A 136,891-nucleotide genomic window follows, 5' to 3' on the forward strand; every position below is an offset into this window, starting at 1 on the left:
GGTGCAACCTGTCCCCTTGCCCTGGGTTTCTCCCAGGGGCTGACTAGCCAGCCACCCAGGATTCAAGACTCAGCCAGGCTGTGGCTCCTCCCCTCTGGGCCTCAGGCTCCTCTTCTGGAAAATGGGACACAGCATCATACTGGAAAGAATTGGGGTCAAGGTTAAGGGTGTTTATACCCAGGGAAGACTGAATAAACCTACCAGCTGTTATTAATTCACAAAACAGCAGCATTTGAAGCCGATTCCTGTACACCCGTGGGTTGGGTCGGGAAGACTTAATGGGTACTTTTATTAATGACAGCAACAACAACGACAACAGCAATAATAATAATGGTAATGGGAGAACTACTGTTAGAACATAAGAGCCACAAGTCTCCACATTCACGCGGGTGACAGTGGAGAGAGTGGGGGTTCCAGAATCCTTCCAGAATCAATCCTTGGGCGTGTCCCTGTCCTGGGAAGCCACACCCCTCTCCGAGCCTTCAGTCCTTTACCAGCAAAGTGAATGAACCTAATGTCAAACATTAAAATCACAACAGGATCTGGAACGGTGCTGGGCCTGAGGCAAAGGGAAAAATCAGCCATGATGTTAACTTGGTCTTCATTTACAATTTTGCTCACGGGGGAATTTTCTTTTTTTTTTTTTTTTTGGCATTCGAGTTTAAAAGATATTGCTTAAAAATATTATCTATCTGGCTAAGTTTTCGGGTGCCTGCTCTCGAAATCTGCACGACTCACCCTAATCTGGGCTCTGCTAAGTCACAGGGTGGCTGTGGTGTAATAGTGGCTAATGGTTTTTATACTTTTTCTGTCGGAGGCGCTAATCTAAGGAACATATATTTCCTTTAACCTCCTCAATAGTCTACGAGATGGGTAGCATTATGAGCCCCATTTTTCACAGGGGGAAACTGAGGCACAGAGAGGTTCACATACCCCCTGAGGGTCACACAGCTGGAGTCCCTCCCATGCCCTGGATCTCCTTGGGGTCCAAGAGCCTGGGGTCTGGCCCACACTGAACACGGGAGGTAGGGAGGGGAAGGTTCGAGGTCAGGAGACCCTTCTGGACGGATGGCCAGGGTCACGATGGGGATAGAGCCGCCCACGCCCAGGGGCGGAGGCGGCAGGGACATGCCTCTGGGAGAAGCCTACCGACTCCAAGAGCAGAAGCCAGGCCACGGCTGGGCCGACCCTTGTCCCCACTAGTCCTTCCCCAGTGGGGGATCCCTCAGCCTCCGCTCCCCGTCCCCAGGCTCCCTCCCCTGTCTGGGCTCCATCTCAGGGATCCCCCTCCCCATCTGCCCCCCCCCCCCCCGCTCCTCTGAGTCGCCCTAACCCTAACCCTCGGGGCTCCCATCCAACCTCCAGACCCCAGCAGGGATCCCGCCCCCCAGGCTCCCCTCATCTCCCCTGCGGCTCAGGTCTCCTCACTCCCCTCCTCCACCCCTACAGGGATTCCTTCCCCCAATTCCCCCTCCCCCAGCCCCTCAGTGTTCCCCTCCCTCCCCCATACTCCCTCCCCTTCCCTCCCCCTCGGGACTTGGGTCTCTCCACTTCGAATCCCCTCCCCCAACCCCTCCAGAGATTCCCTCCGCCCCTCCCCCAGGGGGGTCCCCTCTCGGGGCTGCATCTCAGGGTTTCCTCTCCCCGTTTCTACTCTCCCCTCCTCCCAACCCCAGGAGGGATCCCCGCCCCTCCCCCTCCGCCCCTCCGGGACTTCCCCGCTCCCTGGTCCTCCCCCGGCGGGGCTGCCCCCTGCCCCATGACTCCCAGGGGACCGCCGGGGTTTTCCTCCCGCGCCCACGTGGGGCCCCGTGGAAAGGTCGCGGCCTGTGCGCTCCCCGCACCCCCCACCAGTTCCCAGGCCGGGGCGCGGGGCTGAGGGGCGCAGGGTGCCAGGCGCGCGAGCCCACCCCGCAGAGTCGTGGGGGGGAAGACCGAGGCCGGGCGGCAGGGCTCCAGCTCCCAGCCCGGGGCGGGGGGCGTCGCCTCGCCTGCCACTTCGGGACAACCAGGAGGTGGCCGGCCCTGCCTAGCAGTTTCGATTTAGAAGCAAACGCAGCGCGTGCCAAGCCCAGCAGGGCCGGGAGCACCACTTCCTGGGGTATTTTTCTGCTGGTTGATTTGAGTTTGGAGGAAAAAAAAAAAATGTTTTTTTCTGTCGGGCAGTGAAGAGGCTCATCCTGGGAGGGAGAAGGCCTGGGGGGGGCACTCCGGGGGGGATCTCCAAAGCTCTTCCTGCAAGGCCCAAGCCCTTCCCCCCTGGGCCCACCTCGCTGTGTGGTCGCAGGTGCCCCCTTGACCTCTCTGGACCTCGGGCTTCAGTGGCGGCTGGTCACCGGGGACTGCAGCCAGCACCCCCTCCCCCGGGGGTGGGGGCATCTATGCGCGCCGGGAGCTGGGGGTTGGCTCCAGCACAGCCAGTAACAGCAGTGGCACGGCGGCCAGGTTTCGTAATAAACCGGTCTTTTAATTGCTACAGGGCAGGAGGAGGGAGAAAAAAAAAAGGCAAAGATTTGTCGGACTTGGGTGGCGCCGGCTGCAGAGAGAAGAGGCACTGTTTTTGGGAAGGAGCCTGGAGCTGCTAACTGGGACTTCAGTAACACTTCCTGGGGAGCCTGCAGGAAGGGGGGCCGCGGCAGTGCCTATGGAGGGTGAGGGGGAGCCGAGGTCCTGGTCCTTCTCTGAGACAGCAAGTACACGAGAACCCAGAAGCTTTAGAAATTTATTACAACGACATCATAGAAATAAAAATATCCGTATCTGTAAGCTTCCCATCTCGCTTTCAGTGGTTCAAGTAACCAGTGCAACTTACAGAAGAGATTGTCTATTTAGTTTGCAAACTGGGAGTTCATGGGTACAGAGCAACATCACCCCAGCTCCCAAGTCTCCAAAGACGGTCCTGGCGAGGGTGCAGACCCTCCATCCACCAAGGCTGGTTTGCAGATGTCAGTTCTAGTCTCAAGAAGGGTGGGGGATGCAGAAAGTCTCGCCCCAGCCCCGAAGTGTGGAGGCCAGGCCCTCCACTCCAGCTTCTGCTCTGTCACAAGGCCTGGGCTCCGGGGTCCCCTCTCCTGCTGGCCTGGGGCCCCTCTTCTCCTCTCTCTGTGGCCGCCGCTGGCGCTGCTCCAGGCTCACCGCCCAGGGGGTGGCCGCCCACTCCCCTCTCCTTGTCTTCAGTCTTCTCCAATGATTCTGCCCCCGATGGTCTCACGGGTTGTTTTGGGGGGTTGTTCTGGGGTGGAGGAGAGTCAAATATTTATTTTATTTTTTATTTTTGGCAGCAACTCGACAGGTTGTGATGCTGGGAAGGGTCTCAGCGCTCCTGGAGGGAGATGTAGGGGACCCACTGGTTGTTTCCGCGGCTCTCTTCGCAGTAACTGGCTACCTCCACCAGGCCGTGGCTTTTCCAGGCGTCTGTGTGAGGGTTCTGTGGGAGGGGGGAAAGACGGGGTTCAGTGGGAGCCCCGGGAGTGGGCAGGAAGCCTCCCTCTCCCAGGGCTCTTTTGGGGAAAACAGGCTGGCTCAAAATAGCTCGCTGGGCGACGAGGCCCGGACCGGCTGCCCACGGGACATGCCGAGCGTGGCTGAGCGCTGAGCTGGTGCAAGACAGACTTTGTTGACAAACACCGGCCCAGGTGTGGGGGGGGGCGGGGAGGGCGGGGGGTCGGGGCAGGACCGAGGCCGCCCAGCTCACCGTGACCAGGAGGCAGTGCAGATCCCGGGCCTCGGTGGTACCCTGGGTCTCGGCCGGCTCGCCCAGCAGCTGCGCCAGGCGCTGCATGCCTGACACCCGCACAATGTTTATGTCATTGTCGCAGCAAAACGATTGGATGAGTGTGAAGTGAATCTGCAGGGCGATGTCATCCTCCTCCTCCTCGTCAATAGCCAGGAGGCACAGGACCACGCTGTCAGGGTCCCTGAGGGAGCCAGAGGAAGAGACGGGTCAGCTGGGGACAGGGGAGGGGCCACCGTGCACAGGGAGTTTGCAAAAGCAAAGAGGAACCGCAGGTGTGCAGAAGATCGTGTCTGCACGCAGATGGTGGAGTGGGGGAGCAGACGCACGATTCAAATTATAGGGGGGGTAAGGCTGGAGCATAAATGCAGAGGGGTGCGCTTGCAAATGATGCAGCGCCCCCAGACTGCAGCCCCCTTCCCCTCAAAGAAAGCAAAGAAGCCCTCAACCCACAGTGAGACACTTGGGAAAGTCCCAGCCCCGTGCAAGAGAGGGGTGCAGTGGGGAGCATGCAGAGCGGAGGGGGGGTCCCCACCCGCGCCCAGCCCGGGGACGGGGTCTGACTCACACATTCATCAGCTTGGCCGACTCGTACACCCCCACGGTGAGGCGGTCCTGGCGCTGCGCGGCCACCAGCAGCTCCTCCACCGCGGCGCTCACCGTCTGCATCCTGGGACCAGGGGAGAGGGGGGTCAGCGCCGGTCCCGCCACCCGGCGCTCCGATCCCCGCCCCGCCCGGCCCAACCCGGCCCGGCCGACCTCAGGCGGCGGGGACCCCGGCTACTTACTTCTGCGCCGCGTTGTCGCAGGCCACGAGCTCTTCCAGTGTCATGTTGCAGTTATAATCCACAGTGGAAAACAGCCCCACGACAGTCCCCGGAGAGAAAAATGCAAAATCCGAGGCCGGAGGGCCCAAAACCTTCCCACGTCCAAGACCTTCGGAAGGCAGCGAAATCCTCCCCCAAAAAGGTAGGAAAAAACTGCAAAGTCCTCAGCAAAAGTAATCCAGGCAGCAGCAGACGAAAGACTCACCTCCACGACTTCAGAGATCTGAGCCACGGCCGCCGGCGCCGCCTTTTATAGACTCGACCAGGAAGGGGCGTGGCCTGGGCGGCCCGTCCGCCTCTCCTATTGGACAGCCAACGAAGGCGAGAGAAGCACACGCTGCAGTTGGCCGGCGGAGGGGAGAGGGCGGGGCGCCGCGCGGGGGCGCCCCACGTGGGGCGAGAGCCGGGAGGAGGGCGCGGGGGGGCCGGAGGGGGGAGCGTGAGTGCCAGAAAAGAAAAAAAAAAGCAGAAGTTTTTCTCCTGATTTCCCGGCAGCCGCGCCGCGTTTCGGGGCGCGCGCGGGATTTCCAGCGCGCGAGGCGGCCCGGACTTTCGGGGGGGCCTGGAATCCCCTCTCCGTCCCGGGAGAGTCCCCAGCCCGCGCCTTTCCCGGGTTGTGCTGGGAGCTTGCACGGAGAGGGGAGCGGGTTTGCAGCCTGATCCCTCCAAGGTGGTGGTGGTGGTGGGGTGTCCCCTGGCGGCAGGGACCCCAGACCCCGGGGGACTTGACATCTCTGGGCCTCTGCGTCGCTACAGGTCTAATGGGCATGCATCGCCGGCCTCATTGGGTTGGAGGGAGGGTTAAATAAATTAAGGAGTACACAGTAAGCGCTCAGTAAATGTCACCTCGTGGTCTCGGGAGGCCACCTCGAGGTCCCCAGAAGCAGGGGCTGCAAAGCCCTGTGCACCCTAGGGACTAGGCCGGGCGCCCCCTCGCCCACTCCCCACACCCCGCGAGTTTCAGGGTGGGGCGCGCGTGGGAGGCGCAGGTGGCTCGGCCTCAGCCGGCTCCGCGCCCCCTGACGGCGCCTGGCTTTCCACCTCTTGGCTGCACCTCCGCACCTGCCCGTGGGGAGACATAAGGCCCGCGAGAAAGCCAGGGGGAAATGGTTCTTGTTTGCGCTGCACACTGCCACCTCGAGTCGGCTTGCAATGATGGTCACTACTTTTATTTCCTCCCTCTGGAGTGGGCGCTGCTGTGTATTAAGTGCTCACTGTGTACCAAGCTCCCTGTATCATGGTTCATTCAGTCCTCAAGGACCCGGGACGCAGGGGCCATATTTATCTGCATTATGCAAAAGGAGAAACTGAGGCTTGGTGAGGCCACCACTCCCCCCAAGCCACCAGCTAGTTGGGGTTGGAGCCACACGTGTGCGCCAGGAACGGCTGCCAGCCTCACCGTCTCCCCGGGAAGGCAGTTCACGAGCCAGGGGGACAGGCCCGCGTGGGAATGTCTCCCACGGTCGATTGGGGGCTCCCGGGTGACTCACATCTGCGTCCCCTCCTCCGCCAGCCTGGGGTCTGGACTCGGCCCCAGGACTCGGTTCCCCCGGCTCCCCAGCCCGCGGTCTGGCTGACGCATCGCGCCGCCTCCGCGCCGCCCACCGTGGGGGCGCGAAATGTCCCGGGCACCGCGAGGCGCGGCGGCGCCACCTGGTGGCCCCGCGAGGTCTCTGCGCCCGCTGCGCCGGAAGGGACCCACCGGCGGGGGCGGGGTGCGCCGGGACTGGTGCCAGTTGCAATATTTTATACACACAATATTTTACATATGCAACATGTTTAATAATTTTATAGATGCAATATTTTTAAAAAGCCCAGAGGCGCCTGTTATTTATTATGGTAAACTATGCACGATATTGATCATTTTGACCATTTCTAAGTGTACAATTCAGTGTCATTAAGTGCATTCACAATGTTGTGTAACCATCAGCGCTATCTAGACCCAAAACTTTTTCATAATCCCCAACGTAAACTCTGAACCCAATTACACAGTAACTCCCCTCAGTTCCTGGTAACCTCTATACTACTTTCTGTCTCGATGAATTTGCCTCTTCTGGAAACCTCATATAAATGGAATCAGACAGTATTGTCTCCTGTGTCTGGCTTATTTTACTCAATATAATGTGCTCAAGTTCATCCATGTTGTAGCAGGTGTCAGAATTTCCTTCCTTTTGACGGCTGAATAATATTCCACTGCATGGATGGACCATGTTTTGTTTATCTGGTCATCCCTCCTCGGCTGCTAAGGTTGTTTCCACTATTTGGCTATTGTGGACGCCTGTTTTTGTTAATAAAGCTTTACTGGAACCAGGGCAGGGAATCAAGGTGAGGAGAGTGAGACACTGCCTCAGGCAGGAATTTTGAGGAAGAGCCACAAAAGTCAGTCATCAAGATAAACAATATTCTAATGCAATATTTTTTAAAAATCAAAATTCATGCAAAAATAGTCCCCACCCATGACGAACAAAATATCAAGATTTTAAATATAGACGGGAGCTGGCAGGGCCAGGACTGGAGAGGGTCAGGGAGGTGAGTTGAGCAGGTGCAGAGTCAGATCCCGTCTTTACTTGCAATTTTGATCTTTTGTTCATTGTGGATTTTTTTGTGTTGATTTTGATTTTTTTAAATAATTTTTATTTATTTTTTTTTTCCCCCAAAGCCCCAGTAGATAGTTGTATGTCATAGCTGCACAGCCTTCTAGTTGCTGTATGTGGGACGCGGCCTCAGCATGGCCGGAGAAGCGGTGCGTCGGTGCGCGCCCGGGATCCGAACCCGGGCCACCAGCAGCGGAGTGCGCACACTTAACTGCTAAGCCACGGGGCCGGCCCTGATTTTGATTTTTTTAATATTGCATTAAAATATTTATCTTGATGATTGAGGTTTTGTGCGCCCCCTTAAGTTTTGCTCCTCAGGCCAGTGGCTCACTCATTCACCCTAGTCCCAGCCCTCAGGATGTCCCTGTCTGCCCCAGAGAGAGGAGACCGCGTCTACCCAGGGAACCAGAACCTTCCCCGTGCCAGAAAACGGGCAGACACAGACCCAGCTGGCAAATCAGATCCCTTGTCTCTGGAACTGATAAACTTAACCATTTTTTTAATGAACTTTTCATTGCATTAAAGACACTAAAAAGAGCAGACATTTATGGAGCTCTTACCATGTGCTAAGCATCTTGTTAGCAGTGTCTCCTTCTATGCCCACGAGATAGCCATTGTGTGACTGTGCCATGTTCACAGAGGAAGTGATAGAGACTCAGGAAGACAGTGTTATTAGCTTAGGGCACAGAGCTCAGAGTTCCCTGAGAATATTCCCAGATACTCCAAGACCCAGGGGGTAGGACAGATGAGTAGGAGTTTTCCTGGTGAAGACAGGAAATGGCATGCCGGATAGAGGACACAGCCGGGACAAAGTCCGGGCCTCCCAGGGAGAGGCTGTTATGGCTGGTACAGAGGAAGGACCTGGACGCACATTCTCTGAGGATCCGTTTCCCTCCGTTGCAGGGCAGGGGCTGGCGTGAGGAAAGCATTCAAATTTTTAGTGCAAAATTCAAGGGGGAGCCAAAAATGTAGTCATCAAGATAAATAATCTTTCTAAAAATATTTTTTTCCTCTCATTTGTAATAGAGATGTAATTTGCATACCATACAATTCATCCTTTTAAAGTGTCCAGTTCAGTGGGTTTTTGTCTAGTTGCAAGTTTGTGCAACCATCACCCCTAGCCCAGACGGAGATCAACAGTATTTTTAATGCGATAGTTCCAGTCAAAATGAATGCCGAAAAATCCACGATGGAGGGAATATTAGAATTTCCGATCAAGAATCAACAACAGTGCCGTGCCACGCCACGCCCCATCGGAGCCCAGCCAAAAGGAAAGTTCAGTACAACTGATCCTGTCTTGAGTTAAAATTTTGAAAGTGTATCCAGCATTTTGTTTGCATTTGTTTGAATTTTTAAACATATTGCAATAAATATGATTTTTCATCACACCTCTCTCTAGTCCTGTCTCTGCTTCCTGGGACCCTGCCTTTAAGCCCCCCTCAAGCGAACCTGGGGGGCAGGGGTGTTCCCACCGGACGGAGGAGGAAACCAGGTCTCCAGGAGGTGGGGCATTGGTCTGCCAGGGAGGTGTGGATCCAGGGTCCCCCCACCCCCAGCCTGGGCTCTGGAATGCTGCAGGATTGGGAGCCCCAAGTCTGGGGAGGGACAGCTGAGAGAGGTGAGAGCAGAGGGGGCCCCCTTTCATTGTAGGCGGTGTTATGGACTGAAGGTTTGTGTCCCCCCAATTCTTATGCTGAAGCCCAGACCCCCACGGGATGGTATTTGGAGGTGGGGCCTCGGGAGGTGCTTGGGGTTGGATGAGGTCATGAGGGTGGGGCCCCCAGGATGGGATTAGGGTCCTCGTAAGAAGAGGAAGAGACCAGAGCTCTCTCTCTCCATCATGTGAGGACTCAGGGAGAAGGCAGCCGTCTGCAGGCGGGGAAGAGAGTCCTCACCAGGAAGCGAGCCTGCTGGCCCTGATCGCGGACTCCCAGCCTCCAGGACTGGGAGAAACAAATGTCTGCTGTTTAAGCCCCCGGCCCATGGTATTTTGTTATAACAACCCGAGCAGACTAAGACAGGAGGGCTGTGAGGGGCTGGGGAAGGGAGAATGGGGGGTCAGATAGAACCCCCCAAACAGTGCTTGAGAGGGATGGTGGATGACGGAGGAGACTTCTGATCACCTGGGTTTGGATTCCAGCCTCCCTCCTGACCAGCTGTGTGAGCTTGGGCACATCATTCCCCCCCCCCACCCCTGTGCCTCAGTTTCCCGCTCTGCACATGGAAATACTAGCATTATCTTGGATTGTTCTGAGCACGAAATGAGTTCATTCTGGTCCACTGGTAGAAGAGGGCTTGTGCATAGTAACTGCCCTCTACATGGGGGCTGTTTTCTAACTTTCGGGCATTGACTGAAGGCCTATTGGGCGCTGATTCGGGAGGTGGTAACACAACTATTTCGGATGGAGTAGTCAGGGCGGGCTTCTCTGAGGAGGTGATATTTGAGCTGAGACCTGAGTGACACGAAGAAGCCAGGCTTGGGGAGACGTGAAGGGAGAGTGCGCCAGGCACAGCATGTGCAAAGGCCCTGAGGTGGGACCTCACCCGGCTCGTCTGAGGAGGCCCAGGTGGCTGGAGCAGAGCACGGGGGAGATGAGATCAGAAAGGTGGGCGCTGGGGGCTCCCGGGAGGGGTCTGCATTTGACTCTGGAGGTGCCCGGAAGCCATGGATTGGGAAGTTTGAAGTAGAGGAAGGGCTGGCCTCTGATGTCACTTTTTTGTTGTTGTTGCAAAGATGAACAAGATGTGACTCCTGTCCCTAAGGAAAGGCTTCTGGGTGGAGGTGAGTCACCCTCTGAACTTTGAGACGTTGGTGAGACAGGATGGGCCGGAAGGAGGTGGCAAGAGCAAAGGTGAGGAGGTCAGAAGCACGGAGGAGGATGGCGGGGTAGGAGTTGGGGGAGTGACAAGCAGCGGGAGGCACAGGATGCCTGCCACTGTGACATCCAGGGAGGTTGCTGGGGTCTCCCCTCTGAGTTCAAGCTTACCTGGTTCATATCCCACCTCCGCCCCTCACAAGCTGTGTGTCCTTGAGTTGGTGACTTAACCTCTCTGAAACTCCCTCTTTTCATGGGAAAACCAGTTTGTCCAAAGCATTACGAAAAGCAATGACCTAGACGGGCATGGGGTGATATCTCATCGTGGTTTTGATTTGCATTTCCCTAATAATTAGTGATGCTGGGCATCTTTTCATGTGCCTGTTGGCCATCTGTATATCTTCTCTGGAAAAATGTCTGTTCATCTCCTCTGCCCATTTTTTGATCAGGTTATTTGTTTTTTTGTTGTTGAGTTGTATGAGTTCTTTATATATATTTGGAGATTAATCCTTGTCGGATACATGATTTGGTGATTCCTCAAATGGTTAGACATAGGATTAGCATATGAGCTGGCAATTCCACTCCTGTCTGCCCAAGAGACATGGAAACATACTTCCACACAGAAACTTATTCATGAATGTTCTTAGCAGCAATATTTATAATTGCCAAAAAGTGGAAACAACTCAAATGTCCATCAGTGGATGATGGATAAACATAACCTGTCCCTCCACACACTGGAATATGACGCAGCCATGAAGAGGAGTGAAGCCCTGACACAGCCACAGTGCAGATGGACCTTGTACTCACGATGCTCAGTGAGAGAACCAGACACAGAAGGACACACGGTGTGTGATTCTACTGATGTGAAATGTCCAGAACAGGCACATCCGCAGACAGAATGTGGGTTTGTGGTTGTCAGGGGCCGGGGAGGGGATGGGAGTGACTACTCATGGAGACGGGGTTGCTTTTTGGGGTGATCGAACATTCTGGAACTAGACAGAGGTGATAGTTGCACATATCCATGAATTTACTAAAAAATCACTGAATTGTATACTTCAAAGGGAGAATTATATGGTACGTGAATTTTATCTCAATAAAGCTCTCAGAAAAAAAAAAAACAGGGCTACAATTATTGGACATTCCTCCCACTGGCAGATTCAGTTTCGCTTCCGACTCTTCAACTTGGGCTGGGTCTGTGACGACCTTGACCAAGGGCACAAGGGAAGTGACACTGCCATCTGCAGGCCCCAACTTCAAGACAACTGACAGCTTCTGTCTGGCTCCCGGGAAAGCCTGAGACTCCACGTATGAAGTTTGTGCTGCAGGAGTGGGCTCATGGAGAGACCCCCACACCACACAGAAAGGGAGGGGGCAGGCTGAGGCACCGGGGCGACCACAGAAGCAGCTGGGAGCCCCCAGCCCAGACCAGCTGCAAGCTGCACACCACCCAGCGACCCCGCCAACCCCACAGGGGACAGAAGAACTGCCTGGCAGAGCCCCACCTGCATTCCTGATCCACAGAATCATGAGACATAATAAAGTGTGGAGGCAGTTCGTTACACAGTAATAGATTGGAATTCAAACCAGCAGGACTTCCTGGCAAGTCTGGTTCACAGTTAGAATTCTTGGACCCCCTGCGGTTCTGCCCGGAATGTGGCAGTGTGCACAGGGCCAGCCCTAAGCAGGTGACCACCTGCCTCTGTTCTCTCTCTCCCCAGGGTTTGTCCTATGTTGTGAGGGTTGTCGCCTGCGCACAGGTGGCAGCTCAGCTCATAAATCCACCGCCCCCCCACACACAAAACAGCCGCTGTTTGCCACCTCTGGGTCCCGGGGGTGTGCTACACTCAGGCCCAGGTCGCCTTGGGGAGGATGCCCACAGGCTGAGATCTGCCCAGGCATTGGAAACGGGGTATGCCCGAGTCCTGGGTACTGGAGTAAGGGCTCGAGGAGGGAGGTCATCTAGAAAGGGGGCAGCCTAGGCCACTACAGTCCCTCACCTGGGTGACATTCCCAGCATCCTCTTCACCTGTGCTGGCCAGGTAGCTAGCAGCCACTGTGGCTCCCGAGCCCTTGAAACGTGGCTGGTGCAACTGAGGAACCGAATTTTAAATGGAATTCAATTTTAATTAATTCAAGTCTACAAACAGAAGCCATGTAAAATATTTTTCCGTTAAACACAACTTTGTTGTTTCGTTAATCATTGAAAATTTAGCACCTAAGTTGCTGGAAGTATAAAATACACACTGGATTTCGAAGACTTACTATGAAAAAAAAAAAGAATGTAAAATATCTTAATTATTTTTCTATGCTGATTACAATATTGGCTAGAATATTTTGGGTATATCAGATTAAGCAAAACATGTTAAAAATTAATGTTTCTCGTTTCTTTTTACTCTTTTTAAAGCAGCGACTAGAAAATTTAACATATGTGGCTCACATTCTAGTCCTTTTTTTTTTTTTGAGGAATTAAAAAAAATTGAGCTGTAATTGACATATGACATTGTGTAAGTTTAAGGTGTTGATTTGATACATTTATATGTTACAACATGATTATCATGTAGCAATGATCATTTCCTTTTTGTGCTCGTATATTCTATTTCTCTTGGGACCATGTTGTTCCACACAGCAATCTGAGGGAGGTTGTTTTCCTTTATTTTTGAAACATGAAATAGATCACACACACAAAGAGTGTCTATAGTTTATATGCCTAGCTTAAAGAATAGAGACATTCACAACCAGTGGGTTTAGAAAATATTTAGCACTCCTAAATAACATATCAGCTAGTGTAGCCTGGCTTTGAATTTTATGAAAATGGCAGGATAATATAGGTATTCTCCTGCACTTTGCTTTCTTTGTGTAATCTTATGTTTGGGAGGGCATTCTGGGTATGGCTGTTGCTTAGGTGTGTTCATTTTTCACTGCTGTATGATATTCCGCCACGTGAATCTCTAAGAAGCTATTGGTCTCTTCCTACTGATGGATATTTGGGTGGTTTTCGGCTTTTGTTTCCTTGTTACAACCAACAGGAAGGGTTTCAAAACCCAAATCAGATCCTCTCTTATGTGATGAGGAACTGAGACAGTCCCTGGACAACAGCCAGCAGGACCTGAGGCTCCCAGTCCAACAGCCTGCAAGGATCTGAATCCTTCCAATAGGGTGAGAGTGGAAGTGGACTCTGCACCAACCAACATCTTTTTTTTTTTAATTTTATTTATTTTTTCCCCCAAAGCCCCAGTAGATAGTTGTATGTCATAGCTGCACTTCCTTCTAGTTGCTGTATGTGGGACGCGGCCTCAGCATGGCCAGAGAAGCAGTGTGTCGGTGCGCGCCCGGGATCCGAACCCGGGCCGCCAGCAGCGGAGCATGCGCACCCAACCGCTAAGCCATGGGGCCGGCCCCCAACCAACATCTTGATGGCAGTTTTGTGAAGCCTGGAGCCAGAGCACCCAGCTAAGCTGCGCCCTGATTCCTGACCCATGGGAACTGAGATAAGAAATGTGAGTTGCATTAAGTCAATATATTCTGGGGCTGTTTGTTACACAGCAATAGATAACTAATACACTAATGTTATATTACATATTTGTGTCCTACAATATCTGCCTCCACCCATTGGAAGTTCTCATTCATTGCAGTGTCCACCATGCCTAGAATATAGACTTTGCCCTGGCTGGTTCCTTTCCCTGGAAAGCTTCCCTCGACCTGTTCACAAAGTTGATCCCCTCCTTCTCTTCAAGTCCTTGCTCAAATGTCACCTTCTCCAAGAGGCCCATCCTATTTAAAATGCAACCCCCTACCCTACATGCCCCCAAGCCCCTCTACCCTGCTTTATTTTTCCACACTTGCTGTTTTCTAACATTCTATACAATTTACTTATTTGTTGTGTGTATTTGTTTCCTCTGTCTCCTTACTTCACTGTCAGCTCCCCAAGGGCAGGGATCTTTGTCTTGGTCACTGAGGCAGCCCCAGTGCCTGGCACAGGGGATGCTGGATCGATAGTTGTTGATTTCATTGGTCCTGTTCCATGCAGGTAACAATCAGCTGCATCCCCAGCCTCAGCCCTCTGCTGGCCTCCCACATTTCAGTTGGGATAAAGTGTTCCAAGCCCCAGGTTCCCAAATTCTGATCCTAGATTCCAGGTTTAGCCTCTAGGCTCTGGAATCTGGGTTCCAGAATCTGCCCCCCACCCCCGAATCTGGGGCCGCCAGATCCAGGCTCTGGAATCCAGGGTCCCCAACATCGAGGCTCTGGAACATGCACCCCACATCCAGGCTCAGGAATCTGGGTCCCCCCAGATCCAGCCTCTGGACTCTGTCCTCCCACCCCAGATCCAGGCGCCAGAATCAGGCCCCTCCCAGATCCAGGCTCCGGAATCCAGGGCCCCCCAATCCAGGCTCCGAATCCGGAATCCCCAGATCCAGGCTCCGGAATTCAAGATCCAGGCTGGAGATCCGGGCCGGGAGCCAGCGGCAGCCGTTGGGCTGATATTTTGAAAAATCTGGCGCCAAACTTCGGCGCGGAGTAGGGGCGACGGCGCGCGGGGAGGGGCAGGGATGGGGCGCAGGGCCCGGCGGGGCTGCGCCGTCCCGGGATCGGGGATCTCTCGCCCACCGCCCGCACCCCCTGCCCGCAAAGCAGACAGTAATTGCTATTAGCTTTCTAGCGCTCTGGGGTCAGAGGGTCCCAGGCTCGAAACCCCCCTCCGCCACGCCCCTGCTGGGGGGCCCGGGACAGGTTCCCTAATAGCTCCGTGCCTCAGTTTCCCGTCCTGGAACTGGGCTCGGAGCCCCCCGCCGCGGGTCGTGCCCGGGGAGCCCGCGGAGTGGACAGGCCAGCTCTGCGGGTGCCCAGACCTCGGGTTCCGGAGGAGGGGGGTGCATGGCCGCAGCTGTCGCCGCCCCGCCCGCCCTGCGCCAAAATTTGAAAATCGCCAACGCTTCCCAAGCTGCGCGCGGGGAGGTGGGGGGAGCCCGGGCCCCACGCGCGGGAAGCGCGGGGCTTTCTGGGACTTGGAGTCCCGGCCCCGGGGGTCCTGCAGGGGAGAGGTGCTCCGGACACCCCGAGCCCCTCCCAGCGCTGAGAGATGGGGGGAGGAGGAGAGGCCAGGCTCCACTTTACAGAGGCGAAGACTGAGGCCCAGGCCCGCGCAGCACAGACGGGAACGGCATTCTGGCGGGGGGAACAGCGCAGGCAAAGACCTGGAGGCGGGTGGGATGTCCCAGTGCGCAGAGGAGCAGCGCCCCGGGCGACGCGAGGGGCCCTGCAGGCCTGGAGTGGCAGGCCAGTGGGGATCAGGTCGCCTGTGGCCCTTAGCGGGAGCTTCAGTGGGGAGGGGCTTGCAGCTCAGTCTGGCGGTGCAGGGTAGGCATGGTGACCCCATGCCACTCCCCAACCTCAATCTTCCGCACCCCCCCCCCCCCCGTACGTGCCTCCTGTATCACCATTTATTCGTATTTTGCTTTAAACGCCCTCACGTTTTACCAACTCTCTTTTATATTCGAGATTCCTACTATTGCGAGGGAAAGACAACAGCATGGGGTCCCCAAACACAGGGGAGCTTTTGAGAGACCATTTGGTCACAGTGTAGCCAGGGACTCTGAGGCGGGTCCCGGCTTCTGGTAAGAGGGGAATATTGTGAGTGAGTGACAAGTGTGCAGGAAGGGAACCCTTGGTCTCGGTGTCCTCGGAAGGGATTGGGTTCTCAGTGTGCGGTTTGCTGGGGTCCCTGAGGGAAGCTGTTTGAGCCCAGTTCCTTGAGGTAGGATGTGAGGGGAGGAGGCGCTCTCTAAGCAGACAGACACCTGGCAGATTCCAGAGCGACTGGAAGGAAGTGGTTGTCCACTGGGGGCAATTTTACCCCCTAGGTGACATGTGGCAAAATCTGGAGACATTTTATTTATTTATTATTTTTTTTGTGAGGAAGAACAGCTCTGAGCTAACATCCATGCTAATCCTCCTCTTTTTGCTGAGGAAGACCGGCTCTGAGCTAACATCTATTGCCAATCCTCCTCCTCTTCTCTTTTTCCCCAAAGCCCCAGTAGATAGTAGTATGTCATAGTTGCACATCCTTCTAGTTGCTGTATGTGGGACACGGCCTCAGCATGGCCGGAGAAGCGGTGCGTCAGTGCGCGCCCGGGATCCGAACCGGTGCCGCCAGTAGCAGAGCGCGCACACTTAACCCCTAAGCCACTGGCCGGCCCGAGACATTTTTGATTGTCCCGACTGGAGGGCGTGGTGGTGCTACTGGCATCGAGTGCTGGGGCAAGCCCAGGGATGCTGCCCAACGTCCTACGATGAACAGGGCGCCCCAGCCCCAGAGAAGAATGGGGCCCAGATGTGCCAGATTGGAGACACTCGGCTCTATAGATTTGCCTCTTCTGGATATTTTCTATAAGTGGAATCATACACTGTGTGGCCTTTTGTCTGGCTTCTTTCACTGAACATGTTTGTTTTTTGATTGACGTGTAATTGACATATGACATTGTATCAGTTTCAGGTATACAACCTGAGGATTTGATATTTGTATATATTGAGAAGTGATCACCACCATAACTCTGGTTAATATCCGTCACTGTACCTAGTTACAATTTTTTTCCTCGTGATGAGAATTTTTAAGATCTACTCTCTTAGCAACTTTCAAACATGGATACAGTATTATTAACTATAATCACCATGCCCTACATGACATCCCCAGGACTTATTATTTTATAACTGGAAGTTTGTACCTTTTGACCCCCTGCACCCATTTCTCCCCCCCTCCATCCGCCCTCTGGCAACCATCAATCTGTCTCTGTATCTGTGAGCTCGGGATATTTGTTGTTGTTGTTCGCTTTTCAAGATTCCACATATAAGTGACATCAATGAGCATGTTTTGGAGGTTCCCGCGCCACTTTTAATTTTAACGAGACTCCCAAGAGGTAGGTAGGTTATACAAGTGGGGAAACTGAGGCACGGGAAAGCAACCCAGCGTCACACAGCGGCCGAGCTGCAAGTTTGGATCCGGGCGGCTCGGCTCTGGACCGGCGCCCTCCGCTCGCGGTTCAAGGAAGAGCTCAGGATCGAGCGGGAAACTGAGCGCGAGTTTCCCTCGCGCCCCCGCCGGAAACTACAGCTCCCGGCGTGCCCCGCGCGGCGCCGGCCGGACTACGAGTCCCAGGCTGCCCCGCGGCGGCGGCGGCGGGCGGCGGGCGCCATCTTGCCGGCGGCGCGGATTGAATGAGCCCGCCGAGTCGCGGCCGCCGACCCGAGCCGCGCGGGCCCCGAGCCGCCGCCGCCGCCGCCGCCGCCGCCGCCATGGCCACGCCGCTGTCCGGCCGCGCGGGCGGGCCCGCCACGCCGCTGTCGCCCACGCGCCTGTCGCGGCTGCAGGAGAAGGAGGAGCTGCGCGAGCTCAACGACCGCCTGGCGCACTACATCGACCGCGTCCGCGCGCTCGAGCTCGAGAACGACCGGCTGCTGCTCAAGATCTCCGAGAAGGAGGAGGTGACCACGCGCGAGGTGGGCGCGGGCCCCGGGCGGGGGTCCCGGGGGGCCCGGGCGAGGGGCGGAGACGGGCGCCGGCCCCGCCCCCCGGGGGGTCCCGGGGGGCCCCTGAGGATGGGGTGCGCGCTGCGGGGGGCCCCGGGGGGGTCGGGGACCCCCCTCCGGTGCGAGAGGTGCACGCTCGGGCGGGTCCTGCCCCCCGAAGGGTCCATCTAGGGGGTCCCCAAGGAGTTTCGGGTGGCCCAGGCTAGGGGTGCACACTGCGGCGGGCCCCCCGCCTCTGAGGGGTTCCCAGGGGGTCTCGGGGGCCCCGGGACTAGGGATGCACGCTGGGGCGGGGCCTGGCCTCTGAGGGGGTTCCCCGGGAATCCCCAGCGGTTTTGGGGACCCCCTGTGCGAGGGGTGGAAGCTGGGGCGGGCCCTGCCCACCGAGGGAGTTCCCGGGGGTTTCGGGGGCCCTCTGAGCGAGGAGTGAACACTGGGGCGGGTCTCCGGCCTCTGAGGAGTCCCCAAGAGGTTTCAGGGAGCCCCGGGCGAGGGGTGCACACTGGGGGGGGCCCCGGCCTCTGAGGAGTCCCCATGGGGTTTCGGGGAATCCCCCGTGCGAGAGGTGGAGGCTAGGGCGGGCCCTGCCCACCAAGGAGTTCCCAGGGCAGTTCGGGGTGCCTCTGAGCGACGAGTGCAGTTTGGGGCGGACCTGTTTTCTGAGGGGCCCCCAGGATATCTCGGGGTCCTCTTTACGACAAGTGGAGATGGGGCAGGCCCCGCGCACTGAGGGGTCCGAGGAGATCTCGGAATCCCCTGACTGAGGGGGTGTAATCCAGGGGAGGCCCCGCCCCTAAGGGAGTGTGGGGAGTGTCCGGGGATGCGATCGGGTGTTCAGGTGGCCTGGGAGAAAATTTGGGGGAGGTTCTCTGGTCTCCGAGGAGACCGGGAGGCTGAGGCCCTCTGAGGGTGCCCTGAGGAGGGGTGGAAGGTCTTACGGGGTTCCGTGGGGGGAGTCACGTGGTCTCGGTTCTCTGTGGAACTTTGCAGGGCCCGGTGATGAATCCTGGGGAGTTCAGGGACTAGGGTGGGGGTTGGGCCGGATGGGGTGGGTGGGGTCCGAGGGGAGGGATCTGATGCTTTGGGGGTCCCGCGGGAAATTTGGGAGGCCCTCCGGCCCACGTTGGTTGATGGGCAGGAGCCTGGTAGGCCCCGCCCCCGAGGGGATGTGAAGGGAGGGGGAGACGTGAGGTCCAGGGGGGTCCAACGGGAAGTTTGGGGTCCTGGTGGGCCCCAGGGTTTCGCTGCAGACGGAGGGAGAAGGGGCTGGACAAGCCACGCCCCCCAAAGGAATGTGAGGGTCGGGGGTCTGGGGGACCTGGGTGGGGTCTGGCCGAGGTTGGGGACCATGGCCGCCAAACTCACCCACCTCGGGTTCTTTTCTCCCTCCGCGGGCCCCGCCCACCCCGTGGTGGGCCTTCAGAATAAGGGGGTGCCTTCCACGTGGTTACCCCTGGGAGCTCCCGTGGGAGAGCTGGGCCGTCCGGCTTCCCCCTACAGTTTCCCCAGCGACCGACTGCCCGAGCAGCTGGGGGGTCATTTCTGGGAGCCACTTAGCCTCCGCGTGACCTTGCGCAAGTCCCTTAACCTCTGTGGGTGTCAGGGCCTCTTCTGTAAAGTGGAAGTAATAATAATCCCCACCTTTCGGGCTTATTTGTGGCCCCGATGTGTTAGTGTTTGTTTTGTAAAGTGAAGGACAGGTGCCCAGAGAAGCGCTCGTGCGTTCTGTTGACCCTGTTTAATAGTCACTGGGACACTTGGCTCAGAAAGTGGGCCTTGGGTGTCTGGGGAGGACCCCGTGGTTGGTGGTGCTGCTCTAAGTTGCTTGAATTGGATCCTAACATGGGGTCCAAGCCCTGCTTTTAATCTGTGTGCCCTTGGGCCGGTCACTCTGCCTCCTGGAGCCTCAGTTTTGTCGTCTGTACAATGGGGCTAGAATTTGTCGGGCCCAGAGCTTGGCCACCTGTCTCAGCATGCGCGACTCCTTGGGCTGCAAGGCCCAGTTCCTGCCTGCCAGGCTGGTCAGGGCACCGCTGGTTTCTAGCTGTCCCACTGACCTTCGAGGGTGCTGAGCCTGGTGGGCCCGGGGGGAGCGGGGTGCCGGCCACCACTGCACGGGCGCTGTACCCAGAGCGAACGCAGGGGTGCCTAGGGAACTTGATCAGCCCCTGTCTGTCTGGGCAGCGGCTCTCTTTCTTGCTCAGCTGCTAAGGCTCGTTGGAATGCGAGACTAACATGTGGGGCAAGGGAGCCTGCTCCCCTGTGACCGAGGGCTTGTACACGGGCCGAGGTGTCACCCAGGAGGACAGGTGTGCTCCAGCCTGGCCTAGGGAGTTCCAGCCAGGTCGCTCCTTCTCCAGGAACCCCGGGCTGCTTGGGGGGGTGAGGCAGCTTAGGGGTGAGGCTGTTTGGGGGGTGAGGCTGCTTTGTGGGGGGAGGCTGCTTGGGGTGGGAGGCGATAGTGGCCCTGGAGCTGGTCAATGGAGGGAGCTGTAACCTGCTGGGGGAGGGACAGGAGCAGTGGGCCTGGGGCGGTCACGGGGCCCTGTGGAGGCAGGGACCTGGAAATGGCCCTGGGCTGCAGCGGACCCAGGCTTGACAGGCGGGCAGGGCCGAGTTCAGGCTGGCCAGAAGTGGGCGGTGAGTGGGCCGGATGCAAGGTGGCTTCACCAGGAGGGACAGGGATGTGTCAGGCCGAGGGCTGTGTACTCTGCCTGTACCGCCGCTTGTCTTCTGGATGGAGTCTGCCCCAGGGGACCCTGGGCCACGTCTGGGGACATCTGTGGTTGTCACACTGGGGGTGCTCCTGGCATCGAGTGGGTGGGGCCAGGGATGCTGCTCCACCCCCTCAGCGCCTAGGACGGCCCCACAGAAATGACCCGGCCCTGAGTGCCCTTAGTGTCAAGGTTGAGAAGCCACTTCAGGAACCCTTTGAACTGTATCCATAAGCGTACCTTGCTCTTGTGATAAGCCCCACACAGCTCAGGTGCGTCTGGTAGAACTCCAGTTTGCTCCCGCCCCGCAGCTCGGCCCGTCTTGTCCTTTCATCCCACCCACACTCCCTCGCTCCTTCACAGTTGCTCGGACACAGTCCCGGCCGCAGCAGCGTGTAGATTCCAGGCCTTTCCCGGGGGACGTTAGCTGGTCCCTCTTGGCTGGGTGGGCAGTCCTGGGATGCAGGTGTTGCTGGAGGGTTTCTGTGTGAGAAGGATCGTGGGTGCTGGGGGCAGGAGGGGGGTTCTCCCCAGCCCGTGTTAAGTTCTTCCAGGCTTCGGTTTCTTTTCGATTACCGCCAGGTGTCCTGTTGCTTCGGGGAGGGGTGGTGGGTGTCCCCACATAGACCAGGGAGGAGGGGCTGGGCTGTGTCATGGGAGCTCGGGAGGGGGGCGTAGCACTTGGGGGGGCCTGAGCCGGGCCCATGAGAGCCCTTGGGGAGCTGTGGTTCTCAGCGGGGCCGATTTTGTCCCCAGGGAGGCAGGCAACCGGAAAAGGCTACCTCGGGTTATCTGTGTGTCCCCCGTCCCCTGCCCCCGCCAGGCCAACAGGTGCAAACATATTAGTGGGGATTCCTCATTCCTTGTGCTCGGCACTTGCCTGACACCAGGCAAGACAAAGGTGGGAACTGTGCCTCTCCAGTGTGGCCGTCACAGGCGCGGGGACCGCAGGCCTGCGGGAGGCCACCTGTTCTCAGTCTGAGAGAGTCTCTGTGAGCGCGGCTGTCTGCTCGTCCTCCTGCACAAGCATTTTCTAAATTGCCCCAGTGCCAGACCCCGGTCAGCAGATGTTTTCTGGGAAGGCTGGAGTCAGTATTGTCCTCGCGGTGGGCGGGCCGGTCTCTGTCCTGACTGTCAGCCGGCCCCGCAGTGGAGGGCTGCCCCGACAGCTTCTGGAGAGTGGGCGGGCCGCGTGCCCATAAGATTTGATTCATACACACCGACACGTGAGCTTCACAGAATTGCCTGGGTCACAAAATTTCTTGTTCTTTTTTTTCCCCTTAGCCATTTAAAAGTGTAAAAACCATTCTGCACTTGCAGGCTGGACAAAGCAGGTGGCGGGCTGGGGTTTTGGCTTGTGGGCCTGAGTTTGCAGACCTGGCTGTAGGTAATTGACTTATTGAGACAGACAGACAGACGTGCACACACACAGACACAGACACACACACACTGCCCTGGGGCACAGACTCTAAGGGAGCGCCAAAATCCTAGTCGCGGAGATGAACTCTTGATGTGATAGATTTTTAATCACTCAACTTTGTTTTTTAGGCCCGCTTTAGATTCACAGACAAACTGCAGGAAAGCACGGAGTTCCCGATGCCCCAGCCCGGTTCCCCTGTTAACATCTGACCTCGGTGTTCCCACACTTGGCTCGCCAACATTGACACACCGTTGTCAGCTAACACCCACGCTTTTCCTCAGATCCCTGTCTCCCCCATGTCCTCCTCTGTCCCGGGGCCCCACGTGCCATTGAGGCGTCCCGTCTCCCCGGGCCCCTCTGGGCTGTGAGGGTTTCTCAGATGTTCCTGATGCCTGGGGCCGTCGTGAGGAGGACGGGGAGGGAGTGCTGTCGGACCCCCGCTACTGGGGTGTGTCTGCTGCTTCCCGTGGTCAGGCTTGGGTGGTGGGTGAATAGTATTTTAATGGAGTATTTAAAAGATTTGAAATTAACGCAGAGAAATCCACAGTGTGCGAAATATCAGAAACTGAAATAGAGTCTCAGAATGCCAGCCTTTCCTTTTGCCTTGGGCTCCGACATGGCTGGGTACTGGTCTCTGTTGGTCCATCCATGACCCTCCTGCCTCATGGGGGAGGGTGGGGGAGAAAGGGCCCCACAGGCATGCAGTTTGTGGGCACAGTAGACCTTGTCTGTGACCCTCCCTCCAGGTGCCAGACCCTCCCTTCGGCTTAGGAGAGTTCTGGAAGGTGAGGTGGCGGGAGAGAGGGCAGAGACACGTGTGAGCCCAGGCGCCCAGCTGTCTTTGGAGAGTGGAGCTGTCGCTTTTCGTGGACCGAGGTTTATTCCAGAAGTCAGCTCCTGGAGGGTGGAAATGCAGGGAGGGCCCTTGCTGTGTGTGTGTTTTGGGAGGGGAGAGGCCAGGGCACAGAGGGGAGAAGCTTGCTCCCCCCACCGTGTGTCCCCATCTCAGAATGGCCCCTAGCAGGTCAGGAGAGGGCAGTTTACTGTTTGATGCCTCGGTTTCCCTACCTGAAATGGGGCTAGGAGCCCATATCCTGCCCCATCTGTGGGATGAGATGACTGGGAACTGCTGGGCTGAGGTGGGGTATCCAGGCTCAGACTGGTGTGTGTGTAGGGGGGGGTGGGAGTCCCAGACTGGCTGTTCAATCCCACCTCTTCCAGATTTGCCCGGGACATTCTGGCTTGAACTGAAAAGTCCCATGTCTGGGAAGCCCCCTGATGGGTCCTGGGCAAACCGGGATGGTGGCTACCCTACCACGTAGCAGGTCTGTCAGGGGCCTTTCCTGTGAGGGAGGGAGTGACATCTCAGCATTTGAGCCGAGCCCCGAGCACAGACACTCGAGGGTCTCCTGCAGCTTCATGGGAAACGGTGCGACTTTCACAGCCGGCTGCCCGGGTAGTGGTTCTCCTGGCCACCCTGTCTGCCTTCTTTGTCAGCACGAGAAGGAAGTGTAGCACCTTTGTTAGGATGGAATTCCCATCTTATACAGTTCACCCAGTTAGACTGTACGGTTCAATAGTTTTAACATATTTAGAGGTGTGCCATCACCAGTAATTCCAGAACATTCCATCACTCCAAAAGAAGCCCCATCTCCATCAGCAGTCACCCCCACCCCCTCTCCAGCCCCCGACAACCAGGAACCCACGTTCTGTCTGTGGATCTGCCTGGTCTGGACATTTCACATCAGTGGAATCACACACCGTGTGTCCTTCTGTGTCTGGTTCTCTCACTGAGCATCGTGTGTTCTGGGTCCATCCATGGTGTGGCTGTGGCAGGGCTTCACTCCTCTTCATGGCTGCGTCATATTCCATGTGTGGGTGGACACGCTGTGTGGATCCCTTTGGGGGTTGGTGGACCCTGGGGTTGTATCCACTTTCCGGCTGTGATGAATGCTGCTGCCGGGAGCAGGCGTGTACGGGTTTTGTGTGGATGTGTGTTCTCCTTTCTCCTGGGTCGACACCTAGCGGGGGGACCACTGGGTCATAGGGAAACTCTGTTGAACCACCTGAGGAGCCGCCAGACCGTCTTCCACAGCGGCTGCCCCAGCTGCATCCCCACCCGCCGTGCGTGGAGGGTCCGTGTCTCTGCGTCCTCACTGCCTGTTAGCTCCTGTGTTTTTGGCTCGGGCGGTCCTGGCGGGGTGAGCTGGTGTCTCTGTCCTGCTTTGGTTCCATATGTGTAAACACCTGTGTGTGGCCCTGTGCCCCTCGACGTGGGGGGACAAGAAGACTGATGGGAAGTATCAGTGGTGTGCCCAGGCGCTGGTGTGGCCCGGGCAGGGGACAAGTGACATGGGCAGATCGGGCAGGCTGGGGTCGCCCGGGGTTGGGGGCGCTGAGCCGGTCGGGGAAGCCAGGGGGCTCGTAGGAGCTTGTGTCGCGCGGCAGGCAGCTCGGCAGCGCCCGCTGTCGGGGGGTAGGGGCCTTCCCCTCACCGGGCCTCGCTGTCCCCCAGGTGAGCGGCATCAAGACGCTGTACGAGTCGGAGCTGGCGGACGCCCGCAGAGTGCTGGACGAGACGGCCCGGGAGCGGGCGCAGCTGCAGATCGAGATAGGGAAGCTGCACGCCGAGCTGGAGGAGGCCAGCAAAAGGTAGGCGTGTGGCCTGTGGGATTCTGGGTGTGCAACCCTCCGGGGGTGTGTGCGGGGCGGGTGGGCGCTGGGGCAGGGCTTGTCACCCTGTGTGTGGCGGGGCCGCTCTGAGAAACACCCAGGGACCCTTGGGGGCTCAGGTCTGAGCAGGGGGCCCCCACTCGGGCAGCTCTTCCGGGAGCCGCAGGGGTGGGGGCCGGCCTCTGGCCTGGTCCTCTCCCTGCCCTGTCCGTCACTGTGTCCCCCCACTGTGGCCCGAGGAGGAGTTTAAACCCCAGCAGCCCTCCCGGGACTGAGTCTCCTGGTAGCTCAGGGGGCTGGGCCTGCCTACCCTGTCCCAGAGAGAAGGGACGGCCCCAGGCCACAGAGCCAGGCCTCCCCAAGGACCCTGCCTCCCTCCTCTGCCCTGCAGCACTGGCGGTCAGGCTGCCCCCCGTGTGGCGAGGCGGCCCTCATCCCTCTGCGCCTCCTCTCGGGGGCCCACCCTAGTGTACTTTCGGGCTGGGGACTTTTCTCTGCTTATTTGCAAAGTACGTTCTCCCACCTGCTTCTGAGGGAAAGCGCACAGAAGATTTGGAGGACATGCTGGTGGTGTTATAGCAGAAGTAATAATTTAAATACCTCAAGTATTTAAAGTAACAGAGGAGCCTGAGAGTAACACCAGGGTCACACATGATCCCCGTTAGTCCTCACAGCGACCCCAGCAGGGCCGACTGTCATCACCTCCATTTACAGAGGGGGAAACTGAGGCACGGGGTTGGGGACTCGTCCAGAGTCCCTGAGCTCAGCTGTGACCAGGACTGAGGCTTGGACGCTGGTTCCTGAGTGCCGACTCATAGTCCCAGCGGCTGACAGAGACACCTTCACGTTGGCGGGAGTTTTTCTATCTTTTTTTTGAGTAGTTTTGGGTTTACAGGAAAATGAGTGGAGAGTACAGTTTCCAGAACCCCCTTCCAGTTTCTCCTGCTGTGAACATCTTGCATTAACGAGTGTGCTACGTTGTGACAATTGAGGAGCCAGCACTGATACATTAGCATTCACTGAGGTCCCCCGTTGACACTGGGGTCACTCTTGCTGTTGTGCCTTCCGTGGGTCGGGACAAATATGTAATGACACGTATCCAGTGTCACAGTGTCATACAGAGTAGTGTCACGGCCCTAAAAGTCCCCTGTGCTCCACCTGTTGGCCCCCTGACCCCCTGGAAACCGCAGATCCCGTGTTGTCTCCCTAGCCTTGCCTTTTCCAGAATGTCCTAGAGCTGGACTCACAGTGTGTTGCCCTCTTAGCCTGGCGTCTTCCAGTGGGTGAGGTGCGTTTACGCTTCCTCCGTGGAACAGATCCGCTGGAGCGGAGCAGGGATCCCAGACATAGACCCGCACGCGTAGTCGCCTGCTCGTTGACGGAGGAGCAGAGGAGGACGGCCTGTGCCTCCTGACGGCGGCCAGCTGGCCCGTCTGTCCTGTCCTCGCCAGGCCCGGGGTACTGGAGGGTGGGACTGCCCGCGTCTGGGCCGGCGGCTGTCGTGTCTTTAAGGCCTCCTGCTGAAGGAAGGCGTGCTGTCGTCCCAGCCCAGGCCCCGTTGCCCAGTCTCCCCTCAGCGGTCACCACAGCAGGTGCTCCTGGTCAGCCCCGCCTGCTGGGGGACGAGCCCCCACGGCCCACAGCGAGTGCTTCTCTGTCCTGACAAGCGTATTGCCACGTCCCTGCTCTGACAGAAGGTGGTGGCTGGGGGGGGGCCCTGACCCACAGGCCCGATTCCCCACCTGACCCTCCCGGGATTGCGTCTCGCAGGGAGGCATCTGCTTGAGCACCTTGAAGCTCTTAAGGAACGGATGCTTAAGCCAGTGAGGGCCACTGGTGCTCTGCTTTCTGGACCATTCCGTGTGCTTCTGCAGAACCCTAAACTTGGAAAGTGGTTTAGAAACTGTCCACATCTCCAGACGCCTGCGCTCCTGTCACCCTGGCCTCGTCGCTGGTCTCGATTCTGCTGGGCTCGCCTCACCCCGGGCCTCTGTGCCTCTCTTTCCTCCCCCTGAACGCTCTTCTCCTGGGAAGAGCGGCCCGGCTCGTTCCCAGGCTCCCCGCCCTCAGGTCTCTGTTTCAAGGGCCCCCTGCCCCGCAGGGCCTACGTGACTTAAAAGTGTGGGTCCCTCCAGGCACACGCACGTTCCTCGTCCCCCGTCCTTGCCTCATCCGTCCTTAGAGTCACATCTGACAGGCAGCGTATTTCACTGTCGCCTCCACCCACGAGGCGGGGTTGTCCCCAGATGTGTCTCTGCCGGGAGGATGGCCTTCTCCACGAAGCTGGCACTCAGGAACGCTTTGTCAAACGGATGACTCCAGCTTCTCCAAAGCCCTGAAGTCCCCTTCAGGGACGCGGGGTTTGCAGCCCCCTTGTGAGCTGAAGGACCGGGCCTGTGTGTGGCTGAGGCTCGGGGACGTGGGCTGCGGGGACCCCGGGCCCTCGTGGAGGCTGTCCGGACAAGCCTGGATAAGCTCTGGGTCCCCAGGGCTGCTGTTGACACGCGCAGCCGTGCAGCTGAAGTCACTGGTGTTTACGCCACTCCACTAACGCAAGCCGATGTGGCATCCCCAGTGGCTCTCACTTGGGGTGATTCTGCCCCCTGGGGACACCGGGCCATGTCTGGGGACAGTTCTGGTTGTCAGGATTGGGGGTGCTCCTGGCATCGAGTAGGTGGGGCCAGAGATACTGCTCAACCCCCCACAGCAGCCAGGACAGCCCCATAGAGAGTGACCTGGCCCCAGTGTCCACAGCGCCCAGTGGAGGAACCCTGGGCGTCCCCACCGTTGCTGAGGATGGCCAGTCAGTTCCTTGGAGGCGGGTGGGTAAGCATTCAACCCCAGGAAGATTGAGAGTTACCCTTAGAACCATCCAAGAGCCCCAAGTCCACGCTGTTAGCAGCTGTGTGGTAAAGAATCTATTTTCCGTCTTAAGTATTTAATGTTGGAGATAATTGTCCACTAGGATACGAGGTAAGCCCGCTGAACATAGCTCACGTTTGCAAACGGGATCAGCTTTTCAACAAGGTTGTGATTTGTAAGTTTAATAAATTATACGTTAATTTTTTTAAAAAGTCAGAGTTCTCTCTCCCACAGTGATCCCTCCTGTGTCCAAAAATGTCAGCAAAGGCCATGAAAACCCACACCTTGGGGCTGTTTGTGTGCGCTTGTATTTGCCGGTGGGTGGGGTCCCAAGGGTGCAGAGTGAAGCCTGTCTTGTGCCGACAGGCAACAGGCGAGGCTCTGTCACCCGAGGGCCGAGGCTCAGAGGCTGAGGGGCCTTGTCCCGGGGCTGCCTGAGGGCTCCCTGTCCCGCACCCCTGCGGTCCCCGCCTAGCTACCTTCCGCTCTTGACTTGCAGCTCCAAGAAGAGGGAGGGCGAGCTCGTGGTGGCCCAGGCCCGCGTGAAGGACCTGGAGTCCCTGTTCCAGCGGAGTGAGGCAGAGCTGGGCGCCGCCCTCAGCGACAAGCGCAGCCTCGAGGGCGACGTGGCTGAGCTCCGGGCCCAGCTGGCCAAGGTAGGCCCCGGGCAGCCCCGGTCTGCAGACGGGGACCCGGTGCCGCTGGGCCTGGGCCCGTGCTGGGGGCCGGGGGGCCGAGGGACGTCCTGCCAGGGTGAGCAGCCTGGGGCGCGGATGCCAGCGGCCTGCAGGCCCCCCGCCCAGCTGACACCCCACATTGGAGTTTGTGTATTTAGGGGGACCCCCTGGCCCCGAGGAGCCACGTGGGGCAGTAGACAGACTGTCGCCTCAGCTCATTGTCCGGTGTCGCCCAGGCGGAGGACGGTCACGCAGTGGCCAAGAAGCAGCTGGAGAAGGAGACGCTGATGCGCGTGGACCTGGAGAACCGCTGCCAGAGCCTGCAGGAGGAGCTGGACTTCCGGAAGAACGTCTTTGAGGAGGTAGGTCGTGGGGGCCAGCCTTCCGCCTGACGCGCGTGGGCCAGCGTCCCGGGGCTGCCGTGACAGAGTACAGCAAAGCCGGGACTTAACCACCAGAAATCTCCCCTCCAGCTGGGGAGGGCAGGGTCTGGGATCAGGTGTCGCAGGGCCGCCCGCCCTCCCGACGCCCCAGGGGTGGGGCTCCCTGCCTCTCCCAGCTTCTGGGGCTCCGGGCCGCCGGGGCTTGTGGCCGCGTCACTCTGATCTCGGCCTTCCTCGTCACGTGGCCCCTCCTCCCTGTCTCCTCCGTGTGTCTCTTACGAGGACACTTGTCACTGGGTTTGGGCCACCAGGATGAGCTCATCTTGAAACCCTTAATTACATCTGCAAGGTCTCTGTTTCCAGATAAGGTCCCCTTCACAGGTTCTGGGGATTGGGACGTGGACACCTTTTTGGGGGCCACAATTCGGCCTACTCTAGACCCACCGTCACAGAGAGGGTAGAGCCCACCTGCTCCCCACCCCCGGCCTCCTAATCTCTGGGCCTCAGTTCCTTGGCATGGCCGGGCCTGGCTGGGAGTGACTGAGGGTCCCTGGTGGGAGAGCCGGGGTTCTGTGCCCTGGGGAGGGGGGCTGGCGTGGGAGCCTGGCCCCTTGGGGCCCTCCTGCCTCATCATCACAGACCCCATTGTGCTGTCACGGCCCAGACGGAACCCTGGGGGCCTGCCGGTGCCTGCGGTCACTGCTGGGAAGAGCTGCGGGCGGGAAGGATGCCCATGCAGCGGAGGAGCAGTGTCCAGCTCCAGCCAGGCCCAGCAAGGGCCAGAGCCGCCAGGGCAGCCGGGGGCGAGGCCGGGACGGGAGCTGAGAGGGGGCCCGAACCTTCGAGGGAACCCGTGGGGGACCCCGAAACTGAACCTTTGAGGGGACCTGAACCTGTGGGGGACCCTGAAACTGCACCTGTGAGGGAACCCGTGAGGGGACCCTTGAAGGCCCCCCTGAGGGAAGGCCTGAAGAGAACCGTGAGGAGGGGGGCTGGGAGGGCACCCTGGAAGGCCTCCTGGAGGGGGTCCCTGGGGTGGGCCGTGAGGAGCTCTTGGAGTGGAGCCGTGCGAGCAGCCCTGGGGGGCACTGTGCAGGTGGGTGTGCTGGTCGGGGGCTCTCGAGGTCCATTGGCTTTTGGTGAACAGCACTGGCTTCCTTGAGAGACATTCCTGTTGTTCCTACAAACCAATGACAGTGGCGAGTGACCACGTCCGAGCTGGGCAGGTTTCGTAGAATAGAGTGGAACTTCCCTCCCCCTGGAGCTGGTCTGCCCTTGCCTGCCCTGGACCCCTCCGTGCGTCTGGGCAGCTTCGCTGGTGACATGTGTGGCCTGGGCGCCACTCTCCCATCCCTCTGCTGTCCTGAGTGCTGGTGTCTGTATCTCGGACCTCAGGCACCAGAGGAGGGCTCCACCAGAAATTCTTTTTTTCAAACAACAGCCTTATTGAGATATTCCCCTACCATAACACCTTCAAAGTGTATGGCTTAGAGTAGTTTTTAGTACATTCACGGAATTTGCAGCCATCACCTCTAGTTCCAGAACATTCCATCACCCCAAAAAGAAACCCTGTACCCATTAGCATTCTGCTTTTTTTCTTTTTTTGTGTGTGTGTGAGGAAGATCAGCCCTGAGCTAACATCTGCCAATCCTCCTCCTTTTTTTCCCGTTTTCTCCCCAAAGCCCCAGTAGATAGTTGTATGTCATAGCTGCACATCCTTCTAGTTGCTGCATGTGGGACGCGGTCTCAGCATGGCTGGAGAAGTGGTGCGTCGGTGCGCCCCTGGGATCCAAACCCGGGCCACCAGCAGCGGAGCGCGTGCACTTAACCACTAACCCATGGGGCCGGCCCCTGGTTTTTTATCGTTCTCAATTTTTTTGAGATAAAGTTGACCATTTTAAAGCATACAATTAATTTAATGGCCTTTAGTTCATTCACAGTGTTGTGTAGCCATTGCCTCTGTTTAATTCCAGAATACTCAGTCAACCCAAAAGAAATCCCATCCCTATCAGGAGTCACCCCCGTCCCCCTCCCCAGCCCCTGGCAACCACGCACCCACATTCTGTCTGTGGATGCGCCTGTTCTGGACACTTCACGTCCGTGGGATCACACACTGTGTGTCCTTCTGTGTCTGGTTCTCTCACTGAGCGTCGTGTGTTCAGGGTCCATCCACGGTGTGGCTGTGTCAGGGCCTCTTCATGGCTGCGTCGTGTTCCGGTGTGTGGATGGACACGTGTTTATACCTCCACTACTGACGGACGGACACTTGGGCTGTGTCCCCTCTTTGGTGACTGGATTGTCCCCTGTGAAATGTGTGGCAGGGGATAGTCTGAACAGGTCACCAGGGCGGTTCCCCAGAGGTTCATTGTTTGCACAGTTCTGAGCCTTGTGCTTGGGGTGAGGACACTGGTGACCGGGACGGGTGGGTGCAGGGCTGGGGCGGTCCGCCTCGGCCAGCGGCTCGTGTGTCTGTCCCCAGGAGGTGCGGGAGACGCGGCGGCGGCACGAGCGGCGCCTGGTGGAGGTGGACAGCAGCCGGCAGCAGGAGTACGACTTCAAGATGGCACAGGCGCTGGAGGAGCTGCGCGCCCAGCACGACGAGCAAGTGCGGCTCTACAAGCTGGAGCTGGAGCAGACCTACCAGGCCAAGGTGCCGCGGGTGGCCGGGCGCAGGGCGGGCCCCTTGGAGCCTCCCGGCGCCGGTCCCTCACCGTCTGCCCTGTCCCCTCAGCTGGACAACGCCAAGCTGCTCTCTGACCAGAACGACAAGGCTGCCAGCGCCGCCCGGGAGGAGCTGAAGGAGGCCCTCATGCGGGTCGAGTCCCTCAGCTACCAGCTCTCCGGCCTCCAGAAGCAGGTGACTCTGAGCCCCGGCCCCTCCGCCCCTCCAACCCGGGGCCGGCGGGAGATGCAGCCTCGAGGGGCAGGCGCCCGCTGCTGCCCTCCTGTGCCCGGAGTGGGGCTGTCAGGCTGACCGGCCGCTGGACCCTGGCTCCCCCAGGCCCGGTCTCTGTCCTGGCCCACCCGGAGGAAGACGCCCGCAGTCGGGAGGGTGCTTCTGCCCACGACCCCCAGAGGCCACCCTGACCTGGCCGCGTGGCCCCTCCGCAGGCGACTGCCGCCGAGGACCGGATCCGCGAGCTGGAGGAGACCATGGCTGGGGAGCGGGACAAGTTCCGGAAGATGCTGGACGCCAAGGAGCGCGAGATGACGGAGATGCGGGACGTGATGCAGCAGCAGCTGGCCGAGTACCAGGAGCTGCTGGACGTCAAGCTGGCCCTGGACATGGAGATCAGCGCCTACCGCAAGCTCCTGGAGGGCGAGGAGGAGAGGTGGGCGGGAGCGCCGAGAGAAGGGGAAGAGAGGGGAGGGGGCTGGGCCGGGAGGAGAGGTCAGCTCCTCAGGGTGGAGGTCAGGCAGGATGAGGGGTGGGTCCTGCGGGCAGAGGGTCCCGACCGGTGGTGAGCAGGAGGGGCGGGGCCAAGGGGGCGGGGCCGGAGGGAAGGGCGGAGTCGGGAGGGGCGGGGTCGAGCGGGGAGGGGCGGGGCCGGGAAGGGCCTGTCTGTCCCGGTCCCGCCGCGTCACCCCGCCCCCCGCCCCCAGGCTGAAGCTGTCCCCCAGCCCGTCGTCGCGGGTCACCATCTCACGGGCCGCGTCGAGCGGCAGCAGCGTGTCCACGGCCGGGCGCTCGGGCCGCAGCAAGCGGAAGCGGCTGGAGGCGGAGGAGGCGCTGGGCTCGGCCTCGAGCGGCATCGGCGTCGGCAGCGGCAGCTTCCACCTGGCCCAGCAGGCCTCGGCCTCGGGCAGCGTCAGCATCGAGGAGATCGACCTGGAGGGCAAGTTCGTGAGGCTGAAGAACAGCTCGGACAAGGTAAGGGCCCCCGCCCGCGGGGAGGGCCCGGCCGCGGGGTCCTCCAGAGCCGTGTGTCAGGCGCCTGTCCCCTCTGCCAGGACCAATCTCTGGGGAACTGGAGGATCAAGCGGCAGATCATAGAAGGGGAGGAGATTGCCTACAAGTTCACGCCCAAGTACGTGCTGCGGGCCGGCCAGACGGTCACGGTAGGTGGCTGCGGAAGGGCAGTGGGCTGGCGGGGGCAGGGGGAGAGCACCCGCCACACAGGTGACAGGGTGTGAGTGGTGGTTGGGATGGGGCGTGGGGGCCTTGAGAAGCAGGACGTGGCTTGGGGGGGTGGGGGCGGTGGTCCAGCACCCAGCCTCGAGAACAGCCTCTGCTGTCGTGGGTCACCTGTGTGCCTGTGTGGTTCCCTGGAGCCCTTCGGAGGGCCTGAGTGATATACCAGGGTCCCACGGAGGAGGCCGGTGTGGGCCCAGGCTGTCCAGGCTGGCAGGTGTCGGCAAGAGATGTGACAGCATGGGCATGGACACTGGAGCCAGCAGCCTTCAGATCCTGGCTCAGCCCGATGAGACGAGAGCCCTGGGCCACTGTGACTCTCAGTCTCTCCCTCCATACCCTGGTGACCGTCATCCCTGGACAACACCAAGTAGAGCTGAGAGGATTCAACAAAAACACCCGGGGCACCGAGGGGGGCTGTGGTACGGGACTGGCTGGTGGTATATGCTACTGGGACCAGAGCCTGTGTTCACGGGAGGCCCTCCTGTGTCCCCAGGTGTGGGCAGCTGGTGCGGGGGTGGCCCACAGCCCCCCCTCAACGCTCGTCTGGAAAAGCCAGAGCAGCTGGGGCACAGGCGAGAGCTTGCGGGCTGTGCTGGTCAACGCCGACGGGGAGGTGCGTGCCTGGCGCTCGGGGTGGGGGCACCTCTGTCCAGATCCCTCCTGGGCGCCCCCTTGTCCAGCCCACGCCACACCACTTGCCGGTGTGGGAGCCCTGGGGTGGAGCCTTGGCTGGCAAGCCAGCAAGTGCAGCCCTGGGCCCGGTCCCAGCCCCAGGATGTCGCTCAGCAGCCCGTCCGGGCATCTGGACCATCATCCCGTGGGCTGGGCCCTTGTCTCTCACAGGAAGTGGCCATGAGAACCGTGAAGCAGTCCTCGGTGGTGCGGGAGGCCGAGAACGGGGAGGAGGGAGACGAGGACGGAGCCGAGTTCGGCGAGGAGGACCTTTTCCATCAGCAGGTAGAGGCCCCGGGGGCGGCAGATGTGGACATGCACGGGAACATGCACACACTCCCATGGGCCCTGCTGGCCGCACCCCCAGCACCGTGCCCACGCGGGCTGCCAGAGCTCTGGGCAGGGCTGGCCGTGGCCGGTTCTTGGTCCCCCCAGGCCTCCCTCCCCCTCCCACAGACGGGCCATGGGACAGCTCTCCCTGTCTTCCTGGGTCTTGCCTGTCATGTGGACCTCAGCGTACTGGCCCGGCGACCCCCGGGAAGGTGTTGAAAGCTGAGTGGCACTGGGCAGCCCCGAGGGTTCTCAGCGAACGCTCTGATACCACAGTCCCCCCAGTGTGAGACACTAGTGACTTAAGTTATGGCTTTCGGGGAAAAGATGGAGAGCCCAGGAACCACATTGGAGCAGATAGAAGTTGTGAGACGTGTGCTGTCTGAAACATAAAAACCCGACATGTTGTGTAGCTCAGAACAGAGGTACGAGAGACATGGAAGGTTCTGGAACAGGGACGGTTGAGGCTGAAGCCGCTGGCCCTGTCATCTTGCCAGGAGCTAAGTTTCCTGAGGTGGCTCAGGCCCTGGGCGTGGTCCAGCCGGTCCCTGGCGGGGACAGGGGACCACCAGCTACCTGCCTAGCCAGGAGGGTGCGCCCCGCCTCCCCGCTCGTTAACGGCTGCCGTCCTTCCTTCCAGGGGGACCCGAGGACCACCTCCCGAGGCTGCCGCGTGATGTGAATGAACACGCCTCATCCCACACCTTTCTTTACCCAGAGCCACTGAAAACTATTTTTATATCATTGGCGCTCTTTAGTCCTTGATACATTTCTAGAGAACTTTTAAGCAAACTGCCAGGCCATGGGGGTGGGTCTCTGTCGATCTTTCCTGTGGGTTGGTTCCTCGGACCCTCCGCTCATCATCACTGTTCAGGAGACTTTTTCCGGTGCCCTGTTTCACCATTTGGTTGAATTCCAGGCCCAGGAACCACATGGTTAGCAGAGTGGGCTTGGCGGCTGGAGGGTCGGGCTGACCTCTGGGGGCTGCCCACTGCCCCCGCCTCCACCACAGACCCCCGGGGCTGGGGCGAGGAGGAGCTGCCCCTGGGGCCCTGAGGTGATGGAGAGCGGTGCTGCATAGGAATTCAATAGTAGTGGTTTGTTTTGTTTTTGTGTGAGGAAGATCAGCCCTGACTTAACATCTGCCAATCCTCCTCTTTTTGCTGAGGGAGACTGGCCCTGGGCCAACATCCGTGCCCATCTTCCTCCACTTTATATGGGACGCCGCCACAGCATGGCCTGACAAGCGGTGCTTCGGTGCGCGCCTGGGATCCAAACGGCGAACCCTGGGCCGCCACAGCGGATCGTGCGCACTTAACCGCCTGCACCACCCGGCCGGCCCCAGTAGTGGTTTGTTTTATTAAGCTTTTTTAAAACCAAATTCAGAATCCAGGTTCCGACCTGGTGGGGGGCAGGGGCGTACCCGCCTCGAGTTCTGGTGGCTCAGCCAACCGGAAACGAGGTATTGGAGCGCTGAGGAATGGTGGGTTTGACCTCGACCCGGCCCTCCGGGGTGGGGGCAGTTCCCGCTCTGGCGGTGGGCAGCAGCGGGGTTTCTGCCCTCTTGGATCGGGGTGCTCTGGGCTGGGCCGCCTCCTGCCGTTTCCGGCTGCCTGAGCCTTGCATTTCTGGAGCTTTCTGTAGGTGAGGTCCTCACCCTGCGGGACCAGTGGGGCAGGAGAGAAGGAAGCCTAGGGGACGGGGACAGTTCCGTTCTAAGACTTGTCGCCAGGTAAATGGTGAGGGGACAAGTTTTGATAACCTCAGAAGCAAGCGCCTCGGGGTTCAGAACCATGTCCACGTGTGCCAACCACTTCCCGCCCTCCTGGCAGGAGGAAGGTGACTTCACGGCAAGCCCCTGGGCCCCTCCCTGTTTCCCCACCCTGCCGTGTGCACGGGGCTGAGACTGGCCCCCGTTTCCCACGTAGATCCTCACGCGTTTGTTGACAGCCTAGCTTCCGTCTAACCTTGCTGATGTGCTGGTCCTGGGACACGCCCGTTGCCTCCTGCGGGCCGGCTCCACACCACACAGCCGCCCTGGCCGCCGGCCACCCTCCTGCGTTAGCCTCCCGTGTCCACCCTCCTGCTTAGATACACAGAAGTTATTTTTTTAACGGATATTTATTTTTTTACATTGGTCAGTACTCAGATTGCCAGGATCCCGCTCCAGGGGCTCATGCCAGGGTCACCAGGACAGTGCCCCGGGGTGGGCTGGCATCCAGGGGCCTGTCTCAGTGAGCTGAGCCCCCAGAGGGCAAACTCCTTCAGAAAGTGCAGCTCAAGTCTTACAGACGCAACCCTGAGCCATGAGGCGTGCTGCCTGGAAGGCGACGTGTACAGCGCAGCCGCACTGGCCCCTCGTGGGTCACGCTAGCCCTGGGCAGCACGCCCGCCCCACCTGTACGTGTCTGGCTTTGCTTGGGAATTCCTAATGGCGAGGAGGGTTGGAGGCCGGGAAAGTGCCAGTGGCTGACAACACAAACACTGCTGCTGCTGCTGTATCTAGAACCTGCTAGAAGCCCCTTGCTTTCAGTCCGGATCTTTCTATGGTCTCCAGGCCATGGGCTGTGTTTTCTCTGTGGAGGGAAATGTGTCACCAAAACAACTCACGGAAAGTGCAGACACCCCCCATTTGTGGTGGCCTGCCCTGGCCATGCACCATCCTGCCCGGTGTGGGACCTCCCCTGGGAGTGCTTCCCGGGCCCCTGAGGCTGCAGGCTGCCTCCCCTTCCCGCCCTGGCTTAGCGGGAGCCCTGGCCTAGGGGGAGCCGTGTGGTCAGAGGGTGTGGACGAGGCGCTGGGAGGGTGGGGCTTGCTGGCCCCCAGACATGCAGGAGTCTGCGCTGGTCTGGGCCACACTCCTCAGTGTATTTTGGGACTCTCTGGGGATCAAAGCTGTGTCCTGGAATTTGGGTCTGATTTGCTGTCTTTCCGGCTGGGTCCAGGGACAGGAAGGAAGGGAGCGGGCCCCACCCTCCCCACAGGCCCAGATGTCCCCCTAGTGCCTAGCAGAGCCCCTAGGCTCAGATAGGGGCTGTTCTCCCCTTACCGCACCCCAGGTGGGCCTGGCTGAGGTCTTGGGTGGAAATGGGAGGTGGCCTGGGCAGCCACTGGGGTGCCCTTGGCTGTGGGGAGTAGGCTACACTGGACTGCGTGTGTGGCCAGGTGGTGACTGGAGGTTGGTGATTTGGTGGTGGTTGGTAATCAAGTATTTGGAAACATGGAGCAGAACCCAATGTTAAAATGTCGCTGTGGCCTGGGAAACAGTTTGCACCAGCCCTGAAACATGCTTAGCTTTAAGCCACTTAAAATGATGCGGAAATGATTCTTTTGTCTGCACCCCTATCATGTGACTCCAGGCAGCACCCTTCCTAGAGGAAAACCGGACTCCGGCCCAGCCCTGGCAAGGCGGGAGGCCTGCCTGTGGGCATGCAGGGATGGGGAGGCCGCCCCGGGCCTACACCACCCGGGTCTACACTAAGGGCTCTTCACCTGGACTTGCTCTCTCAGCTCCTTTGCTAACAGCGAGGCCTCCGACTCGGGTGGTTGGCAGCGCACGTAGCCCGGGAGTTCTATTTATAGTAGCACAGCCCAGACGAGACTGACATTCCTCAAGGAGGGCAAGGCCACTGGGAAGGTCTTAAGTCCGTGCCCCCAAGGGCATCTCGCTAGCGGAGTCGGGTCAACAGCTGCGCCGTCTGGACTTCATTTCAGAGATTGGTTGGTTTTTACGATGCATGCCAAACGTGTGGTCTTTATTTCTCCGATGATTTGTAATATACATTTTATGACTGGAAACCTTTTGTACAACACTCAATAAACATTTTGGTTTTAAGTTCTGCTTCTGAGTGTACTCTGACGCGGGGCTGCTGGAGCCCCTAATGAGGCGGGTGTCTAAGACCTACCCACTAGAGAAAAAAATCTCAGTGGCGAGTGTAGACAGACCCCACTCCTTAACTCCCTGACGGTACCCGCCACCCGTGTTTTCTGCGTTCGTTTTCTACCGGCGCCTCGGACGCCGCGTTGTGCTTTTGGCCGCATGACACGCCGTGACTCTTCCCGGCTCCGCCCCGGGCAGAACGCGCAGTGTAGACGCGCCCTCTGCCCCTTGCGCATGCGCGGCAGGGAGGGCCGGGGGCGGAACCTGAACGCTCCCAGTCCCCGCTCAGCCTCTTCGCCCCTCGGGAAACAGGCTTCCGCCGGTAACGGCCGGCTCCCGCCCGCGCGGCCTTGTGGGAACTGTAGTCCCGGCCGTCCCCCCCGTCACCCCCCCCCCCCGTCCTGGCACGGCTGGACTCCATTTCCCGTGGTGCCCCCGGGCGGCCGACTTCCGGCGCGGGTACGGGTCGGCGCACGCGGCCGGGGTCCGGTTGACTTTGCGGAGCCATGGAGGGCAGCTTCGGCTCGGACTTCGCGGGCTCCGGCGGCGGCAAGCTGGACCCGGGGCTCATCATGGAGCAGGTGAAGGTGCAGATCGCCGTGGCCAACGCGCAGGAGCTGCTGCAGGTCCGGGGCCAAGGCCGGGGGCGGGGGCCGGGGGCGGCGTGGGTCCGGTGGGGCGGCGTCGCGGCTGAGGGCTCGCGTGTCCCCACAGAGGATGACTGACAAGTGCTTCCGGAAGTGCATCGGGAAGCCGGGGGGCTCCCTGGACAATTCGGAGCAGGTGAGATCCATGGGGCAGGCGGGCGGGGGCCGTGGGCCAGTACCTTGGACCCTGGACCCGGCGGGGTGGCCTCTGCGCGTGCGCGGAGTAGCGGCGTGGCCTCTGCGCGTGCGCGGACTAGCAGGGCGGCTTCTGCGCGTGCGCGGACTCGAGGGGCGGTGCGGAGGGAAGGCTCTGCGCGTGCGCAATCCGCTGCCCCGGGCCCGAGCTGAGCCGCGCTCCTTCCCGCCTGCAGAAGTGCATCGCCATGTGCATGGACCGCTACATGGACGCCTGGAACACCGTGTCCCGCGCCTACAATTCGCGGCTGCAGCGGGAGCGAGCCAACATGTGACCGGGCCGCCCACAGGCGCCCCCTCCCCGTCTGTTTTCATAAATGCCCTTTGCTGGGCGGGGCTAGCGTGTGCGGACTGCCTGCCCGTGGTTTATGAGGTTTCCGAGGACGAGACCCGTGCTGGGACGCTGGGGAAGCTGCCCCCTCCGCCGCCCACCCCCACCTGCCAGCGCGCGCAGCCCGGGTCTCCGGGGGGCCTTGGGACTTCCCAAAGTGCTGGCACCGCTCCTAGTGTGCCCAGGTCAACCTCGTGCCCGCGCACAGAATCCGCGTTGGGACCCGGGAGGGCGTGATCAGACCCCACCTGAGCTGTGACCTCCCGGGGCTGACAAATAAATTGCCGAGGGGGGCGGAGAGCACCCTGTGCGTCTTCCCTGCAGGGGTCTCTTGGAAGACGGTGCCTCGCGCACCTGGGTCCCCCACCCCTATCTTTTCTCCTGGGTGCTCCTGGGTGGCGGGGAATGTGTTGACACCCAAGGGGCCTCGAAGATGAGGCTGATCTCGCCCAGCCCCAAAGGCCAGGGGAGTGGCCCTCCCCCTGCCACCCTTCGTCCCACTTCTGGGCCCCGGGGCGATGGGCAGGCACATGGTCCTTGCTGCGACATGGAGCTGTGGAGCCAGCAGGTTGGGGACAAGGGCTGTGTTTATTGGAACAAAATATGCAGTAACACTGCGTCGTGTTACACGCTGCTCCCCCACCCCTGTGACCACCTGGCCTCCCCTCCTCAGGCCAAGCGGCCAGCTGGCTCCTGCTGCCTTTACATCCCTCGTCCCAGGCCTGGGCAGCCACGTGGTGGTCACTCCTGGATGTTCTGCCCGATCCAGCCTCTCACGGCAGCCACCCGGGTGTAGACACCTGGGAAGTGGGGCCGCCCGCAGCCATAACCCCAGCTGGTGACCCCAGTTAGCACCCACCGGCCGGAGGGCTCCCTGCAGGCCAGGGGTCCCCCAGCGTCACCCTGAGGAGGAGAAAAGAAAGGTACTCAGAGCAGGCCAGGACCGCCCAGACAGCAGCCCTCGGGCCAAGGGAGGGCTGGCCCCATCACACCCCTGGGTCACCGGCCACCACAGGAGGGGCACCTGGGCTCCCAGTGTCACTTTCCTGGTGAGCCTCACTGTTATCTGGGAAATGGGTTCAGTGCTAGGATGGCCCATCCATCTGGCGGGCTGACGTTCGTGAACACCCACCGCTGTGGTCCGGGGGTGGAAAGATCTCACACTGCAGCCCCTGCCCAGCCTGCTCCCGCCCCACCTCTCCAGGGCTCCGGGGAGGATGCGGGGAGTGGAAATGGGCTCTTGATGGATGCCAAATAAACGGAGCGAAAACTCCACGGCCGAAAAGGTGCCCGGCTTGATGAGCTTGAGAAGTTTGCCCCGGAGGGTGGGGCCTGGCTGGTGGGCTTTGGAGCGATGAGAGCCTCGCTCTCCCCGGTGGGTGGGACCTGGGGTCCGCGGAGCCCCCATTTCAGTTGCAGAGTGCGCTCACCGAGCAGCTGTCCACGCCGCCCTGCGGGAAGCCGGCGCACAGCATGCGGCTGCTGATCTGCACGGGGTAGAAGCGGCGACACGTCTGCTCGCTGAGGAGGCGCACGGCCGCCTTCTGCAGCTGCCGCGCCATCGAGCCTGCGGGCGAGACGGGCCGGTGGGGCCGCGCGCCCGTCCTGCACCGTGGGGGCCCCACCGCTCCGCGGGGCCCGGGTGGGGCCTTCCCGACGCCCCCAGACTCCTAACCCGCGGGGCTCCCGGCCCGACCGCGCCTACCTCCCTCGCGCACCGAGCCCCAGCCCGTGATGACGCAGCGCGCGCCGTCGGGGGGCCGCGGCGCGGGCTCGGGCAGGCAGATGGGGCGCACCAGGCGGCTGCGGCGCACGGGCCCCGCCAGCTCGAGCAGCGCCACGTCGTAGTCGAGCGTGTAGAGGTTGTAGAAGGGGTGCTTGTAGATGCGCGCCACGCGCTCCAGCTGCCCGTCGGCGCCGCTCAGGAACGGCGTGCCGAGGAAGGCCGCCCACTGCTTGGGGTCCCCGTAGCTGCGGGGCGCGCGGGACAGGCGTCGGCCCGGGTCCCCGCGCCCCGGCCCGGCCCGCCTGGGGCTCCCCCGGCCCCCGCTATGTCCACGGCCTCGCTTGTGCCCCCAGCGGCCGGTTGGGGACCTTGGGCAGGGCCCTTGACCGCTCTCGGCCGCGCGTTGCTCATCGCGAAATGGGGCTAAGAGGCGTCCCTCTCTCCAAGGACAGCGGGGAGGGCGAGGGGAGCCCACGCCCTGGATGCGCCCCGCCGGGCTACCAGGCAGCGAGGTGACACCACAAGCTGTCTTCATTTCTGTCTCATATTAGGGCTCTGGTGGCCAGAGTCCCCCCCCCCGGCCCTCCGCTTGCCCACCCTTTCCGAGCCCGCCACCGCGGGGCGCGGAGTGTGCACCCTGAGCTGGTGTCTCCACGGAGGACAGCGCCCCTCGCCTGGTCCACCTACTGAGCGCCCTGCCAGGAAGGGGACTCCCCACTGGGTGGCCTCTGGGGGCTGGCGCTAAGTCCGAGTTTGGGGGGGGCGGGGATGGAAGTGTCCCGCAGTTCCCCGGAGACCCGATGTCGCCCGCAGGCCTGGCCCGCGGCTGGGAGAGGCTGCTGCCCCCCGGGTTTGGTGAGGGCCGCGGGGCTGGATTCGGCACTCCCAGAGCCATGGTCGGGCTCCGGGCGGGGGGTGGGCATGGGAGGGCTGCACGGAGGAGGGGACGGTCTGCGGCAGTGGGTGCCGGTGGCGGGGGAGGGCATTCGGGGCAGAGGCGCGACACTGAGTTTTTGGGGCCACAAGTCGGTCCGGGAAGCACAGACCGGGCCCGGGCGTTTGGGGCGGGCCGGACTCACACGTCGAAGCAGTGCGCCGCCGACAGCAGCCACCTCTCGGCCACCAGCACGGCCCCGCAGCGGTGCTCCCGGCGCCGTAGCCACAGGCTCACCTGCCACGGCCACTCCCCGCGGCCCGCGGCGCTGCCGCCCACGATCCTGGTCAGCGCCGCCGCCGGCGCCAGGCCGCAGTCTGCGGGGGAGCCGGGCGAAGGTCGGCGGACCGGCGGACGGTGCCTCCTCCGCGAAGCCCGCCGGGCGCCGCCCCTCTGCGCAGCCCCGCGTGGGCGCGCCCGGGAGGAGGTGCCAGGAGAGGGTGGGGGACCCGCCTCGCGAAAACTCCGCACGAAGAAACATTGGCACTTGGTCCTACGGACGAGCCTCCTCTGGGCTTTTCTCAAATAATATTTGAAATGCATGTAAGTTTGTTTTGTATAACCTCAGCGCTAGGGTCAGGCCAGTGTCCCCTACCACCACCACCACCGCCCCCAGGTAGCTTTCAGTCCCCTGGGAGCCGAGTTCCCTACTGCCCCAGGGCCTTTGCACACCCTGGGCTCACCAGTTCCTGTGCCAGCCTGTCTGCTGGGATGCCTTCCCTGCTGCTCTTTACCTGGGTCCTGTGTGACCCGGTATCCTTCCCCGGTACTCCCTCCCGGCTGCGATGCCCGCCCCCCAGCACAAGGTGCATGCTCAGAACACAACTGTAGAAAACACAAACCGGTAGTTTCAAGGGGTGCAGCAGGGACCAGCGTTACCACCCCAGGGGGCACTGGAGTTCCCGGGGGGATGATTCCCACAGGCCTGCTCCTCCTCGGGAGCCACCCCCTTCCCTGCCCTGCAGGTCTGAGAAGGTCCCTCCTGTCCCAGTCTCGGCAAACACAGAGAAGGGAACAGAAGGGCCGTGTCCCCACCCGGAAGGAGAGAACGGGGACAAGAGACCACTTTCCCTGCTCCCTACCAGCCCCCCGCCTTGACACTCCTGACACCACATGGACCTCGCCCAGGACCAGGCGGCCTGGAGGATCTGGGGGAGCCCGCAGCCCCTCTCCTGGAGACGCTACCCCCACCAGAAAAATGCTGCCGTTTCTGGGGCCTTCCTCCACCTCCTGGCCCCCAAGTGAATAACACGCAGGCTGCAGCTATCGGAAAAGCAGAAATCATCAGGCTGGGAGGCCAGGCGCAGAGTACCGAAACACCCCCTCCCCGGAGCATCCCAGCTGGACGCCTCTGTCATCATGGCCACAGACTGGCAGAAACCGTGCTGTGGGGGGCAGAGCCGTGTGGACGCGAGGTCCCCCTCCGGCCTGGAGGGTGTAAGTCCCAGAACCCCGGCCTCGATTTCCAGCCAGGTGCAGAGCTTCCGATGAGGGGGTTCCGGACTCGGCGTGCCACCTCTGCCTTAACTCTCTGGTTCCCAGGACACAGGACCCGAGTCCCCCTCGCCATCCAGACCCGTGGCCAGAGCCGTGGCACGCCGTCTGCTTTGCTCTGAGCCGATCACAACTGTTTCATTTCAGCGTCCCCTCCACCCCACTCTGCCCCTGGTCCCAAAACACCTGCCCCTTCCTTTGTCTGGTTCCTCCGGTGTGCGGGCTGCCCCGCTGCAGAAAGCCCCTAAACCTGATTTGGTGGGTGTGGGTCTGCGTCCGGGCGACGCAGGCCGACTGGGCCAGGACACCAAAAAACGTGCAGGGAAAGGAAAAACCAGCCCTCGGGACACGCGGAGGTTGTGATGGGGCAGTGGGATTATGAGCCATTCCCCCACCTTCTCCGTAGTGGGGTTCACTGACACACACCCCTGCCCAGCCCTGGACGGAAGGACACTGGGGACCTGGGGAGCCTGAGGAAGGAGGAAAGGCACAGAGAAGTCCCGGGTCAGAGTCCCCTGGGGGAATCGCGGGAGGGATGTTGGGAGACGGGGATTCTGGGAAACTCCACAGTAAGAAGGACGGTGGGTGCCGCCTGCTAGACCAGCAGCTCCCTGTGCTGAGCACTTGACCCCTTGGGGGTCTCCAGGACATGCTTGTCCCTGTCCCCTGCCTCCCCACCTGAATGAAGCCAGACCAGACATCGTCCTCAGGAATGTGATGTGAGAGCATCAGGCTTGTGTCTGCCGGTGGGGGGCTCAGGGAGGCGCGTGCACAGAGAAGCGGAGCCGGGGGCGGGGGCTCATGGCCCAGAGCAAGCTGGGGGGTGGGGGCCAGCGCCACCCTGCTGCTTCCCAGCTGCCGGTCCCCGACCCCACCCACCCTGCGTTCATCTTCCTCTCCGCTGAGTTCTGCTCGGGCTTCATTTGGTCCCTCGAGGCCAAGCCCAGGGGCTGGGGGGATGGGGAGTGGGTGGGCTCCCTAAGACAGGGTCTGCCTGGCACCCCCCACGAGACGCAGAAGCCAGAGTGTCTTCTCTGTATCTCTCCGGACATTGCCGACAGCGTCTAACTTATTTCTAGGCGTGCGCCGTATGCAATTACCTGCATGAGATGGGGCCTTATTTTTGATCTACAATCTGGCGGTTTCACTGAGTTCTGATGAGTATATGATAAAAATGAACTCAGCGTTTTACACGCCAGTGGAAAGACATCAGAGGCACCTTCTCCATCGCTGTCGCTCTCGGCCATTACGGCCGCGCTGTGTGTGCTGGGCCAGACATATGGACACCCCCCAGGCCCAGGTGGGGGCCTGGGGTCAGCGGCCCCGAGCCCCAGCCTTGTCCTGCTGTATTCGTCTTCCTGTTGCTCCTGACTACCTGCCATCACTCTGTGTGTGTCTCAAGCCTCTGGTTCCCCTCTGCCCCCGAGCTCGGCACCATGAGAGGAGGGCCTTCTGACCTGGCTGAGCGGATGGAGTGACCCCGTAATGGACACCCCCCCGCCGGGGCCTTCCCGCTGCACCCCGGGCCCCTGCAGAGTGCCCTTTTTAAAGTGGGAGTGGCAGGGGTTGCAGGCTAAGGCATTTGCCCCCAGACAGCGTGAGTCTGCCCCGGCAGCGCCCGTGTCCCTGGCTCTCAGGACCTCTTGTGGGCTGACTTGCGTCCCCCCAAAATTCATAAGTTGGAACCCTAACTCCCAGGACCTCAAGAAGTGACTGTATTTGGAGACGGGGTCTTTAAAGAGGGGATTAAGGTGATATGAGGTCATGTGGGTGGGCTCTGATCCAATATAACTGGGGTCCTTTAAGAATAGGCACAGAGGGATGACCACGTGGGGACACAGGGAGGAGACGGCCGTCTACACGCCAAGGAGAGAGGCCTCAGAGGGCACCAGCCCTGCCCACACCTGGGACCTCCAGCCCCCAGCACTGGGAGAGAACCAGTGTCTGTTGTTTAAGCCCCCAGGCTGTGGGACATGGTGACGGTGGCCTGGCAGACTGATACAGGACCCCTGCCACCCAGTGTCGCTCCATCCCTCCTGGTACCTGGAAGCTGGGAGCCCACGGTGGTCCCTGGGGCGTTTGGAGGTGGCGTCTGTCCCCTGGCGGTGGTGGTCATGGTGGTGGTGGTCCGGATGGCAGGCTGGCTGGTCGCCCTGCTGGTGGCCGGGCGGGTTGGTCCGCTGGCCGTGCCGCCCGGGGCTGTGAGGCCGGCCGTCGTCCTGGGGGCCTGACTGGTGGTGGCGGGCGTCCTCGTGGTGGCGGGGGGAGGCGTGGGGACGGGCCGGGAGGACATGGTGTCCAGGATCCAGCCCTTCAGCCGGGTGATGCGTGAGTACACGCCGGGCTTCTTGGCCTGAGCACAGCCGATGCCCCAGCTCACGATCCCCGCCAGATAGAACACGCCGGGGGCCTCCTCGCAGGCCAGGGGACCCCCAGAGTCACCCTAGAAGAGAAGAGGGCTGGCTGTGAGCATCCCGGCACTCCCTCTGCAGAGGGTGCTGCCAGGTTCTCCCGCACCCCCACAGTGGGTCCGGGGGCTTGGAGACCTGGCTTCAGACCCGTGTCTAGCCGTGTGACTTTGAGTGACCTTGAGCAAGTCACTTCTCTGAGCCTTGATGGTTCTTGCTTTTGTTTTGGAGATGCACAGAAAAGCCTAAAGAGAAAAATAACCCTCAAGGATATTCCCACCGCCTAGAATTCACCACTGCTCTTCAGCCGCCAGTCTTTTTTCTGTACAAAGAATTGCAACAGTAATATGTTACATTTCTTTTAAAATTTAGAATGTTACCATAAAGCTTAGGCCACGTAGCAGATCGTATTTCCCAAAGACTGGCTGGGACGACCTCTCCCATCCTACATGCTTTCTGAGCACCAGGACCCTCCTGTTGGGTGGACGGGTCTGTCCCTCGAACCTCCATGACCTCCTTCACCCACAGAGTCAGGGGCAGCAATGCCAGGCGGCTTCGTAAAAGTCGTCAAAGTGCCACGTGCTCCGGCCTGGCCTTCTTGGGGCTGCTTGCTCTTGGAAGCCGGCCGCCATGTTGTGAGGAAGCCCAGCGAGCCCGGGCGGAGACCACGGGGAGAGGCCACGTGGAGGGTGCAGCCAGGATCCTAGCGCATAACCGGCAGCAGACGGGTGACGAGAGATGCCTCCAGATCATTCCGGCCGCCAGCCACTGAGTCACCCCCAGCCTTTGACCGTCCCAGCCGAGGCCTCGGATGCTGTGTGGCATAGACGAGCCAGCCCCGCTGAGCCCATCTGCATTCCCAACCGCGACCTCTCTGATCACCCTCAACGGTGGTTTTCCACTGCCAAGCTCTGGGGGCACAGAGACCGACACACCCCCGCCCCTCATCCCAGGCTTTTCCCGCTGAAACTCCGCTGCACTGAAATCCTTTCCTTCCCTCTTTGCGTACGTGTTGAGCGCTTCAGAAATCGAGACCCGTGCCAGCAGACTTGTGGGCGGAGGGCTGCGGGCACTTCATAAACACTGCCCAGTCCCCCTGTGGATGCTCACCTGGCAGGAGTCGACCTTGCCCTCCAGGAAGCCCGCGCAGATCATCCTGTCCGTGAGGGAAAAGTTGTAGAGCGCGCTGCACGCCTTCTGGTCCATGATGCCCACAGACGCCCGCTGCAGGGTGTCAGGCTTGGTGGCTGCCAGGGAAAGGAGACCCCCCCGAGGCCACTTACAGAGCCATCACTGTCCAGTGTCCAGTTGAGCTCGGACGAGAACCCCCAGAGGGAGGTACCGTCCCCGTGCTACAGACAAGACACGAGGCTCACGGCCTTGTGGGGATCAGCATAAAGGCACATGGCGAGAAGGTGGGGGACCCCAGAGTCCCGACTCGGGGCCCTAGAATCTCACCACTGTGCCCCGCGATTCCCTAGCACCTGGGGTGCCTGCAGGGAGGCCACTCTGAGGTTTCAAGGAAGCATTAAGTCTCGGGGGCTCTGAAGGGTATAGCACCAGGGTCTCCAAACTTCGTCTATAAAGGGCCACAGTGTAAATATTTTCGACTTGATGGCCAGTCTCTGTCGAGACTACTCAGCTCTGCTCTCGTAGCAGGAAAGCCGCCACGGGCCGTCTGTAAAGGAGTGTGCATGGTTGTGTGCCGATAAAACTTTATTTATAAAAAGCAGGTGCGCTGGGCCCTGGGGGCCTGAGTTTGCGACCCCTGGAAGCGGGGAGAGGCGCACGGCTCGCAGGCGGTGGGGGCTCACCGTTTCCCTCCTGCGTGTTGCCCCATCCGGAGATCATGCACTTGCGGCCCACGGGAAACTTCTGGATGGCCAGGGGCAGGCAGACGGGCTGGACGTACTGGTTGAAGACGAGGGGCCCCGCCAGCTCCAGGACGGCCACGTCAAAGTCCAGGAGGCCGGGGTCGTACTGGGGGTGCAGCACTGCCCTCTTGAGCCCCATCTTCACGGGGGTCCCGCCCACGCCCACAAGGGACGCGGTGCCCAGGTGGGCCCACACCTGCTCCACCTTTGTCCTGCCGACAAGAGGCCACTTAGACCCCCCCTGCTGCCCCCGGAAGCCGGGCAGAGCTGCAGGGCCCAGGGAGGGAGGGGCCACACGGCTGCACCCCAAAAGCAGTCCCGGGCTGGGGGAGCCCCTTTGGGCCGCATTCCCTTCGTCTGTAACAAGAGGGGGTTGGCCCAGCAGCAGGAGGGGCCCTGAAGTCTTTATGACCATCAAAGGTCCAGGCCTTCTGGCTCTGGAGCAAGGAGCCCTCTCCCCTCCCTGGGTGGCCCCAACTGTCCCCCAAAGACCAGCTCAACGGATTCTCCTCCCAAAAGCCACAGCCCTGGCCTGGGCCCACAAGATGGCTCCCCAGAGCCCTGGCTTCTTCCTGCTCCCCCCTCCTTTGCAACTGGACATCAGACCCCCAGCCTGTGAGCCCCGGGGGACAGGCCGCCTCTGCGTGGCCACCCCATGCACAGACGGGCACAGGCTGGGCCGTGAGCAGGTTCTGAGGGCACGGGGATGGGACGGGGGCCTGGCGATGAGGTGGGAGCCGCACAGCCCCCGGGGCAGGCGGGTCTTACTGGTTGAAGCAGTGGGCGGCCGACAGCAGCCAGCGGTCCCCCACCACGGTGGCTCCGCAGAAGTGCCGGGAACCCTCCTTCAGGCTGACCTGCCAGGGCACCTCCCCAGAGGTCGCCCCGAAGCCACCCACGATCCGGTTGGGCTTCTCCATCGCCGGCCTGGCCCCGCACTCTGTGAGGGGACCAAAGGGGAGGGTCTGGGCATCTCAGGCTGCTCAGAGTGGAGGCACCCCGGTTCCAGGGCCCGATCATCCCCATTATACAGATGAAGAAACTGAGGCTTAAAGGCGTCCTGAGGTCTCACAGCAAGTACGTGGCTCCACTGGGGGATAAAGGTCATAAAGCAGAAGATAAACCTCGAGTTCCCTGGCCCACGAGACACGGACCCATAGCCCACGAGGTCACGTTCACGGGCTCTGCGACGAGGGGGCCGCACACCCGGAGAACCACAGGGCAGCTCCCCAAACAGAGCACGAGTCGCGTTATTATGGGACTTGGGGGTGGTTGAAATGAAGCACGGTTTCGACTGGCTCAGAGCATTTCAGGTCTGCGGGACCACAGAGGGGGATCAATATCAGATCCGGGCTGGGACGGGAGCCGGGCCCTCGGAAGCCACAGAGTAAGACGGATGGAGACTGTCGTGTCCAGAAAGCCCTCATCGGGAGCTCTGCACCCAGGTCCTAAATTAAGGCGGCTTCCCGGGGCCAAGAAGGCAACTGTTCTTAATGCGACTGAGCTGGGCCCTCGAAAATGTTTAAGATGGTCGATTTTATGTTATGTGTTTGTCATCACAATTAACAATAAAAGTAAAAAACCAGATAAGCTGATTTTACCCTTCATACGGGAAGAGAAGTATGCCAACGTGTCTAGGAAATGTTTGAAAAAAAGAGAAACGACGGTTCTCAGATATTAAAATGTAACGTGTGCTTATGTGGACGGCGTGTTGGGAAGGTCTCTCTCCCACACTGTGGGATGGAGCCCAGGACGGGGGTCCCACAGGCAGGGTCTCTAGCCTCTTGTGGACCCCTCAGGATATTCTGTGTTTACCCCCGGGGCTGCTTCACTTAACCACACAGCAAATGTGAAGGCTGGCCGGTGTGTCTCCGCCTGTGCTCGTGACAGACATCACTAATCGATCACCCATCTCTTCCCCACAGAAAGCCAGTGCCAAGCGATCCAACCCTGCAGGGAGCAGACACCTCCTCCTGCCTGTCTCCCCAGAATACCTTGTGGCTTAGAGATGGTGACGGAGTCTGGAGGCGCAGTGCTGGGGGCCAGTGTGGGCTGGGTGGGGGTGTCGACCCCCTGGCTCTCGGGGCTGGTGGACCAGGCAGTGCTGGAGGTGGTGGGGGCAGGAGCCACCGTGGGGGCCGGAGGCCTGCTCCCCGTGGCGATGGCCTCCAGGATCCAGTCGCGCAGCCTGGTCACGCGGGCGTAGACCCCCGGCCGCCGGGCTTCTGCACACCCGATCCCCCAGCTCACGATGCCAGCCAGGAAGAACCTTCCGGAGGGCTCTTTGCAGACCAGGGGGCCTCCGGAGTCGCCCTAGGAGACAAAGGCACACCCTCATGAGGGGTCCCGGCAACAGCCAGTCCAAATCCCAGAGAAGGAGCCCCGGACGGGGACCTCCCTCCCCATGAGCTCACAGAGTCAATGCGGGCTGATGATCCCCATCTCAGAACCTCAGTTTCCTCTTCTGTAAAAATCAAATAGGACAGTTGGACGATGGGATCTCTAAGGCTACTTTTAGTTCTACCACTGGCAGTTTAAAAGCCAACCCAAATAAACAGCATCCCCTCCCCTCCTTATCCCAGTAGACCTTCGATAATGTCACCACTTGCTTAGGCTGACAGGATGACTACCCTGCCGGAGCCCCAGACATCTCACCGGCAGCTGTAGCATCCCCCCTAGGGGCCTGATCTGCCCCCGCTCGTCCTGTCTTCTGTCCTTTGCCTGCTTCTCACATCCAACTCACCTTGACTGTTACATTCTTAAACACAAGCTCGCTATTACTATTTCCTCACATTTTCTCCAGGTTCTGGTTTTGATATGGCAACCTGAGCTCATGCAGCAGTCTCTCCCCACCCCCCTGGCCTCAGAGCAAAGACAGAAACTAAAAGAAGGAAATTCGTAGCCTCGCTAAACAGCGAGCAGGAGAAGTCTCCGTGGTGAACCAGAAACTTCGAGGACTTCCCCTCCTGGGAGAAGGGACCACGGGGTGGAAACCCGGGGCCTTTCCCGGGCGGCCTTGGCGGGCGGGGCGTGGTCTGGGGGCTCCGGGCTCACCTGGCAGGAATCCACCTTCCCGTCCAGGTAGCCGGCGCACAGCATCCGCTCGGTGAGCGAGTGGCCGTAGAGGCTGGCGCACAGGGCCTGGTCCAGCAGCTCCACAGCGGCCTTCTGCAGCGTCTCGGGCTTCACCACTGCCCGGGGCGGGGAGAGACGGGTGGGGGAGCGTTTCAGGGCCCCAGGCAGCCACCTCAAGCCGGGAGGCTGAAGGACGTCTCCTCTCTAAGCCTTAGTTTCCCCAGCCGCAGCCAGAGCTGCTGCCACACCCAGCTCAGAAATTAGCAAAGTGACCACTGATCACCCTCTCGGCTGGAGAGCTAAGAGGTGTCAAAGTTAACACCCTGCGACTGGGCTCCTCATCACCCGCTCCAAACCTTCTCTGCCCTGGGTCCCCCCTTACCTGCTTCTGTCCCTCTCTGCTGGAATCTAAAAGCCCAAGTCAGGACCACCTACCCCAGGGCCTTTGCACACGCTGTTCCAGCTGCTAGAACGCTCATCCCTGCAGAATCCACCTGCCTTCCTCCTTCATCTCCTTCCTCAAGCAGGCCTCTTCTGCCTTCCCTATTTAAACTTTCAGCCCTCCCCGACTCTCTCCCCTTCTCTGCCTTATTTTTCTCCCTTGCATTCATGACTATCACTTATCTTGTTTAGTATCCGCCTCCCCTACAATCGCACCGTCAGGTACAGCAGCCACCGGCCCCACGTGGCCTTTTAGGTGCAGATTTAAATTCATTAAAATGAAATAAAATGTAAAACTCAGTTTCTCAGCCGCACCGGGCCTGGCGGCTCCCGTAGCGGACGCCACAGATGAAAAGCATCAAGTTACAGTCGATTCTCATTATTTGAGGCAGTTCTGTAAAGTCGCCACAAACACTGAATTAGCAAACACCGAATCACTGCTCCTGGGGGAATGCAGGGGTGGGGTGCTGGGGGCCTCCCGTCACAACATTTTCGCCAACGGATCAACACACAGCCCTGTGTTCTGTGTGTCTCTGTTTGAAGACGCCTTATTTAATACATATCGTTGATTCACCCACGCTGACCTCACAGCCTGTAACTCATGCCTGAACCAGGCTCATCTAACAGGTGTTTTTTCCTAAGACACATCCCAGCCTTCTTTCACTTAAGAACCCTAGCTAGCGCTTCAGGACTCCGCGAGTGGGACATTTCACACAGCAACATGACCCACAAAAGCACAAAAATGCAAAAACCGTGGCAGAAAATGTACCACCGAGAGGACACTGCTTTAGAGTCTGAGCAGGAACAAGAAGGCCGAGCGTCTCCTTGTTCCACCTCAGCTGGAAACGTGTGCCCCTCTGCGCACGGCTGCAAATTAAAATTCCCACGAGCCTCCGTGTGCGGTTGCAGATACATTTTCGCGAGTAGGCGGATTCGCAGAGGGCGGAATCCGCGAATAATGAGGCGGGCCCGAGTCGTGCTGGATTTCCAGGCGGGCTGCGGGAAGGTGGGCGCTTACGGAAGTCCTCCTTGAGGTAGCCCCAGCCCGAGATCAGGCACTTCTTCCTGGGCGGGAAGACGTGCGTGGTGGCCGGGAGGCACACAGGCTGCACGTGCCTGCTGAAGGGCAGGGGGCGGCCCAGCTGGAGCACCGCCACGTCGAAGTCGGCCGTGTCGGGGTTGTAGAGGGGGTGCCTGAGAATCCGGGCCACGCGGGCCCGCACCGTGCTGGCCTCCGAGCCGCTGAGGCGGGTCATGCCCGCGTAGGCCACCCATTCGGTGGGGTCTTGGAATCTGCGGGGCAAGCAAACCACAGCTCAGAGGCCCACGGGGTGGGGGCGCAAAATGTTAAGGGGGCGCCCCCCAAAACTTAAGTCATCCAGACTGAACTGTTGTCATGCAGCATTGTCAACAGTCAAAATGAATGCAAAACAATAAAAATCCACGGTGCACGGATTGTCAACATTTTAAAGACAGACAGGATCCGACAGGGCTGGGACTAGGGTGTCAAGTGGGCGCCAAAAAGCGCCATCATTGTGAGAAATCGTATGTTCGTGCCGAGCTGTAAAACATCTCAGTGGATGCAAAAAAATCCACGATGAACACTATAGCGGCATTTTACATAAACCCGGGATCCCACGGGCAGTGGCTCAACTCACCTCCCTCCCCTTCCCCGGAGCCCGGTCCTGTCCCATCCAGTCTTCCCTCTAAGATCGGATATCTGTTCATCGTGGATTTTATTTTGCATTCATTTGGATTTTTTACAACGTGGCATGAAAATATGCCTTGTCTCGAGGATGGGGTGTTGCGGGCGGCCCCTTACATCTTTGCCCGTGGTGGATGCCTCGCTCTCCTCACCCTAAACCTGGGCCTGCGGTGGACGTGCCTCTCGGATCCCGCACCCAGTTAATGGGACAACACGCTTCCCAGCAGAGCCCAGGGCCTCCACGTCTCTGGCCACACGGCCCTCGGCAGTTCCCGGGCGGTGGGTGCCGTTTCTCACCCCAGCCCTGCAAACACCCCAGCCCCGCGGCTCAGTCCCCTCTGCCCTCAGCACGCCCCCTCTCTCGAAGGCCTTTCCCGAATTCCCCTTCTCAGCTCAAGGTCAAAACTGTTACTGCCTTAAAAATGGTTAAAATGGTAAATTTTATGTCTATTTTACCAGAATAAGGAAGAAAGAAAAAGAAAAAGCAAAAACAGCCCTAAGAGACACTCGTGGGACAACTGGGGAAAAATGAACATGGATTGAATACCAGAGGACGTTGCACAATTTTTAAAAATTTCCTTGGGTGCGATAATGGTATTATGGGTACGTGAGTGTTCTTTCTGGGACGAGTGTGTATAGGAGATTAAGAGGTGATGTCGTGATGTTTTCCACTTAATTTCAAATGGTTTGGCAAAAAAATATATGTAAAAACGCAGGGGCCAGCCCGGTGGTGCGGCGGTTAAGTGCGTGCACTCCTCTTCGGCGGCCCGGGGTTCACAGGTTCGGATCCCAGGTGCGTACCAATGCACTGCTTGTTGAGCCATGCTGTGGCGGCGTCCCATATAAAGTAGAGGAAGATGGGCACGGATGTTAGCCCAGGGCCAGTCTTCCTCAGCACAAAATAAAAAATTGACCCACGGGGTAATTCGTAGGCTGTGGTCTCCCTGGAGAGCCCAGGCTTCCTGTGGCCCTGCCCTCTTCCCCAGGAGTCCTCAGATGGCAACAACTAGATAGCAATGTCTGGCACTGCCAGAAGCTTCTAGAACCTTCTCCTGCCTTTTGGCCAGCTCCATTCTGATTGGCCACTCTGGTTGTTAAAAAGATTCTGACCATCCTCAACAACAACAAAAAACAGCCCAATTAAAAATGGGCAAAGGACCTGAACAGACATTTCTCCAAAGAAGATATATGAATGGCCAAGAAGCCCAGGAAAAGATTCTCAACATCACGAATCGTCAGGGACACGCCCATCAAAACCTCGGGGAGACACCACCTCACACCCCCTGGGATGGCTATAGTCAAAAAGACAAGTAATCACAGGTGTTGGTGAGGATGTGGAGAAATTGGGACCCTTGTGCTTTGCTGGTGGGAATGTAAGATGGTGCAGCCACCGTGGGAAACAGGATGGGGATTCCTCAAAAAAATTAAACATAGAATTACCGAATGATCCAGCAATTCCACTCCTAGGTATATACCCCATAGAACTGAAAACAGGGACTCAAACAGATATTTGCACACTCATGTTCACAGCAGCATTATTCACAGTAGCCAAAAAGGGGGAAACACCCCGAGTGTCCCTGGACGGATGATGGATAAACACGATGTGGTCCATCTACACACTGGAATATTACTCAGCCATGAAAAGGAAGGAGATTCTGACACCTGCTCCAACGTGGATGGACCCTGAAGACATGACACTCAGTGACATGAGCCAGACACAGAAGGACAGACACTGTGTGATCCCCTCACAGGAGGCCCCTAGAGGAGTCACATCCACAGAGACAGAAAGTGGATGGTGGGGCCAGGGGCTGGGGGAGGGATGGGAGTCAGTGTTTCACAGGGACAGAGTCTCAGTTTGGGAAGATGGAAAGTTCTGGAGATGGATGGTGGGGATGGTCGCACAACCATGTGAATGTGCTTAATGCCACTGAATTGTAATGGTTAAAATGGTAAATTTATGTTATGTATATTTTACCAAAATTAAAAAAAAATTAATGTATTCAGATTCAACAAAGAAAAAGAGAATGAAAAGACAGGAAGAAAGAAAGAATTCCAAGGGGCCTGGGGACACCAGGAAAGGTGGCGTCCCAGAGTGGAAGAGGAGGTGGGACGTGGGGATGGGGTGGGGCTCACTCGTTGAAGCAGTGGGCGGCCGACACCAGCCACCTGGCCCCGACGACAGTGGCCCCGCAGAAGTGCTCGCCGTTTTCTCGGAGGCTGACTTGCCACGGGAACTCCCCTGGGGACGCTTCCACGCCGCCCACGATCCTGCCCGCTGTCCTCCAGCCGGGCTGCAAACCGCAGTCTGCAAGACAGAGGTGGCCAACCAGGCCCCCAGAAAGGCTGGACCTCGGCCGCACTCCCAGCACGTCTGCTCCCAGTCTGTCACCCCCCAGGGCCCCCACGTTCAAAGACACACACAGGGTCCCACACCTGGCTTTGCTGACTCCTTCGGGATCTCCTGTCCCTCCCTCTTCAGCATCTCCAGCTGCCCGACAGAGGTCAAACACCCAAGGTCGCAGGCACCTGTCTCCCTCCAGGACCCTTTCCCTGCCTCGAGCGTATGTGGACCATCACTTTGCCATATTACATTTGCCATATGGTTAACGGCCAAGGGGTGGGGACCAGGTGGGGACGTTGCTAACACTTCTGACTTGATTTGGGGCCATGCTGACTCATAAACCAAAGGGTCGGGTCCTTGCATCCTCGGGTTTCTAGCTGCCTGGTGGACATTCTCCTCCTCTTCCTCCCCACACCGGCCCCTCCTTCTGAGGTCTCGACTTCAGCGACAGTTGCCAGGCAGTAAAGGGTTAACACAGAGGTCTGAGTTGACCAAACCCTGCACGTTTCAAAGAAAGTCTGGCCCTTGACCAGCTCCCGGGAGGGAGCCTCTAAGCTCTCGGAATGTCCTGCCTGATAAGATCGTCTTTGTTTACCTGGGGACTTGGGTCATGCCTGAGAGTTTATGCTACAGTGGCGTTGATGGGGGGGGGGCATGGGCCATGTGGTATCAGCTTGACTTCTGGAGAGGCTGGAGACTAAGGTTATGGGTTGAATTGTGCCCCCCCAAAAGATGTTCTAACCCCTAGGACCTGGGAATGTGAGCTTATTTGGAAATAGGGTCTTGGCAGATGATCAAACTAAGATGAGGTCATGAGAGTGGTCCTAAATCCAGTGACTGGTGTCCTTATAAAAAGGGGAAATTTGGACGTAGGCACACACACAGGGAGAAAGCCCTGTGAACATGAAGGCAGAGATGGGGTGATGCGCCTACAAGCCAAGGGATGCTAAAGATGCTAGCACCACCAGAGGCTGGGGGAGAGCGTGGGACAGATGCTCCCTCACGGCCTCAGAAGGAACCAGCCCTGCCGACACCTTGATCTCAGACCTCTAGCCTCCAGAACTGGGAGAGGATAAATTTCTGTTGTTGAAGCCACCCATTTTGAGGTCTTCTGTTATAGCGGCCCCAGGGCACTCATACACTAAAGTCGACTATGCCGGGGCCGCACACTACGTGACCAACCCCAATGCAGACCCTGGACACCAAAGCTTGTAAGTACTGTCCACACGACTCCACTGGGAGAGGACAGCTGGGGGCTCAAGCCTGCTCTCTCCTGCATTCTGCCCAGTGGGTCTCTTCCTTTGCTGATCCTTTCACTGCACTGAATCTATAACCATGTGCATAACAGCTTTACTGAGTTCTGTGAGTCTTCTAGAAAATCACTGAACCTGAGGGGGTCTGGGGAACCCCCACCACAGCTGCCAATTTCAATCAGCCTCCACATCCCAGTACCAGACGCTATGAATGTCTCCTTCACCTTGTATTCCCCAAGCTTCAAAATTCTTATATGTACATCCTTTCATGGTATGCTGTGTCTCTCTGTTTATTTAGTCTCCTTTTATGTCCTTCAGGAAAGTTTTGTAATTATAGATGATTATTCTTATACGCCTGACACATGTTTATTTTGTTCCTTATTCCTATCGGTCATGAGTGGGATTTTTTCCATTATATCTTCTAACCTATTACTACGTGTATAAAGCAAAACAGTAGCTTTTTTATGTGTCGTTATTTATCTTATCTTCCCCTCATTGTCGAACCGTCTTATTTTTCTAGTAGCTGGTTAGTCAATTTATCGTTTCATTTAGAGAGACAATCCTATCCACTGCAAATCATGATCATTTTCCCTCTTCCTTCCCGAGACTCAAACCACTGTTCTTACCTTATTGCATTGGCTAGCATTGCTAGGAAAACGCTGACTCCTCTTACAGCATTTTAATTGTGAAATTCCCTTGCTCAGATCCCTTAGGCGGCTCCCCGCCAGACATGGGACAGAGCTCCAGAGGCTGGCACGCAAGGCTTCCCATGGTTTGGCCAGGATCTACCTATTCAGCCTTTCTTTTCCCTACTCAATCAAGGGCTATCCACTCCACACACCATGCGGTCTCCCTTTCTGTGTTTGCTGCTCATGTTTCTTGCCATATCATGGCTGCCCCCTCCCTTTCCTCTGCCCATTTCTAGAGAATGCCAGGCCCATGTATGCAGCTGACCCTGGAAAGGGGACGTGGCCCGGAGACCAGGCCAGGGAGGCAGACTGACCACAGTGGGCCTCGTCAGATCCGTCGGAGCAGTCCACTCTGTCGTCGCATTCGGGGTTCACTTTGGTGACACACTGGCTGTTCCCGCAGGAAAAGGTGTTCCCTGGACAGCGACCTGAGGACAGAGAAGAACGAGCTCCTGACTTCGCTCCGTCTCTCCTGGCTGGAGGGGGACTCCGCTCTCCACTCGGAACCTCCAGAGCCTGGAAAACATCTCGTCTCTGCTTTCTTGCCTCTGAATATTTCTGAAATAATTTTCTCAGAATTAATACAGAGACACAACACGAGAATGTCAGTCAGCGCTGAGGCCAGGGCTGTGCGACAGAAGTCTATGTACACCATGTGTGGACTTCCAAATGTTCTAGTAGCCGTGTTCAAAAAAAGTAAGAAATGGGTGAAATTAAATTTTTTTAATTGTGGAAAAATACATATAACATAAAATTCACCATCTTAACTATTTTAAGTTCACATTTGGGGCCAGGTCACTCTCTGTGGGGGGCCGTCCTGGAGGCTGTGGGGGGTTGAGCAGCATCCCTGGCCCCACCCACTTGATGCCAGGAACACCCCCAGTGTGACACCCACAGATGTCCCCAGACATGGCGCAGTGTCCCCTGGGGGGAAGGATCCCCCCTAGTTGAGAGCCATTGATGTAAAGCTAAATAAATTTATCTATAAATGTGTTGTGAGCTGTCTGGAAAATATTAACAGCAATGAGATTCCAGATGGCACATTTTCCTTTTTCCCAAACTGTTTGTTTTTTTGTTTTGTTTGTTTGTTGTCTTTTAACAACAGGTTTTCACCACTTAAAAAAAAAACCCAATAATGTTTTCTCTTAATCATGCTTGGCCATGTGTATATAATTCGGCGTCTCATCTTTAGATTCTTTGCCCGCACAGGACTACGAATCCATCTCTCCCGCAGGAGGCTGGTGCACAAAACTAGCATTTACTGCTTTCTAGGGATTGCTCTGTGTACCTGAAAGAAATCTTAGGAAACTTCTCGAGAAAATCTGGCAGAGAGCAAGCTGCTCACCGGAGAGAGAAAAACATACCTGATTTTAAGTCTCTTTCTGTCATCGGCCCCTTCTGGCTTCCTGTGGTGGAATGGAGAAGAGATATGAGCTCGGTCACCCAGCGGCGAAGTTCTTAGAGAACATTGTGTTGCAAAGCAGAGAGCTGCGCTGGCCACCTCGGGCGCCTCTTAAATTCTGACTTAGATCAAGTACTCTTATTTATATATGAGAAGCCAGCAAACTATGGCCATGGGCCTAATCTGGCCCTCCACTTGTTTTTGTAAATAAAGTTTTATCGATACACGGCCATGCCCATTCATTTCTGTATTGTCTCTGGTACTTTCGTGCTACCAGAGTTGAGCGGTCAGGACAGAGACCCTATGGGCTGCAAAGAGGAAAATATTTACACTCTGGGCATTTACAGTTGCCGACGCCTGGTTTTATCACTGAGTGGAAAGCAATGTGCGCGTGTTCTTTTCACAGGAGGGGGCAATTATTGAAAACCTAAAGTTTAATGGAACTTTCAGCTGCTTCCCTCCCACAACGCATCCCTCCAACCTCCTCCATGTTTCAGTCTCCATAAGCTACTTGCCTACGAGCTGGGCGGACACAATGGTGCCGTAGTCGGCCACGGGGAGGCCGTGTCCCCACAGCCTCGAGCTGAGTCCCCGTTGCAACAGCTCCTCCTCCAGGCCCAGGCTCAGCGTCCCGAGGGCTTGCAGCAGAAAGTGAAGCCGGAAATGCACGAGGATGCTCGAGTTCCCATCCCTGCAGGTAGGAGAGAGGAGGCCCTTGGAGAGGGAGGGCTCCTCCCTGCTGGAATCTTCCAGAATCTCTCACGTCTCCACCAAGGTTCATGCACCCCAAGGAGGCCCCGACTCACCGGTAACTTAGCACCGTGCAGCCCACACAGCTGGCCTCCAGCTCTGTCTTCTGAAAGCTGCTCACAAACTGCAACGGAAACACAGCAGCAAATGTTGAGACCGCAGCACGGGCTCCCGTCCCCGTGGAGCCCTGTTGTGTGTGCGGGGAGCTGGAGAACTCGTGTTCTACGGAAAAGCATCTCCTCTTAGACTCAATTCGTGCAGCGGGTCACAGAGCTGTATCAATGACAGGGAGAGGGCATTTCCAAATTATTCGTGTGAAAATATCGCTCCATCAATGGATGGATGGATAAAACATGGTCCATCCACACACTGGAATATTACTCAGCCATAAAAAGGAGTGAAGCCCTAGGGACCAGCCCAGTGGTGCAGGTGGTTAAGTGCGCAAGCTCCACTGTGGCGGCCCGGGGTTTGCAGGTTCGGATCCCGGATATAAAGTGGAGGAAGATGGGCACGGATGTTAGCCCAGGGCCAGTCTTCCTCAGCCAAAAAAAGAGGAAGATTGGCAGATGTTAGCACAGGGCTGATCTTCCTCATACACACAAAAAAAGGTGTGAAGCCCTGACACAGCCACACCGTGGATGGGCCTTGAACACACGACGCTCAGTGAGAGAACCAGACACAGAAGGACACAGTGTGTGATTCCATTGATGTGAAATGTCCAGAACAGGCAGATCCACAGACAGGAAGTGGGTTCGTGGTTGTCAGGGGCTGGGGGAGGGGGAGTGACTGCTAATGGGGATGGGGCTTCTTTTTGGGGTGATGGAATCTTCTAGAATTAGCTAGAGGTGGTGGTTGCATAACTTTGTGACTGTACTAACTGGGATGTTGGTGCTCCACGTGCTGCCCCCAGCAACATCAAGGCTGGGGGTCCCGGGTCGCCCCTGGCACCTCATGTCACCTATAAGAAGGGTGACCACGTGTTCCCATTTATCTGCTCTCCCAGTGTAATTACCAACAGCGTCCCCGTTCACTGTCAGAAGTGTCCTAAATTTTATGGTCACCATCTCTGCTCCCTTACCACGTGACGTCATGCTTTTCGATTCTTCCTCCTAAAACTCCCTTATTCCAATCTGCTTCTCTGAGTCCACGCCCCCATTGCCTGCCGTGTAGACCTTCACTGTCCCATAGAACATTCCACAAATTTCCAGAACGTTCTACACCCGCCCCACCCCATATGGCAGCCGCCAGCCACACGTGGCTACTGAGCATTTGAAACGTGGCTGGTGCCACAGAGGACGTGATTTTTACATTCTATTTAATTTTAATTAATTCATGCTTAAATTTCAAAGCGGATACTCAATTCAGTTACCGGAAAACTCTTAAGTGTGTTTGGAGCCACTTGAGTATGTAAATGTCGTGGAATCTAAATATGGATCGAATATTCCTGATGGAAATTTAGCGTCCGGATTGAGATGTGGGTGTAACATACACATTGGATTTTGAAGACTCCATACAAAGAAAAGAATGTGAAATATCTCGTCGATTCCTGCTTTATTTATGCAGACGACATGTTGACAGGATAATATTTTGGATATTCTGGCTTAAATAAAATATATTATTAAAATTCATCTTACCTTTTTTCCCGTTAATGTGGCTACTAAAAAATTTTAAATTACACGTGGGGCTTGTGTTGTATTTCTACTGGACGGTGCAGCCTTGGGGTATAGGATTGAGTCAGCAAACTCCGGCCCGTGGGCCGAACTCAAATCACACTGCCCATTTCTGTACAGTCACCAACTAAAAATGGTTTTTACGTTTTTAAGTGGATGTGAAAAATCAAAAGAAAAATAACATTTCATGGCACACGAAGATGAGATGAAATGCAGATTTCGGTGTCCGTAAATAAAGTCTTATTGGCACACAGCCACACTGTTCATTCACGTGTCTCATATGGCGGCTTTCTGGCTACAATGGCAGAGCTGAGGAGTCAAGACGGAGACTGTCCGGTCCTGAAAAGTGGAAAATAGTGTCTCTCCGGCCTTACGGGAAGTTTGCTGTCCCCTGGTCTAGATGACGGTGACCTAACTGTCTCCTTCCTTTTCTCATATCTTATTATTCACTGTCTGGGCTGCAGGCAGAGTGCTCTTGGCAAAACACGAATTCTCATCTTGTCACCCATCCGTTTCTCTTAGAATAAAATTTAAAACAATTTTTAAAAATTGAGATATCATTCACCTGCCATAAAAACTCACCTTTTAAAAGTGTGCGATAGATGGGCTTTAGTGTATTCACAGAGTTGTGCAACCGCCGCCTCTAATTCTAGAACATTCCATCACCCCAAAAAGAAGCCTTGTATCCATTAGTAGTCATCCCCCAGCCCCTGACAGCCAGGAACCCACTCTCTGTCTGTGGATGTGCCTGTTCTGGACATTTCACATCAATGGGATCACACACTGTGTCCTTCTGTGTCTGGTTCTCTCACTGAGCGTCGTGTGTTCAGGGTCCGTCCATGGTGTGGCTGTGTCAGGGCCTCACTCCTTTTCATGGCTGCGTCATATTCCAGTGTGTAGGTGGACCACGTTTGTCTGTTGATGGACACTCGGATCGTGTCCACCTCTTGGCTGTTGGGAATCACGCTGCTGTGGACATTCACGCACAAGTTTCTATGTGGACATGTGTTTGCATTTCTCTTGCGCGGACACCTAGGAGTGGAATTGCTGGGTCAGATGAAAACTCTATGTGTAACCATTTGAGGACCCACCGGACTGTTTCCCACAGTGGCTGCCCCATCTCACGTTCCCACCAGCCGTGTACGAGGGGTCTGATTTCTCCACTGGAATACAGTTTACAGCCTATGAACATGGCCCACAAATCCCGCAGGAGTCAGTTTCCACTGGATGCTACTCGCCCCTGCGTTCTAGAATGCACCAGCCCCGGCCACAGCAGCCTCGTCCTCCTGGTCCCAGGCCCCCCACCCCCCGACCGCCCCCTGCTCTGCTCTGCTGGCCCGGGCACAGGGAGCTCCTGTGGGTCGAGGCCCCTCACCAGCATCTCCAGGGCGGGCGTGAGCGCGCGGTAGAAGGCGGAGGTGTCCCTCTGCAGGCTGGGTGCGTAGCGGATGCCCCCCAGCTGGGCCGTGTGCTCCACCTCGACGCCCTGTGTAGAGAGGGAGGCTGCGGGCGAGACCAGGGCCCCGTGAGAGAGCCCAGCTCCAGGGTCGGGGCTCAGGGCCCCCCACCCAGGGCCGGTCACCCTGACAGACAGGGTGGGCTGCCTTCCTGAGTGACTATTAATGGTGCTCCCTTTTCAGCTCTCATAGTCACCCACCTGAAGGTCCCAGGCAGAGCACAAGGCCCCACATGTCCCAGGATTTACTTGAGGGTGGGACTGGCTCCTGCTCATCCTGGTCTCACTGGACGGGCCTGGAGCCACCGTCAGCCGAAACGGCTGGAATGGCCTCAGGAGACCTTCCCTGCGCTTTGGAACAACAATCCCCGCCTCCCCCCTGGGGACGGGGCACCACATCCCGAAAGGCCAGGACACAGCCCGGGCATCGGGGCCCCGGGCCACCGCCCCCAGACGCCACCCTCCGTGACAACACGAGCTTCCAGCTGTCAGTTCACAATGGCAAAGAATAACAGTCATCGAAGGCTTTAAAGTAAAGAATATGAGAGCAGCCACATAACCGGTGAGGGCTGGGTCCCGATTCTAGTGAATGTTCATTATTGGACAGATACTTAGGTATTCATTTATTCAATAGAATAAATATTCTAAGCCGATTCCAAAAACGGTTTATTTTCTCATTCAAGAAATGAAAAAGACTGGGCCGGCCCTGTGGCTTGGTGGTTAAGTGCGCGCGCTGCGATGCTGGCGGCCCGGGTTCGGATCCCGGGTGCGCATCGAGGCACCACTTCTCCATTCATCCTGAGGCCGAGTCCCACATACAGCAACTAGAAGGATGTGCAGCTGCGACACACAACTATCCACTGGGGCTTTGGGGGGAAAAAATAAAATAAATAAAATCTTTAAAAAAAAAAAAAAAAAAAAGAAATGAAAAAGAAAGAAACCGAGCACCCCGTTGTGTGGACCAGTTGTCTACACTCCAGACCCCAGCTGAGCCCTCGTGTGTTTCCCGTGAAATAATCGTGGGCGCCCAGGAGTTGGATGAAGAGCACAGACAGGTCCCGGGCCTCCCCTGGCTTCCCGAAGGCTAACCTCTCTAACTGAAATTCCAGTTGTCTGGGAGGGGATACGTTTCTGTTTCAGCTAAAGAAAATTTTTTAAAAATGTAAGTGCCTCTTAAAGCCTTCCTTAGTTTCAGGGATCCTGCTGGGGGTTATAGTTATCTGTTGTGCCCAAAATGTGTCTGTGCTTCTAGAACGCAGGCGTGAAACCCTGCACCGCCTCTCCCTGGTGTGAGGACATGCACACACACGCCCACACACGCACACTCACAATCACATACACTCATACATGTGCACACGCATACAGATGTGCACACACATGATCACACATATGCACACGCAACACACATATGCACACGTCCACATACACCCATGCACGACGCACACCCACGCACACATGCACCCACTCACATACACACAGCGCACACAGAACACACTCCTGCACACTTGCACGCAGAGCCCCATTTTTCTGCACTTCACTCCCGCAGCCACTAGGGGGCCTCCGTCAGACGTGCCAGGCTGCAAGCTATTCCAGATGCTCCACATCTGGAATGTGGAGATATATATAAATTAGGGCTCCACATACTATTGCCAACTTATTACTTTTCCACATGAGAGCTCCCCCGCAAGCTGCCATTTCCTGTCACGATTTCATAAAAGAAAGGTGACTTTCACATCCCAAACAAAACCGTAGGAAGCTCATCATCTCAGAATAAGCAGAGATGCCCCGCAGAACTTCCCGTAAAGATGGAATGTTCTAGATCTGCGCGGTCCACTACAGTAGCCACGAGCCACGGAAATGTGGCTATTAGGGACTGAGGAATCGAGTTTTAAGTGTTATTTAATTTTAGTTGATTTAACTCTAGATAGCCGCTGGGGCTGGGGGCTCCCGTCTGGGACAGAATCGATGGAGGGCAGGATACGGGACTCCTCACAGTTCGTGGGTATCTGTCGATCGTTCTATTCAAACATGAAAAGAGCTTCGTTTGTTTGTGTTTATAACTGCAGCCCCACATCATATAGACGGGTCATAATTTTGTACGGTTCACCTTGAATAACATGAAAATATGCTGGAAACAAATACGAAATGGGAGCCACTGTTGATTGCGGGCAATGGGAATAGAAACGATTGTTCATTTTTTTATAGTTTTTGGTACTTTTCAACTTTCTCAAGATTTTTAAAAAGTTCATTTCTCTGTCCCTAATTGTCTCCATTTCAGCCCGTCAGTGGGAAACCTGAAATACACAGGTATTAAGTCCCCCGCCCAGGTGCCCACCTGCCCAGACGGGAACTGAGTGCACGCTGTACCGCACACCTGGCCTGCTTGTGTCATCTCTTCAGGGGCCTGAAGGCCGGCCTTCCATCCTACGCTTGCACGCTCAGCCCTCTGGCTCTGGGATCACGCAGACACCACTGAGCCACTGCTGAGCATCTTTGTGCAAGTCGCCTGGGGTATGAACCCATGCAAGCCCATGGCCACTCACCCACAAGGACTCCCAGGGTGACGATGACGATGCTGGTGGCCACAATAGCAGAGAGGGCCACTCGGCAGCATGCGGTGTCTGGAGCAGGGACTTCCTTTGTGGCCCCGGGCATGAGCTGTAAGTCACCCATGGTGCGCTCCATGGCTCCCAGACACGGGGATGGCGACCTGGATGCCAGCAAAAAAGGGAGAGAAAACTGGGTCAGAGCAGAGTGTGTTTCTCTTCCCCTAAGCAAGGGTCTTCTTGTGTGGACGTGAAGCCATCAACAGCGCCCGGCGCCAGCGGACTCCACTCACAACAGTCATAAAAGATAGATTCAACACGAGTGCTGGCTGGGCTGGTGGGTCACCAGGGTCCATTGCTAGAAAGAAGGTACAAGCTTCCTAGGGCTGCTGTAACAGATTACGGCAAACCTAGTGGCTTAAAGGACACGCATTTATTATCTTACAGTTCTAGAGGTCAGAAGTCTAAAATGAAGAGCTATGTTCCTCCCGGAGGCTCCAGGGAGAATCGTGTCCTGCCTTTTCCAGCTTCTAGAGGCGCCGCGTCCTGGGCTCAGGGCCCCTTCCTCCATCTGCACAGCCAGCAGCACAGCATCTCCCATCTCTCTCTGCCTCTCACCCTCCTCTTCCCTCTGATGAGGACCCTGTGATGACACTGGGCCCCTGGGAATCCAGGGTCATCCCCCATCTGAGGGGCGTTAACTTAATCCCATCTGCAAAGTCCTGTCTGCCACATAAGGAGACATATTCACAGGTTCCAGGGACTAGGACATAGAAACCTTTGGGGGCTGTTATTCAGCCTGCTGTAGAATAGAATACATTGATGTAGAGAGAACAAGATGGAGCCTGACTTGTTTCTAGCTCTGATGCCCCTGGTGTCCCCTGTGGCTCTCGTACTCTCTCTCTATGACCATTCACAGCCACCAGCATCCCCGCTGGAGGGACAGGTCTCCCTCATCCCTCTCTTGACAATATATCATGTATTTATTCTCACTAGGGTCTCAACTCCACGAGAGTCAGAACCAGTGGTGTGCTGGTAAATGCTTAACAACTGGCTCTTCGGTGGAGGGAGGAGGCCCCATCGGTAGCATCTGCTGATTTCCGTGGTGTAAATACTCCCACTGTGGCTGATTTCTAGCTACCCGCATGACACCATTGCACAGAGTTGGGATGAGGCGCACTGTGTGAACAGTTGACTTGAAAAACCTCCAGATGAGTTTATTGGGGAATAGCCAAAAGAACTGCAGTTCAGGACGTGCACGCTAGGCAAACCATAGACAAATCCAGAGAACAAAGGAGGGGAGCTGCTTTTATAGAGAAGAAAGGGGAATGGGCGGGGCTGTTCTGAGTGAGTCTATTGGGGGAAAGTAGCAGTTCAGGGCAGAAACAGCTTCTCATTGGCTGAGATGCAGCCTTTCTCATTGGCTGAGCGGCAGCGTTTCTCATTGGCTGGGCTGTGGCCTTTCTCATTGGCTGAGCTGCAGCGTTTCTCATTGGCTGGGCTGTTGCCAGGTGGGGAGAGAAATCTTCCTTCAGTAGTAAAGTAGCTTTGCCTCCTGTCTGAGACGCAAGCATCCTGTCTTCCTGTTTGGTGTAACTGATGATGTGATGGGGGTGAGAGCTCCCCCTACAGGCCTTCCCGACTCCAGTTTAGTTAAGGTTTCTTTAATTAACCTCCACAGAACCGTCGTATAAACTTTCCATCATACAGATACGGCAGATGTAAATAACCCCATGAACATGGACCAGAGCTCAGCACACTTTTTCTATAAAGGACCAGATAGTAGACATTTTCATCTTTTTGAGCCGTCCAGTCTAGGTCACAATGACTGGACTCCACATGTGACAGGAACTACACGTGTTGTAGCCAGTGTGCAAACAACTGGATGTGCCTGGGTTCCCATCACACTTTATTTATGGACACTGAAATGCGAATCCCATATACTATTCACACCTCACAAATATCATTCTCTTTTTGACTCTCTTTCCACCATTTAAAACGCAAAAATTACTGAGCTCGTGGGCTGGGTAGATACAGGTGGCAGCCCAGATTTGGTTCAAGGGCTGTAGTTGCACCCCCCGCAGGGGGTAGATAGTTGTAAAATGTAAGAAAATAAGTAGGAAGTGGTGAGTTTGGCGTGCTTAGCACCTTCCTTTGTAATAGTTTTTGAATTGTGAGTTTATATAACTTAATCTTTGATAACGTCTGAGTTTAATAACCAGCTTGCAAAATTCCCAAGAATTTAGCAATCGGGTCTCCAAAGGCAATGGGAGCCCGCTCCAGTGTGCCCTCAGTGGGCACCGTCTGCCGTGCTATCCCTCCTACATGGGATGCCTAGAACGTGCCTGGCGCACAGCAGGTGAAAAGGCTGATGATTGAAGGGTCGAGATCTCGTTGGCACCTCAGTTTCACCAAGTCTACCAGAAGCCACCACCTCCCCTCTCCACCCGCTCCTTCTCCATTTCTTACATTCCTGGAGCCGGAATTTATTCAGGGGGACCCCCCACGCCCACATCGGCCCCTCTGCATTGGGTGAACTCCAGGGGAGGGACTGTGATCCAGGCCAGGGCTTCTCAGACTCCAACGTGTCTATGAATTCTCGAGAATCGTGTTAAAATGCAGACTCTGGGTCGGCAGGGGTAAGATGGAGATTCCTCATTTCTAACAACCTGTCCATGGTGCTGACGCTGCTGGGCTGTGTTTGTTCAGAAGGTTCCCTCATCCCCCACCCAGTCCCTCCCACAGCACTAGGAACCCAGACGGCACCATCTCCCCACCCAACACCAGCCTAACGTTAAGCATTTTGGTTTGGGTTCTAAAGTAGACTTCTCTTTTTAGAACAGTTTTAGATGTACAGAAAAATTGAGAAGGTAGTTGCTATGCACCGAATTGTGTCCCCCTCAAATTTACGTGTTGAAGCCCTAACCCCAGATGTGACTGTTTTGGGAAATAGGGCTTTTGGGGTAGTGATTAAGGTTAACTGAGGTCATGAGTGGGGCCCTGATCTGATGGGATTCGTATTCTCAGAAGAAGAGACACCAGAGAGCTTTCCCTCTCCGTGAGCACAGAGGAAAGGCCATGTGAGGATTCAGTGAGAAGGCGGCCGTCTGCAGGCCAGGAAGGGAGCCCTCCCCAGGAACAGAGCCTGCTGACACCCTGATCTGGGCCTTCCAGCCTCCAGGACCGAGACAGTAACCGAGACCCCCGGTCTGAGATATTTTGTTACAGCTGCCCGAGTGGACTGAGACACTATTATGGAGAATTCCCATACACTGGGCACCCGGCTTCCCCTGTTGCTAACATCTTACATTAGCACAGTACATTCGTCACAATTCATGAACCAATATTGATCCATTATGATTAACCAAATCCACACCCTATTCAGATTCCTTGGTTTCCCCTGATGCCCTTCTCTGCCCAGGACCCATCAGGACCCCACGTGACATTCAGTCGTCACGTCTCCTTAGGCCCCTCTGGGCTGAGACAGTTTCTCAGACTTTCTTGTTTTCAATGCCCCCGGGAAGTCTTGATATTTTGGGGATCACCCCTCTATTGTGGTTTTTCTGGTGTTCTTATCATGGGTAGACTGGGGTGGTGGGTCTTGGGGGTGTCAGTCGAATCCTCCCCACCATCGTCCCCTCCATCTCCATTCATGGGGTGTCTGCAGCAGCCTTCTCTTACACTGTGGCCACCACTCTTGGTCAGGTGAATGTCGCCTCCTCTGGGAAGCCCTCCTGGCCTCCTGCACCCCCAGTTACAGGCTCTCCTCTATCACGTTGATGGAGCGTCCTCTCTGCCACTGCTTCTTCCCTGTGACCCCATGTCCGTCCATCTCCCAAGAGGACCCTCAGCACAGAGCACCCACAAGACGCTTTAAATATTTGTTGAAGGAATACAGTCTGTGCAGTAGTCTCCAGTATCGCATTTCGGCTTCTCAGGTGTCCTCAGTGTGTTAATATAACACAGTCAGACCATGTCCTAAATGCACTGTGGTCGGCGACACCTTCCTACACTTTGTATGAGGGTCCTGTTTTCAGCAGACTCACCTGTTACTGTAAATAAAGTCAGCCACGCAGAAAGCCAAGAGGGGCAAAAGACAGCCCAGTGCATACTGACCTCATTTTAAAGGTAAATGTCTACTCAAGGGGTTGGCCGGCCCCACACTTGTTTTTATAAATAAAGTTTTATTGAAACATAGATATACCCACTTGATGACATCAGTGGTTCTCAATTGGGATGATTTTGCCTCCCATGTGACATGGGATGATGTCTGGGGACATCTGTGGTTGTCACACTGGGGGGGCATCGAGTGGGTGGGGGCCAGGATGCTGCTCAACCCCCCGCAGTGCCCAGGACCCCCGTCCCACTGCAGAGAATGATCCAGCCCAAGATGTCAATGGTGCCGAGCTTGAGAAACCCTGTGGTACATACTATCTTTGGCTGCCTTCACGATGCAATGGCAGAGTTGAGTAGTCACAAAAGAGACCAATCTGGCCCAGAAGCCAACAATACTTACTCTCTGGCCCTTTAGAAACACTGGTCGATCCTTGCTGAAGGCCATCCCTGACACGTCATCACTAATTCTTTGATGTTGAAGAGGATTTACAAATGTGAGTACCAGAGTTTGCCCAGGTGTCACAACACAGGTGGCCGGTGAAGTGGCCTTCTCCTTCTGCTTGTGGCTTGCTCTCTTTTGGGCAGTGGCTTCACCCCTGGGTGGCCCACGACACACTGCGTACTTGGAAAGTGGCTCATTAAGCATAATCTGAGAGCTTGTCAGCCCCTGAGAGGTGGAATTAACGCCTGTGGCAGACAGATTCCAAGATGGCGGCCATGACCTGCCTTCTGGTGGTCTCGCCTCTCCCCATGAGTGTGGGCGGGCCTGCGACTTGCTTCTAACCAATAGACTTGGGCAAAGGTGATGGGCTGTACCTGATCACTTTACATGATTACATTACATTCGATTATAATGCCCATCTTGTTGAGAGACTCTGTCTTGCAGGCTTTGATGAACCAAGTGGCCATGTCGGGGAGATCCACGTGGCAAGGAGCTGAGGGTGGCTTGCCGCCAACAGCCAGAAAGAAAATGAAGCCCTCATCCTGCAACCACAAGGAACTAAATCCTGCCAACAACCCCATGAGCTTGGAAGCAGATCCTTCGCCAGTTGAGCCTTCAGATGAGACAGCCATCACAGCTGACACCCTGATTTTGGTCTTATAAGAGATCCTGAGCAGTGGACCCAGCTAGGATGTGCCCAGCCTTCTGACCCACAAACACCGAGAGGTAATAGATGTGTATTGATTTAAGCCATTAAGCTTGTGGTAATATTGTTTTGCAGCATAGAAAACAGATACGGTGCCACTTCATCCATTAAGCGCTATTCAAAAGTTAACTGTTGGCTTCATTTTTATAAGTCTGCAAAACTTGAGCCAGAGGCTGTTTCTGCATCGTAACAGTTAACGCTATTTAAAAAAAAAATCTCTGATTAGGAAGGCTGCAGGGTCAGAATAGCCGTGTGACCTAACGTCTCTGGCCTCCAGCTTCCCCTCTGTCGAATGGGCAGAATGCAATCCTGCTGTCGGGTTGACTCTTCCCTCTCCAGGATCTTGAGTTCTCAGAAAGCAGAGCTGAGCCCTTTTCTCCAGAGGGAATGAATCACTTTTGGGTTTTCTGCAGAGGTGGATCTCATTACCTTACCTGCCTCCACTGTGTGGGTGGAGAATGATTCATACCTGGCCTCCAGCACATTTTTCCCATTAGAACATCACAATGAAGGAAGCTAGGGGACAACCCCGTCCAATTTACCTTGACAGGGCTCCACGGAGATGCCAACTTGGCTGGATGCCTCCCTGGAGGGAGTAGGGCTGCTCTTGAGGCCCATGGGGACGAACAGCAGGCCTGGGGTGTCTGATAAAATACAGGACACCCAGTTAAACTTGAATTTCAGATAGGCAAAACATACTTCTATAGCTTAAGTATGGCCCTGGGGTGGTTGACTCCATGTGTCTGCATGGCTAGGCTAGGGTGCCCAGTTGTTTGGTCAAACATTATTCTAGGTGTTGCTGGGAAGGTAATTTGTAGATGAGATTAACATTTAAATTAGTATGTATGTTGATGAGAGAAGATTAGCCTCAATAATGTGGGTGGGCCTTGTCCAATCAGTTGAAGGCCTTTGGAGGAAAGACTGAGGTCCCCCAAGAAGGAAGGAATTTTGCCTCCAGACTCCCTTTGGACTTGAGCTGCGACATCAGCTCTTCCTGGGGCCGGCTGTGTGGCATAGTGGTTAAGGTTCAACGACCTCCACTTTGGCGGCCCAGGTTCATGGGTTCGGATCCCGTGCGCAGACCTACACAACTCGTCATCCATGCTGTGGCGGTGTCCCACGTACAAAACAGAGGAAGACTGGCACAGATGTTAGCTCAGGGCTAATCTTCCTCAAGCAAAAAAAGAGGGAGATTGGCAATGGATGTTAGCTCAGGGTGAATCTTCCTCAGAAAAAAAAAAAAATCAGCTTTTCCTGCTCTGCAGATTTCGTACTTGCCAGCCCCCATAATCGTGGGAGCCAATTCTTTAAATTGCTTCTCTCTCTCTTTCTTTATTCTGTTCCATTTCTCTGGAGAACCCTAATACAGTTCCTAATATGTCTTGAGCAATATTTGGGACATATACTAAAAAAAAAGGATTTATCTGAAATTCAAATTTATCTGAGCGTGCCGTACGTTTATTGTTAAGTATGGGACCCTATGCTGGGGCCCAGAATGTTCCATCCTCTGGGGAATGGGTCCCTGCTGGGAACGACCACTCCGTGCCTCGCCACCACCCTCCAGAGCCGATGAGACAGAGGAGCTATGCAGCAGTGGCGGGCAGCGAGGCCGTGTAACCCTCACCACTTATTCTTACACTTGAGCTGAATTGCCTTCCAAGGAGCCAGAGAATCTCTAAGAATCACTTGAGGAAATGTTTTGGGGACAAAGACACTGAGATTCACGTCTGTGATTAGAGCTGGACACTGGCATTCAGTGTTATGAGCTCATCGACATGCCCCCTCCCAACACACACACTGTGTTCATTCTACCCCAGCTGCCCTGCCACTCCCACCCCTGGGTTTTCTAAGGATGCCTGTGTTTTCTAAACTGTCCTGTCATCACCATCATTAGGGCACTGAAGGGGCCCTCCTGCTATTTAGTGTCGAATATAGCAGCACCATTCATCCAGCTTTCCATCTGTCTGATATTTATGACGGGCCAGGCCCAGCGGCTCTGGGCTGGGTACCCGGCCCTGAATGAGACAGATGCAATTCTCAGCTCACAGAGCTTAACTCTTCGTGGCAGAGACCCAAATAAATTAAAATTACAGCTACGATAAAGGCTGGAAAATGGATATGCGTCTGTGGGGATTTGAGTCTGTGTAAAAGGGAGCTTTGATCTAGACGGGGGATCGGGGAGGGTTTCCTGGGGGAGGGATGAGTTACCTGAGTTCTGAAGGATAAATAGGAATTCAGTGAGTGCCCAGTGGAAGGAACAGATGTCCACAGGGTAAGAACAAAATATGCAGAAGTCCTGGGGCAGGAGGGAGGAAGTAAAGGCCAACGTGGAGAAAGTGTGTCAGTCAGCTACTGCTGCGTAACGAGTTACCAAAAACACAGAAGCTTAAAACAACGCACATTTATTATCTCGCGGCTTCCGTGGGTCAGGATCCCAGCGTGTTTCAGCTGGGTCCTCTGCTCAGGGTCTCAAAAGGCTGCAGACAAGGTGTCAGCTGGGCCGTGTTCTCATCTGGAGGTTCAACCAGGGAAGGATCCACTTCCAAGCTCCTTGTTGTTGGCAAAATCTGTTTTCTCACAGTTGGAGGACTGAGGTTCCCATTTTCTTGCTGGCTGTTGGCCAGGGGCTGCTCTCAGCTCCTAGCGGCCTCCTGCTCACAGGCCCCCTGACGACACGGCAGCAACTTCTTCCAAGCCAGCAGGACAAACTCTCTCCAGTCTTCTAGGACAGAGTCTTCTAGAATGTAACGTAACAGTGGGAGCTACATCCTGTCACCTTGCTCATCTAATGTCCCCTAATCAAGGGAGGGACCATGGCTTCTTATTCGCTGGCTCTTTACGCTCATGAGGAAGGGATTATACAGGGCAAGTATGCTGGGGGCAGAAATCTCAGGAACCATCTTAGAATTCTGCCTGCCACAGAAATCACGAGGAAGGGTGGTATGAAGTGGACGTGGGGATAAGCAGGGGCTCACCAGGCAGGGTTTTGTCCACCATAAAGGAACACCAGAGCATGCACAGGGATGTACGGACAAGGGGCTGGATGTTGACAATAACCTAAATGACCATCAACAGGATGCTGGTAAATCCACGGGGACACAGCTAGACCAGCGCTGCCCCAAACAGTAGCCACTGGCCACCTATGGCTATTAAAATGAAAACTAACTGAAGTGAAACAAATGAAAAATCACACTCCTCGGTCACACTGGCCACATCTCAAGTGCTCAATAGCCACATGAGGCTGCCAAAATTTAGCCGCCTGTTTTCGTAAATGAAGATTTCAGGGAGGACACAACCACGCCCGTTCTTCTACACTGCCCATGGTGCTTTCACAGGATTGAGTCATCAACAGAGACCGTCTGGCCCACAAAAGTCGAAATCTTTACTCTCTGGCCCTTTTTGGAAAAAGTCTGCTGAGCAGTTAAAAAGAATGAAGGACCCAGATACATACTAATGTGACAAGCCCTCTAAGACACCAAGTGACGAAGTCACAGAACACTGTGCACAGAAAGAGCCTGTGTTTTTTAAAGATATTTTTGTGAACAGAGGGCTTCGGGAGGTACCAAGGAAGGATGAAATCTTGCCTGGGGTACTGACGGCAAAGGTCAGAATGTCAAACACACTGCAGGCACTAAACTGTGTTTGTCAAGTGGAATTCAGAACCGTGATGGAGGGCTGGCCCCGTGGCTTAGCGGTTAAGTGCGCGTGCTCCGCTACTGGCGGCCCGGTTTCGGATCCTGGGCGCGCACTGACGTACTGCTTCTCCAGCCATGCTGAGGCCGCGTCCCACATACAGCAACTAGAAGGATGTGCAGCTATGACATACAACTATCTACTGGGGCTTTGGGGAATAAAAAGGAGGAGGATTGGCAATAGATGTTAGCTCAGAGCCGGTCTTCCTCAGCAAAAAGAGGAGGATTAGCACGGATGTTAGCTCAGGGCTGATCTTCCTCACAAAACAAAAAAAAGTGACAGCAGATTTCTCATCAGAAACCAAAGTACCAGAGGTGAGGGAATAATATCTTCAAAGTGCTGAGAGGAAATAGATGTCAATCAACAATTATATTTCTAGAACCCCCTAATCAAGGAAGAGAATGAAATGCAGACTTTTCTAGGAAAAGACTGAGAAACTTACCATTAACAAACCTTCACTGACAAAGCTACTACAGGATGTATTAGGGGAAGACTAACACTGAATTCAAAGGAAGGATGTACAATGCCAGAAGCACAGGGGGCCCAGAGACCGTAAACATGGGGGAACATCTAAATTAGCACTCTGGATAAAAAATAATAATAATGACCAATTTGAGGTGTACAAAGACCAAGGCTGAACTAGCAGACAAGATGGAGGGGATGTTTGCAGTTAAAAGACTCTAAGGTTTGGGGGAAAAAAGGAGAGATTATCTATTAATTTGGGACTTCATTAAGTGAAGCATGCATGATAACATTTTGAGTAACTCCAATATTAGGACTAAAATGGATAACTTCCAAAAAGCAGACTGCATAGGATATAAAAGCAGGAAAGCAAACAAAAAGAGAAAGAAAAAATGCAAATGTACTAAACTTACGTGTTAAAAGACAGAATTTGTCAGGTTAGATTTTTTTTAAGCCGTCTAGGTGTTTTAAGTGGTCTCTTGTAAACAGCAAAAGGCACAAAATGGAAGAGATAAAACTTCTAAATTCATATCTACCAAAATAGCAAGATTCGACACCAGACAAGTTTGTTTAATTGACCTATATATTCCCTGCAGTCGAGAATAAACTTACTTTTTCAGGCACATGTGAAACATTTATGAAAGCGGACCATGCACTAGCCACAAAGCAAATCTCCACAAAACCCCAAAACTTTAAACTCAGACCCCCTCTCACCACAGTGCAGTTAAATTAGATACCTAGAAATAACAAGAAAACCAAGATTGAAAATCTAAAACAACTTCCAGAGAAGGAATGATTCCAAGAGGAAATTATGTATAGCTAAATTAACAAAATATTTAGAAGTGAATGATAGTGAATATCCTTCACGTCAAAATACTGGATGCAGCCAAAGCTGTCTTTACAGGCAACGACATTGCCATCACCATCAATGTTGTGTCACATCGCTCAGCTGGACAGGCACTGACTGAAATGCTGGCATCTCCAGGGTCTGATTGTCCTCCATGGGAAACACAAATTGACATCCCCAGCCCACACACGGTGTTCACAGTACCGAGGTCAGCTGTCAGGATCCTGGTGTCCTCAGAAGAGAAGATCACTGTCCCAAGCGAAACCCCATCTGTGCACCGATGGCCCGAAGAGTACTCACGGGGCCAGCATGCTGTTGTTTCTTCTCTTAATATTTCCTTAAGAAGCATCTGAGAAGGCAAATCCAGCAGGAAGAGGTGGGGTGGAAATTCAAGGGGGAAGAGATCTCATTATGAAGATGTGGAGTCAAAAATTTGGCATTGCCCAAAAAGAAAGTCCAGCCTTTGCCCTCAGATTCTGGGAAGTGATTGATGGGAAGCTGAGAACAACCACGTGAGCAATCAATGAATCAATCAATGAGTCAACACCTCTCTGGTGGAGCCCCAATAAACTCTGCACCCTGAAGCTCGGAAGAGCTGCCCTGAGTGACAATACTCTGTGTGTCATCACACATCAATGCCAGAAGATTAACGCATCCTGACTCCACAGGGAGAGGAAGACAGAAGCTTCACGCTTGGTGTTTCTCCTGGTGCTATGGTTTGTGTCCCCCAAATTCCTATGTTGAAACCTAACTCCCCATGTGATGGTGTTTGGAGGTGGGGCCTTTGGGAGGACGCAGTCAGGAGGATGGAGTCCCCATGATGGGATTAGTGTCCTTATAACAGAGACCCCAGAGAGACCCCTCAATCCCTCCACCATGTAGGACACAGCCAGAAGACAGCGTCTACGAACCAGGAAGCGGGCTCTCAGCAGACGCCAAATCTGCTGGCACCCTGATCTTGGACCTCTAGCCTCCAGAGCTGAGAAATGAATGTCTCTTGTTTCTAAGCCGCCCTATCAACGGTATTTTTTTAGAGCAGCCAGAAGGGAGGGAGACAGCCAGACTCTGCCCTGTGAGTCTCTCCCTTCGGTTGATCTTAATCTGTCATCTTAATCCCCGTAACCGTAACTGTGACTATGACAGCTCTTAGTGAGTTCTGAGTTTCCCGGCTTCTGGGGTCTCCAGCAGTCCTGGGTGTTCCTTGGCTTGTGGAAGCATCACCCCCATCTCTGCCTCTGTCTTCACGTGGCCTTCTCCCTGCGTGCGCGTCTGTGTCCACATGTCCCCTTTTTATAAGGACACCAGCCACATTGGATTAGGGCCACCCTGGTGACCTCATTTTAACTTGATTACATCTACGAAGACCTTATTTCCAAAGAAGATCACATTCTGAGGTACGGGGGGTTAAGACTCCAACATACGAATTTTTGAGGGGACACAGTGCACCCCAGAACACCCCTGAGCTTGCAACTGGTGTCATAAGTGAGGGCAGTCTTGCACAGAGTCCGTGACCTCTGATCTTGTAGTCGGCCCTACACCCCTCACAAAGGAAAAGAGTTAAAAAGAGAGAGAGTTCACACCCATTAGGACGGCTATTATCAAAAAACAGAAAATAACAAGTTTGGCGAGGATGTGGAGAAAGTGGTGCCCCTGTGGACTCGTGGTGGGAACATAAAATGGCATGGCTGACTGGAAAATATCTCATAAAGCTGGTATTAAAAAAAGAAAGAAAGCAGGAACTCAAAGAGATATCTGCACACCCATGTTAACAGCAGCGTGATTCATAGTAGTCAGAGGTGGAAGCAACCCCAGTGTCCATAGATGGACGATGGATACACACAATGTGTCCACCCACACACACTGGAATATTATGCAGCCGTGAAAAGGAAGGAGATTCTGACACCTGTGCCAACATGGATGGACCTTGAGGACACGACGCTCAGTGACATGAGCCAGACACAGAAGGACAGACACTGTGTGATCCCCTCACAGGAAGTCCCTAGAGGAGTCACGTCCACAGAGACAGAAAGTAGATGGTGGGGCCAGGGGCTGGGGGAGGGGATGGGGAGTCAGTCTTTCACGGGGACAGAGTTGGGGAAGATGAGAAAGTTCTGGAGACAGATGGGGATGGTTGCACAACAGGGTGAATGTGCTTCACGCCACTGAGCTGTGCACTTAAAAATGGTGAGGATGGTAAGTGTTATGTATAATTTACCACAATTTAAAAAAAAAAGAAGAGAGAAAGAGAAAGGGGGAGAGAGAGACTGACACACTGCAAACTGGAATGTGATAAGGGAGAGCTGGAGGGGTGACGATGAAGCCCCAGAACCACAGGGAACAGTGGCACACACTTGAACTGTTTCCACACAGAAATATCCCGAACGTGGAGAGCCAAGATCGATTGTGAACAAACAAGGAAACTCAGGAGAAGGCAGCGCCAGGTGGCCGCCCGCCGGGCCAGCTCTGCCCTCTCCCATCCCCGAGAATGCCAAGCCTGACACGCACCGGTGCGTTCGTGCCCCGGCCCGACCCGACACAGCCTCCTCGAAGGCCGAGAAACCTCATCTACCAGTTGGCAGGCCCAGTGGAGGGCAGATCAAAATCAGGCTACAAAATCTGCCTTTGAACCAAGCAAGGTTCAAGAAAGAGAGTGACTGGTCCAAAAAATCTGACGGTGTCTCTGGTACTTCCACAGAAATGGAATTTTGCTTGGACACCGTGGCAGGCAGAATAATGGCCCCCAGAGACGTGCCCATCCTGGTCCCGAGCCCTGTGGATGTGTCACCTCACGTGGCAGAGGGGTCTTTGCAGGTGGGATTATGTTAAGGCCCCTGAGATGGGGGATGACCCTGGATTCCCAGGGGGCCCAGTGTCACCACAGGGTCCTCATCAGAGGGAGGAGGAGGGTCAGAGGCAGAGAGAGACGGGAGACGCTGCGCTGCGGGCTGTGCAGACGGAGGAAGGGGCCCCGAGCCCAGGACGCGGCCTCTAGAAGCTGGAAAAGGCAGGAGACGGTTCTCCCCGGAGCCTCTGGAGGACAGCCCTGCCCACACCTGGACTTTAGCCCAGGGAGACCCACTTTGTTACAGCAGCGACAGGAAACTAGTCGAGGCTCCTTGTAGGCAGTGCTACTCAGGGCTGGCCGAGGAGAGAGAGCCCAGTGTTGATCCAAGGCACTGGGCGCCTTTGCAGGAAGAACGCCTTGAAAATGGGTTCCCTGGGGTCAGGTGCAAGGGATGGCTGCTGGTCACCGGAAGGCCAGCATCACATTCTGGCCTCAAGCCGAGTAGTTCTGTGGCCCCAGCAAGACAGATAACCTCTCCAGGCCTCAGTCACGGCTGGTCATTGATCAGCTATGCTCCTTTAGTTCTAGTTTTCTATGGCATGTGGGGTGACGTCATTTTTGTCTTCCCCAAACCTTTTTTTGGGGAAGGCCCGCCCTAACCTAGTGCCCCACCCACCTAGCCACCAGGCCTGCCAATCACAGTATTTACCCCCTCTGTGATTGGTCCACAGTGGACTCAGGCCTGCCAATCACAGTAGCCACCCCTTCATCCCCATCAGTGATTGGTCCACACTGGACCTAGGCCTGCCAATCACAGTAGCCACCCCTTCATCCCCATCCGTGATTGGTCCAGATTGGACCCAGGCCTGCCAATCACAGTAGCCACCCCTTCATCCCCATCAGTGATTGGTCCAAAGGGTTGCATATGACTGAAGCAGGCCAATCAAGTTTCTTCCTTGAGTTTCAACTGTATGAAATTGCCACTTTTCTAGACCAAACACTTCAGGACATGATCAATTTCATATGGTTCAACTAGTAATAGGAGGGAGGAAGCAGCCTTCTTCTCGATGGGGCTCCTAAGCTGCCATAGGTAGCCTTGGGGCGCTTGGCCGCCATCTTGTCTGCCAACAGGATGGAGGGATGGGGTCAATGGCCTGGAGGAAGAGATCCAGTGGACATGGAGGGCAGAGCCAGGGAAGGGCCTCAGGGGACAAGACAGCGACCCAGCTCTGCCTGGGGCCAGGTCTTCCTTGGACTGCCCAGGCACAAGAGCCAATCTTGGCTTGAACTGGTTCAAGTTGGGTTGTGTCTCTTAAAAGATCAAGATATATGGCTCCTCATTGATGCTCACGGCACCAATGATCTTTAATCCACCAACAACCCCAGACAGAAGTTTCCAGTTCACGTCTCTCTGGAGCTTCAGGCCGGAATGGACACCTGGACGTCCCCACCTGCAGCTCAGCATGTCCCAAGTGGGCTGTGTCTTCCACCAGCAAATCTGCTCCCTCCCCTCCTCCTGAGTTCTCAGGTACCACCTCTCCCACCCACCGATGCTCTGGAGCAGCCCCTGGGCGCCGGCCATCACTCCTCCTTCCTCCTTCCCCTCCTTGCCGGTCACCTCCAGATCTGGCCATTCCAGCTCCTTCCTCCTCTCCAGGGACCCCCTCCACCCATTCCCGCTCTCACGCCTTCCTCTCTTCCCTGGCTCAGTGAGCTTCTCGCTAACTTCAGGCGTCCCCACAGGTCCATTCTCCATACAACTAGAGATATCTGCCCAGACCAGGGGTCTCACCCGGGGATGATCACGCCCCCAGGGGACACTGGGCGGTGTCTGGGGACATCTGTGGTTGTCATGACTGGGGGTGCTCCTGGCATCAAGTAGGTGGGGGCCAGGGATGCTGCTCAACCCCCCACAGTGCCCAGGATGGCCCCACCCTGGAGGATGACCCAGCCCCGATGTCACAGTGCTGATGGGAGAGACCCTGGTCTACGCAAATATAACCATGTCATTCCCTGCCCTTCCATAGCTCCTCACTACCCTTGGCATCAAGTTCAAAATCTGGGCCCCGACTTCCCTCCCCAGCCTCATCACTCACCACCACTTGTTCCCTCCTCCCGCCACTCCACGTTTATTCTGCTCCCAAAGAAATCCTGACACCTGCTCCAATGTGGATGGACCCTGAGGACATGATGCTCAGTGCCATGAGCCAGACACAGAAGGACAGACCCTATGTGATCCCCTCACAGGAGGCCCCTAGAGGAGTCACATCCACAGAGACAGAAAGTGGATGGTGGGGCCAGGGGCTGGGGGAGGGGAGGGGAGTCAGTGTTTCATGGGGACAGAGTCTCAGTTTGGGAGGATGAGAAAGTTCTGGAGACGGATGGTGGGGATGGGTGCACAACAGTGTGAATGTGCTTCATGCCGCTGAGCTGGGCACTTAAAATGGTAAATGTTATGTATATTACCTGAATGGAAATCTTGTTGAGAGAAATCAGCAAGGAATGGACGGGGCAGGAGGTCGTGCCTCTCCTGTGACTGTGAATACAAGAAAAAGGACTGTTTGATGCCAATGTGATCATTTAAGGAGTTAGAAACCAGTGGAGCTGTGGAGGCAACAGAGCTCCCTGGCTTGGGAAGCGATTATAAAGCACTGCATGGATTTAGAGAAACTTCTAGACCCCTGTCAGCTCCTCAAAGACAGACACGAGCTTTCTGCCTCTTTGGTTTGCTCCCATCTCCCTGCAAAGTCTTTGCAAACAGTTGGCGCAGACGAGGCGTTTGTCGCCTGAGTGAAAAACTGACAACTTCACCAAAGAAGAAACGGGCAGTGTGCTTATTAGCTTTGCAAACAGTTGACCAAACACCTCCAGGTCTCAACCTCTCTGGGTTGCGTTATCTTCCATCAAATGTTGAGAAACAAGGGCTGAAGGATGGATTGATAATGGGCTAATTATCAGTCTCCAGACATAACGTCAAGTCAGCTCAAAACCCAACTTGTGCAAAACACCCACGTTTCTAAATTGAAATAAACTTCTGACCAAGATACAAAGTCCATGTAGGGTTAAAAAAAAAAAGTCAGCCCGAACAAATTATTTGGTGTTGTGTAGACCAAAAACCAAATCTGCCCGTTAAAATGGATCTTTTCCTTTTCACTCCGACGTGATGGAGACAGCCTGTCTCGGACAAGCGGGCGTATTACTTAAGAGCGAGAGGCAAAGGGATGGAAGGTTCCGGAAGATCCTCCACGCCCCTAATCTCAGACTACAAAATATCTTCTAGAACTTGCTTTATTTTTATTTTTTGCAAAGATTGGGGGTGGAGAGGGCGGAATACAAAAGCTGAGGAGGAAAGAGGTGAGATAGCAGATTAAGACAAATAAGAGAGAGCTGAAGAGGCGGTTGCTGGCTCCACGCGGTGACTTGAGCTCAGAGAAAGCCCTTGACGGGAGGAGGCATGATTTATTTTTCTGAAAGCCATGTAGGAGGATAAGTTACCACCTGAGCTGGGGAGACACATGAGAAGCCCCCAGACGGAGCGGTTGTGAAATCAGAGAAATGAGTGGGCGAGGGACTGCTGTCTGTCCCCGGTTGCAGGAATGATGGGTAAAAGCTTGGAGAAGGATCGGCGCCAGCTCTAAGATCTGAAGTGCGCACCAAGATGCAGGGGAGGAAAGGGAAGGGTCTCTGGAAGAGACGACAAGAGCGCAGAGCGCGCAGAACCGAACTGAGTTGTTAGCCTGTCACTCATCAGCCTGCAGTTTAACAGCATCCTCGGGCTCACGTGGGAGGCAGACGCCCTGACTCTCATCCCCACTTGGCAGTGATGGGGTGACACTGAGCACGTCACTCTCATTGGGGTGACTCGTCGTCCCAGTCACCTGGCACTGTCCCTGTTTTAACCCAGAAGTTGGGACATCTGGCCACCCTCCTCCCACTCTGTGGTCATCTGCCAGGAAGGGTCTGAAGAAATTTGGGCATTCCCACCCAAGTACCCAGCAAGCAGATTGCGTGCACTGAGCCCTAACTGTGAAGGGGGCGGGAACAACGTCTGTTTCCAGCCTCCTGAGGACGCCACGGAGAGTCTGTTTAGGGCCAAGTGTCCTTAATGCCACTCTGACACTTGCCAGCGTCTGTTTCCAGAAAAGAGAGAGAGAAGGTGCAAAGCCTTGGCCTGGGGGAGGCGATGGAAGCGCTGGCCTCGGGGGCAACATCTAAGGGGCCACCGAAAACCTCAGTCAACAAGATAAATAATCTTTTCATGCCACATTTAAAAAAATCAAAGTTAACAGCAAAAAATCCATGACCAACGAAATATCGACATTTTACGTACAGACAGGATCCAACCTCGCACTCGCCCGACTCATCCGCTCTCCTCCCCTCACCCCTGCCCTGTGGGGCACTGTCTTTGCTGAAAATGTTGATATTTTGCTCATTGAAGATTCCTCTGCATTCATTTGGTATTTTCTTTTCTTTTCTTTCTTTCTTTCTTTTTTTTTTTGGTGAGGAAGATCAGCCCTGAGCTAACATCTGTGCCCATCTTCCTCTACTTTATATGTGGGACGCCTGCCACAGGATGGCTTGTTGAGCCATGTGTAGGTCCCCGCCCGGGATCCGAACCTGCAAACCCCAGGCCACCAAAGCAGAGCACGCGAACTTAACCACTACGCCGCCGGGCTGGCCCCTGGTATTTTCAATACTGCACTACAATGTTATTCCTCTGGATCACTGAGTTTTTTGGTGTCCCCTTAAATTTTGTGCCCAAGGTGAGTGTCCTGCTGGCCTCACCTTAATGTGGGCTCTGGAGGACAGTGACAATTTAATAACATCATTTGGTTTTCTTCCCATTTATTTTGTATTTTGGTTGCATTCGCTTTCTTGTTTTCTATTTGGGCGTGTCAGTGATCAAGTATTCTTTTAAAAATTTTTTTTAGATTTAAAAAGTGGGCCATTTAAGGAAGATTAAATAGACATTTTCATGGACTCCCTGCAGATTTGCGCCCTCCCCTGGGACCCCACCCAGTCTGTGGGTTTTTTTTTTTTCTTTTTTTTTGTGAGGAGATCAGCCCTGAGCTAACATGCGATGCTAATCCTCCTCTTTTTGCTGAGAAAGATTGGCCCTGGGCTAACATCCGTGCCCATCTTCTTCTACTTTATATGGGACGCCACCACAGCATGCCTTGATAAGTGGTGCGTCGAGCATGCCCGGGATCCGAACCTGCAAACCCCGGGCCGCCAGCAGCGGAGCGCACGCACTTAACCACTTGCACCACTGGGCCGGCCCCAGTCTGTGGTTTCAATACCATCCCTGACGCCTACAAGCTCCAGACTAATTTTTCACATCCCTGACTCAGGTCCAGCTGGCTACTGGAACCTCCCTCTGGGTGACCTGAGGTGACCCCCAGTGACCCCACCTCCAGGTGTTCACAGCCCTGGGTGATCTGCTCCCCTCGATTGTGGTCGGGACTGTGACTTGCTTCCAACCAATAGAATAGGACAGAGGCGATGGGACGCCACTGTCGTGATCGGATTATGTTATGTGAGGCTCCCTCTTAGCAGACTGGGGTTGGCTTGAGGAAGCAGGTGGCCGTGTTGGGGAAGCTCGTGTGACAAGGAACCATGGATGGCCTCTACATTGCTGAGAGAGGCTGCCAGCTGACAGCCGGCCGAAAGCCGGGCCCTTAGTCACCTGCCAACAACCTGAATGAATTTGGAAGCGGATCCTTCCCCCCTTCCTACTGCTTCCCCTCTCCCGCCCTCGGCTCCAGCCACACAGGCCTCCTCACTATTCCCCAAACACGCAACACACGGCCCAGCCTCAGGGCCTTTGCATCTGCTGTGCCTGCTGCCTGATGTGCTTGTCTCTATCCTTATGGAGTCACCTCCACTCCCCCCTCCACATCCCCTGCTTTAATTCCTTTCTCCGGAATTATGCAGGCTGTACCCATGGGAGTGGACGGCAGGATGGTTTTGGCCAACGTGCAGAGCCTGGAGTCCCCTGGACTTTGGGAGAAGTGGCAGACATTGGAAAAGGGGACGAGGGAAAGAACAGCCACCATGTTCTCTCCATTCTTTAGCCCAATATTGGCCAAAGGAGCAAGTTCTCTCACTCGACACTCTGGCCTTACAGTTCCAGGGAGTTAGGGCTTGACAACCGTGGCTGGTATATCTTTCCCCAAGAGAATGGAAAGGTACTGGGGGAAATGCATTGCACTGAACAATATTTACAGGCATTATCCAGTTTATTACCACAAGTCTCCTATGAGACCAGCTGTATTCTGATGGGGCAGGAAATGGAAGCACATAGGAGCTAGGTAACTTGCCCAAGGTCACAGGATGTGGTGGTTTTAAAGGATGTCCACAAATTCTTTGCCATTTTTCACATTGGTGGAGCCTAATTTGCCTCCCTTTGAGTGTGGGCTGGACTTGATGACTCACTCCTAGTGAATAGAATGTACCAGAAGCAATGGAGTGAGACTTCTGAGAGTAGTCATAAAAGGGCTGTGGCTTCCACCTCGCTCTCTTGGGATCACTGGCTCTGGGGAATCCAGCTGCCATGTTGTGAGGAGGCTCAGGCGGTGCTGTGGAGAAGCCTGTGTGGAGAGGAACTGAGGCCTCCACCAACGGCCACAAGAGGGAGCCAGCAGGGAAGTGGCTCCTCCAGCCACGGTCGAGCCTTCACATGAGGCAGCCCCAGCAACGTCTTGACTGCAACCTCATGAGAGACCCACAGCCGGAACCACCCAGATAAATCACTCCCGAATTCTTACCCTCTGTGTCATAATAAATGTTCATTTTAATCTGCTAAATTTGGGGATAATTTGTTACACAGCAATGAATAACTAATACACAGGACCCCAGACTCCACAACCTTTCTGTCTGGCTTTCTATTTTCCCTCCCAGGAACCACGCACTCTATTCTCGGTGGCTCATCCAGTTCCTTTCTCCTCATCTCCTCTGTAGTCCCTCATCCTTCCTGCAGGCCGCCAAGCGCCTGCCACGAATCTCCTCCTTGTCTTTAATGGCCGATTTTATCTAATTGGTTAAAACAGTGGTTCAGCCCCGCCAAGGGGACATACAGGGTTTGGGCTCACTTTTTTCTAAGCAGAGTCAACTTTAACTTCAATCAAACCCCAATGTCACCTCAGCTCTGCTCCTGGGCTCCTAAATTTCTTCTCTTTGCTCTCAACTCTTTAACCATCTCGCTGTGTAATTTTTTTCTTTCTCCTAATCCAAGATGATCACGGTTTCCAGAATCTTCCGTCCCATTTGTCTCCCAGAGCTCGTTTCTGGAACGGGCATTTCCGGTCAGCACTTCAGCCTCTCCTGTTCCTCCCGGCCCTGGCTCCTCAGGCTCAAATCCAGCCAGGAAACCCGCTCCCACCCCCTCCCCGCCCCAACTTCATGAAATAAATCACTCAGCGAGCCTCAAGGAAATTTAATAAGCTTGCTCTGTTTTTTTCTTTTTTCCTTTTTGTCTGTGGACTTTTTGTTAGGTTTTCATGGGAAGAGGTGTTTGTGAGAAAACTAGCTGTGGTGATGATATCTTGTGCTCTTGTAGCTTTATGATGGGCACGGAGGAAAAGAGGGTCAGAGATCCTGTGGGGGGGGGCGTCGAGGGAAGACACTTCCAATCATTTATGATTTGTGTCACTTGAAATTAACACAGGTGCTAAATGCAATGGAGGACCCCAGATTGGATCCCAGAACAGAAAGGACATCAGTGGAAAAACTGGGGAAATTTGAATAAAGTCTGCTGAGAGTGCTTATGTTAATTTTAATGTGAATTTCTTGGTTTTGATCATTGTGCTGTGGTTATGTAAGATTTGAACACGAAGGGAAGCTGGGTGAAGGGTGTACGGAGACCCTCTGTACCATCCTTGCAACCAAAATTATTCTGAAATCATTTTTGTAAATTAATAGAGCTAAAGGGGGAAAAAACAGTAAAGCCTTATGCAGCTATGAGCCAATGACCCAGAATATGTCACCATCTGCGTTAATTCAAGAGCCACGCATAATGAAGTGAACAGGTCGCAACAGCCGTTTCCCTGTTCCCGCTCACGGGGATGAAATGGGCTTAGGCCAAGAGAGAGGCAGCCTCGTGCAGAAAGGTCGTGTCTGATATCTGTGTGCGGCTCACAGACATAAGTAAGCCCTTCCAATAATCCCACAGGGGGCATGGTTGTCCCCATTTCACAGAAGAGGACATTAAGGCTGGGAAAGTCTCACTATCTCCTCTCTTTCTAGCTCTCTCTCTGCCTCTATCTGTGTCGCTGTCTCTCTCTCCCTCTCTGTCTCTCTCTGTGTCTCTGTCTCTCCATCTCTCCCTCTCCCCCTCCCCTCTCTTACACACACACACATAGTTCTTAGAATTCCCGGGATTTCCCCCACTTTGCTGTGAGGCTTCTCTATCACAAAATGGGCCACTGCTACCCCAGGCCCCTGCTGTCCAGCAAGGCAGGAGAGCCACGGGGACGGGGATCAAGAGCGCTAAGCCCTGCCCGAGGGCAGGAGGAGAGAGGGCGAGTGGCTGAAGGGACGGAGGTCAGCATCCATGCCTGCGTTCAGCTCCCAGCTCTGTATATACCGGCCACAGGGCTGGGTAAGAGTCACAGGGCCACACACGCACGGCTCCCTCACCCCCCATCCTGCCTGGGCTCTGTGCTCCTCTCCCCCCACGCCACACAGACCGACCAGCACAGAGCCCAGACCCCAGACCTGCGATCCCGCTGCTCTGCCTCCGCAGGACAGGCAGGACTCACCTGGCCACAGTCACAGAAATGCCCGTGCCCCGGGCCCGTGCCACCGCTTCAAACTCCTGCCCGACAGCAGAGACAACAGGAGAGAACTTTCTCCACGTGGGCTGTTCCCAGCCGGATTCCGGGTCCGAGTTCCAGGCTTAATCAAAGGCCACCCAACACGCTTTTGTCAAAAGACTCTCCAAGCCCCACGCTTTGTCCTCTAAACTTGCAGAATTCTGCAAAGCGAACTCTGAACAAAACACGGCGCTGCGGCTGGACGCCGGGAGGGGCCGGGGTCCACCCGCCTACATTCGCACCCCGCAGTGCAGCCCACGCCGACCTCTGGACTTGGCCTTTGGTGGGACAAGAGGGCTGCATGAGGCGGTCAGATCCGCGGGCGGGGAAGTGACTCCGGTCCCCAGTCTCCGGACGAGGACACTAGTGAGAAGGTGTTCACACACACGCAACCATACACACGACATCACACAACCACAAAGAAAATCATACATGATTGCACAGTGCAGTCACACACATCCACACACTATGGCAACACAACCACACACAATCTCACACACGTGGCCACACACTTAGTCACACAGATGCACAACCACACACAATCATACACAACCACACAAAATAACACAATGACACAACCACACACATAATTACACAATCACACACTATTGCCACACGATCTCACACACGTGGGCACACAGTCACACAGACACACAACCACACACAATCATACACAACCACACACAAATAACACAATAATTACACACACATAATTACACAATCACAAATTATCGCCACACAACCATACACAATCTCACACACACAGTCACACAATTACACAGACACACAACCACATACAATCACACACAACCACACACACAAATACACAATGACAGGACCACACAATTACACAACCATACACAATTACACACAATCACCACACAATCACACACACAGACTGCACAATCTCACATATGTGGTCATGCTCAGTTACACAGACACACAACGACACACAATCATACCCAACCACAGACACAAATATGCAATGACACAATCAGTGACACACACAATCTCACACACACACCACACCGGCTCAGGGCCGCGGGCAGGCAGAGTGGGCTCGGGGTCCGCGGGTGAGGGCCCCGCATGGGCACAGGCAGAGCTGCTATGGAAGCGACCACCCTGTTTGTCAAATACTATGTCCCACTGGCAAGATGCACAAAATGTGCATCCACTTAGGTGCCCGGGTTCACGGAGGCTCTGCCCTCGCTGTCCCGGTAAGCAGACCCTGAATAGAGCTGGGCCGGGGTCGTGTTTGACGTGAACACACGCACCCCTAACCTTTGGCGGCCCCCGGTGCCCACGCCTTCCTCTGCGGGGTCCCGGGAGCCTGGCTCTGACCCCGTCCTCCTCAGCCAGTCCCAGGGCAACAAGCATATTGCTAATCAGACCAGACAACTTGGGTGACATCAGGGGACGTGGGGGGTGGCTTTCCTGAATTCGTGAGAGCCCCTCCCCCCAGGCAAGTGCGACCCCCCCACCCCAATCCCAGGCCTTGTGACCACCCTTCCCAAACTGTTATCCTCAAATCCTTGTCATTTATTCACTCACAAGCAAGGAAGAGGACGAAAGGAAGGACAGGGAGGGAGGCAGGGCAGCTCCTTATCAGCCCCCTGGCGGTGGTCACCCCTCTTCCTCCTTCCGGCTCCTGCGCACCCCTGACCCCGCCAAGGCTCCAGGCTGAGGCCCCACGCTCGGGTTCAGCCAAGTTAGTGGGCAGAAAAGGCGGGAACACTGCGGTCGGGGATGGGGACCCCTTGGGGGCCCCACCCCGCCGTATGCCCGGGGCGCGTCTACACAGCCAGCCTCATTCACACACTCCCGCCGCGTCTACACAGCACTGCCTATCCACACGCCCTGTCCACACGTCTAGAAAGCCTCCTCTACACGGCCCTGCTGCCTCAGTCACACAGCCCGACCGCGTCTACACAGCCCGTCCGCGTCCACACGGCGCGGCCCCGCACTCACCGCGCTCCGCCCGCCCGGAGGCTGCACCGCGCCCGCTCGCGCGGAGAACCGAGCGCCGGTCTTAGGGAGCCGGGGCGGGGCTGGGGGCGGCCCCGGGCGGGGCACCGCCCTCCTCCTCCTCCCCCCACCCCCGGGGTCGCCTGGGCCGGGGGCACCGCCCTCCCCAATCCCCCCCACCCCCGGGGTCGCCTGGGCCGGGGGTCCCGCCCTCCCCCCTTCTCCTCTCCCCTTTCTCCTCCCCGTCCTCCTCCCCTCTGGGACATCCCCCGCCCCCAGCCTCCCCGGCCCCCGCCCGCCCCCCGGTGCGCCCCTCCCTGGGCCCTGATACCCGCCCCGCGGCGCTCTCTGCTCCGCGAGGACAGGTGGGCCGGGGGCCCCATCCTGCGACCACCCCCGCGAGACAGGGCCGCCTGCAAAGGGGGGAGGCCCGGTGGTGCCGGGAGCCCGTGGTGGGGGGGTGTCCTGGACCTCGGGCTGCTGTGGACGGAGCTGGGCGTCCAGGTGGAGAGGGCCCGGCAGGGGCAGGTGAGCCCAGTGGGCAGGTGACCCAGTGCAGAGGGCCGGGGAGGGGTGATGCTCAGCGGGTTTTCTAGGAGGGGAGCCTGGGGAGGGGTGTGTGTGAGTAACTACACTATTTTAAAAATAAACTTTTAATTTTAGAAGAGTTGTAGATTTACAGAAGAGTTGTGAAGACAGTAGGGAGGTCCCGTGTCCGCGCGCCCTGTCCCCCACTATTGACAGCCACCTCAGTGTGGGGCGTGGTCACAATTAACCAGTGAATATCCACACATCATTGTTAACTGACACCCACGCTTTCCTCAGATCCCTCGATGTCCCCTGCTGTCCCCTGTCCCGGGACCCCATCAGGACCCCACTTGGGCCCCTCTGGGCTGGGACGGTTCCTCAGATGCTCCTGATGCCCTGGGCCCTCGTGAGGGGGACGGCGCAGGAGTCTGTAGGACGCCCCTCTCCTGGGGTTCGTCTCCTGTGTTTCTCACTGTTAGGCTGGAGGGCGGCCTGGCCTCCGATGTGACACACCTGCCATGGCCCCGAGGGCGCCCGGCCTCCCCTCCTGCTCAGTCCCCCTGGGCGGGCAGGGAGGCCGTGCACTCCGGTAGAACCACCGTCTCTGCTCACGATGCTGTTGGCTGTTTTTGGAGCTGCCTTCGGAGACCAGCCGTTTCACCAACTCGGTGGCCACATCTTTGTGGCCGAAGTGGCGATTTACTTTTGTGGGAGGCGCTGCAGGCGACGGGGAGCAAGCCTGGTGCTGGGGGGGGAGCAATTCTGCGGGGTCCCGGCAGCCTGCCGTGGCCCCATTTATCAGGCACATGCGGGGACTCGAGCGAGTTCTCTCCGGTCCTCGAGACCCTGCAGAAGTAGCTAGGACCCTTCTGGCAGAAGAGATGGCTGCAGCTGAGGGTAGTGACAGGCCCAAGGTCGCCTAGCTCCAGACCCGGCCTCTTCTCACTGCGGCCTCCTGCACGCCCTCCATCGCTGGGCTGAGTTGAGTCCCAGGGAGGTGTTCGCATCCTGCTTTGAGCCAGGACGGCTGTCGGGGGGAGCCTGGGAGCCCTGGGGGCCACCCTTCTCTCCCCCAGGGCAGCCTCACCTTGTGGTGACATCCTGCTGGTGTCTTTCCCGTATGGCTGGCCAGCGTGCCCCCCTCCACTGGCCCTGAACAACCCCTCCCGCACCCCTCGGGCTCAGCCAGCAGTCACGTCCTCCAGGCAGCCTTCCCTGACACCTGCTCCCCAAGACGGAGCTGGGGGCCTCTCCCGCACTGCCCCGAGTCCTGTCCTTCCTATCCAGGCTGAGCCGCCTGGGGCAGAGAGTGGGGTCCGAGACTTACACACATCCTGGGCAGAGTGGAAGACGGGCACACAGCAGGCACACCATGAAGGCTGGCTGAATTAATGAATGAGTGAATGAATGGATGAATGAATGAATAGGTGCAGGACGGCCGGGGGCCTCGGCACCTGCCAGCAGGGCCTGAGACCCTTGGTCATCATACCAAGACCCCTGACCCAGGAGGGTCCTGCGGCGCCGGGCGGTGGGTACGTCATCCCCCCGCCTCACAGAGGACCGGCGACAGAGGCTGAGGGACCTGCCAAGACCTCGGGGGTGAGGGGGGCCAGAGGGAAGCACCCAGGCCCGCCTGCTCCTCGGTGCTTTAGGCCAAGTTCTCCCGAGACCGTTTTGAATCGGCCTGCACAGGAGGCCCTCACCTGGAACCGTCGACGGGAATGACCGGCTGGGGCCGTCTGCTTTACGCACAGGACAAACGACCGCTGGAGAGAGACCCCGGGTGGACATTCAGAGTGGACCTCCAAGCTGTGTCCCCGCGCAGGGATGCCCTAACGGGAAGGCAGGCCAAGGACTCCTGTTAGAAAAGCTCATTGGTGCCTCACTAAGAGTTAAAATAAAAATTTTATTTATTTATTTATTATTTTATCTATTTATTTTTCTCCCCAAAGCCCCAGTAGATAGTTGTATGTCATAGTTGCACATCCTTCTAGTTGCTGTATGTGGGACGCGGCCTCAGCGTGGCCAGAGAGGCGGTGCGTCAGTGCGCGCCCGGGATCCGAACCTGGGCCGCCAGCAGCAGAGTGCGAGCACTCAACCGCTAAGCCACGGGGCCGGCCCTAAAATAAAAATTTTAAAGCCTGTGATTTGGAATATTCTAGAACTAGCTTTCAGTGATTAAACCATCCCTGCCCCGGCTGGTTTAAATGGGGCTTGGCGGCATCTGCCCCAAGCCCGGTGGGCGTTAGAATCTCCTGTGGGTTGGGGTCTCTCTGCCCGAGAAGGGGGACGGTAATGCCAGCGAGCAGAGTGAGCCTGGAGGAGTGGACACCCCTGCTCGGACCTCAGCTGCCCCTGCAAGCCGGGCAGCCTCGGGGAATCGCCTTCTTGACCCGGGGAGCAGGGCCGGTGAAGCCTGACCACTCGAGCCCCCACCATGCTGGCCGCTGCCCTCGGCTGCGCACAGGCCCGCGTCTCTCCGGCCAGCCGCCCTGCGGGCTGGGGTGGCACCCGGGTGCCCGCCCACCGAATCCCGCCTGCCGCCTGACTGTGCACGGCCGCTGGCTAGGAAATGACTTTCTGGTTTTAAATAGCTGAAAAGTATCAAACATGGACCGTGTGGTGAGCTGTGGGAACTCCACGGAACTCACCTGTGCATCTGTCCAGAGCGTGCTGGTCACAGTTACATCATTTGTGCTCGCGGTGTGTGATGCTTCTGGCTCCGACGGCCGAGCTGACCGGCTGTGACAGTGACCGTGTGGCCTGCAGAGCCCCACGCCTTGGCCCTCGGGCTCCTGGCAGTCTGTGGGCCCTGCTCTGGGGGTTCCCTTCCAGGCTCCGCAGATACCCGCGGAGCAGCTAAGGGCACTGGAAACGCGGGGGACGACCCGGTCACCTCTGAGCTTCCTCCAGCTCTCGCGCCCACGGTGAGGACACCGCCGAGCCCCGTCGCAGCCATGACCCCACGTCCGCCCCGACCCTCTGCAGGACAAAGCCGGCCCGGCCCACCCCAGGGCTCCGCCAGCTCACGGCGCCACGGAGGAGGCAGAGGCCGAGTTTTAAGTATCAAAAGGGGTGTTTAATTGTAAGATTCCAACATAAGCAAGGCAAAAACTGCAAATGGAAACTTTAGGGACTAACGTCTGCCTTTGAATCCCTTGACATCTGTCAAATTTCCAAAACAGAAGAGAGAGGTTCCCGCTCGGACCCCAATGGACAAAACGGCTTTGAGGGAGGCACAGTCCCTGCGGCAGAAGGGGTCAACCCGGACCCTCCGCCCACGCCGCCCCGCCTGTGGCTGCGTCCTGGGTCCCGGCCTGAGTCCAGGAGCTCCCGGGAGGGGGGTGGGGGGCGGCTGCCCCCTCCCAGGTCACCTGATCTTTTTAGGAAACACAAAGAAACCAGTGGAAGACGTCTTCTTGTTTTTGGAACAAACGTTTCTCCCTCGAGAAGCGTGGCTGACAGAGGCTGGGTGCGACTCTGCCTGGCGCTGGTATTTTCCGGAATGGACCATAGTTGGACCCGGCGCCTCCTGTCCACGACAGGTCAGCGGGAGGCGCACGGGGTGGGACGGCGGAGACAGAGCTGGGACCGGAGGGTCTGTGCCTTCCCTTCCCGTCGGTGGAAGCCTCTCTCTGACCGTGAGCCTGGGGGCCGCGTGGACGGGGCGGGCAGGGCCCTGGCGGTCAGCGGCCCCTGGGCGCCAGGCTCCGTGGCCAGGCCGTGGCGTTGGGGCTGCTGGACCGCAGCCAGCTCTACCGTGGCATCTCTGTCGTGAGGTTCAGAGAACCCTCGGTGAGGTAGAAGACAAAATGCCAGTTCCCGAATCTTCTCCCACATGCAGAAGCTCCTCCGCGGTCGAGATAACAAGTGCGCTCGCCTCGCCTGTGTCGTGGCTGGAGGCCAGGCGAGTCGGACGGGGCGGGGTGTGGAGAACGTGCAGATGCCCGTGATGGGGGTGGGGGCCCCGAGGCCCTCGGAGCAGAAAGGCAAGATGGAGCCGACGTGAAAGACAGAGCCGACCGGAGAGGGCTGCGGGGTGCGGCTCCACGTGGACCCTGAGGGCCCGTCTGCCTGGCCTGGCGCCCACCCCGGGCCCCAAAAAGGGCAATCAGGAGACTCGCACCCCAAGAGGCGACACTACCGGAATTTCAAAAAGTCGTGGCCGTTTATTAAAACGTGGAGGAGGTTGGTGCGGGGCTGATGGAGGACGGGGTGGGCGCGGCCCACAGGGAGCAGGTGCCTGCTGACGGCCTCGTCTGCAGCCCTCAGTGGCAGCCCCTCCTCACGGGCCCCCTACCAACCAGACGGGGGTCTGGACCCCACGCCAGCCTGAGTCCAAACCTCGGGGGGCCGGGCTCTCAGCCTCTGGACCGGCAGGCCTGCAGAAAGGGGCTCTGCGGGGCACGTCCCGGGGGAAGGGGCAGCCAGCCTGTCCTCTCCTGCCCCGAGGGCCGGCTGCGGAGGAAGGCGGCAGCACGGGAAGCACCAGATGCGGGAGGATCTGCAGCCATCGGGCGGAGGGGACGGCCCCAGGCCCTTCCTGAGGCACCAGCAGACGGAATCCGAGAGGAAGACCGCGGGCCAAGCACTCACCCAGTGTGGCCTCAGCCGGCCGGAGGGCCTTGCAGCAGCCACGCGAGCTTGGAGCAGGACTGGAGGGGCCGGAGCGCAGCGGGCTGGAGGGCGGGGAGGGGCGGGGGAGAAGGGGGAGGAGCCGGGGCAGGAGCCATGGGGCCCCCACCCCGACGTGAGCATCGGCCAGACCAGAGCACCAAGTCGGGGGCAGGCTGGGTGGTCCAGTCTCGGGGGAGCCCCCTCGGTGTGGTGGGGATGGCAGCAAGGGGGCCGAGTCCGTGCCAGCCTCTCCTAGGCCGAGGCGCCCGTCAGGCCCGCAGGGTCGGGGGTGCGGCCGGTCGGGCTCACGGGCTCCTGGGCGGGCGTGCCGAGCCCTGTCTCCTGGGGCGTGGAAGGTTCTGGGGGCTGCTCTCCGGACACGGGGGACCTGACCGGTTCTTCACCTGGAGACTGCTGGGAGACGGTGGCGTCGGAGTCTTTCAGAGGCTGCGGGCCATCAGCGGAGGCCGGCGCCCATGGAGGCTGAGGTAGGTCCTTCTGCAAGAGAAGAGAGGCCCACGGTGAGGGGCAGGACGAAGCCGGAGGAGAGCCCTGGCGGGGCCCGCGGGGGAGGGGAGGGCAGATGAGCCACTGTCTCCAAAGGGTCAGGCTCCAGGCCCAGCAGGAGGCACCTTCCCCCAGGACCCAGCACCACCGGCCGCATACGGGGCCACAGGAGGGAGGCCTGAGGCAGAAACCCCAACTCTGACATCTCTGCTCATCTTACGCCCCTCCTGAACCTTCTAGAACTAACCCACCCGCTCTCTGGCAAAGCCAACGCCCATCAGGACTGAGACCCTTTGAGGACAGTGGGCAGCGACCCCAGGAGGGCTTCCCTGAGGCTCTGGGAGAGGGACAGGCTCGGCGGTCGGTGAGGGCCCAAGGCCAACCAGCTGGGTGGTTAACTGGGCGAGACCCGAAACCCGGCTTTGCCCCAGCGTTTCCACGCCAGGACAAATGGCACGAGTGTCTATACACCCACAAGAACAGGACACAGTAACGCCACGTTGCAGGAGCCTGGCAGAGTGGGGGCGTCACACGCGGGGAAGCCCCGTCCACGCGGACAGATTACATGGACACCAGAGGGGCTTTGAGTCCCCGTTCCTGGCGGGACGGGCTCCTGAGCGCCCGTGTCCACGGGGACTTGCGAGCAGGGCGCCCCTTCTACAAACGTGGGAGGGCAGCGGTGTCCCCCGGAGCCAGGGAGACGCGCGCTCGCCCCTTGACCTCGAACGCCGCACGTTGTGTTAAGAGGGGCCTCCACCCCGCTCCTCTGTTTCAGACAACAGCGGCGAGCCCCGCGTGGCCGGAGCCCCCCCGGGGCCTGCACGGGACGCCGCGGCACGGCTCTTCCGCGTGGACTCGCGGGGCTGCTTTGCGCCCCAGTTAGCGCCCCGGCCTGTCGCCCGCTCCAGCGGCCGGGCCCAGCCTGAGCTGTGACAGCTCTCACCCGGCCAGAGGGGCTTGCTGGTCCCCCACGCCCGGTGCCGCGTTCTCAATGGCGGAAGCCGGGGTCCCACTGAATGGGGTGTCACTATACCAGGAGACGGGCACCCTAAGAAGAGGGGGTTCGAGCACCACCCTCAAGTCACGCCCAGCGTGACAGCCACAACCTCGTCCCCTCCGCGGGGACAGCTCAGAGCCACCAGAGCCACACTAACATGACACTCAGATCAAAACCTTCCGGGAACAGGGAGACACCGACCACGGGACATGGGTCGTGGGGTTTAGTTGTAAAACTAGGAGCTTTTACTCAACTTTAATTCTAGTTAGGGCTTATTAGGTTATTATTTCTCGCAGACAGTCATAGCAAACCGGTATTCACCGCAAAGCCGCTGCCCGTCCAGAACATGCCCAGCTCCCGGCGCCAAAGGGCCAGGGCGCAGCTGGCGATCAGCGTGCAGGGCACCAGGTAGAGCAGGGCGGGCTGGCCGCGCTGCATCAGGGCCAGGGCCATGAACGTCACCAGGAGGCCAATGCCGTAGGCTGCAGGGACAGAGAGGGATGGCACGTTACCATGGCCCGGGGGTCTGAGGCCCCCCACCCGCCTCTTGCAGGGATGCGAGAAGCAGGGACAGAAATGACAGAGGGCCCGGGGACCAGAGAGGCAGAGAGAGCACCACAAACACAGCACACGGGGGCCAGCCAACGGGAGCTGGATGCTTCCAGAAGTGCACGGATCCTTCTGGCATCTTCCAGGACACGCGCTCCCACCCGTCCCGAGGGGGCAGGCAGGACTGCGAGGCGGGAGTCAGCGAGAAGACAGGAGGGGGCGAGGGCACCGCGAGCCTGGGGGAGGACGGGGCCAGGGACCACGGGGCTTTCTGATCAGCAGCTGGCAACTGCACGAAGGGTCTGGAATCACAGAAGAGGCTGAGAAAGCTGCAAATATGCCCAGATATCTGGCTTTTATAAACCTTCAATTACAAAAACAATTTAGAGTGGCAGCAACATACATACAGAATCAGGAAACCGAGTCGGATAACTGAACTGTGATCGCATAAAAGACTGTTTCTGTTCTTAGGAAACACTCGGGAGGCCCGGGGGCGAGGGCGCACGGCGTCTGCCTCTGCTCACGGCTCACGAGGAAACATGTACTGTTTACACGTGAGCGTGAACACACAAACATACAGAGAGAGCGGGAACCCACAGAGCAATGTGCCGAGACGCTGAAGCCAGTAAACCGGGGAGCAGGAGCAGAAGGGCTGATCCCGCAGCTGCCAATCTGTGATCGCTTCAAGATGAGAAGTTACGAGAAAGTCAGCCTCTCCTCCCCGGCGTCCACTTGTCCCTGCTGCCTCGTCTGACCTGACCCCCACGTCCCAGGACACGGTGGGGGGAGTTCCTGCTTGTCATGTGGACCACCCACGTCTCCCACACAAGTGATTCAGTGGAAGCAAACTGTGGAGGACAAAGGTGCTCGTCCCCCGTGAAGATCTAGGGGTCTGGGTGACAGGACCCTCAGAACGACCAGAGAAAACCCTCGGCCGCTGTATCTTCGAGGACAGTCACGAGGACTGTCAACCCAGAGGGAAGGTGCAGGGACGCTGACCGGGACGGGCGAGGGGAGAACAGGGGGCGAGCCTGCAGCTGCAGGAACTGGGCGGGAAGAGGGGGACGGTGACGAGCTGGGACCATGCCCAGAAGGCCGCCTGTGTCCCGTGTCACAGTGGCATTCACGGGGGCCCCCTCCACTGGTGTTGGAGCTGTGGGGCCGGTGCACTCTGCACCCCCATGACGGGGGGCGGGGGGAGGGAGAGCCCCCGCCCACCCAGCTCTCTGCAGAGGGGGCACGTGGATTTGAGTGTGTGAGTGCGTGTATGAGTGTGGGTGCGAGTGTGTGCGTGAGTGTGCGAGCCCACTTCCTTAAGAGCTCACGGGGTGGGGACAAGCAAATGGGCTTGGAAAATATTAAAAACAATACTTCGGGGCTCAACAGAAAATGAGAAAATGGTCCCGTTGTGTAAGTGGCTTTGGTGACAAAAGAAACAAACGGGAGACGAGGGAAAACACAAAAAAGACAAAAAGCAGACAAAACAAAAGAAAAAGCACAACACGAACCACGGATGAGAGAGAAGGACTGCGATGTGAGCACAGGCGGCGCCCCCAGCCCAGTCCACTGCACCCCCCAGCACAGCCTCGGCAGCGGGCGGGCGAGCCGGGACTCACCAATGGTGCAGACCACGAAGTAGACCCTGGAGGACTGCACCTGGATGTCAAAGCGGTGACAGTAGGCCACGAGCAGCCCTGGGGGAGAGAGGACGAGGGCCAGAGCCCCGCTGGGGACCAGCCTCCCGTGGGGAGGGACGGCGCTGGGCGCTACCCCGCCCTGCGGCTCTCACTGCTCCACGGACAGGCCGCCGGCGCCCAGACTCGTGGCGGGCAACCCGGGGCCGCGGACGAGCACACACCCCAAGGCTCAGAGGCCGCCGGGCGGGGTGGAGAGGGCCGGGTGTGGGGGCAGTGCAGCTGGCGAGGCCACACCCCGCCCCTGCGCAGCGCGACCACTCGGGCAGGGCTGCCCCCCGAGCCCACGAGGGGCCGGTCATGCCCGCACACCGCCCCGCCGTCCCATCCCCACCCGCTGGCTCCCTCCCCACCCACTGCCCCTCCGGCCCGACACTGCCAAGGACACCCGGCCGCCCATGGGGCCAGGGGCACCCACCCGCCATGCCCAGCCAGGTACCTGGGACCAGGATGTCCCCGAAGCCCAGGAGAGAGAAGGGCCGGTCGCACAGCGCCAGCGGCGAGGCGTTCAGCCGGGGCACCTTCAGGACCATGGGGAGCTGCGGAGAGCGAGGCGGCGGCGTCTGCAGGACCCACCCGGCCCCCCACGCTCCTCGCAGCCGCGCCCTGGCCATCAGCCGCCACGTACCTTCTCGTGGGTGGCCGAGTCCGAGGGCCCGGTGGCCACTTCAACCATGATGCTGTTGCCGCTCTACGGGGGGGGCTGTGTCAGAGCGGGGGCAGGGGTGGGGCGGGGGCGCGGGGCGGGGGCGCGGGCGGGCACGCACCTTGGTCAGGAAGGGCGTGATGAACACAAAGAAGACGTCGTAGACGAAGAGCACAAGCAGCAGCAGCGTGCAGGCCTGTGGGCGGGCGTCCTGAGAGGGCCGCACCCCTCTTCCCCTGCCCGGCCCCTCCCTGCTCCCCTGACCCCCCGCCAGGCTCGGACCAGCCCTGTGGGGACAGAGCCTTTAGGAGAAAGTGAGCCAAACCAGTCCCATCCCCCAGGGCAACCGAGCCAGAAAGTGCCCTGGAGCCACGGTGGCCGCAGCCGGGGGTCAGGGCCCAAGCAGAGGTCTGACTGCCTTGGTTTGGGAGAAGTGAGCGGTTGGCTGTGGCTTTGGGGGGCGGGGGGTGACGAGCCTCTCACACTTGCCCGTGTGTCTAAGTTACTTCCGCCGGGGACCTGTGACCCACAACCTTGACCACGCGCTCAGGCCCGAGCCATGTGTGTCCGTCCCCTCGGCTCCACCTGGTCTTCCTCCCTCTGTCCCCTGCTCCAGCCGGAACTCAACCCCAGCCCCCAGCTGTCACCAGGGACACCGCCCTGCAGCGCCCGCCTGGCCAGAACTCCGGTCCCCGGCGTGGCCGCCACACCAGGAGGCAATTCTGCAGCTGACCCCTAAGCCCCATCCCCAGGGAGGTGGCCGGAGGAACCGGCTTGCAAAGACCAGACCACCCGCAGAGGGCCAGGCTGACACAGCAGGGGCCCTCGGGACACAGGCTGCCACCCTCGTCCCCATGTCTGCAGACCGAGCGCCCTCAGCCAGCACCACCCCGGGGCCCTCACCTTGAACGTGGGGAGGCGGATGGTTTTCAACGTATAGAGGCAGAAAGCAATGCCCAGCGCGTCCTGAAGGATCCAGGCCCACCTGGAAGGCAGAGCAGGTCACCCGCGGGCAGGGGCTCCACCAAGAGCCACAACCCACCGCGTCCCCCTCTCCTTGGCCGCCTCAGCCAACAAGCGGTCAGAGCCGTCCTGCACCCAGCCCGACCCCGCCATGCTGCGGAGACGTGGGTGCGGTTCCAAGACCCGCGGGCGGGGCCCTCGCTGCGTCGGGACGGGGGGCAGCAGTGGCTGGCGGGAGCAGGGGCCAAACCGACCCTGTCCACCCACCCCAACACTGCGAGGCCAGAGAGAAGCGGACACACCGGGGTCCCCGGCCCTCCACAGGGGTGGTTTTCACACCTAGGTCACAGGACGGGCAGGGCCCAGGGCACGGGGGCGGATTGTGCATCTGCTAGACTCAAATCTGTTTTCAGAAATACTTCTTAAATGACAGAAAAATGAAACTTGCGCCCAGCCAGGTTCCACCAGAATCTCTCAGCCCATGGGACATCGGGGCTCTGGCCGGCCTGGGGCAGCCCCCGAGGATGCGCGTCCGGAGTCCCCCAGGACGGTCCCACGGGAACACAAGGCAGGAGGGAGTGTGGGCGGAGACCGCCTCACCCTCAGACGTCCACACTGACCCCACACCATCAGGTGCCACCAGCGGGGGGCCACATTTCTGAATTCGCAAGTTAAATTCGTGCTGAAGACGTTCCGCGTTGAGGATCTAAGAAACAGCTGGCTTGACAGAGGGGCCGGCGGCCCTGTGCGCCCCTCCTGCCCTTGGCGTTGGGGGTCGTGTGGTCACAGCCCCCGCTGCCCCTGCCCTGGGCTCTGTCCTCGGTTCCTGCCGCCCCCTGCAGCCTGAACGGGGCTCTGCCAGCCGGGTTACACATCTGACACTTCACCCAACCCAGGACGAAGCATCTCCCGGCCAGGGCGGTCGGGAAGAACAAAGAGAAGGCTCTCAGGCAGCAGGGTGGGCGCCCCGCCGTCAGCTGCCCGCACCCAGATGCAGCGGGAACCACGGCCTGTTCTAATTTTGTAAGACGGGGCAAGCCTGCTGGCTTGGATTTAACTGCGAGACTTCGTCTTCTCTTTGTGTACAAAGGACTCAAAATATTTTCACGTTCTCCTTCTGCCAGTTAAATCTGTTGTGGCTCCAAATGTGGCGCAGCCAAGAGCGTTTAACCGCCTCGGGAAAGGTGGTTAGCAGATGGTGTCAGCAAAGCAGGTGGCAGCGGGGCGGGGACGGGCCCGCTGTGTCCTCACTCTGTCCTTGGCCCCGCCCGGCTCCAGGCTGGGCCGCGGGGCCGCCAGTGCGCAGAGCAGCAGGGCCTGCCTCCGCACGCTGTCCAGGCAGGGAGCCGCGGAGCGTACCCCGTGGCCGGAGGGCAGGCGCCACGACGGGAGCAGAGGGGACCAGCGGCGCCAGGGCCCCCCACCCGGGGCCCCGTGGAGGCCGTCCTGGAGGACACACTTGGGGCACCCGGGCCAGGAGGGTGTGCGGCATCTCAGATCCAGATTCCAATCAAGACTCGCGTGGCATCTGGACAGACCAGGGCAGCCCCGCTCGGCAGCGCGTCAGCTGAGCCCGGGCAGCAGCTGGACGCCGCGCGGCCACCGCTTCCAGGGAACTGAAGAGGCTTTTCATACCCGAGGAGCTGGACCAGCTCCAGCTGCCCCCGAACGGCCCCAGGGATGTCATGCTCCAGCTGGGAGCATCTGGGGACAGCCCGCCCGCCTGCCGGGGCCTCCCGGGCCGCACTCACTGGTCCTCGTTCCGGAAGACTCCCCACACCACGCTGACGGCCAGGCAGAAGAGCGCCAGGAGCAGCATGCGCACCTGGGGGCGCTTGTGGAAGTAGGGCAGGCTGTTGTCCGGGACCCTGGGGGCGGGCGGCCATCAGCGCAGCGCCCTCGCCACCCCGACCTCTGACCTCCACAGCCCCCTGGCTCCCCACGTCCCGACTCCTACGGACCCACCCCTCCAGGGCCCCTCTGTCCTCCAGGGCTCTGCTCTGGGAGGGCCCCCAGCATCCTGGCCCCCGGCCCTACCCTTCCTCCGCCACACAGCCTCTGTCAGACTCACTGGTCCCTCACCTCTTCCTATGCTTCTAGAAAGAGGCTCCTCAAGGCAGAGCAGAGCCGGGTGGGGACAGGCACTCAGGGGTGTGCGGACAGTCGCCCAGCCAGCCCTGCCCACGGGAGCCCCCGGGAGCCGTCAGCCTGGCACAGTGTCCCCTCCTCGCCCTCTCACCCTCGGATGGCCACCCTACAAGTTCTCAACCCTGGGAGCCGAGCTCTCTGAACACCCGTCTGACCTCGCCCAAACCCTGCAGCAGTCGTCCACTCATCCCGTAAGAACCAGAACGGGCCCCCGGCAGCAGGGAACCTTCTGGGCCTGGACCGCCAACGCATCCAGCCACGTGGCCCTGCCCTGGCGGGGTGCCCTGAGCAGGCCTGACCCACTGCCACCACCCAGTGCCCACTGCAGCCCCTGCGTCCCCACTGGGCCTGACCCGGAACATGACGTGCAGAGGGAGGCCTGAGAACCACCCCCGCTGCCCCCCTCCATCCTGCTCCCGAGGCCCCGTGCCCCAGGCCAGCAATGAGTGAACGCCTGTTGTACGCCCGCACTGTGCCAGATTGGCTGGGGACCCGGGAGATTTGGGGGGTGCTCGGCGTCACGGAAGCAGAGCCTGGAGCCTCAGGGCCGGGACACAGGAGACAGAAGCAGACGGGCGAGCAGAGCTGTAGGCAGGGGCCGGGCGGAGGCCACCCCGGGGGGGCTCACCTGCACCGGCAGAAGGGCAGCCTCTGGACCAGCGGCGCCAGGCAGCTGTAGAGGCCCGTGGAGGACGCCAGGCAGAAGATCCCGATGATGACGTAGACTGCGGGGCGGGCGGGCGGTGAGGGGGGGCTCGGCGCGGTCACTCCCCAGCAGGGTAGCACGCGCCCAGCCCAGGAAAGGGACAGCCCCAGCCCCTCCCAGGGCCGGCGCGGCGGCCCCCGTGCCCCCGGCGGCCAGCGGACGCACCGAGCTTGTCGTAGAAGTAGTAGAGCAGCACCAGCATGGAGCAGCACAGGACCACGAAGACGCAGATCATCACGGGCGTCACGTCCACCGCCTCGTCCTCCTGCTTCTCGGGCCCGTCGTCACGCTTGTGTTTCATGTACCTTCTGGGGGACACGGCAGGTCCTGGGATGCCCAGCCGGCCGCACGTCTCCCGGGGCCACAGAGAGGGGGAGGACGGGCAGGGACGGCCTGACACAGGGGTCAGCACCGGCTGAGGGGCCGCCGGCCGGGACGTGCCACCCACCGCTCGCTCCATCGGCCGGCCCGCCCTCTCCACACCCACCGCGTGTCCCTGCTGTCCCGACGGGAGAGCCAGGCCCTGCCCCCAGGACCCCACGGACCACGCCAGGAGCTTGAGGTCCTCACGGTGACGGCTCCCTGGGGCAGCCTCCAGGCCCCCCGAGGCTCAGCCACAATGGCAGCCTTTGACGGAAGGCTGTGGGATGCCCTCGACCCCCGCCGAGACCACCCCCGGCCCCGGACGCTGCGCTGACCACATCGTGCGCTTCGCTGGGCTGTGGAGTGAGGTCTCCCGCGTACGGCCCCTCCCTGGGCAGGCCTGGGGCTGGACCCCCAGCGCCAGAACAGAATCTCAGGGAGCAGGACCCTCAGAGCCTTTGGACAGGTCTCGTGAGTGTTCACAGCAGCTGTATTCTAGAATGTTCTCAGGTGTGTGGACGCCCCTCTTCTGGGCAGTCCTGTGACTTTCACATCTTCACGTCCCAGTGCAAGGCCACCCATCTGCCACGCACGCACGCACACACACAGCCGGGACACTCACTTCTTCACGTCCCGGCTTCCGGCCCAGTAGCCCCCGAGGGCGACGGTGCCGACCGCCATGATGAAGATGATGACCATGTTGTAGTCCAGCATGGGCTCATTGGGGGCGTACAGCGCCGCCCGCACCGCTCGGCCGAAACTCTGCCTCGGAGAACGCACCAGAGCTCAGGGCTGGGGCCGCCACCCCGTTCCCTGCCGCCCAGAGAGACAAGGCCGGCCCACGTGGAGCTAGGGCGGGGAGACCCTGTCCCGGAGGGCCGGCCCACCCACCCTCACCCGCCACGCCTGACCCCACAGACGTGGGCTCTGACAGAATGAACTTCGCATGAGGGCAGGCGGAGGGGCCCATGAGGGTGGGGGGACATAGACCGTAAGGCCACGTGTGTGTGCGTGCGTGCGTGCGTGCCTGTGTGTCAACGAGGTTGGACATTGCCTGGGAAGCGACCAGGAGGCCGACGTGGTTCCCTCGGGGAGAGGCACGAAGCCTGCGGTTAGGATGGGAACATTTACTGTGAACTGCCGGAAGCTTCCACAAGACTGAATATTCCCGTTTTACTTGTGTCACGAGGCTCACATGCTCCAGACCCAATTCCCCAAATGAAAGGTGGACACAGGCCTCTGGTCAGACACGGCCAGCTACGTGTCTGCGTGGGGGGCCGGGCCAGGCGTGCGAGTGGCCGGGAGGGGAGTGAGGAGCACAAGAGATGCTCAGAGTCTCTGCGTGTGGGCAGGCCCGGCCAGCTAGCCTGGAGCAGTGTCTGGCTGCTGCAGGCCAGAGGGCGCCCGGGCCGGGGCCGCTCTACCTGGCAGCTCGGAGCCCTGCGGGCCGCGATCTCCACTGCTGATGTCCAGCAGGGCTGCGGGCCCTCCTTCACGTGCCCTGGCTCCTGCTGGGCAAGAACCGCCCACCGGCCAGCCCGGGAGGGGCGGCCTCGCCCACGGGCCCCGCCCACCATCCACCAGTAGGGCGCCACAGCCCAGAAGGGGCGGGAGACCCTACCTTGAAAATGTCCAGCATGTCTCTGTGGCTGAGCAGCGCCACGGGAATGCCGATCTCATCGTACTGTGTCTTGTTGCCTCCTGGGGGCACCTGGGGGCCGAGGGGAGGGAGACCGATGGCTTACCAAGGGCCCCCCAGGACGGGGCCGGCCACCAACCCCTCCTGACAGCGAGGCCTGCAGAGCCAGCTCTCCGAGGGCACAGAACAGTCCCACGTGTGTGTGTTGGGGGGGTCATCGGGCGCCAAGTGGCGGGGAGGGGGACACGCCGGGAGGGCAGGCCTCAGGCTCGGCCCACCCACTGGGGGAGGAAAAGCTCTCCCTTCACATTCAAACCTTGGGGTCAAGTCCATCAGGTGCCTGTCCATGCTGGGAGGCCAGCGAGAGGCTGGCACATGGGCCCACATCACCTGCTCCTCAGAAGGCCCCCCCACAGCTTGCTGGGGACTTGTCAGGGGGCGGGGTCCAGTCTCCCTGAACCCCATGACTCCTCTAGGACAGGCCCCCCTCCAAGACCACGGTCCAAGGGCCCGAGTCTACAGCCGCGGTCAGCAAACCAAACTCCTCATCTCCCTCACTGCGGCCGCCCACGCCCCCCGGCGATCGCCGCAGCCCACTGCGCTCTCGGCCCAGGCTCCTCCCCACGTGGTAAGAAGTCAGAGCAACTCCCACCGCCTCCCACCTCGAACCCCCGCCCCGGGTCCTGCTGCCTGGCCAGGCGGCCGTCACCCAGCGCAGGGGAGGGGTGCCAGGGCGGCCGTACCAGCGTCTCCTTGCTGACAACGAGCAGCCCGCGCGCCCCGCTGCCCTGGGCCAGCCTCACTTTCTCGTAGAAGGTGCAGTTGCCCCGCGCCACCAGCGGGATCTGGTTGCTGAAGCCTCTGGCCGGGAGGTCGGCTGGGGAGCAGAGCACGGAGCTTGTCCAGTCCCGCAGCTGCAGGAGAGACTGAGGGAGGCAGCATTGACACGAGCTGTGCTGGAGAAGTCAGCACGGACGACGTCCTCACGGGACCGAGTGGACAGGGAACCCTGTCCCCGGAGCTGACCCTCCAGTACCCAGTTCCTGCAGTGAGCCTCATCCGGGCCACCCTGCCCTCTACTCCCCACCAGGCTCGGCCCCACGCACCTCGACAGGGCAGGGGTGGGGTGGGTGGGGCCTGCACACACACACACGTGCACACCCATACTTGTGCATATACACACCCATGCACGCTCACACACACCCCGAGCACGAGGCAGAGGGGAGGGACAGGGGGCAGCGTGCGCTCAGAGGAGTTCCTGGGAAACCCTCGCTCGTCTCCAGGGCCCGCCGCCCGAGTCCACTGCAAACAGAACTCGAGGGGTAGGCGGGGGTGCTGGTCCCTGCAGGGAGAATCGTCCACCCCCCGACCCGAGCGGGGGCTAACGCTCTGGGAGGAGTGAGGCCAGGCCACGGAGCAGCACCTGAAGGGAGAGGTGGCGGAGGGCCTGTCACGCCCTCAGCTGTCACCCCCTCAGGGCCCCTCTGCCAGCCAGCCCAGTCTGGCGTGTGGGGCCTGGCTGGTGTCCTGCCAGGGCCTGTCCCCCGACAGCACTCTGGACATTTTCCATTTACGATCATGGAACCCGAGGCCCAAGGTCGTGGGCTTCTCCGGGGACGCCCCAGACCCCAGCGGGCCCAGCAGCCTCTCGAGGGCGACCCGGTCCCACTTCGGTTTCCCAGCCGAGGTCCTTCCTCCATCCTGCGGCCGGCTCTGCAAGATGAGCCTACTGGGGGCCCTCCAGAGACCCGAGGAGGAGCGGAGGGATGGTGGCCAGATGGACGACCGCGAGCCGGGAGGGGGCCGCCGGAGCCCAAGGGAAGGGCCCCAGCGGGTACTCACCGCCTTGCTGAGGTCGTGTGGCAGGTGGGCCCACTGCGGGTTGTAGAGGACGCAGTAGTCCTTGCCCTGGGACCCCCCGGCCTCAGAGACCACGTGCACCATGCCGTATTCACAGGCCGCCTGCGGGAGAGGGCAGCGGTCAGAGAGCTCGGAGCCGGGCCGCACAGCCCGGCAGGAACGGGGCCAAACCAAACAAGGACACCTCTCCAAGGAGCACCTCTGTCCCCAACTGGGGACGGTGTCCTCCCTCCCACAGGGCGGACGGGGTACGAGCGTACACGTCTTACGGTGGACAGAGTGACGGAGGACGGCGAGGACGCGGACCAGTCTCCCCACGGAGACCCCCCACGGCTGACGGCGGCTGAGTCCGGTCCCCTCCCGTCCCCGTGGCCCCTGTGGCGGGGAAGGCACCACCTCGTGGGACCCTCCCAGGATCAACAGGATGGGGAGAACGGAAGCACCACGGCTCTGTCGCAAGGCCGGGAGGGAATGCGGTGAGCCAGCAGCTCTGTCCCCAGGCCCCGGGCGGTGGCTCGTGGCTGGGACCCCAGGACAAGGCGGGAGGCCTGGAGAAGCTTCCGGCGCCCCAGCAGTTCCCGCATCACCCTTACCCCACAGGCTCCTGGGAAAACTGCCTATCGGCCACTGACAGGTGACACCAGCTGGCTCCGGGCAAATCTTGGGATCTTGGGCCAGCGCCTCACTTTCCAGGGGGACAGCAGAGCCCAGCTCACGTGACCAGCCCTTGCCGGGACACAGGTCAGTGGGACTTCCCAGCTCAGCATCCCTAACCTCCCCCGCTCGGCGCTGCAGCAGGAAGCGGATGGTCAGAGGGCCCGGGCAGCTCTGGGGAGGCTGGGAGCTGCCCCTCCGCCCCACACCACCCCAAGCACGACCCCCAGCACGACGAGCCTGGCTCCCCACCCAGCACCAGCTGCCCGGCCCACCATTGCCGGGAGGAGGAGCAGGAGCTGCTGGCCGGCTGCAAGTTCCTCCTGGCAAGCCCCGCCGGGCCGCAGGCTGCTCACGCCGGCTGCAAGGAGAGGAGCGTTGCCCAGCGAGCTTGGAGGCGCAGCAGGGACGAGGGCGGCTGGCCCACCGCGGAGGACAGGGCGGGCCGGGGCATACCAGCCGTCGGGGCCCTTCTCCGAATCTGAACTCACAGTGAGGCAGGACCGTGTCCCCGAGACGCCGACCCCTCCCTCAAGGGCCGGGGGCGGCCGGGAGCCTGGGATGGAGGGGCTCACTCTCCTCTTTTCCGTGTAACCCCAGAGCAGCTTTATCCACGTGAAAGAACACCGTTTCACACAAAAACACCCCACCACCTGCTCGCGGTGGGCCCTACACAGACCACGGCACCCGCCCCCCCCCGGAGCGGCTGCCTGGCCGAATTGAGCGCAGGCCACCCTCTCCCCCTTCCTCCCACACACCCGGCTCCGCCCGGGACCCGCAGAGCCCCCACAAGGACAACTGTCTCTCTGGAGGACGCCGTCACCAGCGGGCCTCACAGCGTCGAGGCCCCAGGCAGGCTCGCCCTAACTCTGGGGAGCTCCCGGGGCCTGCAGGGCCTGCCAAGGAGGGGGTTCCCAGGACAGAAGCCTGTGCTAGGAGCTGGGGGCCAGCGTACCCAGCCAGGTCACACTCACGGGCCCTGGGGCCCCCGCCCCTGGGCTCCTTGGAGCTCCTGGGGCCCGTCTGCACCCGACTCGCACTCTGCACGCTTCGGGCTCCCGGGCACGTGCTCCCCGTGGGCTGTGAACACCTCGAGACAGAGACGCAGCACACGCTCCTTGGTCTCCCCCAAGAATGTGCCACGGAGACAAACAGGTGGCAACAGCCTCCTGTCTGACAACAGACGTGTGCCGAGAACAGACGCCAGCCGGCACCGCGGGACCCGCACCATGCCATGGGGGGCCGGGGTGGGGGGCTCTGACTTGGCCGAGGGTCCTGGTGGACCGGGGCCCCCGACACCAGGCCTGGGGCACAGACTGGCCCTCAGCGGAAGCAGTGAGGCCCCGGCCCACTCCGGAGCTTCTCCTTGGAGGCCCCGGGCATCCGGCGGCAGTGGCGTGGAGAGAAGCCCAGGGCACCCCGACCCCACAGCCCCAAGGCTGACAGGAGGCACCGGCCGCAGGTCCCCGACCGCCACTGCTCCAGCCGGCACGTCACTCTGGCGCTCAGCTTGTCACCCTGAGTGAGGTGCCCACGCTGCTGGGTGTGTTCGGTGAAGCAGTGCTGACAGAGCCCTGAGCTCCAAAGAAGCCGGGTGCACAGGGCCATTGTCCCCAGCACTCATGGGAGGGACACGCGGGGGGCTGCCTGAGGCCAACCAGGGGTCTCAGTGCTCTTCCTCCACCTGCCCTGGCACCGGGCCCGGCCAACCTCCACACACCTCACGCCTCACCTTGTTCCCTCGACCTGAGACAGAATTAGGAGACCCCTCTTCCAGGTTCTCCCCACCAGAGTGCCCCCCAAGGGTGCCCCTCAGCCTGGCCCCAAGTACCACATCCGGCTGTATGCCCCTTCCTTCTGATGGGTCACCCTACGCTCAGAGCCCCCTGGCACCTCCTCGCCCCGGGCCACTGTGGAGAGTGTATGGTCCCTCAACCCCCAGGCTTCGTCCGGCCCCACTTCTGTGTTTGTAAATAGAGTTTTACTGGAACACGGCCACCCCGTGAGAGAGAGCTGATGGCTGCTCTCAGTACAAACGCAGAGTTGAGCAATGGCAACAGAGCCGATACGGCCTGCAAAGCCGAAAACATTCACCGTCTGGTTCTTTACAGAAAATGTCTGCTGACCCCTGTTCTATGGGATCCAGGGTGTTGGGGAAAGGTGTCATTTGCATAAAATGAGAATTGACAGAAACTGTTTCTCTTGAAAAAGGTCATTTAAAAGCACAAAAGTACACTACATGGGTTTTCCTCCCCACAATCTGCACAACTGGCTTTCCGTTCAGAAATACATCTGTGCTCACATCAAACGCCAGGGAGGGCACGGTTTCGCTTTGAATACGGCTTCCTCGCCAGCTGAGTTAAAGGAACTGGGAGTTCTTCAAAAGGACCCCGTGCTACGAGTACCCTGCATTCTAGCACGGCCCGTCCCAATTTGGAGAACCAGAAATACTTTGGACTGCCGAGGACAGGCCACCTGACACATCTCAATCACCAAGCAGGTTCAGGGATGTCTAGGAAAACTATGCACAGGAGGAGCGACCATGAGAGCACCCACGTCAGGGGGCTCTAAGAGAGGCTAGTGACCACAGGCGGGGAGAAGCTTTCCTTCTAAGACCTGTGAGTTCCAGGAGGAGGGGAATAAGGACCCAGGATGCTTGGAAAAGGAGGTGCAGGTGGAGGAAAGTGACGGGGAGACGAGGCAGGTGGAGGGGGCTGGGGCAGCTGTTAGGGGCAGGGGGAACAGGTGGAGGGGTGGGGACAGGTGCAGGAGCTGGGGGGACAGGGGGAGAGGAGGGGGACAGGTAGAGGGCAGGGATAGGTGCAGGACGTGGGGAGACAGGTGCAGGAGGTGGGGGACAGGTGCAGGAGTTGGGGGACAGGTCGAGAGGCGGGGACAGGTGCAGGAGGTGGGGGACAGGCGGAGAGGTGGGGACAGGTGCAGGAGGTGGGGGACAGGTGCAGGAGGTGGGGGACAGGTGGAGAGGCGGGGACAGGTGCAGGAGCTGGGGGACAGGTGCAGGAGGTGGAGGGACAGGTGAAGGGGCAGGGACAGGTGCAGGAGGTGGGGAACAGGCGGAGAGGTGGGGACAGGTGCAGGAGGTGGGGGACAGGCGGAGAGGTGGGGACAGGTGCAGGAGGTGGGGGACAGGTGCAGGAGGTGGGGGAACAGGTGCAGGAGGTGGAGGGACAGGTGGAGAGGCGGGGACAGATGCAGGAGGTGGGGACAGGTGCAGGAGGTGGGGGACAGGTGAAGGGGCGGGGACAGGTGCAGGAGGTGGGGGACAGGCGGAGAGGTGGGGACAGGTGCAGGAGGTGGGGGACAGGTGCAGGAGGTGGGGAACAGGTGCAGGAGGTGGGGGACAGGTGGAGAGGCGGGGACAGGTGCAGGACGTGGGGACACAGGTGCAGGAGCTGGGGGACAGGTGGAGAGGCGGGGACAGGTGCAGGGGTGGGGACAGGTGCAGGAGCTGGGGGACAGGTGCAGGAGGTGGGGGACAGGTGGAGGGGTGGGGACAGGTGCAGGAAGTGGGGGGACAGGTGCAGGAGGTGGGGGACAGGTGCAGGAGGTGGGGGACAGGTGGAGGGGTGGGGACAGGTGCAGGAGGTGGGGGACAGGTGCAGGAGGTGGGGGACAGGTGGAGGGGTGGGGACAGGTGCAGGAGCTGGGGGACAGGTGGAGGGATGGGGACAGGTGCAGGAGGTGGGGGACAGGTGCAGGAGGTGGGGGGACAGGTGGAGGGGCAGGGGGCAGGGGGCAGGTGGAGGGGCAGGGGCAGGGGCAGGTGGAGGGGCGGGGGCAGGCGCAGGACGGCAGGGGAGACAGGTGCAGGAGGTGAGGAAGGTAGAGGAGGGGCAGGGAGGGCACTAACATCAGTTCCAACCTGCTGAGTAACAGCCTCCACTCGGGCCTCTCTGTACGCCCTGTAGCAACTGGGGAAGGTGGCTATACTTGGGGAGGTCAGACCCTTGGCCAGGGTCACAAAACGGTAGCAAATGAGTTGAGGGCTGTCAGCAAGCAGCCTCCTCCCAGTGGAGACCTAGTCTTATTCTTGGGCACCACGAAGAGCCACACCCAGCCACCAAGGGTGCCGTCCTGTCTCAGGGAGTGCAGACCAGGGTTCTGTTCCAGGAAGCTGCTTCCCTCACTCTCTCCTGCAGGCTCCTTGGCTCCCCACGTGCAAGGTAAAGTTCAAAATCCTCAGCCTGCTTGCCATAAAGTCCAAGCACGCCAGTATCGTGAGCCTCCCACCACCTGGCTCTGACCTGCGCAGCCCAGGGAGGCCACCTGCTCGCCCCCCTTTACCCTCTGCCTGGAGCCACTCCCAGTGCTGCCCCCTCCCCCGCCCTCCAGCTGAGCGGGGACCCCAGCCTCCTTTCATGTGCACCTGAAGGGCCTCCTTCGGGGTGACATCCTTCTGAGGTATAAGCACTGTACCACCCTATACACCAGTGCAGCGGACTCCTCATCGTCCCCAAATAAATCATCAGCCCTCACACCTCTGGCCCTGCTACAGCCTCCCTCTTTCCTCGCATCTGGGCAAACTCCTACTCATCCTTCAGAACACCCCTTTGCTGCCACTGCTTCTGAGAAGCCTTCCCAGACAAATCTGCTCACTCCCTTCACGCTATTCTCATGACCCTTCATCCACCTCTTGTTTTTCCCTCAATCAAAATGCCTGGGGCTGGCCTGGTGGCTTAGTGGTTAAGTGAGCGTGCTCCACTAGTGGCAGCCCGGGTTCGGATCCCGGGTGCGCACCGACACACAGCTTCTCGGGCCATGCTGAGGCCGCGTCCCACATACAGCAGCTAGAAGGATGTGCAACTATGACACACAACTATCTACTGGGGCTTTGGGGAAGGAAGAAAGGATGAGGATTGGCAATAGATGTTAGCTCAGAGCCGGTCTCCCTCAGCAAAAAGAGGAAGATTAGCACGGATGTTAGCTCAGGGCTGATTTTCCTCACAAAAAAATAAAATAAAACAAATGTCTGGAGAGCTCAAAGTCTCTGCCCTAGAATTGTCCAGATTGGCGAGGAAGATGAGTGAACAGAGTTAGGGGAAGGCCAGGGGCCAGTGAAGCAGCTGGGGAGAGGTGTCCCAGAGAGCTCCTAAGCGGGAGGGACAGGGAAGCTGAGACCAGAAGGAAGCCAGGGGCATTCCAGGAAAACAGATAAGACCAGAGAGCAGACCGCCTTCAATAAACTAGAGCCGGAAAGGGAGGGAAGCTTCCCGAGCAGCCAGATCACAGAGGCCTCCCAAATGCACTGGGAAGCCACTGGAAGGCTCTGGTCTGCACGCAACAAGAGCCGACACACTTTGAAACAGATGATTCCTGCTGTGTCGAGAATGGACCGGGGACGTGGGGGACAAAAGTGGCCACAGGGAGAACAGTGGCCACAGGGAGAACACCGGCCACCAGGAGCTATAGCAAAGAGGTGGCGCTGAGCTGGAGGAAACGGGTCAAGGTTAATGGCCTCGTTTGTAGGGCGGCTGGACACCATTCTCTGAGCTCCGGCACCCAGAGGAGAGGGAAATAAAAGATGCGCTTATGACAAGGTGCATCGGCCTCTCGTGGTCAGTCACCCCCTGGCCCCGCAGACCCCTAACGCCAAGTAACAAAGTGGCAGCACGCTGCACGTTCATCACCCCATGCATCGTCTCGCGGAGTCCACGCTGCACTCCTGCGGACAAGCGACGGATGCCCAACGCGGGGGACTCTCCCACCCAAGGTCACGGAGCAAAAGACGGGGCGGCGATTCGACCCCACTCCAGGGCTGGGCTCCCCAACACTGCCAGGCACCGGGCGCCGGGCTGGGCAGCTTACCACAACCCCGGGGGGGAGAGCTAGCATCGCGGGGGGGAGGGAAACTGAGGCTCGGAGAGGCGCCGCCACCTGCTGAGCCCACAGAGCCAGTCGGGGGCGTCCCCGGCGGCGGTTGGAGACCCCGAGGGGGCCCGGCAGGGCCCGGGGGAGGGAGAAGGGTCCCCCAACTTCAGCCCCGGCGGGAGCGAGTGACGGTGCGGCAGGGAGGAGATCCCGAGGCGGGGAAGGGGGACGGGCCCGCAAGGTCACGGCCGGGCTGCGGGGGGCGCGGGGAGCGCGGAACCCCGAGGCTGGACCCCCAGGCCGGGCCGGGCGAGGCCCCGCGCGGGGCCGGGGGCCAAGGGGCCTGGGCGCTGCCGCCGGCGGGACCGGGAGTGCCGGCGCAGCCCTCACCTGGGCCGCGAGGAGGAGGAAGGCCACCGCGAGCCGCGCCAGCGCCGCCGCCGCCGCCATGTCGGCCGGTCCGCGCCGCAGGCGTCGGCAGATGTTTCCCAGCAACGCCCCGGCGCGCTGCGCCGCGCCTGCGCCGTGCGTGCGCCGCGCCTGCGCGCGGGGGCGGGTGTCAAAGGGCTCGGCCGCGACGCCTGCGCAGAGCGGCGCGGAGCGGCAAGATGGCGGTGAGCGCGCGGCGCGGCCGGCGGGGCCGGCGCGGCGGGAGGCGCGGGGCCGGGTCGCGCTCTCCGCCTCACGCGCTCTGCTTCCCCCGCAGGACAAAGAGAAGAAAAAGAAGGAGAGCATCTTGGACCTGTCCAAGTACATCGACAAGACGATCCGGGTGAAGTTCCAGGGGGGCCGCGAAGGTGAGCCCCCGCCGCCCGCGCCCCTAGCGATTTAGGATAAGTAAGGAGCAGCGATCCTCGTAGCTGATGCCGGGCTCCGCTTAGGTGCTTTGCTCGGGTAACTCGTGCAGGCCTCCTAATAGGTCTCCTAATAGGCGGGCCGGGAGGTAGGAACTTTTGAATCCATTCTGCAGTTGGGGAAACTGAGGCACGGAAAAGTGACCAGACTTAATTCAGAGCCACAGTGGTGCAGCCAGGGCTGGGATCCACGGCTTTGCCTCCCCTGCGGGCCTGTCTGTCCAGCTCCCGCCCCCGCGGCTGCCCCAGCTCCTCGCCGAGCCCCCCACCCCAGGGTTCCCCAGACTCGGCGCTTCGGACAGCCGGGACGGGTCATTCTCTGTGGGGCTGTCCTGGGCACTGCGGGGGGTTGAGCAGCATCCTCGGCCCCCACCTACTCGATGCCAGGAGCATCTCTCAGTTTTGACAACCAAAATGTCCCCAGACATCACCCAGTGTCCCCGGGGGGGCAACATGGCCCCAGTTGAGAACCACGGCCCACGCCGCTGCCAGAGAGACCTGTTAACAGACAAATCGGATCGCCTTGTTCCCCGTTGTCCCAGGGTAAGGGACCGACTTCTTGTCCCTCTGGGAGCTCTGACTGCCACAGGGCAGTGAAGGGACACATTTTCTCTGTGCCTGGAGTGCTGTTACCAGGTCCCCTCATCACCAGCTTAACCGCAGAGTTGTTTCTCTGCTGTCAGCTCCAGACACTTGCTCCAGGAAGCCTTGCCTGACCCTCCACCCCAAGTCAGGCCCCTGTGTTAGAACCCCCTGGTAGCGCCTAGCACCATTTGCAGCTTGATGCAGGTTGACACGATGCTTAGCTCTGCGTCACCCCCTGGTGAGGAGAGGGCAGGAACAGGGTGGAGTGCTGCCTCTTGGTGAGGCAGCCGCTCTGCAGCCTGGCCCTCCGGGTTCGAGCTCCAGACGGCTCGAGTTAGAGCCCCAGGTCTTCCGGTCACTGGCTGTAGGTCTTGGGGTGAGTTGCTACCCTCTCTGAGGGTCAGTTTCCTCATTTGTCAAAGAGGCTGTTAACGCCGCCTACCTTGGCGAGTGGCAGTGGGGATGAAAGGGTTAAAGACACACGACATGTATAGCATCCGGTCAACATTTCATTTATTCAGCTGCCACTCTGACCGTAGGTTTCATTTCACGAGACAGTCATCCAGACCCCTCTCCCTGAGGTGTGGACAGCTGGATGGTGTCAGAGTGGTTAGAACACAGTGCCTGCGGGTCTGGGTACTGGCGGAACTGAGACTCTGAATTTGAACGGGTATTTGCTCCATCCCCACGTGCTGGCCCTGGGACTTGTGAATGAGACGCGGCTGTTGCTTTGCAGGGTGCTTGTGTTAGTTTTCTACGTTGGGGAGTAAATGACCACCAATTTGTTGTCTTGTGGTGTCAGTGGGTCAGGAGTCTGGGTGCCTCGGGCTCAAGGACTCCTATGAGACTGTGATAAAGGAGCGTCTCTTGGGGTCCGTCCTCTCAGGCTTGGGGGCCTCCTCCAAGTCCACTGGTGTTGGCAGAATTCAGTTCCTTGCGGTTGTGGGACTGGGGCCCCATTTTCTGGCTAGTCTAGCCAGGGACGCTCTCGTCTCCCCAAGGCTGCCCGCCGCCCTCCACACGACTCTGTCCACAGCTGGCAGTTTGCTCCTTCAAGGGCAGAAGGAAAATCTCTCATTTTTCAGAAAGTGCTCATTCTTTTTTTTTTTCCTTTTTTTTGTTGTGAGGAAGATCAGCCCTGAGCTAACATCCATGCTAATCCTCCTCTTTTTGCTGAGGAAGAACGGCTCTGAGCTAACATCTATTGCCAATCCTCCTCCTTTTTTTTTTTTCCCCCAAAGCCCCAGTAGATAGTTGTATGCCATAGCTGCACATCCTTCTAGTTGCTGTATGTGGGATGCGGCCTCAGCATGGCCGGAGAAGCGGTGCGTCGGTGCGCGCCCGGGATCCAAACCCGGGCTGCCGGTAGCGGAGCGCGCGCACTTAACCGCTAAGCCGCGGGGCCGGCCCGAAAGTGCCCATTCTTTTAATGGCTCACCTGATCAGGTCAGGCCCAGCCAGTGTAGTCTTCCTTGACGTTAGTTAACTGAAAGTTGACTGACTTGGGGACCTTAATTACATCTGTAGAGCCCTTTGTCTTTGTCATAACCTAATCACGGAGCGACACCCCATCAGATTCACAGGTCCCATCCCGCATTCAAGGGGAGGGGGTTATGTAGGCGTGTTCCCCGGGGCGGGGGGAATGTCGGCTCCGCCTTAGAATCCTGCCTGCCGCGCAGTGCTTGTGTTCCGCTGAGGGGGGCGGACCCGCAGGTGCGGGCTCACTGCCAGGCCCCTTGCCCAGGGCCGGATGCATCATTGCATTTGACGCTGTATGGAGCCACGTCCCATCGGTGCCATCACCGTCTTCATTCTGCAGGAGGGATGAGCAGGGAGACAGGAGGACACAGGGCTGGGGGCTCAGACCCAGCCAGGCAGATGGATGTCCACACCAGCGGCTGGCAGACTCTTTCTGTCAGAGGCCAGACAGGGACCGTCCCCAGCTTTGCGGGCCAGCGGGTCTCTGTCGCAGCGGCTCAGCTCTGCCACTGCCACGTGAGAGCCGCCACGGACAGTGCTTAACAGAAGAGCACGCTCGCGTGCCAGTCAACTCTTCACAAAACCAGGCGGCAGGCTGGATTCGGCCGACGGCAGAAGTTTGCAGACCTGCTCTCCACCCCTGGGGGTGCTGCTGTCACACCCGGCCCGGCCTCGGTGTGGGCGGTACAGCGGGGACCCACGTGTGGGATCCCTGGGTGAGACCCGGGGAAGGAGGCCCAAGAGACGAGACAGGTTAAAACGGAGGGGGTTCCTCAGGTCTGTCCACATGGTAGCGTGTCAGCACCTCACTTCTTTTCACAGCTGAGTAATAACAGTCCGTTGTGTGTGTATTCCGCTGCCTGTCTTTGTATGGTTCATGAGCTGACAGCAGTTTTTACAATTTTTAAATAAGTGAAAAACAATCAGAAAAAGACTATTGCCTGATCTGTGGAAATCACGTGAAATTGCACGTTTCTGTGTCCATGAGTTAAGTTTTATTGGTGCACGGCCGTGCCCGAGTGTTTAGTGTCTCCAGCTCCTTTCCCCTAGGAAGGCGGAGGGGGTGGTTGCTATGGGGCCTGTGCGGCCGCACAGTGGAACATTCCCCGCCTGGCCCTCTGCAGAAAGCTCTCGCCGACCGTGATCTGTTGAGGACAGTTAGGAGTCGGCTGTCACTGCTCCCCTTCTGGGGGCTGTTCCCTCGCTTTCCCCTTGTCCCCCATCTCTCTGTCCCTGGAGAGGCTGCGCCCACATCTGCATCTTCCTGGGGGGTGAGCCCCTTGTAGGAGGGGGCGCCCCATCTCTCCAAGCACGCCTGCCCCGAGCACGACCTCTGACCTGACGCCCTTCTGTCTCTCTTCTCTTCCGGTGATTCCTACCAGCCAGTGGAATCCTGAAAGGGTTCGACCCACTCCTCAACCTCGTGCTGGACGGCACCATCGAGTACATGAGAGGTGAGTGCGCCGGCAGGGCTCAAAGCGTCCTTGCTGGGCCTTCTTCCTGTTCCCAACCCACGACCCCGCCGTCCAAGGGACGCATGTCGGGCCTCGTGGCCTGGATGGCTCACGGGCGTGTGTCATCTCCACCATCCCAGCGTCCCGTCCAGGCTCATGCCTCCGTCATCTTGGGGACTTAAAAGACGTGGACGAGTTCTGCCGATCCGCTCGTCATGCTCCTGCCGCACTGCTGGGCGCTGAGAGCCCGCCCGGCGTGCTCGGAAGGGTGCTGACCCCACTGTGAGCCAGCGGCCTGCTCTGCTGCTCCTTTCGGCTCCCTAGTCCCCTGCCGTCCCCGGTGTCACCACCTGCTGCTGACAAAGGGCCCCTTCCCCTCATTGCTGCCCCCCAGGTCCCCAGATCCTCTGCACCAGCCCACGGTGTCAGGCCAGCCCCGGCTCGTCAGCCGTCAGGCTCTCCGGCTCAGCCTGACCAGGGCATTAAGGGGACGCCAGGACCTGGGAGGAGGGAGGAAAAATCTTGCCTTTTGGGGGACCGCCAGTGTCATTGAGACGGGAGTGACTCTGGTGGAAGGTTCCTGCAGCCACACAGGAGTGTCACGGGGCCACTGGGGAAAGGCCCTCTTGGTGGGAGAAGCACGGGCTCAGCCGCATCAGCCATCAGTGGGGCTTCTCACTTTATCATTTTCTCTCTTCCCACCTGGGTCCACCCAGAGTCCCAGCGTGGCCCCCCCGAGCTGGGATCCCGGCCCAGCCTCCTGGGGCGGATGATTGTCATCATCTGTGAAAGGACAGGGCCACCAAGTGGGGCCGTGGGGAAAGCCCGTAGCTGGAGCAGGGCAGAGCCCAGGTAGGGCCCTGCGCTGTGGCTGCCGTTCTTTCCGCAGAGCTGCTCCTGTCAGGGTGGGCCCGCTGGGCTGAGGAGGCCATCCACCCAGCACCCCCAGCACAGCCCCGGGGTGGCGGCCCTGGGCCTTCCGCACGTTCCAGGGAGGCGGGGGTGGGCCAGGACAGCTGTTCCACCCGCAGGTCTGAGGTGGGACTGTGGCTGCGACCGGGTCTCTGATGCCGCTGGGCCCCCTCATGTTCCCCACGTCATGCGGTAACGATACGGGGACTTGAAGTTTCTGTGACCCCAGCAGAGCACTCCTCGGGCTGCTGTCACTTCCAGGGTCCCTCTCCCCCCACCATTAATAGCCCAGTGACGGGTGAACGGTGGCCCAACAGGGCTCCCACGGTTTTCCAGAAGCTGGGACCCCAGATTGATTTTTATTCCAGCTGCTCGTCTGATGATGTGTCCCAGGGCCTCCGCTGGCTCGGGTGCCGGGGCCCCCAGTTAGCTCGGAGACCCGGCGTCCCCCACCGTCCCCTACTGTCCCCTGGGCTGTGTTCCCGTTGCAGAAGGAGGGCGGGGGGGACGGCTGTTCCAGAGTCCTCCGGGCCTCACGGTCCGTGGGTCGTCCCGGGGACAAGGCTGCGTGTTGGGTGATCTGGGTCCCTCGTGCCCCCTCCCCAGGCAGGGTCTCGGGCGTCCTCCTCAGGCCCCCGGCCCGCGCCACCTCACTCCGCCTTCTCCCCTGCAGACCCCGATGACCAGTACAAGCTCACGGAGGACACGCGCCAGCTGGGCCTGGTGGTGTGCAGGGGCACGTCAGTGGTGCTGATCTGCCCACAGGACGGCATGGAGGCCATCCCCAACCCCTTCATCCAGCAGCAGGAGGCCTAGCGGGCGCGCGGGCGCTGCCGCGGACTCAAAGCTGCCCCTTGCGTGGCGTGCCGCCCGCAGGAATGGAACTTTCCTTTTTGTATAGGTTATTTTTCTTTTCTTAATAAAATTGCAAACCTCAGGTGTCCGGGAGCCCTGGATCTTGCTTTCGGCCCAGGGCGGTTTGTTGAGCCGGGGGCCGGGGGCTTCAGAGATGCCCAGGGTGTGCGGCGTCCAGACCGGAGGCTCTGCGGAGCCCCCGGGCGGCCAGAGCAAGTGCAGCCCCCAGGCCAGCCTGTGGTTCTGGGCGGTGGACGGGCCGCACGCCTTCTCAGCGAGCAGGTCGTGGTGGCATCATCTCTGCGTCTGCGTTGTCCCTTCAGTGCCTCTCTGCACTGGCCACATGGTCCCCAAACCCGCGCCTCCTGGGGCGCGTCCCGCTTCCAGTCGTGTCGGCGCAGAGAACAAAAGAGATACGGCCTGGATCTCAGCCGGCCCTGCGGCCCCTCCGAGTCGGCGCCCGTCTTCCCCTGACCTTAGTCCAGCCCCCGGCCCAGCGAGGGCCTCCCCCTGCTCCTCTCGGCCCAGGACCCCGACTCGGTCCTCTTCGTGAGCACCCCTTGATGCCCCGTCCTCAGAGAGCAGGGCTTTCCCTGGCCGGTCTCCCAAACTCAGCATCCTTGTTAGGACTCCGCCCCCATGGAACTGTCGCTGCCCACAGCAGGCCACGTCTGTCTCATCTGTCACTCGGGGGCTGGGAGTGAGTGTGTCGTCCTGGTGGGAACCCCTCCCCTTACAGCTGGGCACACAGGCAGCTTGAGGTCGGGGCTGCGCGGGAAGCCAGCAGCTGACAGAGCTGCATGTCCAGCTGGATGGGCTCGTGAGCTACGTATCTGTCGTCGCCACCACGTAAACTGACACCGGCTGGCTCCCAGGCCTGTCTCGGGGATCTGGGCTCTGCTGCTGCTATCAGTTATGGGGCTGCAGAGCAAACCCCTGCGCCAGCTCCTCGTCCCCCCGCCCCTGCCTCTGCCATCTGGCCCAGCCCTGCCTCCACCGGCTCCCTTATCGAGGCCTCATCTCGGAGCCAGAGCCTCGAGCAGCTGGGCGGTAGGGGGCTGGGCTGCGCGGCCTCAGGGGAGGCTGTGACCTAGAATCAGCGCACCCGCCGTGCCACCATCCAGCCCCCGTGCCTCGCTGTTGGGGAGCGGTTCCCTGTGCCTGTTCGACAGTCGTGGGGGCTGGGACTGGGCTAGGTCACCGGGAGGGACTGAGACCCCAGGCACCAGGGTATCTGTGTGCTCAGCACCAGCCCGCCCTGTCTGAGGCCGAGACAAAGGCTGAGACGGAGACCTTGGGGTTGAGGGGGGCCCAGGGGCCTCGACCCCAGCACGGGGGACAGAGGAGCAGCAAGGCCTGGAGACTACTTAGACCCCCACCCGGGACAGCCAGGCCGGGACAGAAGGGCGCCTGGCTTCCCCGCCCCCGGCTTCTCTCCCAGAGAAGCAGGCTTGTCCCTGGTACCTCCCTGCCCCACAGTTGGACCCCTCAGAGCAGCCCCCCAGGCTCCAGACTGCCCTCCGCCCACCCCCTCACCCCTCAGCGAGCTGGTGAGGGCAAAGGCTGCCCTCTGCAGCCAGAGTCCGGAGGTCAGCTCTCCTCCCACCACTTGCTGTGTGGCTTAGAGTAAGTGTCCCAGCCTCTCTGAAGTCCCGTTCCTTCTGTCTTAAGTTCAAGACCAGGCATTGGGTATCCACCCAGTGGCCGGGCCACTCAGTGCCCCGAGCTTTGCATTTCAGCCTGAGGATAAGAACAGAATGCTATAGAGGCCTGAAAGGAGACCCTGACCTCCTGGGGGCTCAGAGAGACCTCCTCAGAAAGGAGAATAAAATGAGCTTGTTCTACTGAACCGTATCTACCCTAGAGAGTCACATCAACCTCATTTGTAAAAGACCAGCAATAACCTGGCTGCCCATCACTGGGGGATCTGCTACATAAACTCAGTTTCCTCCAGCCATCTATGAAGTGACTTTACAAAGCGGTAGATCTCTCTGTGCAGGAGTAGATTAAATACAGCCAGAGGGTCTCTGCAGCTCTCCCTAGCAAGAGGGGGGCCTATTTCTCCACCCCTGGGAATCCAGGGATCTGATCTGATGATAAGAATATGGCGGAAGGGATATAGTGGGAATTCAGAGCCTGGCTGGCAACGGGGCCTTGCGGCTCCCACCTTGTCCTCTTGGAATGCCATCTGGAGCCGGCCAGGATGTCAGGAGGCCGGACCAGGAGCTCCGAGACCCCCCCGGCCAACAGCCAGCACCACCAGCCCGTGTGAGGGTCTTGGAACCACCAGCCCAGTCGCCCCTGTGGGTGTCGACTGCAGGGGCCCACAGAATCACGAGAAATAACCGATTGTTTTATGCTGCTAAGTGGGGGGATGTTTGTTACGCAGTGACAGGTCACAGACTTGCCGACAGAGGCCTGTGACAAAGTGCGAGTGAATCACACAAGTTCAAATGCGTGTGGTATAACACCACTTATTTAAGATACTTTTTAAAAAGATCTTACACCTCTGTACTTTTCAATGTATGGAGAAAGATCTGGAAGGATCCGTGCTGACCTGGGATTGAAGCTGGTGATGGAGATGTCAGCCTGCGCTTAATGCTTTAATATTTTACAAGGAGAAATTTAATATTTCATATCTCACATTTAATACGGCGACGATGTTTTAATATTTTACAAGGAGTCAGAGGAAGAGAAGGCCAGACACAGGGAGGGAGACGCAGGGAGAGATTTACGGAGACAAGGAGATGGGGAGGCAGAGCAGGGAGGGGGAGAGAAGCGAGGACACGGCCCCCTGGCTGCTGACACCGGATCCCGGCCTCCCGCCCCCCCCCGGCCCCGATATTAATGCCGGCCGCACCCGGCCCCCCAGCAGCCCACCATGCCCGCTGACCCCCACCCGCATCCCGCCCTTCCAGCTCCCGGTCCTCTGTCCCCGCGGGCTCAGCGGGCGGGGGCTGCGGCCGTCGCTGGGGCCGGCCCTGCTCCATGTGCCCACGGTCACCACGGCCCATGGCTTCTGGGTGCTGGCCCAGAGGCCTCGGGTGCTGTCAGCTGAGGCCCCGCTCTGGGAGACGTCACCAGAGGCCCCAGGAGACCAGGACAGAGGCTGGAGCCCAGACCAGCCGGAGACCCCCAGGACGCCGGCCCACGGCCGACCCCGGAGTCCTCCGTGGGTGGACAGGATCTCGAGGATGCTGATGGTCAGCCCGGCCCCTCTCCCAGCCCAGCCACCGTGTCCCCAGAGCAGCTTAGGGAACAGGATGGGCTAAGCCACCCCTCTGGCTCGCTGCCCTCCCCGACCCCCTTTCTCGATCCCCGTTCACAGAAGAGGATGCTGAGGCCCAGAGAGGTTGAGCGACTAGCGCAGGGTCACACAGCCAGGATGCTAGCCCAGGTGGCGGGCTGCCTCCAGCGCTGTCTGCCCCCCACACCCTTCTCGTGCCGGGGAGCCCCCCGAGGCTCGCTGCCCCCGTCTCATGGTGCAGAAACAGACCCAAAGCGAGATGGGGGGCACGCATGTCGGGGGGCAGACAGAGAAGGGGTGCCCCGGCCCAGAGCCGAGAGGGAGCGGTTCCCACTGCTCTCAGGCCGCAGGTCTGTTCCTGCCGCCAACAGCCCAGGGGAGACCTCACCGCGACCCCCCAGCACCAGCAAAGGGACCCGGACAATGCCGAGTAGCGCGGGCCCCTCTGCCGTGGAGCCCCGAAGCCCCCCAGCGTCCCGGCCTGCCGCCGTCCGTGTCGGGGTCCCGGCTCCCGGTCAGTGACTCGGGAGCTCGGGGGGCCAGGCCGCGTGAGGATCCCCGGGCTGCTCTCAGCGCCAGGCCCGCCCGGAGCCCCCACCGTCGGCAGGAGCTTCGGGGCGGGGGGCTCGGACACTCAATAAACTGGCCAGTGCCTTCCGGGCCGTCTCCTCCCCGTCTTCTCGCTCTTTCCACGTCCACTCAGGCACCGGGTCAGCTCCTCCCACCCACCCCATGCCCGCCGTGCAGACCAGAGCCAGCAGGGGTCAGGACTCGCCCAGGGACGAGGGACGAGGCAGGCGAGCACACTGCCGGCACGTAGGAGATGGGGACCGGCCACCGAGGGAGCTGCCCGGAGCCTGGGCCCCGCCTGGTGGCTGACAGCCTCTGAGCTCCTTTCTCGGCCCCCATCTCCCCGCAGCACCAGATCCACACCCACTCGGGGACCTGAGAGGCTCCCCAAAATTAACATGCCCCAAGCTGATGCCTCCCCGACTTCCCCCATTCCAGGATCCACTTCCACAATCCCCCACTTGCTCCAAACCTTGGGGTCACCCTTGACCCCCTACTCTTTTTCTCTCCCCACACATCCCATCCATCAGCAAGTGCTGACAGCCCTACCTTGAGAATTTATCCCGAAGCTTTTAAAGAACAAATAGCAACCAAACTCTCAGAAATGAGAGGTGTCGGGAACGCTCTCCAGCTGGTATAAGGCCAGCGTAACCAAAACCTGTCAGAGACATTCCAGAAAGAGAAAACCACAGACCGATGTCCCCCACGAATATAGATGCAAAAATCCTTAACAAAACACCAGCAGATTGGATCCGGCCGTCTACACAAAGGCCCATACATCATGACCACCGCGTCGGGTGTATGCCAGGAACACGAGGTTGGTTTAACAACAGAAAATCCATCGATGTGGTTCACCCCATTGACAGAATAATGGGGCAAAGCCGCACGATCGTGTCGCAGCCGCAGAAGAGGAGGCTGACAAAATTCAACCCCATTCAGGTTAAAAACCCAGCAGCCAGGAATAGAAGGGAATTCCCTCGACCGGGTTGAGGCCGTCAATGAAAACCACAGCCAAGTTCACACTGAATGCTCAAAAATGAATGCTCTCCCCCTAAGATCGGGGGCAAGGCAAGGACGTCCACTCTCATGCTGGAGATCCTAAACGGTGCGATAGGACAGGAAAACAAAATCAATGATAAATATTAGGAAGTTTTGCAAAATCTTTGCTTTTTGCAGAATTTGCTTGGGGCTGCAATGTTGACTTGCTGAATTACAATTACTTGCTGAAAAGACGTGCTGTGATTCAGGCCCCAGCATCCCTCACCTGGATCATGTGGTACCTGCCTCCTCTCGTCGCCCTGCCTCCCCTCGAATTCCCCACAGTCCAGCAGATCACATCACCCCCCTGCTTAAGACCCTCCAGTGTCTTCCCAACACTTTAGAACAAAATCCAGACTCCTGGGTCCTTAAGGTCCTGCACGACACCCACCTGTCCCCCTCTTTGCCACGTGCATTCCACCCCACCCTGGCCACAGTGGCCTCCCTGCTGACCCTTGCTCCTGCCTCAGGGCCTTTGCACATGCTGTTTGTGCTCCTGAACATTTTTCCTCCCACACGTTCACAAACCTCATCCCTCACGTCCTCCAGGTTGTCACTCAGTGAAAGATTTCCCAGGCCATCCGTCCAAAGCAGCCCCACTTCCTGATACCACATTTCCAGGTTCATCCACGGCACCGATTTTGATCCTCAACCATCATCCGGGCTTATCTGACAGTTGGTTGTTTCTCTGCTTTCTGTCCACATCCCCCGACTCGTCTAGAGTCTCCATGAGGTCGGGGACCGCATCCCCCTCAGTCAACCCTCTAACCCGAGTAAGATGGCAGGTGCCCTGGGGGTCCACTGGGAGAGTGGAACGGATGATCAGCAAAGTCGAGAAGGAACGAGTTTCTTCAACAAATACATTGCAAGGAAAGAGAGAGACAGAGACAGAGACAGAGACAGAGATAGAGAGAGAGACAGAGACAGAGAGAGACAGAGACAGAGAGACAGACAGAGACAGACAGAGACAGAGACAGAGAGACAGAGACAGAGAGAGAGACAGAGACAGAGAGACAGAGACAGAGAGAGACAGAGAGACAGAGACAGAGAACGAGACAGAGACAGAGAACCTACACATTAAAAGAGACATAACCAACTGCAACAAATGGACCTATTTTGGATCCCAATTCGAACAAAGTATGAAAAAAATTTTACGGGACAATCGTGGAAATTGGGCACTGGCTGGCCATTTGAGAACATTCAGGAATTACTGTTAATTTTTTAAAGGATGATAAAGGAATGGTTGGGGGTTTTTTCATGTCCTCATATTTTAGAGAAACAAATACGTACGGATGAAATTACGTGGTGTCCGAGACTTGCTGTGATGTGGTCTGTGCAGAAGGGCGGAGAAGGTACTGACAAACCGGAGGGACTGTACGTCGGCAACGGGTTCAGGGGGTTCGTTGATGATTTTCTCAGCTTTTGCTTGTGTTTGAAAATTTCCATGATAAAAAGTTAACATCAGTGAGAAGTCCCTTTGGGATCTGCTGCAGGCTATGAATTTCTATGTGTATCAGAGGAGAGGTTTTTTCTTAATGGTGGGTGTTCAAACTCCACTCTGAACCCAGAACTCGCTCTAGGGGGTCACTTGCTAGGGGGACATTTCTCAAAGCTCCCGGCTTCTGTACCCAGAATCCTCCCACGTGGCCACAGAAAGCCAATCCCGATGCTCCCTGCCTAGAACCCTCTATGGCTCCCAACTTCCCATCAGATAAAGTCTCAGCGCCTCCTCCCTTTCCACCTCGTTGCCTCACTCCTTGCAATTCTCCAAGTTCACTGTCCCCCCGGTGTGACGCTGTTAAATCCACAGTTGTTAAGTGGAGCCCAGGGATAATGAGCCACAGTCCAACAAAAGACCACAAAGGAACTGAAGGAGAGAAGTTCATTACTCACAGGTCCTGACAGAGGGACACGCACGCCTGGAGGGCCATGCGGGAGGGAGGCCAAGGCCGGTGCAGGCAGAGAGCGCGGCAGGACCTGGGTGCACGACTTTATTAGGGTCACTAATAAAGGGTGGTTGCTTTGGGGTCCCTGCGCTAAGGCTGGGTTGGCCCATTCACCCCAAAAAGAGCGGGGTTCTGGTAAGCTTCGCGGGGTGTCATCTAAGGGGTACACACGGGGGACCCTGGGAGGAGGGGATGGCTGTCACCGGGCCTTGGGGAGGCACACGGGGGTGACACTTCCGGTGACTCTGCGGGCTGCTCTCTGGGGCCCACGCCTCCACGGGGGGCCAGGTGAGCTTAGGGTCCCCAGAGGCCACTCGGCCACACAGCACAGACGCGGGGCAGCTTAGCTAAAGCCTGGACGCCCCCCGGGCCTTTGCCCTCGCTGCGCCCCCTGCCGCACACTCTCCCACCCTCTTTGGCCCAGAGAACTCGGGCTTCTGGGCTGGCCCTCCTGTGACCCTTGCCTGGCAGCCTGGCTTCGGGGCCCTCCGTCTCCCCAGCTGGTGCCGGCGGGAGCTGAGTTTGGGGACTCAGTATCCCAAGTGCGCTTCACACAGTGTTGAGGAAGTCTTGACTCAGAGAATAATAATAGCTGGCCGTTCATGTTGTTTATCATCCGTCGGGCAGTCTTGTAACTATTACACAGTTTTGTAAATATTCATCCTCCCGGCAACCTGGAGGGATCCGTTCTTATTATTCCCACATTACAGAGAAGGGAACTGGGGCTCAGAGAGGTTAGGTCACCAGCTAGAGGTCACACAGCAGGGACCCAGTGCCACCCCAGGGGTCTGGATCTGGAACCCACCGCCTCAGTCACTCTGCGCTTTTGCATCCCAGCCCCCGATGGCTCCACGCCCCATTACAGAGGGGAAGCCACTTGTCTGCGGCCACATCTGCCCCCACAGCCTCCCTCCACTGGCTGTGACCGCCAATCCTGCACATCTCGCTGGAGAGAGAGGGCCAGAGGAGGAGGGCTTTTAATTTTAGAAATAATTAAGGCCACTGAGGGGCTCCTGCTGGCTCTCCCAGGCACAAGGGCGCCAGACGGGGGAGAGCTTGGGGCCCCGCTGCACACCCACCCAGAGCGGTCCACCGGGCTTGGGAAGCCCCCTGGGCAGGCGGCCACCTCCCTGCCCCCAGCCCCTCCCACAGCTTCCCCATCTGGAGCTGCCCTCTCCTCCCGGTGGTCCGTCTCCATGGCAACATGCCCATCACAGGGGGTCGTAACCTTGGCAACCAGGTACTGCCAACCCACTGCCTGGGAAGCTTGAACCCGTGGCTGCACCCCCTTCCCACGTTCCCCTCGCCCCCCAGGCAGCATCCCGCTGAGGATGCTGGGCCCTGAGAGGCCACCCAGCACTGAGCCCACGTCCCCAGTCCCGCTAGACACAGTGGGACAGGGAGCAGGGAGACACCAGCCAAGGACAAAAAGGAGAAGACACGCAGTGGTTTCAGAGAAGGAAACCGAGACGCCGCTTCCCGGCTCAGACCCCCAGAAACCCCCCTCCCTCTACCGCCCTCAACATCACTGGACCACTCGTTCACTCAGCCAGCATTTATCGGGCGCCTGCTGTGTACCCACTGGAGCCACAGCGATACAGAAGGAAGGGCACGCAGTAAACAGCATAAATCCGGAAATTACAGACTATCTTAACCGGGAGAGAGCAGAGGAGGCAGAGACAGGACAGAAGGAGGCACGGGGTGGAGACATGAGTCAGGAAGGAAGCGAGGGGGTGTTCCAGGCGGAGGGAACAGCCATGCAAAAGTCCTAAGGTGGGCGTGTGCCCGAGGCCTCACCCTGACCTTCAGCCAGGCTGCCGGAGCAACGACCTAGAGCTGGGCAGAGCCACAAGCGCCCTGGGGGCCCTCTGTCAGGGGAAGCAGAGTCCCTGCAGCCCTAGAGATGGGTTCTGTTCTGATCCCTGTTTTGCAGATGGGGAAACTGAGGCTGGAGGGAATCTCCCACAGTCCCTCACCCAGGAAGTGGCAGGACCCAGATGCGAACCCGTGTTAACCTCCCTCAGCCCCGACGCCCCCTCCTCGGGGAAGCGGCCCCGACCCCCACAGCCTCAGGCACCAGGCACGTCTGCTGAGTTTTCCACACCCCACCTTGTGATTTTTCATGAGTCTGCTCCCCCTGCCCATCGTAAGCCCCCTTGCTCCCCCCAGCATCCCCTCCTTCCAGCACTTGGCCTGGCACACAGTAGGTGCTTGATAAACGCTTTCCTCCAAGAGCCCTGAGAGGCAGGTTTCAGGAGGGAGAAAGGGAAGCTCAGAGAAGGGAGGTGACCTCCCCGAGGTCACACAGCGCATCCGCAGGGATGATTTCTCCAGCAGGGCTCGGCCGCCGTGGGGGTGGGAACCTCGAGGGAGGGCAGCTCACGTCTCCTTCCGCACTGATCTCTCCAGGGCCAGGAAGGGAACTGCCCCCCTCATCCCACAGGGGCCTGGCCTGCGGCCTCCTGGGACGTGGTTTCTGGGCCTCCAGCCAACGCGACAGTCTGGGAACGGAGCCTGCTTGAGTCACAGGTGGCTGAGCCGACGCCAAGCCACCATCGAAGCGGCGGGGAGGATGCGGCCGCGGGGAGGGCCCGAGGAGGCGGGGTGGTGCAAGGTTACACACCAGGGCCCGGAGGCAGCCAGGCCCGCCTGGCTCCCCACCCCCACCAGGGACAAATGGCATCTCTGAGCCTCGGTTTGCTCATGTGTGAAATGGGAGTAGCTAAAGTGTCCACCTGGACCGGCGAGACGGCAGCCAGGAGCAAAGGGCCCACATTTAGAAGGGAGCCCAGCAGACAGTAAGCGCTCAGTCATCTCACGATCTGGGGGTGATCTGGGGGAAGGACGCCCCCGCCCCCTCCTCTGCTGGGCGCCCCCACACTATACTATGGTCCCGCCTCCCACGCTGGGCTCCATCCCTGAGCCCCCTAAATGGGGCAGTGCTAGCTCCTGGCCGCTGCCCGCAGGCCCCGTCTGGGGAGTCAGGACACCCCAGTCCTGGTCCCATTTCTGCCCTGACTCGCTTCGCCTCGGGAACCACAATACCCCAGCCTGGGAGTCCAGAATAGGGACCCTCCACCCCGACATTCAGTGATTCTGGGGTGTCTGCTCCAACAAAGCACCCTTCATGGGGCCAGGCGGGGCCCCCTTCCTAACTCAGGGTCCCAGGCAGGGGGGTGCCCATGGCTCCCCAAACTGTTTTTCACACAAACACCCATGAGATGAGAACTCCGCAAGCTGCAGCATCGGGCCCAGGGCCCAGCGGTGGAAAAGCCCAGTTAGTCAGACAAATACGAGTGATTCCAGACTGGCCAAGGAGGATGAAGAGAAAGGCCTTCTGGCAGATGGAACAGCAGTGCAGAGGCCCTGAGGCTGCGGGAACCAAGTGACCTGTCTGAGCAACAGCAGGAGTGAGGGGGAGGGTGGGAAGAAGGCGGGGCGGGGCAGATCCAAAAGCTTGTGAAGTTAAATGTGATCCTGAGGGCAATAGGGAGCCATAGCTGGTTCTGGAGCCCAGTGGCTAAGCTTCCTCTGGGGTCCTCGTGGGGAGTGCGCCTGGAGAGAAGAGTGGAAAAGGCTGGGCAGGTGTCCGGGGCCGGGTGGTGGAGGCCTGGACTGGAGGCAGCAAGGAGGCGACAGGTCCCGGAGGGGCACAGATGGCGAGCCCTGCGTTTCCTGCGCCGCAGCCTCCGCAGACCCGCCAAGGCCACGGCCACGGGGGTCCTCTGACTCGCGCCAGCGCCGGCGGGGCGCACACGCAGCGGCACGCGCCCCGGGCCCCCGCTCCCCGCCCGCCGCCCTGGCGCGCGTCCCGGCACCTGCGCGCACGTGTCCCCGCGCGCCCCGCGGCCCCGCACACCTGCGGCCCCGGCGCCGCGCACCCCGGCGACCAGGCCGCGCGCACGGCCCGGCGCAGCCCGCGCGCCCCCGCCCCACGCGCCGAGGCGGGCGGCGGCGGGCACGCGCGGCGGGGCGCGCACGGCGGACCCGGGAGGCGGCTGCGGCTCGAGTCGGCTCCGGGCGGCCCCCGCGCCGCAGCCCGCGCCGTGTCCGCGGCGGAGCCGCCCAGGTGAGTGGCCGCGCGGGGCCCGGCGACCCCGCTCCGCCTGCGCCCCGCAGTCCCCACCCGCGCCCCCCTTCCTCGCCCGGGGGGCACTCGCCCCGCGCGCCCCTCTCGGGCGCATCGCCCCTCGCCAGGCCCCGAGTGCTCCCCCTGGAAACTTTGGGGGCCACTCCGCACGCTGGGGTCCCCCCTCCCCTCCCCTGGGGCACCGAGGAGCGGGGGGCCGGGTGGGCGTCTCTCTGGGGCAGTGGGCACGCCTGGGAGGATGCGCCCCCTCCATGGGGGGAGGAAGGGGCACTCGCTGGGTCCGGGAGTCGGGGAGACGGTCGAGATGGAGGCTTCAGCCCCGCGCCTTCCTGTCCTACCCCTAGCGGGGTCTGGTCCAGCCTGGGCGGTACCGAGCTGCCAGGAAGGCGAAGGGGCTGTTTGGGATCGGCACCGGGACCCGCTCCATCCCAGCGGCTGGGGGAGGGATTCGGGGCGCAGGGCTGAGCCCCTGGCTGTGGGCCCGGGTCCAAGCAGCACCAAGGAGGAGAGGGGGGGCTTCTCTGCATCTCCTGAGTCTGGGCCTGGGTGTCCCTGGGCCTCTGGGGCCTGGCCCGGGAGGCCACTGAGCCCCATTCAACAAGTTGAGGGCAGAGGGGACGGCAGCTTGTGCCTCCATCTGGGCACAAGAAAAGACCCAGGTCCTTACTTTGGAGACAGCCTTATAACTGGTTTTCTCCACATGTGCCCCAGGCTCTAAGGATGCAGGTACCCCAGCCCCCCAGTTCTGAGGAAGCAGAACTTCTGGGGGTCTGGGCCCCGGAACCTGCATTTTTAACATGCTGGTGAATCCGTGTGTGCACAGAAGTGTTAAGAACCTGTTGCTTCTGGTGGGGGTGGGAAGGGGGTGTCTGGTGACACAGCAGCAGAGAGAGGGACCATCTGGGACTTGATTTGGGGAGGATTTTCAGGGCCGGCAGGGCTGTGAGACCAGGAGCAACCCAGGAGGGCTCCTTGGAGGCGGTGTGGAGGCTGGGAAGGGTTTGGCATGTGAGTGCCCAGAGGTGCAGGACCCAGGGTCTCCGTGTGGATGAGACAAGTGGAAAACAGGTTTCGTGGGCGGGGAGGGGGTTATCTTTGTCAGGAGTCTGGGCCCTGGCGGGCTGTGGGCACTGTTCCCTCTGAGCCAAAGTGGCAGCCATCTGAGACAGGATCGGAGCTGGAAGACCCCGTGGGCTTTCCCCGCAGACGCAGCTCCCACACTGTAACTGGGGTGACAGGAAGGGGCCACCCAGCCATAGGATGGGGGCTCAGAAGGGCTAAGCCCGTCCTCATCCTGCTTTTCTGCTCCCCGTCCTGGCTGGTGACTTCCTGCAGAGGACGGCCCCTCTCTGAGCTCCAGGTTGGGGACAGACGTGAACATGGGATTTCACGGGGTGAAAGGAACCGCTGACATCGCGGCCCGGCGTGGTGCTGTGTGAGAGAGAGGCTCGGTTCACGTGGGGCCGCAGCGGCTCTGCCCACACCGGCCCGGCCTCCGTGTGCTCGTCTGTCGAATGGCGGCTCGCGGCCGCCCCCAGATTAGCCCGGGACCTGAAGGTGCCTTGCTGGGTGGGAATAAAAAGCACCTCTGAGACTGCGGCTTGATTTCTCTTCCCACAGCGCTGTCACTCCCGGGAGCCCCTGAGTCACCACCTAGTCACCAGGTACGGGGCCTCTTGGAGAACTCTCCAAGCAAAACTTGTCCCAGGTGGGCCGGAGCGAACCGCCCACCACTGCCTGTCAATCTCGGGCCTCCGAGGAGCGCCCTCCGCCCTCCATCAGGGCTCTGGGATTTCATGGAGAGGAGCTTGGGTCAGACCGGGGTTCAAAGGTTGACCCTCAGGCTGAGTGATGCCAGGTGAGCTGGGGGCCACTCTGACCCTCAGTCTCCTTTTCTCCAAATGGGCTTCGTTATTCCCGCCCTCAAGGCTGGGCTAGTGGGTGAGCGGCCACGCTAGACTGTAGGCGTTCGAAACGTGGTTCCAGATCTAGAGGCCTCACCTGCAGAGGGCAGTCGACAGCCCCCGTGCACAGGTGAGCAAGGAAAAGTGGGTCGGGAGGCCCCCAGCCCCCCGAAGTTAACAGGGACGAAGAGCAGACGGAGGCTAATTAGGGCTTAATGAGTTGTCATGGATGAGAGCCCCGGGAGGGCCCGGATCTAGGACGCAGGATGCATCAATCCTGGGGGGTCAGCAGTGTGTGTCCCCAAAAGCAGGCCTCGGAGAGCTGGGCACTGCCTGCGGCGGGGTCCCCACCTCCCATGTCTGTCTAGAAGGTTGAATGGGGGACGTTTCGAGGGCCCTGCCACGCCACACTCCCCTTGCTCTCTCCGGCCCCAGTTGTGGTGGGCGGCAGAGGGAAGGATGGCCTGGGGACAGAGGAGGCTGGCGGTCAAGCCCCCAGCATCTGTCTCCCTGCCCCCCCCCCCGACTCCGCTGTGTGTTCAGCTGCCACCTCCAGGGGGCCTGGCTCAGCCTTGGCCAAGGGGGGTCTTCAGCATCGCTGGCCTGGGGTGGGCCGGGAGGATGTGTCCCATGTGGCCTTACGGGGGAGAAAGCTGGCTCAGAATAGAGGAGGTAGGTGGGTGGGGCTGGGGGCCCGGCCAGGCCCCCCGACCCCAGGAGCTGGGCTGCCTCTGTTCGAGGCGAGGGGCCCAGGGCAGCTTGGGGCCGAGGGGAGGAGGCGTCCCCCTTTCCCAGGTCGAGCCGTGATGGACAGATTTGGGCCCCCTCCCCCAGGGGGTCCCTGCATGTCAGCCGATGCTGAGGGCAGACCCCGCGGGGAGCCCGGCCCTTCCGCCTCCCAGCCCCGGGAAGCGGGCGCCGCTCCTTGAAGGCCTCAGCCCCTCCGGCCACTGTGACAAATCACCACAAACCCAGTGGCTTAAAACCACACGAATCGATTCTCTCACGGCTCTGGAGGTCAGAGATCCGACACGGGTCTCCCTGGGCTCAAGTCCAGGTGTGCGCAGGGCTGTCCTCCCGGAGGCTCCGGGGAGAACCGTCTCCTGCCTTTTCCAGCTTCTAGAGGCCGTGTCCTGGGCTCGGGGCCCCTTCCTCCGTCTGCACAGCCCGCAGCGCAGCGTCTCCCGTCTCTCTCTGCCTCTCACCCTCCTCCTCCCTCTGATGAGGACCCTGTGATGACACTGGGCCCCGGGGATCCAGGGTCGTCCCTCTCTCGAGGTCACCCCTGAGCGTCCTTAATTGCATCCTACCCTCACCCCCTTGGCCCGTGAGGTAACGCATCCCCAGGTTCCGGGGCTGGGGACGTGCGCGTCTTCGGAGGGGCCACGCTGCTGCCGGCCACCGAGCGCACCTTCCTTCTTTTCTGGTTTTCTCCGCACCGCTGCCCGCACGTGGCCTCCACGCCACCTCCCTCTCCTGCTCGCCACCCACAGACAGAACGGCAGGGTTTCGTCTGTTTTGTTCAAAGCTGTTTCCTTTAAGAACAGGGCCTGGCACACAGCAGGCGCCCGTTAATCGCTTGTTGAGTGAATGCATGAATGAATGAGGTGAAGACTTAGCCAAAAGCAGAACAGGGCCCGGGACTCGGGCTCCTGACCCCCGCCAGCACCCAGCAGATTTTTCCGGAAGGATCCCGGGTTACAAAGTCCTTCTCGGCCGACTTCTCCTGTGCCCCTCCGGTCAGCCCAGGGAAGTGGTCACTAGGTCACTTTGCAGAGGAGGAAACCGAGGCTCAGGGCGTTAAAAGTCTCTGCCCAGGGCGGTCGGGGGTGGGGGCGTGGGGGGTGGGCTCCGATGGGGACCAGGCGTCCTTATCCTGGCTCCGAGTGTCACCCATTCTCTGCTGCATTCGCTGGATATTATCGGGCTCTCAGGGCGCCCAGCTCTGTGCACATTGCGGGTGGACAGAGGAGTGATCTGGTCCCCACTCTCGCGACATCGCCGTCTGGGTGGGAGACGACTTTCCAGGCTCAGGTAATGTAGGGTGAGAGTCAGACCACACAGGACCGGACACATCTTCCGGCTGCTGCTCAGACCCATCATGCTCTTCCTCAGATGCCCCCCATGGCTCCCCATTGCTCTGAGAGTCGAGCACAGACCCCTCCAAACCGTGGGTTTAACGCCCTGTGTGGTTCCACTCCTGCCACCCCCAACTCCCACCCCCCAAACTCAGACACGCCCGGGGCCGCCAGCCTCTCCTCGTCTGCTCCTCGGAGCACCAAGCTTCTCCCCACCCAGGGCCTTTGCCCCCACGGGTCCCTCCACCTGGCCACCGTTTCCCTGACTTTTGCCTGGCTGATTCCTGCCCCCCAGGGCTCAGCTCAGACAGGCCTCCCCCGGCCGCGCCGGACAGAGCATTGGGCAGTGACGGACCCCACTTTCCCCTTCCTGTGTGTGTTGGGGTGATTCCTGTCTGCCCCCTCCGACATGACGCCCAGGGAGAGAACCAGACACAGAAGGACACACGGTGTGTGATCCCATTGATGTGAAATGTCCAGAACAGGCAGATCCACAGACAGGACGTGGGTTCCTGGTTGTCAGGGGCTGGGGGGGGCGGTGACTGCTGATGGGGATGGGGTTGCTTTCTGGAATGTTCTAGAATTAGTGGTGATGGCTGCACGTTTCTGAATGCAGTAAAAGGCATTGAATTGAACACTTGAAGTGGGGAAGACATGCCCCGTGCAGGCCGGGGTGCCGCTGTGCGCCCAGGGCCTGGCACAGAGGGGTCAGGGGAGAAAAGAGAGAGACAGGGTGGCGAGGTCTGCACGCGGCCGGCCCCCGCCCCCCGCCCAGTGACCACGGTGACCCGGCCTCCGCTGCGGCTCGTCGAGCCCAGTGGTGAGTCTGTCCTCGAAACACGCGTCGTGGGCCGGCCCCGTGGCTTAGCAGTAAAGTGCGCGCACTCCGCTACTGGCGGCCCGGGTTCGGATCCCGGGCGTGCACCGACGCACCGCTTCTCCGGCCATGCTGAGGCCGCGTCCCACATACAGCAGCTAGAAGGATGTGCAGCTGTGACACACAACTATCTACTGGGGCTTTGGGGGAAAAGTAAATAAATAAAATTAAAAAAAAGAAACACGCATCGTCCGTCCCCCCAGACCCAGGGGCTTTGCCCTCGGTGGGGAGGAGACTCGGGAAGGTTCTCGGGGACCAGCTGGAAAGTGGGGCGGCGGAGGCCCTGCTTCTGCGCGGGGGTGGGGGAACTCGGGGACCGGTCAGCATCAGCAGTCACACAGCGGGCCCCAACCCCACCGCCGACGCGCCCTCAGCCCAGGCAGGGGCGCCCGGGGCCGGGACGGAGGAAACCCGGGCTCTCTGCCCTCGTCCCTGTCGCCCACGTCCTGGCCCCAAGCCCTCCGAGGTGAGGGAGGAGGGGCCGCGCTCTGCCAGCAGGCAGCTCTGGGCGCCCCACGGTTCTGCCGCCGGCACAGGGCGGGCTCCTGGGTCTGCAGAGCCGACTGGAGTCAGAGTCCCTTGGGGGACGGGGGACCCCCCAACCCCGGGGAGCCGTGGGAGAACAGGGTGTGGCGTCCCGGGTTCCAGTCTTGCGTCTGCTTCTCACCCGCTGTGTGGCCCTGGACAAGTCGCTGCCCCTCTCTGGGCCGCTGCTTCCCCGGCTATAACACAGGCTGATCCTTGGCCTGTTTCCTCCTGGATGCCCGCTCTGCCTGGCATCCTCGAGGACAGGGGTCCCATCCGGGGTGGTCCTGTCCCCCAGGGACACTGGGGGACATCTGGGGACATCTGTGGCTGTCACACTGGGGGTGCTCCTGGCATTGAGTGGGTGGGGGCCAGAGATGCTGCTCCACCCCCCACAACGCCCAGGATGGTCCCCCCGAGAGTGACCCGGCCCTGATGTCACAGTGTCGAGGGGGACCTGCTTTGCGGGGTCTCGTCTGATGCTCACACAACCCCGATCCTGTTCTGCAGGTGGGGACACTGAGGCCAGAAGGCGGGGGTCTGTCGCGGGCCCGGGTGGAGCGGAGCCCACGCGGGAAGGAGGGGTGGGGAGGGGTGGTTGGTGGCCGGGTGGAGGGGGTGCTGGGGCGTCTGCGGAGGCGGCACCGCCAGCCCCTGTGACGATTGGCGGCCGGGGTGGGAGTGGGGACAGCCCTGCTGCTGGGGTGATGTGGGGACACTGCGGGGCCTCCTGGGATGTGGCTGAGTCCCCGGGCCTGGAGCTCAGGGGGGACATGGTGGCCGAGACGGAAGATCAGGGTCATCAGATGGCGTTTAGTCCTGGGAGGACAGGAGGGGTCAGAGGGCAGGTGGGGATGGAGATGGCCCTGGGGGTGTCACCTCCCCCAAGGCCACAGCCCCCAGGAGAAGGGAAGGGACAGAGAACGGTGAAGAGTGGGCGTCAGCCTGTCTGTCCAGCCCGGTCCCCCCGCCCGGCCTTTGTCCCCACTGTGTCCTCCGCTGTCCGCCCCGCGGCCACCATCCGCCCAGCTGACGCCTCACCTCCTGCCCATGTTGACACAGACGCCCCCCAGGCAATGGGCCCAGTGCCCCAAACACCTCCCCCCGCAGAGGCAGGACTGAGCCCAGACCCCACCCTCATCGGGACCTGGGGCCCAAAACAGGCCCAGAGAGGGTCCCTGCTTGCTCAGGGCGCCCAGCCCCGCTGTCACCCGAGAGTGGCAGGAACTGAGGGGACCCGGGGCGTCTTGGCGGAGTCCCCCTGTGGCGCTGCACCCGAGCCCACCCTCCTGCATGCTCGCCGGCCTCCCGGCCCCGGCCAGCACGCAGGAAAGTGCGAGAAGGGGGTCCCCCTGTTTCCTCGCCGAGAACCAGCTCATCCCCCGAGGAGGGACCGAAACCTCGGGAGGAGGCGTCCAAAGCCCCAGCCCGGCTGCACGGCCCCGTCCTGCGGCCCCAGCCCCCCACAGAGGAGATGACAGGGCCGCGCCTGCGGGAGAGGTGACAGTTGACAAACTGGGTCACAGCTTGAGTGGCTCCCGCTGGGCGCTGAGGACCGGGAGTAATTATAGCGCTGGAGCGCGGCGCCCCAGGCTCTCGCTGCCTTTGACAGGCGAGGTCCAGAGAGGGTGCGATTTTCACCAGAGGTCACACAGCACGGCAGGCCCGAGGTCTCCCACCCGCCCTTGGCGACTGGATCACGGTAGCCGTGCCCCGGCCGCTCTGACCTCGCGTCCCCTGACTGCTTCCTTCCTGAGTTTGTCCTTATCTGCTGTCTGTGCAATTTTTTTTTTAAATCCTTTCCAACTCTAAAAAAAAATACTTAAAAATTTTTAAAGTCCATCTTATCTGACCACGGCGCCCGCCCCCGGGCTCCTGGCCTGAGCCGCGCGGTCCCACCTCTCGGCCTTCGTCCCTCCTGTGCCCTCCGCCCGGACTGCCCTTCCCTCGCCATCTGCCCCACTCCGTCTCACCTCCTTTGTGCAAACGTCGCCTCCTCAGTAAATCAGATCATTGCCGTCCATCCCTTCGACTCTCCCGTCTCTTTGGATTTATCTTTCTCCACTTACATCCACCCGAAGCCCCTGGAAAGCGATCTCTTTGTCCTGTGCGCTCTGTATCCTCCGCCCTTGGAAAATGCTCGGCACCCTGTAGATGTTTGTTGACTGACTGACGGACGGACTGAATCAGTACATGAGGGGAGACCTCTGGAGGTGGTGATTAAATCAGTCCAGCAAAAACAGAACTGCATTGTTAATTCAGGCTAGATGAGCTGCCCAGACCTTGTCCCAGCTCCGTTTTTTAAAAAAAAAGGGGATCAGCGAGTGTCAGAGGTGTGGGAGCACCACCGACTTCACCCTGAGACTTGCTCCTGCCACCCCTGTGTGCCGTGTGAGCCCAAGCAGGTGACTTACGTTGCTTTGAGCCTCCGTGTCCCATCTGTAAAGTGGGGGTGACGGCTGGGACCCCCCGTGAGGTTTTGTGGGGATTAAATGGGACGATCCAGGTGCTCGGGGCTGCCCCAGAGCAAGGCTGTGAGATGTTGGCCATTTTGATGGCGACAATGATGTTCATGGTCCAGGAGGAGATACCAGCCTTAAACAAGGGATTAAATGGCATTTCAGAGAGACTAGAGTGGGGACTTGAGTGCAGAGTCACCAGGGAAGTGACATTGGGGGTGAGACCCAAATAAAGTCAGGGAGAGAGCCATGTGGGGAAGGTGCTCCAGGTATGGGCACAGCGTGTGCAAAGGCCCTGGGGCAGGACCATGT

The 136,891-nt window shown here is 59.0% G+C and overlaps 7 protein-coding genes across 12 annotated transcripts in view; 4 read left to right on the forward strand and 3 right to left on the reverse strand.

The window, feature by feature from the left end:
• Nucleotides 1–2,708: 2,708 nt before the first annotated feature.
• On the reverse strand, nucleotides 2,709–4,776 carry GADD45B (growth arrest and DNA damage inducible beta). The gene is made up of 4 exons (XM_004441336.3): nucleotides 4,522–4,776; nucleotides 4,302–4,403; nucleotides 3,695–3,917; nucleotides 2,709–3,427 (listed from the first exon to the last, which is right to left on the reverse strand). Exons 1-4 carry the CDS (start codon nucleotides 4,563–4,565, stop codon nucleotides 3,314–3,316), a joined length of 483 nt encoding a protein of 160 aa, XP_004441393.1. The 5' UTR covers nucleotides 4,566–4,776; the 3' UTR covers nucleotides 2,709–3,313.
• A 12,398-nt stretch (nucleotides 4,777–17,174) lies between these two features.
• Nucleotides 17,175–37,195, forward strand: LMNB2 (lamin B2). The gene is made up of 12 exons (XM_004441337.3): nucleotides 17,175–17,464; nucleotides 24,144–24,280; nucleotides 27,663–27,819; nucleotides 28,077–28,202; nucleotides 30,703–30,873; nucleotides 30,955–31,080; nucleotides 31,335–31,555; nucleotides 31,827–32,094; nucleotides 32,175–32,282; nucleotides 32,852–32,971; nucleotides 33,202–33,315; nucleotides 34,001–37,195. Exons 1-12 carry the CDS (start codon nucleotides 17,183–17,185, stop codon nucleotides 34,040–34,042), a joined length of 1,872 nt encoding a protein of 623 aa, XP_004441394.3. The 5' UTR covers nucleotides 17,175–17,182; the 3' UTR covers nucleotides 34,043–37,195.
• A 496-nt stretch (nucleotides 37,196–37,691) lies between these two features.
• TIMM13 (translocase of inner mitochondrial membrane 13) lies at nucleotides 37,692–38,427 on the forward strand. The gene is made up of 3 exons (XM_004441338.3): nucleotides 37,692–37,866; nucleotides 37,955–38,023; nucleotides 38,259–38,427. The coding sequence occupies exons 1-3, from the start codon at nucleotides 37,747–37,749 to the stop codon at nucleotides 38,355–38,357; spliced, it is 288 nt and encodes a 95-aa protein (XP_004441395.1). The 5' UTR covers nucleotides 37,692–37,746; the 3' UTR covers nucleotides 38,358–38,427.
• Nucleotides 38,428–38,819: 392 nt separating this feature from the next.
• TMPRSS9 (transmembrane serine protease 9) lies at nucleotides 38,820–64,330 on the reverse strand. The gene is made up of 18 exons (XM_087425795.1): nucleotides 64,175–64,330; nucleotides 61,551–61,678; nucleotides 58,562–58,629; nucleotides 58,267–58,446; nucleotides 57,718–57,755; nucleotides 56,668–56,781; nucleotides 54,204–54,375; nucleotides 51,384–51,658; nucleotides 49,904–50,040; nucleotides 48,844–49,162; nucleotides 47,618–47,789; nucleotides 46,790–47,061; nucleotides 46,086–46,222; nucleotides 44,611–45,010; nucleotides 41,219–41,390; nucleotides 40,119–40,384; nucleotides 39,844–39,980; nucleotides 38,820–39,316 (listed from the first exon to the last, which is right to left on the reverse strand). The coding sequence occupies exons 1-18, from the start codon at nucleotides 64,314–64,316 to the stop codon at nucleotides 39,155–39,157; spliced, it is 3,291 nt and encodes a 1,096-aa protein (XP_087281921.1). The 5' UTR covers nucleotides 64,317–64,330; the 3' UTR covers nucleotides 38,820–39,154.
• A 27,261-nt stretch (nucleotides 64,331–91,591) lies between these two features.
• SPPL2B (signal peptide peptidase like 2B) lies at nucleotides 91,592–112,192 on the reverse strand. 5 transcript variants are annotated; one of them, XM_087425779.1, is made up of 15 exons: nucleotides 112,097–112,192; nucleotides 105,206–105,325; nucleotides 104,107–104,289; nucleotides 103,346–103,435; nucleotides 102,347–102,486; nucleotides 101,527–101,669; nucleotides 101,284–101,380; nucleotides 100,259–100,375; nucleotides 98,448–98,529; nucleotides 97,666–97,740; nucleotides 97,527–97,589; nucleotides 97,338–97,437; nucleotides 96,821–96,898; nucleotides 94,977–95,137; nucleotides 91,592–93,649 (listed from the first exon to the last, which is right to left on the reverse strand). In XM_087425779.1, exons 1-15 carry the CDS (start codon nucleotides 112,154–112,156, stop codon nucleotides 93,404–93,406), a joined length of 1,755 nt encoding a protein of 584 aa, XP_087281905.1. In that variant the 5' UTR covers nucleotides 112,157–112,192; the 3' UTR covers nucleotides 91,592–93,403. The 5 variants fall into 5 exon arrangements, with proteins under 5 accessions (XP_087281905.1, XP_087281906.1, XP_087281907.1 ...); XM_087425780.1 differs by having other exon boundaries at nucleotides 93,503–93,649; nucleotides 94,910–95,137; XM_087425781.1 differs by lacking the exons at nucleotides 91,592–93,649; nucleotides 94,977–95,137 and adding an exon at nucleotides 95,535–95,885.
• LSM7 (LSM7 homolog, U6 small nuclear RNA and mRNA degradation associated) lies at nucleotides 112,140–117,927 on the forward strand. 2 transcript variants are annotated; one of them, XM_087425791.1, is made up of 4 exons: nucleotides 112,140–112,331; nucleotides 112,413–112,503; nucleotides 116,007–116,078; nucleotides 117,664–117,927. In XM_087425791.1, the coding sequence occupies exons 1-4, from the start codon at nucleotides 112,155–112,157 to the stop codon at nucleotides 117,804–117,806; spliced, it is 483 nt and encodes a 160-aa protein (XP_087281917.1). In that variant the 5' UTR covers nucleotides 112,140–112,154; the 3' UTR covers nucleotides 117,807–117,927. The 2 variants fall into 2 exon arrangements, with proteins under 2 accessions (XP_087281917.1, XP_087281916.1); XM_087425790.1 differs by having other exon boundaries at nucleotides 112,277–112,320.
• Nucleotides 117,928–128,654: 10,727 nt separating this feature from the next.
• LINGO3 (leucine rich repeat and Ig domain containing 3) overlaps nucleotides 128,655–136,891 on the forward strand; it is a 16,693-nt gene continuing 8,456 nt past the window's right edge. The window contains exon 1 of the mRNA XM_087425796.1: nucleotides 128,655–128,715. The gene's annotated coding sequence lies outside the window, so the exon portion shown is untranslated. The remainder of the gene's footprint in view (nucleotides 128,716–136,891) is intronic.

This window comes from Ceratotherium simum, chromosome 39 (genome assembly GCF_057802395.1).
Source record: "Ceratotherium simum simum isolate JZ-2026a chromosome 39, ASM5780239v1, whole genome shotgun sequence".
Classification (NCBI taxonomy): Eukaryota; Metazoa; Chordata; class Mammalia; order Perissodactyla; family Rhinocerotidae; genus Ceratotherium; species Ceratotherium simum.

Excerpts from the sequence above, each read along its gene's own strand:
- GADD45B (XM_004441336.3), bottom strand. The coding sequence starts at position 4,565 with ATGACACTGGAAGAGCTCGTGGCCTGCGACAACGCGGCGCAGAA. Across the intron at positions 4,404-4,521 it reads TGCGACAACGCGGCGCAGAA|GATGCAGACGGTGAGCGCCG; the intron begins GTAAGTAGCCGG and ends CCCTGGTCCCAG. Across the intron at positions 3,428-3,694 it reads TGCACTGCCTCCTGGTCACG|AACCCTCACACAGACGCCTG; the intron begins GTGAGCTGGGCG and ends CCCCTCCCACAG.
- LMNB2 (XM_004441337.3), top strand. The coding sequence starts at position 17,183 with ATGAGCCCGCCGAGTCGCGGCCGCCGACCCGAGCCGCGCGGGCCCCGA. Across the intron at positions 27,820-28,076 it reads TCCGGGCCCAGCTGGCCAAG|GCGGAGGACGGTCACGCAGT; the intron begins GTAGGCCCCGGG and ends GGTGTCGCCCAG. Across the intron at positions 33,316-34,000 it reads AGGACCTTTTCCATCAGCAG|GGGGACCCGAGGACCACCTC; the intron begins GTAGAGGCCCCG and ends CCTTCCTTCCAG.
- TIMM13 (XM_004441338.3), top strand. The coding sequence starts at position 37,747 with ATGGAGGGCAGCTTCGGCTCGGACTTCGCGGGCTCCGGCGGCGGCAAG. Across the intron at positions 37,867-37,954 it reads ACGCGCAGGAGCTGCTGCAG|AGGATGACTGACAAGTGCTT; the intron begins GTCCGGGGCCAA and ends GTGTCCCCACAG. Across the intron at positions 38,024-38,258 it reads CCCTGGACAATTCGGAGCAG|AAGTGCATCGCCATGTGCAT; the intron begins GTGAGATCCATG and ends TCCCGCCTGCAG.
- TMPRSS9 (XM_087425795.1), bottom strand. The coding sequence starts at position 64,316 with ATGGAGCGCACCATGGGTGACTTACAGCTCATGCCCGGGGCCACAAAG. Across the intron at positions 61,679-64,174 it reads CACCCTGGGAGTCCTTGTGG|CCTCCCTCTCTACACAGGGC; the intron begins GTGAGTGGCCAT and ends TCTCGCCCGCAG. Across the intron at positions 39,981-40,118 it reads GGGCTCGGTGCGCGAGGGAG|GCTCGATGGCGCGGCAGCTG; the intron begins GTAGGCGCGGTC and ends TCTCGCCCGCAG.
- LSM7 (XM_087425791.1), top strand. The coding sequence starts at position 112,155 with ATGTCGGCCGGTCCGCGCCGCAGGCGTCGGCAGATGTTTCCCAGCAAC. Across the intron at positions 112,332-112,412 it reads AAGATGGCGGTGAGCGCGCG|GACAAAGAGAAGAAAAAGAA; the intron begins GCGCGGCCGGCG and ends CTTCCCCCGCAG. Across the intron at positions 112,504-116,006 it reads GTTCCAGGGGGGCCGCGAAG|CCAGTGGAATCCTGAAAGGG; the intron begins GTGAGCCCCCGC and ends GATTCCTACCAG.
- SPPL2B (XM_087425777.1), bottom strand. The coding sequence starts at position 112,156 with ATGGCGGCGGCGGCGGCGCTGGCGCGGCTCGCGGTGGCCTTCCTCCTC. Across the intron at positions 97,438-97,526 it reads ACTCGGCCACCCACGAGAAG|CTCCCCATGGTCCTGAAGGT; the intron begins GTACGTGGCGGC and ends CGCTCTCCGCAG. Across the intron at positions 96,623-96,820 it reads CTTCGTGGTCTGCACCATTG|CCACTTACACAACGGGACCA; the intron begins GTGAGTCCCGGC and ends TTGTCACCAAAG.